Genomic DNA, 144,179 nt, shown 5'->3' with positions numbered 1-144,179 from the left:
GATAACAAGACACAATACAAAGACGCTCAGCTACGTAAAAGGCAGAACTCTTTGTGCCACATGAGAGAAGGCTACCAGGCAGTGCCACCCAGGGAGTTGTACCCCCTGGAAAGGGAAACAGCAAGTAGAAGCTATAGGGTGGCTTAAGTATGGCAATGGAGGTGGAGTTAGCTGGATTTGCAGATTGCCTGTGGATTGGCTAATTTGAGTAATTTTGTGGGTACCCAGAGCATAGGAGCTGTCAGCAGCCATTTGGTACCTTGCCTCGGGGCAGTTAGGGTGGGTGTATGGTGGCCCCAGAGTGTGAGCACCTGACAGGGGCCATGTTGGGGCAAACTCAATCAAATACACAATAAAAGAAACTGATCAGCCTCTAGAGAGGGTCAAGACAACATTTCAAGAAAATAAAACAAAACAAAAAAAGGTGTTACAAGGCATGAAGGGACCATAGAGATGGAGTCTCTCCTGGGTGACAAATGATAAATTATTCAGTTTGTTATCCTTTCCTGTTTGCTGGCCTATTTGTCTATTTTGAGCTCTGTCTTAATTATCTAGTGCCACTATAACAGAAATACCACAATGGATAGCTTTAACAAAGAGAAATTTATTCTCTCACAATCCAGTAGGCTACAAACCCAAATTCAGGGTGTCACCTCCAGGGGAAGACTTTGTCTGTAGGCTCTGGAGGAAGGTCCTTGTTATCAGTCTTCTCTTGGTCTAGGAGCTTCTCTGCACAGGAATCTCAGGTCCAAAGGACTCGTTCTGCCCCTGCCACTGCTTTCTTGATGGTATGAGGTTTCCCTGTCTCTCTGCTTGCTTCTCCTCTGTATATCTCTAAAGAGTTTGGCTTAAGACACTCTCTAATGTTGTAGATCTCATCAATATAACTGCTGCTGCTACTTCATCTCGTTAACATCATAGTGGTAGGATTTACAACACATAGGGAAATCACTTAACAAAATGGTAGACAACCATACAATCAATACAGAAATCATGACCTAGCCAAGATGACAGATCTTTTTGGAGGACATAATTCAAACCATGGCAAGCTCCAATCAATTAAGAATGTCATGCCCACTGGGAAGCAGAATAACTCTTTAAAATCTGGACCAATAAGTTTTTGTGTTTACCTTTGGCTTCCATTTAAAGTTGTAAAACCGAAGCTGTAAACTTTGTGACTGTCTATAATGATGAAGAAAAGGCCTTGACTTCTTATTGAAGGAAGATGAAAAGTTTTCCTGTCTTTGGAGGATATTAATACATTAGGTTATGATGTTTCCTAAATTAAAGGAGCTCTGTTCTGATTAGTGTATAAAGACAAAAACTCATAAATGGAATATTCCTACAATTTTCAGAAAATAAGAAAATCGAATTTCTGATACTTTCATGTACTGGTCTTGAAAAAAATCCTTCTCACAGAAACTGTTCACTCAGAAACATTTTAAGGATTCAAGTTCACATAATTAAGATAAAATTTGGCAAATCACACTAGTTTACGAAAAACTAGCCATGTCTTTTCTCTGATTTATCAGCATTATGTATAATATAGTAGCACTTTTATTCTGCTTAGGTTTGTTTTCTCAAGAAAAGAATCATTAATCTGAGTCTCCTAAACCTATTCAGATTTACTAATCAAATAAACTAACATTACTCCAACATGATGTTTAAGATTATGAAAAATGTAAACTTGTGTTAAACAAAATTGAGTAATTATTCTGAAAAACTTTTTGTATAAACAGTAACTATGTTTTATAGTGAACCAGTTTAAACATAATTACCAACATCTTTAGATGACTTAAAATCTTGGACAAAAACTTTAAAGTGAGCTAATTAACGGATATTTCTAGATACTTACATATTTTCTAAATAAGACAGGATAAGGAAACACTGATATTACATATAATTTGAAGTTTATATATCTTTGCATCTTATTTGCATATGCTGTATATTTCAGTCATGTTAATTTTGAGGTATAAATGTGTTTGCTGTGGCTGCAGAAAATTGTATTCTATTTATCACAAACTTTGTTAGTCTGCTAAAATGTTTGTGTGTGCCAAACAGTTTTCCACTATCTACCCCTCGATTTTCTCTGTCAAATAGAAGTAAGTTACGTTGGTTAAAAGTCATAATTAACACGAATGGTTGAGACTGTATCAGGAGCCATCTTTGTTTGTTGTTAGCTGTTGAGTCAGCTCCTGACACATGGTGGCCCCATGCGCTACAGACATAGAAATACGAGTGCTTATAGACTTCCATTTTTCAAAAAAAAGTTTAAGTGAAGAACAAGACTTGGAAAATGAATTTTGTCTTAGCTTCTAATATCCGAATCTGAAAAGAAGCCATGTGAAATATGCTAGCATTTTGGCAAAGTTTGAAGGGCTGGCTTCTTTGGTTTACTGACCAGTGCCTTTACCTACAATATGAAAGGATATTCTTGACCTTCTGTGTAATCTGCCTAGATAGCAAAGATTCTATGTCTTATCAGAATAATTTTCTATGATTTCTTTTTGTGTTTTCTGTCAACTTTACTTCGTCCTTGATTATTGCAAAAGAAAACAATACAAAGAACAAAGGTTCTTCACTTGTGAAAGAGCTATGATTCTTTGCAATTCTATGTTTATTAAAAAATGTTTTATCCCCACTTTGATAAAAAGGTAACCAACTATTGTTTCATAGACATCCATGATCCTGTCTTCATCAAGTGTCCAAATCTCCTTTCACAATTGTTTAGATTTTGCCTTCCATAGACTAAATCCTAGTTTAGTAAAAATAAAATAAAATGTTTAGCATCTTTCTATACCTATCTTTGAAATTTCCCAGTGGATCACAGCAAAATTAGAAAGATTTGTTCTTTCATCTTATAAAAAGAGACATGCTAAAAAATAATTAGGTCTGTTTGGCATAATATATATTCCTTGATTAGATTCACTATTGTAAAGAGATGCATTTGAAGAGTTGTCAAATAGAAGGGACGCTCAACCTTCCCTACTTAAGACAAGCCCCGGCACCTGACATGCTGCACCCTTGACATAGCCCTGTCACCTGGGTTTGGACAACAGTGGAAATGAACTGGCTTCCCTCTTCTGTCTTAGAGCTTCTACAGGGTGAAAAGATTTTGGAGTGAGGGACTTTAGGGAAAAAGAAGTCAGCGATTGAAGGGAACACAGAAAAGAAAGGTCTCTTGAATTGTTTCTCTCCTCTCCATGCTCATAGCCACATGGCCCAGGTCCACCACCTTCCTAATTTTTCCTTCTACATGTAATCAGAGTGACCTTTCTAAACCACAGTGAAGCAGAACCACTAGGAAGCACAGAAAAAGATAGATAGGTAGGTAGATAGATAGATAGACAGACAGATAGGTAGATAGATAGTCTTAGTTTGCTAGTGCTGCTATAACAGAAATACCACAAGTGTGTGGCTTTAAAGAACAGGAATTTATTTTCTCATAATTCTTCATGATTCTGGAGAATAGAAGTCCAAATCAGAGTCTCAGCCATGTTGATTCCTTCTGTGAGATTTTTTCCTAGTTTCTGATGTCTGCCAACAATCCTTGGCATTCCTTGACATTTCTTGTTGTTCCTTGCCCTGTCCAAATCTTCCCCTTATCTATGTCTCTGTGTCTATTCTGCTGTTTTTATAACTGAGAAGTAATTAGGTTTAGGACTCACCCTACTTGTGTATGACCAAATTAACACAGCAAAGAAAACTTGTATTTCTAAACAGAATCACATCCACAGATATAGGAGCCGGGAGTCAGTAGAGATTTTTGGAGGACACAGTTCAGACCACAACAGACGATTGATAGATAGATTAGATAGATAGACAGACAGACAGATAGATACAGAGAGAGAGAGAGACAGACAGACAGACAGACAGGCAGGCAGACAGACAGGCAGGCAGGCAGGCAGTAAATAGATTTGTTACAGGGATTTGACATTACACAATTGTAAGCCATCTCTGTAAGGCTGTTGTCTCCGTACCTGATGCAGGAATGTAAAGTTCACACAGCAGGCAGTTGGGAAAGGAAGATGGATGTAACATGAGGGAAAGAAAGGACAAACTGGAACCCACAAGGATGAGTGGGAACTTGAGTCAGTTCTCACTGCCTCTGACCCTGATGAATGGGTGTCCTGCAGAAGTTGGTGCCCTTTGTCATGGAGCGAATTATACTCCTGGCACAGGGGTCAGAGAAGCTGAAGGAAGATCTGGGGAAGGTGAGCAGTTGCAGGCCTAGCTGCTGCCCATGTCAACAAGGTGACAGAAGATAAGCAAATGAAGTATATGAGCTACAAAAGGGCCTGGTGATTCTGCCCTCAAATGGCCACTGCTTCACTTCTGCCCTCCAAACCTAGCACAAAAATGTCCCTTGTAACCCACTCTAACAAAATGCCTGCAAGGGAGGGAACTCTGGGAAATATAGTTCCACCTAATCAATCTGATACATCATGAAGCCACCACAGTGGCCTTTCCATAGGAGAGGCAAGACTTCTTAGTGTGGCATCCAAGGCTCTGCACGATCTTGTCTACATTCAGCTATGATAAACTCTGTTGGTTGCCTAACTAATACCCATCTCCCCCTTATTTCTTGCTGTTGAAACAGTGATTTGGTAGGAAACAGCAAACTGTCCATCTCCAGGGCTGGCTTTCCTAGCATCCCTGAAAAATGCACCATTTTTCACACTTCTGGCCAATGAGACATGAGGCAAGGTCTACTGGCAATTTCTGAGAAAACTTTTCCATTTCTGATAAAAAGGGACAAACATGCCTGACAACGTCATTTCCTGCTTTCTCATGCCTGCTGCTTTTTCATTCCTGTTGAATGTGCCAAGAATGGAAAGTCCTGACTACTCTTTATTGTTGTTGTTAGTTGCTGTCGAGTCAGTTCTGACTCTTAGTAGCCCTATGTAAAAAAGAACGAAGCACTGCCCGGTCCTGAGCCATCCTCATGATCTTTGTTATGCTTGAACCCATTGCAGCAGCTACTGTGTCAATCAATCTCATTGAGGGTCTTCTTCTTTTTCATTGACCCTCCACTTTACCAAGCATGGTTGACTCTGCTGGTATTTGATTACCATTGGCATAGCTTTCAGCATCACAGTAACACACAAGCCCCCCAGTACAACAAACTGAGAGACTCCTGAGAGGACTACTCTTGACCTGCCATTTCTCAGAGTTGTGTCTGCAGAAAGCAACCTTGAGGGATGAGGTAGCATCTCCCTTTCTAGACAAAAAGCAGATTTTCTTCCCATCAGTATAAAGTGATGAATCCCCCAAGCTCAGTTTTCCTCTCCTGCACCCCTAACCACAGCCTCTGCGACATCCATTTAGGCCCACTTACATCACTCTTCCTTACCCCTTGAGGGACTTCGGGTTTTGGAGAACTGAAATGAACATGAAGATCTGCCTACTGTTTTTGCCACGTGAGTAATAAAGTCCTTTGTATTTGACCCAGGAGTCTCATGTCTTCTGCCAACATCCACGGAATAGAAACTTGCTAGCTTGTAAGCAGAGTAAAATCTCTCAGATCAATGACAATTATTTTCAACGGTGGCCTCATCAATGCCATCTCTAAAAAGGTACATTGGTTGTCTTGATTGCCATATGTGTAGCTTAGCCATGTGTGCCCCTACTAAAACCCTGCTAAGACCAGTGACATAAAGAAAAGGAGGGGGTCTTTGGCGATTAAAAAAAAATCAAAGCCAGGGTAGAAATTCATTGTCTACCTCTCACTGGCTGGTTTGTCTTGCACCTGAGCCTAGAAACTCTAAAGTACTATGGCAGGGAAGGACTCTCTATTGGCATCCTAGCCCAGCGTAAGTTGCCAGGCTAATCTGGACTGTGTTCTTGGTGGCTTTAGGAAGAAGACATCTATCCATCTGTACCAGTTGCCTAGGGCTGCCATAGCAAAGTACCACAAATTGGGTGGCTTAAAACAGAAATTTATTCTCTCACAGTTCTGGAGGCCAGAAGTCTGAAACCAAGGTGTCAGCAGGGCCACACTCCTTCCAAAGCCTTTAGGGGAGGATCCTATCCCTGTGTTTTCCAGCTTCTGGTAGCCCCAGGCATTCCTTGGTTTGTGGCAGCATAACTCCAATCTCTGCCTCTGTCTTCACCTGGCATTTTCCCTCTGTGTCTGTCTTCCCTTTGTCTTCATATGGCATTCGCCTCTCGGTGCATCTGTGCTCTGTGTCTGAATTTCCTCTTTTTATAAAGATACCAGTCACTGGATTCCTACCACCCACCAGTTGCCAAAAAGTCACTTCTGACTCATGGCGGCCCCATGTGTGTCAGAAGAGAACTGTGCTCCATAGGGTTTTCAAAGGCTGATTTTTCAGAAGTAGATCTTCAAGCCTTCCTTCCGATGTACTTCTGGGTGAACTTGAACTCCCTTCTTTTGGGTTAGCAGCAGATGGTATTAACTGTTTGCACCACCCAGGGACTCCAGTCATTGGATTAGGGTTTACCTTAATCCAATATGACTTCATCTTAACTTGATTACATCTGCAAAGACCGTACTTCCAGGTATAGGGAGTTAGGTTTCAACAAATCTTTTTGGGAGAACACATTTCAACCCATCACACCATCCAAACCAGCTTCTTAGCCCACTGCTAGCGAACGCTCATAATGCTTGCCATGCCCAGACTCCTTGCATCCATTCCAGACAAGCTTTCAAACCTAATTAAGCTTAGCATTATCATTATCTTTATCACATTACGTTCCCACTTGGCCTTCAGCAGCAGAGACCACAAAGTCAGCACTGCATCTTTAAACAGAAACAACAGATTTTGGTTCAATTAAAAATTCATTAAAATGCAAATTAGTTGGTACATTTTTTTTCCTCCTTCTGATGATTCCTCAACGTGGCTTTTTAATCGTAGTTGGTGCTGAAGGGGAGGTGAACCTGTGGGTAGAAAGGACTAGAAATGGAGAACAAGAACTCAGAGCCCCTCTAACAGAGACGCAGGACCGATGTTTTTCTAAGAGGCTTAACCCCGTCTTCACCCTGCCATCTGTCCATTTTCTCCCCAGAGGGGACGGTTCCATTCTCATTCTTCCTAGGTGCTTGGCTGATAAATGCAATCATTTTTCTGATCTCAATCTCACTGAAAAATGTTACCTTAAGGGAAAGGCTGGATTAAAATGAATAATTAACCTTATCCATCTATGCTCCTTGACCATCCAGTAATATTTTAATAATGCTTTCAGGAAGATTTCTCCACTAATAGGGCACTGAAATTTGACCGGGAGCTCCTGCAATGAATTAAAATGCCAAATTAACCCTCTAAAGGCTTAGCCAGGTAACCTCTTCCACCAAATCCTTCAAAATGACAGAAGCCACAGAGAAACAATGTCTACAAACTGATAACGAAGTCTCCTATGTACAGAACCCCTGTGCTTTCACCCTTGCTGTCTTACCAGTCCACCCCACAGCTGTACGTAGTAAGGTCTGAATTATTACGCCTAGCTTAGAGATGGGGAATGAGATAGCGGTGATTCTGAACAGGTTTCAGCAGAGCTTCCTGACTAAGATGTGCTAGAAAGAAAGGCTTGGTGATCTACTTCCAAAAAACAGCCACTAAAAACCCTATGGATCACAATGAAACACTGTCCAATCCCCAATGATTATGGAGATGGCTCAGGACCAGGCAGTACTTTGTTCTGCTGTGCATGGGCTTGCCATGAGTTGGGGCCCAACTTGACAGCAGCTAATAACAATAGGAAGAAATGGAGAAACTGAGGCTTGGAGATTGGGGGTTACCTGCCCAAAGGCACATAACTAGAAAGCTGTAGAGTCAGGACTTGAACCCATATCCACTGGATTCCAAAGCTTGTGTTCTTTCCATTATACTAAACCCATGACTTGTTTTTTCCATGTTGCATAACTGGTTCAGCTCATTGTGCCACTGAACTGACCACCTGTTACGTCCAGCTGATCCTAAGAAAGGCTGGATGTGACACTGACACTGGCCCTCGAGGAAACAATGCACTGCTACCTCAGCCTCCAGGAGAAATGTTGTCATCTTCCTTCATGATGGGGGAAGCCAAGCAGCTCATGCAAGTTCATTAAAAGTTCATTAGATGCCCCTAATTGCTGAGAACACAATCAGCAAGTATGGCAAATGCAACTTAATTGAGAACTAATTAACTTGTTATAGTTATCTCGTTACATGCCAATTAAATGTCTAAATATTCCTTTCTTCTCTGATAAAGGAAAAAAAAAAAAAAAAACAGTGATGAAACCAGATCTGCAAATGAAAGAGTTCATGTCAGGTCCTGGTAGACTTCAGCCCTGCCTGGGGCAGTGACGGGGCCCTATGGTCCCCAAGAAGTAGCCAAGTTCATTAACACCATTTTAAAAGAAGATGTTCAAAGGCAGTGGGCAGATTTTGACTTTCAGAAGAAGTCTCCATTAAATCTGGTGTGAAATGGGATTTGGTCTCAAAGACCCCGAGAGACAGAACCTGACAAGGGCTGTTCTACCACCCAGCTTCTCTCTAGCAATTTAGGATTTGGGCTTTTTACCCCTTTGTTTGCTTTTAATCTGCCCTTTTCTGTGGAAATCCAAGGAGACCTTCCACATAACTGCATGCTGTTATCGGGAGCATATTGCCAGGGCAGGGCTCAGTTTCAGCTCAGCTCCCAAGTAATCATTTGCTCTTTATCTGTTTTCAGTGGCAATGCAGTTTAACCCCCTCTGCTGCCAGTCGTTGTGGAAAAAGAATCACTAGCGATGCAGGAGCTGAGAGGGGCCTCTGTAGCAGCCCAGGAGAGAAAAGAAATGAAGGAAAGGCTGCGAGAAGAAAGGAAAGAAAGCGCTTTACTTTCATCCCTGTTGTTTCTTCTAAATTATTTCTGTTTAAATCACCGAGAAAAGCAAATTCTAGTTAGTCCTGTCAGAAACTCAAAGCAATACCCTGTCCTTGCAGACAAGGGAGTCGGATCCTGTTTTCATGGCACGTCACCTCAGAACTGATGCCCCGTGAGTTCGGACTGCCTTACTGAGATCAGCTGGCCCTGCAAGAGGAAACCTGTATCTCCTATTTCATCTTAATGAAAAGCAGGAAGGGCTGCTTCGAAACGCTCCACTTAACTTGGTCAAACCCCTCTTTCCAGATCTCCCTGGCTCCCCGTCTTGTTGCAGAGTGTCCCAACCACAGAGTTCTCAGGCTTTTCCATTCTTTCTTTCTCACAGCGTTTATTCTCTATTTTAGGGCTGATAGTACTCTACATAACTTGTTGTGTTCCTAAAGAGAGGGTGCTGTAGTGTGCCGTGGAGTCAATTCAGACTTACGGTGACCTTATAGGACAGAGTATACCCGCCCCCATAGGGTTTCCTCGGCTGTAGTCTTAATGGGAGTGAATGGCCAGGTCTTTTCTCCTGAGGAGTCGCTGTGCTAACCCTCAACCTTTCAGCTGACCACTGAACTCTTAACCATTGTGTCACCAGGGTTCCTGAAACAGAGACTTGCCTGGCTGAAGCCCTGTTCTTTAAAGGGAACTACTCACTTGTCTGTCCCCGAAACTGGACACCCAAATCTTTCATCCACATATATTTCCATAAAAGTACCAGATGGGATTCCTTAGCTCTGGCCCTCATGTGAAAACAAAATAATCTGTTGATGCGCCCACCCTCTGGGATGAAAATGATAAACCACTTATTATACAGTCAACTTAAGCTTGCTATATACAGCAGACTATAAATACCACACAGTGAGATTCTGATATGAATTTCCAATTTCTTCTAACTACAAAACTAGCAAAACCCCTCCTCAATTAGTGTAACTAGAGGCTTGCTGCCATCTGATTCATTTGGACTTTTAAAATTTATTTTACTGCCTATTGTTAGTTGCCATCCAGTCAGCTCCCACTCATGGCTACTAGTGGCATCACTAGGGTTGATGTCACCCACTGTGGTAACTCATGGTGTTACCCCCCACACTCTCACCATGCAGGGCTGGGCAGGCTGGCCAGCGAACTTCAGGCCCTGGTGGGAGGACGAGCCTGCCCGTCACACCCCCACACAGTGTGACACCCCCCTTCCCCTTCTCCCCACTCCCCGTAATTCCTTCCCACTCCCATTGACCCTTTTCTCTGACCAATGGTAGGCTCTGCAGCCCTGTCACCCCCACCCTAACTGGTGGGCGAAAGGATGGGTAGTGTTAAGGACGTGGTGACAAGTTACTACACTGGGTGAAACCAGCCCTAGTGACTGGCGGGTGGTGAGGGGTAACAAGTTACTGCACTGGGTGATGGGTGACACCAACCGTAGTGACACCATTGCCTTGGTGGTCCCTCTCCCAAAAGTACCAGCTCACCTGCCATTGCCGCCACAGAGCCTGGGGTCATTTTGATGTCACCCCCTCTGACAGGGTGAAATGGCAAATGTTTCATTACATATATTTCACCACAGTAGAAAAAAAAAGGGATTTAAGAAAAACAAGCATTGGTGTTTGACTTCATGGCAGCTGCTGCCATGCCATCTAGACTGAGGAAGACCTGGAAACTCCAGGACCACATGAGCCGGGGCCCCATGGCATAAGCAAGCATCAGAAGCATCCTGGTGGCAGGCATCACCGCAGGATTAGCGTTGACAGGTATCATTCAGGTTACTTTGGGAAGGTTGGCATGAGACCTTACTGCCTGAAGAGGAACCAGAGCTTCTGCCCAACTGTCAGCCTCCATAAATGATGGGTCTTGGTCTTAGGCTGTGTTCTCTGGAGAAGCAAAACCAGTGCAGCATATAAATGTATATAGAGATTTATATAAAGGAAATGGCTCACTCAGCTGTAGAGGCTGGAAAGTCTCAAGTTTGTGGGTCAGGCTGGAGGCTTCTCTCAATTCACATAGCTGCAGGGGTTGGTGAATCCAAGATCGGAAAGTCAGATAGTAGGCCACTGGCTCACAGGCTGTGGAGGCCGAGGAATCCCAAGATCAGCAGGGAAGATGGCAGGTAAACTGCTGCTCAGGTCCCAAGAACTGGAGGTCAGATGAACGGGAGCCAGCTGCAGGATCAAGAGCAAGCAAAAACCAGTGAGCCTTGCCAGAAAGTCCACCTTTATTGGATGCAGGCCACTCCCCCAAGTAAAGTCCCCTTCAACTGATCGGCTGCTCACAACAGATCTCACCATGGAAGTGATCACATTATATCAAATCTTTTTATGGGGGTGATTACACCATTAAAAAGCTGACAAACTACATCATAACTGCCAAACTATTGAGGATCATGGCCCAGCCAGGTTGACACACAATCTTAACCATCCCAGTCAGTGAAATGCTCCAGCAAAGGCCAGAACAACTCTAGAAAAATGTATTGCTTTGTTCCTGTTAATGGAACAACCCACTAGCTGGATTCTCCTGAGCGGCCATGACTAGATTCCCCATAGTAGAGGCAGGTAAGGAAAAGCTTTAATGCACCCAGGTGCATGGGGTCATCAGGATGCTTATGCCAGGCTTCCACAGCACCCAAAGACCTGGCAGACCTCACTCCCCTTGGCAGAGTAAAGCCATGTCTTTATGGGTATTTTTCATCACTCCCAGCTTTCATCATCTCCCTACCCCTGAATACTTCTGAGAGGATATGGAGATCATTCATCCAGCTGCCCTCCCCTAACCAGCAAGGCCATCCAACACCTGGCCCTGCCTGTCTGTGCTGGTCTACCCACTCCCTCTGTCACCATATGCCTGTCCCTTTGGCCTCTTGGCCATCCCTGGATCATACCAATTCTTTCTCTCTGACCAGCTTTTGCACTTCACATTTCCTCTGTCTGAGACACTCTTACTGAGGTCACAAACTATCCTGGTTTCCCTGGAACTGTCCTAGTTTTAGCATCGATGGTCTTACATCCCAGGAAGCCCCTCAGTCTTTAGAAAACCAGGATGGGTGGACATTCCACTACCTCCAATATTCACATGGCTGGTTCTTTCCTGTCCTTCAATCTCTGCTCAATGCTACCTCCTTAGAGAGGCCTTCCCTAACCACTTTATAAAATGGCCCCATCCCGACTTCTTTTCACTTCCCATCACTTACCACATTCTGAGCTTGTCAGAAACATATCTATTGTCTGTCTCTTCCCTCTACATAGAGATCAGAGACCAAGTCTTGCTCCCCATTCAGAAGAGCATCTGGCTCAGAGAAGGCATTCTATAAATGTTTTTGATTGAACTGATTTTTTTTTTTTTTTTTTTGTAAACTGAATTAGTGTCTTTTTTTCTCCAATCACAGACTTTGAAGTCCAGAGTCACCGGTTTCAACACCACACTCTCCTGGAACATTTCAGGAGGCAACTGGTTCTTGAGTCCCAGGAGCTTGGCCTTTGCTCTCTCCAAGCTGACCAGAGATACATTGGCCAAGGCAGCAAATAGAATTCCATAGCTCCTTTTCCACAATTTTTTTTATTAACAACTGTACTGAGATATAATTCACATACCGTACAATTCACCCACTTAAAGTGTACAATCCAGTGGTTTTTAGTATAGTCACAGAGTTGTACAACCATCACCACAATTCGTTTTAGAATATTTTAATCACTCCAAAAAAGAAGTCCCATACTCATTGGCAATGGGTCCCCATTCTACACTCACTCCCCAGCAGTCCCTGGCAAGCACGAATTTATTTCCTGTCTCTATAGATTTCTCTCTTCTGGACATTTCATATAAATGGACCCATACAATATGTGACCTTTTGTGACTGGCTTCTTTTACTTAGTGTAATGTTTTCAAGGTTCATCCATGTTTTAGCATGTACTAGTACTTTACAACTTTTTTGTTGTAAAAAAAATGTAGATAACACATTTGCCAGTTCAACATTTGTCACTTGTACAATTCGATGAAACCGATTACATCAATCGTGTTGTGCGACCATCACCAATATCCATTGCCATATTTTCAATACCCATAAACGAAACTCAGCGCTAGCTAAAGATTTTCCTTTTTTCCCTTCCCTCCCTAAACTTTGATCTCTTTACATTTGTCTATTTTAAGTGTTTCATAATAATGAGGTTATACTATATTTGTCCTTTCGTATTGATTTACACGCCGTTCCCAGATTGTGAATGAGTTCCGTTCCTAAGTCTGACTTTAAGTCAAATTTTAACGTAAGTCAGAAAAGTTAGATACAGTTCATATCTAACATCAGTTAGTCAAATGTTTTTCTCAGTATATACTGTACCTTTCTATGCATAAAAAAATTAAATACTTCTAGATATACTAAAACATCTTTAATACAATGACAGTAGTAATAACAATGTTTTGGTATGGGTCTCGAAGTAGCGCCTGTTTGTTTTTACAAACCATTGTATGTACCTCGAATTTTTAATATAATAGGCTTTACAGGGGTTGATTCCTAACTACAGATTGTACATAAATTACACATTCGTAACCCGGGGACTGCCTGTATTTCACTCAGCATAATGTTTTCAAGGTTCATCCATGTTGTCACATGTATCAGGACTTCATTTCTCTATAAGGCAGAGTAATGTTCCGTTGTATATATGTACCACATTTTGTTTATCCATTCATCTGTTGATGGGCATTTAGGTTGTTTCCACCTTTCAGCTATTGTGAATAGTGCTGAAACGAATATTGGTGTACACGTGTCTGTTTGCTTTAAATGGTAAAAAGTCACGTGAAAAGATGCCCAATGTCATTAGCCATTAAAGCAAAAAATCAAAACCCATTGTTATCAAGTCAAACTGCCCCATAGGGTTTCCAAGCAGCACCTGGTGGATTTGAACTACCAATCTTTTGGTTAGAAGCCATAGTTCTTAACCATTACACCACCAGGGTTTCCAGTATAAATCAAAACCACAATGAGATACCACTTCACTCCCATTAGGATGGCTAAGATGAAAAAGAAAGAAACAAACAAAGAAAATAACAAATGTTGGAGAGGTTGTGGAGAAACAGGAAGCCTCATCCATTGCTGGTGGAATGTAAAATGGTACAGCCACTGTGGAAAACAATTTGGTGGTTCCTCAAAATGTTAAAAAATAGAGCTATCATTTGACCCAGCAACCCCCCTTGTAGGTACACAACCATTTGTTCTTTTAAAAACATGCAGCAAAGTTTTGTGGTGAAACATGGAACCTGGTAACTGCAAATTTAAAGAGAAGTATTACTATGACCAAAAACTGGAGTATCCACTCCTTAACCATAAAAAAGTGTCAACCAAATACAGAGTGCCAACCCCTAGTATATATACTTTTTCTCATCTAATTTTCAAAACATCTTTAGAAATGAGGAAGCTGAGTCACAGAGAAAGCAAGTAAATCACATTATCTGGTGACAGTAGATATTTGAAGATGAGTCTTCTAAAACCTTTTGTCTTCCCTCAAAAAAATTGTCTCCACATTTCACTAGCTGTGCAGTAATTTTTAGAAAATATTATGTATATATAACATATATAGATAAATAATAACTTGGAAAATATGTTGTAATGTTTCATTAAAAAATTGGGATACAAAGGTCCCTGGTTGGTGCAAACAGTTTGTGCTCAGCTGGTAACCAAATGGTTTGGCTGTTTGAACCTACCCAGCAGAACTGCGAAGAAATAGGCCTGGTGATCTGCTGCCATAAAGATTACAGCCAGGAAAACCCTAAGGAACAGTTCTGTACTGTAACACATAGGGTGTCCTCAGTCACAAATCAACAATAAAAACAAAATGAGCAAACAAAAAAAACAAGACTGAAAAATTACTACTTTGATAATATTTACATTTTTAATTTAGATGAGGATAAGTATTAATCTAAACCAAAATGATAGAGTGGTTGTATTGAGTGGTAGATTTTTAAGTACTTCTTATATAATTTCCAAATGTTTGGTACTTTTATACTTAAAAAAATCAATGTTTGCTCAAAGGGAAAATTACCAACACCTTGGTCGTAAGGGATGGGGCCAGAGGAGAGCTCCCAAGATCTGTAACTTCATTTGGTTCTTCTATTGCTGGAGGGTGAGTATCTTCTAAGAAAGATGTTGGAGATGGAGCAGAGAAAGCCTGATGGGCCTGGACAATTAGACAATGTCTTGGCAGGCATCAAAATTAAGGTAGGGTTTCACTGATAGAAGCCAATGACCCTGTGGTCAGACTGCCTGAGTTAGTGCCGGTCTTAGTTACCTAGCAGTGCTATAACACAAATACCACAAGTGGATGGCTTTAACAAAGAGAAATTTATTTCCTCACAGTAAAGTAGGCTAGAAGTCCAAAATCAGGATTTCAGCTCCAGGGGAAGGCTTTCTCTCTCTGTTGGCTCTGGAGGAAGGTCCTTCTCATCAATCTTTCCCTGGACAAGGAGCTTCTCCGGGGAGGAACCCTGGGTCCAAAGGAAGTGCTTTGCTCCTGGCACTGCTTTCTTGGTGGTTTGAGATCCCCTTGTCTCTCTGCTTGCTTCTTTTATATCCCAAAAGAAAGTAGCTCCAGACATAATCCAATCTTGTAGATAGAGTCCTGCCTCATTAACATAACTGCCATCTATCCCCTGTCATTTACATCATGGAAGCAGGATTTACAACACATAGGAAAATCACATCAGAAGACAAAATGGCACACAATCGCGTGATACTGGGAATCATGGCCTAGCCAAACTGATATACTTATTTTTTGAGGACACAATTCAATCCATGACAGTGCCCAAGGAGGGTGCAACTGGCAAGAGTCTCAAACCAAGATCGTTCCAAAAGGAAGGTGGAGAATAAACTTGGTGCTCAGTACCTTTCCACTTAACAAGCATAAAGATACGGAGAAATTTTCTTTTCCTATAGGTTTTTGAACTCGATGACTTTCCTGAGAAACTCACATTATGGTTCAACCTTTGGATATTTTGACAAATGCATGATTAACTCTGAACAAGACTTTTGTGCACTTTCAACAAAGTCTATTTTTCAGAGGCAAAAAATTGTGAACAGTGAAAAAATGGCTTCTCCGTAAAAGAAAATTCCTGTTGTTTAGGATTTGTGAATCGATTCTACGAGGTAGAGTTTTCTAGAGTGCCGGTCCATGGTGTGATAGGTGGGATTCTATGGCTTGGACGCCTCATTAAGTATGAGCTCCCTTCTTCTAAGGAAGGGAATTAAACGTTTCCCTTTGATCAGCATCCTTATGAAAAGTTTAAACATAAAAACAATCCCCCCAAAATTACAGATTTCTTGGGGGTAATGTGCAGGTGTTTCATCATGAGTTATTTTACCGTTGTTGTTCGATATTTTAACAGAACAGCGTGATGAGGTCATAGATCATCCTGGAGAGGTGGCTTGTACACTGGAATGAGCCTGGAGCTGCAGTCAGATAGACCTGGGTTGAAACCTAGCCTTGCCACTCACTAGCTGGGGTCCTTGGGAAGGCCACATAACCTTCCTGAGTCTCGATCTGTTCCCTGCAAAACAAGAAGACTTGCTAGGCAATGTATTGGTTTCTTGTTGTTGCCGTAACATAATACCGCCAACTGGGTAGCTTACAACAACAGTAATTTATTCTCTCACAGTTCTGAAGCTAGAAGTCTGAAATCAAGGTGTCAGTAAGGTGGCTCTTTCTGGAGGCTTTGTGGGAGAATCTATTCCATACCTCTGTCATAGCGTCTGATGATTCAGCAACACTTGGCATTCCTTGGCTTATAGACAAATTGGCCAATTCCTGCCTCCATAGTCACTTGGCATTCTTCCTGTGTGTCTCTGTCCAAACTCCCCTTTTTGTAAGATCAGTAGTTATATTGGATTTAGGGTCTGCACTTATCCAGTGTGACCTCATCTAAGCTTGATTACATCTGCAAAAACTCCATTTCCAAATACGGTCACATTCACAGGCTCCAGCTGGACACGAATTCTTAGGCAACACTATTCAATCTGCTAAGAAGCCCTGGTGGTGCCACGGTTAAGTGGTTGGGTACAAACCGAAAAGGTTGGCTGTCCGAACCCACCTGGTGGCTCCACGGGAAAAAGACCTGGTGATCTGCTGCCATAAAGATTGCACCCAAGAAAACCCTATGTGGCGGTTCTACTCTTGTCACATGGGGTCTCTATAAGTTGGAATAAACTCAACAGCACTGCCAACAACAACATTCAACCCACTGGAGGCCATTGGTGATACAAATGGTTTGCACGTTTGGCTGCTGACCAGAAAGGTTGGAGGTTCAAGTCCACCCAGAGGTACCTCAGAGGAAAGACCTGGCAACCTAGTCCCCAAACCCCCCCCCCAAAAAAATCCAGAATCGGCCATTGAAAATCCTATGGAGCACAGTTCTACTCTGACACACCTAGGGCTGCCATGAGTAGGAAGCAACTCAACAATAATAGGTTTTTTATTCACTTCAGGCAGCTGTCAAAGTTAAATGAGCTAAAGTATGTGAAAAATCTCAACATAGTATGTGGCACATAGAATATGCCTCAGAAGGACTTCTACATATGCTACAGTGTCAAATGTGTTTTTGGCAACAGAACCTCTTTTTTTCCCCCTTGTAGATAGAACCACAATCTAAATAGGTAATAATGGAAGAACTGCTTCCGTAAAGGTAGTACTCCATTTGGGTCTCACCCCTGGAATTCCACCAAGGGTCCAGGACCTCACAGAACACTGTTTAAAAGCCATTCACCTGATTATTCACAGTAGCCAAAAGGTGGAAACATTCCAAGTGTCTATCAACAAATGAACAGATAAACAAAATATGGTATATCCATTCAGTGGAATACTATTCAGCCACGGAAAGGCTGGATGACGTTCTGTTATATGATATAATATGGATGAACCTTGAAAACATTACACTAAAGTAAAATCGAACAGACATGAAAGGACAAATAGTGTGTGATCCCACTTACATGAAAGACAAATGCATAGAGACCAAAAGTAGATTAGAGGTTACCAAGGGATAAAAAAAAAAAAAAGTCCTTTGCTGTTGAGTCAATTTGGACTCATAGCGACCCTACAGGACAGAGTAGAACTGCCCCCATAGGGTTTCCAAGGAGCAGCTGGTGGACTCAAACTGCTGACCTTTTGGTTATCAGCTGTAGCTCTTCACCACTGTGCCACCAGGGTTTCCACCAAGGGATGAGGGAAGGGGAAAATGGGGGAGTTACTGCTTAAGAAGCACAGGGTTTCTGTTTGGGGTGATAAAAAACTTTTGGGACTAGATTGTGGTGATTGTTGTGCACAGCAAGGTGAATGTAATTAATGCCACGAAATTGCACGTTTAAAAATGGTTAAAATGGCATACATTATATTAGATGTATTTTTGTGATTGTTGTTAGTTGCCATTGAGTCGATTCTGACTCATGGCAACCCGAGGCATCCAAGGAACCCCTAACCTTTTGGCTGGCAGTCAAGCCTGTAACCATTTGTGTCACCCAGAGACTCCAATACACATATTCTATCACACACACACACACATACACACACACACACACGAATTATTATTCATCTTGTTCAACTCATCCAACCCTCACTTCCAGAGACCCTAAATATAAAACGCATATCCAGTCGAGTGTGCAAATGTCATCATATCTCAGACAAGTCTGGATGCCCCAGGCTATAGCCCTGTGACCACATCCACAGGACAGCTTTCCTTGCCTTTTGGTCAGCCTCTCATCCCAATGCCCCCTGCTCCGTCTTGGACATCTGTGCCCCAGCCACTTCAACAAGGATACACTTAAAGTAATTCCAAGTCCCTTTTCAACAGAACCTGTGTACAAGCTCCCCGGCGCTCCCATATAACAGGACAGAAGTCAAAAGATTTATATCTTTCCCCCTTGGAGGTTAAAAATTTGGAACAGCTCAGTGTGTGTGGTTATGCCCTAGGTCTCAATTTTGACAAATTTGCTAGATTTAGGAGTCTTCTTTTCTCTTGAGGATTTGTACAGTGGATTAAAAAGTATATGATTCATAAGTTTTGCATTCATGAGTATCATTTCAATGCTGCCAGATGCATAGTTGTGACTCACAGTTTCCACTGAACCTATAAGTAAGAGGATTTATTTTATCATTTCACTTTTATTCCTTGCTTTCCCTCCCCTTTCAGTGTTTCCCCAGGACTGTGTCATGGCCAAAATTGCACTCCGATCTGATATGAGATTGCAGTGGTGGAAGTTGGGAATCGGGGTTCCAGTTTCCCATTGGATGACACCAACCTCCTGGGTGAGATGGGGGTGTTTCTGAGAAGGATTGTGGCCTCAGCCAAAATGTTTCTATGGAGGGTAGAGGAAGCCTTACTTTTCAGGAAGTCAAATCTCTGCTGCCAGCCTTTTATCCCTAGCCCCATGGCATTCGGGCCTCCTCAATATTTTGTATTTTTGCTGGGTGGGTAGTTTGGACAATGTGTGTTCCCTTTCATCTGACTATCCTGAAATTCGCAAGTAGCCCCCATCAAGAATAGGCAGTACATGGAAGAAACATAGGAAAAGATATTCGCTTTCACACATAATGAAGTAATTTGCATTTAAAACAACAGAATGCCATTACCCCTCCCCTCCCCCACCTAGCAGATGGCAAAGATCAACAAGTTTGATACTACACTATATTAGCAGGTGTGGAGAAACATTTTGGTGGGAGACTAAATTAGCATAGTTGTTTGGCAATGGTCACCAAAATGTAAAATGGACACAATCCCCAATTCGGCAATTCCACTCCTGGAACTTCACCCCTGAGCTACTGTGGAGCAAATGAGCATTGCTGAAGAGAATCCCACACCTGTGCAGACTGGGCTCACTTTAAATTTATTACCTAAGCCTCAAAGAGCCACTCCAACCCTGCTCAACATTTCAACCACTCTTCCCTGGTAAAATGAGTTCCTGCTCTCGTAGATGCCTTCTTAGACCTCCAACATGCTGTGCCTCCTTTGGGCTGGAGACCCCCTCTTCAGCCTCTGCTGAGAAAAGATGTAGGTGCAAACTCATTTTCCCATCCCCAAATCTGCCCCCAGCCAAGGTCTGTACTCACATTCTCTGCCTTCCCTTTGGTCATAATGAAAGAAATGACCCTGCTCTTAAGACCTTCCACTTGGGTTCCTATGCCTTCTCACCGACTCGAGGACTTCTGTCCTACAATTATTCCCTCTCACTCCTGCAACATCAGTTTCTCCTACAATACTCGTGTTTACTGATATAAGAAGGAGTCCGTGGGTGGTCCAAACAGTTAATGCTATCATTGGAGGTTCAAACCCACCCAGAAATGCCTCAGAAGATAGGCCTGGTCATCTTCTTCTGAAAAATCAGCCACTGAAAACCCTGTGGAGCGCAGTTCTGCTCTGGCACACATGGGGTCTCCATGAGTTGGAACTGATTGATTGGTGTAAGAACGTGCTCTGAAGTCATCCATGTTGAAACAAGTTCTCCCCTTGACCTCATGTGCCCCTCGAGCGCTGGTCCATTTCTCTGCCCCCTCTCTTAGCAAATGTCTTTGAATGCATTGCCAATCCTCTGTCCCCACTTCCTTTACTCTCCTTCCCTCCTCAACCAGTTCCAGACAGGGTTTCATCCCCACCATTCATTCCTCTGCTTTGCAAAATTGTTTGTAATAGTAAAATACTATAGACAACTTAATATCCACCAGTAGGGGTCAGGTTAGAAAAATTATGTGCACATATTCCCATCTGTGCTGGTTAATATTGTCACCTTGGCTTGGCCATGATTCTCAGTGTTTATATGTGATCACTCCCATGATGGAATTTGCTGCGAGTAGCCAATCAGTTGAAAAGGAGTTTCCTTGAGGGTGTGGCCTGCATCCAAATACAAGCAGCCATTCTGGCTTTTTGCTCACTCTGGATCCTGCAGCTGCCTTCTGTTCGTCTGACTTCTGGTTCTTGGGACTTGAGCTATCAGTTTATCTGCAGATCTTGGGCTTCATCAACCTTCACAGTCTGAAAGCGGGAGGCCTGCTCTCTAACCTGCTAATCTTCGATTCACCAGCCAACTCAAACGAATTGAGAGAAGCCTCTACTGTGATCCACAGACTTGTGATGTTCTAGCCTCTACAATCAAGTGAGCTGTTTCCTTGATATAAATTTCTCTCTATAAATATATTTATACGCTTTACTGGTTTTGCTTCTCTAGAGAACCCAGCCTAAGACACCACCCAATTGGAGAGACAGAAAAAAAGAGAGGCAGAGAGAGATTTATATCTGCTGATATGAATTGTGTAGTATGGTGTGCATTTGTGCCATTTAAAAAGTGGCAGACCTTGAAAACATCATGCTGAATGAAATAAGTCAGTCATTAAAGAATAAATACTGTATGATTCCACTTATATGAAATATCTAGAATAGGCAAGTGTATATAGACCCAAGGTTATCGGCAGTTACAAGGGGCAGAAGGGAGGGAGGTGGAAAGGGGAACTCATTGCTTAAATGACAACTTCTGTTAAGGCTGTGTTATGGATTGAATTGTGTCCCCAAAAAATGTGTGTCAACTTGGCTAGGCCATGATTCCCGGTATTGTGTGGTTGTCCTCCGTTTTGTGATCTGATGTAATTTTATTATGTGTTGTAAATCCTAACCTCTATGATGTTAATAAGGCAGGACACAATCCTCAGGATTGGGTTGTATCTTGGGTCAATCTCTTTTGAGATATAAAAGAGAGAAGCAGGCAGAGAGGAGAGGGACCTCATTATCACCAAGCAAGAAGAGCCAGGAGCAAAGCATGTCTTTTGGACCCAGTGTCCCTGCACTGAGAACCCCTGGACCAGGGCAAGATTGATGATAAGTACCTTCCCCCAAAGCCAACAGAGAAAGAAAGCCTTCCCCTGGCGCTGGCCATCTGAATTCAGACTTCTAGCTTCCTAAACTGTGAGAGAATAAATTTCTGTTTGTTAAAGCCATCGCTTGTGGTATTTCTGTTATAGCAGCACTAGTTTACTGAGACAGGGTGACAGAAAAATTTGGAAATGGGCAGTGGTGAGAGTTGCACAACATGATAAACACAAGTAATGTCACTCAAGTGTACACATGAAAAATGTTGAAATGGCAAACGTTTTGTTGCATACATACTTACCACAATCTAAAAAATGTAAAAAACAGTGGGGGAGAATTGTGTGTACACCCACATTCTCAAGCTTACACATATATTAAGAATCTTTCTTGAAGAATATATGAGAAACTGAAAAAATAATTGCCTTCAAGAAAAACTTGGGGTTTTGGGGGTATGAAGTGAGAAGAAAACATTTCTTATAAAAAACGTTTTTGGACTGTTTAAAATGTTTACTAGCCCTGGGGCAGGGGCTGGAAGGCAGGAGGGAACAAGAAAGCTGGTAATAGGGAACCCAGGGTTGAGAAGGAAGAGTCTTGACATGTTGCGGAGTTGTTAACCAGTGTCATAGAATAATGTGTGTACTAACTGTTTGATGAGAAACTAGTTTGTTCTGTAAACCTTTATCTAAAGTACAGTAAAATAAATAAGAACAATGAGAGAAATAAAATAAAATGTTTAGTATATGCATGTATTATTTCTCAATGTAAAAATCAGTGGATGAGATGATATATTTTACAGCATGGGATTTATTATTATTATTTTACAGGGCTCTAATACACACCTGGAGCCCTGGTGGCATAGTGGTTAAGAGCTCGTCTGCTAACCAAAAGATTGGGAGTTTAAATCCATCAGCCACTCCTTGGAAACACTATGGGGCAGTTCTACTCTGTCCTATAAGGTCGCTACGAATCAGAACCAACTCCACAGCACCTAACAACAACAACAACAATACACACCCTAAGGTATTATAACCCAATTAGTGTTCTCATGAAGCAAATCCTCAAACTAGGAAAGGGTGATCCGATTTGAATTTCACCCTGAAATTGAAAATAAATTTTGGCCTCTTTTCCTTCTCTATTAGTTACATTTTTTAAAAAATACATCAACATTGCAGGAAAATGAGGAATTACATATTTAAACAGCGTGGTGGGCATGAACATGCACCATCCAGATGCCCATTCAAGGAGAGACTTGTTGCCTCAGCTGCTGGAGGTGTGGGCAGCAGACTGCTCCAGTGGTCTGCTCCCTCAGCCTTTGTTTCAGCATGTTCCCTCATTCCCGGGAGTTAACTCACTCAGGAGCATGCTTTTCTTAGTTATCTAGTGCTGCTATAGCAGAAATACCACAAGTAAATGGCTTTAACAAATAGAAATTTATTTTCTCTGGTTTAGGAGGATAGACATCCTAATTCAGGGCACTGGCTCTAGGGGAAGGCTTTCCCTCTCTGTGGGCTCTGGGGGAAGGTCTTTGTCTCTTCAGCTTCTGTTTCCTGATTCCTTTCAGACCTCCACGTGGTTTGGCATCTATCTTCCCCCATCTCTGCTTACTTAATCTGATCTTTTTACATCTTGTAACAGATTGACTTGACGCTACCTACACTAATCCTGTTCATTACCATAATGAAGACAACCCATTTTCAAATGGGATTAAAACGACATGTGTTAGGATTTACAACACATATTTTTGGGGGACACAATTCAATCCATAACGATGTCTTTCCCAGAGAAGCCCACATGCAGTGGGTGATCATCGATGCCTGGCCATTTTGGTCCAACAGGGGACAACTCTGACAGGCCATACATGCCTCAGAGCTCCCCATGGGGTTGGCCAAGGCTTTGTCAAACCTGGATCCCAGCTGGACTTCTTTTTCTACCCGATCCTGCTGTCTCCCCCTCACTTGTACAGTTGTCGATTCCCACAAAAATTCCCATCTCAGCACCTACTTCCGGAGAACCTGGCCTGGAGCAATTGGTAGTAGAGTGGTCAAAGAAAGGAGGTAGAGTTTTGGAGTGGGGTCACTTGCCACCTGGCTGGCAATAGGACCCCATGACTGGTGTTAGGCGGAGCACAGACAGTTCTGGCACAAGGTGGCAGGAGGTCCAGTTGTTAAAACCCTCACCGCTGATGAATTAAGATGGCATACCAGCACACTGATGAATTAAGATGGTATACCAGCAGCAGTGAGTGCATTAGCTGACGTGATTTATCAGAAGAGTGAGGAAATAGTGAGTACAAGGACAATGGATTGGATGGCTATTGTTAAGCACCATTGATACGCTAGGAAAAGTTAATAAAAAGCTGGGCAATTGAAAGCCAAGTGTGAAAGACGGCTTCCCTGGTAACTTACAAAGAGGCTTTCATCTCCTGCAGCGGGAGGACAGAAAAGCTAAGAACCAGGTTCAGACATTGTAGTAGGAGTGGACAAACTCCACAGAAGGTTAAACTCCCAACAAAGGAGCTCCGTATGTCAAGGTCAGGATCCTGGATAGGGAAAAAATGGGACCCTGATATTTGGGATGAGGATGTCTGGACTGATACTCCTGAAAACTTGCAGCCTCAGATTCCTTCGAAGCCCCTGAACCTACAGAAGAGACCCACCTCGCTATATTAAGATCTAGCACTCCTCATTGTTGGCAGACAATGCAAAAGCCTCTTCCCCACAAAACAACATGTACCCCCTTCAGGATCTGTTCGCTTCTTCCCTTCTGGCCATTAGGCCTCTAAGTAGAGTTCAGTCACAGCATACTCAACTAGGACATGTTGGCCTGATAAGAGAAGAAAGAAGCGATACCCCAAAGGAGCTGTAAGACCCAGCCAATATGTATGACAGGAGCTGGAGGAGTATGCATGAGTGCCTGATCGAGGGGGCTGTAACAGCGGTGGATAAGGCAGAGTTTATTGATTTGGGAGCTCTCTCCCAAGTTACACCCTGGCAAGGACCCCAAGAGATGGTGTAAACGTGTTATTAGGATGGCACCTAAAAGCATAGAAGTAATGGCTCATGCTAAGTGAAGTTGAAAAGCCGGAATTGCTATGGCAGATGCTAGAGGAAGGATAAAGAAACTACATAAGGCCAGAAGACTCAATAGATGTCTATGTTCCAAGAAAGACCCAAAGAATGAATATACCACGTTCTAAGGCCATAAGGCATGCACTAGGAAGGGACACCAGCATCACTAAGAAGTTCTGTGGTGGCTTTCTTCTCTAAGCCAGGGGTGACAGCCAGAGAGGATGTTACTGAACTGGGCCCACTGAGAGGGATGGGGGTGATAGGACCCTAAACAATAAAGGCCGATAGCAGTATCAACCACCAGAAGCCAAGTAGACACAATTACAATTATGAGAGCCAGGATGGAAGTGGGAGCCAAGGAGGCCCGACCCTCAGAAAATTCAGAAAGTTATGGCAAGAGTTGATAGAATACGATGTCACTAGGGGTAAAATAGATGGGCAGCCAACAAGGGTACTACTGACCTTGTACCATAAGATGAAACAGAAGCTGGATGATCAGGAGGCTGAGGGTGGTCGCCTTGATGAAATATCCCAGTTCCTTGCCTATATTCTGGATTTAAGCCAGTTCCCAGGCTCAGAATCCACAGACTGAAAAAATGGCTGGGTCCCCAGGAGGACAGCCCCTACAACACCATGGTGAGATTACACAGTAATGGCCCCACAGTCCTTCCTCAAAAGGACCTAGAGTCATTTTCTCAGGTAACTGTACACAGGCGGAAGGGGAAGGCTGAAACATCTGGAGGATCTTTGGACAGAGGGTCTGAGTTAACACTGATACCTACACACCTGAAGCCTCACCACTCCCCTCCCCCACTGCTTTGTTTGGAATGGGGTACATGGGAGCCAGGTAATAAGTGGAGTTCTGGCTTACAGTGAACCCCCTGGGTCCATGGTCTCACCTAGTGGTCACTTCTGGGGACCCTAAAAGTATATTTGGAGTTGATATACTCGGTAGTTGGCAACCCCCATATTGGGTTCTTGCCTGTGGGGTGAGAACTATCATAGTTGGGAAGGCCAAATGTAAGCCCCTGAAACTGTATACTTATTCAGAGATAATTCTTCATAACTCAGGTACTTCTACACATCTTCTGAGCAAAGGGCACCACAAAAGGTGTTCGGACAACAGACAACTTTTGAAGATAGAGATACAATCTATCTAATGATAGAGACCCTCAGAGATATTTCATGATAAAAAAAAAATCTCCCTCCTCTCTCAGGAGACTTTTTTTTTAATCTCCCAGGCATTAAACCTTATCTCTCTCTGCCCAGGACTATAGAGGCCCAGCCATTTAGGCCCCACTCAAGACACATCTGATGGACTCTACTTGCTCCAGAGCCCACTCCCCCCAGGTTGGACGAGGCTTTATCAGGCCTCTGTTGCAATTCAACTTCTCCCTCTACCCAAGCCTACTTCTTCCCCCTCCTTTTCACAGGTACTGATCCCTAATAAACACCTTGTACCCCCAACTCTAGGGTAGGCAGTTCGAATCCACCAGACACTCCTTGGAAACTCCATGGGGAATTTCTACTCTGTCCTATAGGGTCGCTATGAGTCGGAATTGACTCAACAACACTGGATTCTGGGTTACCCGCAACTCTATTCCAGTGTCTGCTTCCAGAGAACCCAGCCTGCAACAAATAGAATGAAAAACATGGGAATGCATGTCACCCCAAATCACAACTCCACTATAGATACAGAATGTGTCCCAGAGACATTATTGCTCTGTCATAAGTACATGAAATCAGCCAAAGAAACTGTAAACTGTTAAGTCATCCTCTGTTTATTCAATGACAGTTCAAAATCTCAAACTTTTTCATCAGAATACAATATTTAGAAAAGACTGCCAGTAGCACATCTAAGTAATCTGTAGCCCCCAAACATTTTAAGAATGCTACATCTATTCCATCGAAACATACTGACATCTAATATTTTAGATATTAGCTATCTATTGCTGTATAACAATTACCACAAACTTAAAAGCTTAAAACAGCACACTTCATTATCTCACAGTCTGTGAGCCAGGACCCTGGGCAAAGCTTAGCTGGATCCTCTGATTCTGGGTCTCTCACAAGCTCTAATCAACGTGTTGACCAGGACTGATCTGAAGGCTCAACTGGGGCAGGATCTAAACTCATGCATGTGGCTGTTGTTAGGACTTAGTTCCTCAGAGGCTGTTGGAATGAAGGCCTCAGTTCCCCCACGGCTATGGCTGGAGGCTGCCATGTGAGCTTTTCCAACATGGCAGCTTTCTTCATCAAAGCATGCAAGCCAAGAAGGCAACAGTGAGAGTCTGATAGTCAGATGGGAGTCATAACCTTTTGTAACCTAATCATGGAGGTGACATTCCTTCAGTGTTGTTGTATTCTATTTGTTAGATACAAGTTGCCCAAGGGGGTTAAGTGGGTAGGGATTTTACAAGGAAGGGAATATCAGGAGGCAGACATCACTGAGGGCCATCTTAGAGGCTGCCTACCAGGCAAATATGTACATGCATACGTTTGCAAAAGTGAGATCATGCTGCTTTCTAATCTTCTTCAACTTACTAAAATGCAAATACTTCCATATCCATAAATGTATATATCTATGCATAGATCATAAATCCATATATAATGGTTTAATGGCTGCATAGTAAGCCACTGAAAAGCTATCACATGATTTATTGATATAATGCTATTGTCGAACATTAGGTTGTTTTCGAATTTTATTTCAATAAACTATGCTGTTGTGAACATTGTTACAGCTACATATTTCCACACTCATTTAGATATTTCCTTAGAAAAACAGTTCTACAGATGTGTGGAACTGTTGAGTTGAAGGGCATGTTCTTTTTAAAGACGTTTGTTACATTAGGGGATATTTTTAACCCATATCCCCTTAATGGACTTGCTAGGTTAACAGCAACCCTCCATTTCTCTCTGTAAACCGTGGTACTGATCCCAGGGCTTGTGGATGTACAGGAGAACAGGCCTCCCTCTGGTGGGTCTGCACACTTCTGTTCTCACTATCAATTCACCCAACTACTAGTCACCCCAGGTAGGATAACAGGGTTTCCATTATATCACCCAAGTGCCCTTCAGAAAAATCGTTCCAATTTACCTTCCTCTAAACCATTTAAACAGTGTATGGAGCCCTGGTGGTGCATCTGCTAACCGGAAGGTCAGAAGTTTGAGTCCACCAGCCACTCCTTGGAAACTCTCTGGGAGGTTCTACCCTGACCTATAGGATCGCTATGAGTCAGAATTGACTCAACGGCAATGGATTTAAACAATGTGTGGGATTCATCCCCATTTATTTTAAATCTATTATATGAAAAGGTACTGACCCATCCTACACAATGTCTACACATTGTAGGTTCTTTTTCCTAACAACAATATGCATTTCATGTCAACCCATTTCTTAGATGCCCCTGGAACCAGGCAGAGATCACAAGTGTGTGATCAAACAAGATCTAAAACAACATGGAGTGATGGACCCTGTTGAGAACTGCAGAGTCTGTATCCCACCAAAGGCCTTCAGATTCAGAAACATTTTTAAATGATTTGCTGGCCAAAGAAAATATTTTTGTGGCTGGGATTAAACCTGAACTAAAAGTTTATGATCCATGATTTACACTTGAGAGACAGGTGGTCAAAAAATAGATATATTGCCTTTGAACATGGAGAAAAAGCATTCTCTGAGTAAAGCCTGCCTCATACAGGTGACCAGAAAGCAGTCATACGAAAAGCCATATGAAATGAGCCAGCAAGAACTCCAAGATGGACAAAGGGCAATGAAAATTAATAAGCACAAACTTCTTGGGAAGCAAAACTAAGTGTAATAAAAAGCATAAATGAATGAACAAATGATGACAGTTCCTTGGTACAGTCTTCCTTTTCTCCTTACCTGCTATGGGAGCAGAGCACTCTGGCTTTCAGAACCTGGGAGTAACAGGAGATGAATTTATAAATACACCCACACTTTCTGTGAATCTCAGTAGTTTCAACTCCACATCCCTGGAGAACTGACTATAGGAATCCATTAAGATAATGAGCGGTTGGGTGCAGTATATCTGTGCAACATGTGACAAATGTCACCTCATAATCGAATCAGAGATCTTTTGCAAAAACTCTGGGGAAAGAGCTATGGCTTCGATTTGTTAACCACCAGAGTGCTAGGCACAGTGCTGAGTACACACCCATTGCTGGCGAGTCATTCCGACTCATGGCAGCCTCATGTGTGTCAGAGTAGAACTGTACTCCATAGAGTTTTCAATGGTTGTAATTTTATGGCAGTAGATAGCCTGACCTTTCTTTCGCAGCACCACTCGGTAGATTCAAACCACCAACCTTTTGGTTAGTAGCCGAGTGCAAAGCATTTGCACCAGGGACCTGCTGGGCACATAAAGGGAAGATGTTTAATAAATACACGTTGGTTGGTGCATGAGCTGTGGAAATACAAGTGCTGGGTTAGTACTACCTCCTCCTCCCCTCAAGGAAATAGGTTTGGTGTTTTAACACACCTTCCTTTGAGGAAGGGAAGGGACATTAAATTAAGACAAAGCCTCTGATTCTTGGTCAAATTATATGTAAGAATAACTGGGGGAAGTGGGGACATTTTACACTTTTTAAGCTTTTAAGCTTAAACAACTAGAAATACAAATCTACTTTGGTTGTGCCCAAACTGGGGACAGATAGTCCTAGGTGTCAATCTGTTCTTGATTTTCATTGTCGATTATTCGAAGGTCTGTTTAAATTGAATTTCTTTACTAAGGCCAGAGAAGCATTACGAAAAGAACCCCTCTGCAGTGATAAGCTGCATTTTCCAACCCATGTTGGTGACCACTGTTCACCTGCCCTCCATGAGGCACTCATTTTGGTCTTGAAAACGGATGTCCAGAGATACTACGTCCACTTTCCATTTCAATTCCAGCTGCAAGGTGATTGAAACCGGCTTCTGTGAGTCTAACACAGATCAATAGGCAAAATGCAAGGTTCTTTCCCTCCAGGCGGTCTCCTCCTCTTCCCATCCTCATTCTTCCATTTTCTCTTTGTTCCTTCGCCACCCCAGCCTGGCACTGGCTTAGCCCAGCTATTCCTTTTCATTTCAGGGACCCTCTTCTAGCACAGTGCCACCTGGTGGCGTCCTTCAGGTATTACAGCAGAACAACAATAGGGAAAAAGCCTTTTTAAATTGAGGGAGAATAAAGACAGCCAGAATTGACGCCATAAAAGAAATCGAATGACTAACAGACAGCAAAAAATGCTTACTTTTGTGGAACTACCTGTAAATTCACAAGCTGTATGAAAACAGAGTAAAGATTGATTCTGCCGAGAGTATTTACGAACATCAAAACTATACTCCTGTCCACGTCGCCCCTACAAATGCATTTTATATCGTATTTTTCAGTGGACTGAAATGACTTCTGAGTGGTTAACCACTCCACTCCCTAAGGAAGCCCTCATTTTACCGGCTTCTGAAAGTAAAACTGTAAAATATTTTTCTATTATCTAGCAAATCGCGACGAGTATTGACGTTTAAGAGTTGATCGTTTCAAATGGCTGTGGCCACCTCGGAACGTCGATTCTGCCTGCATACGAAGCCTCTCACTGTCACAAAGGCTAGCTGCCACGGTAATACTGGATCTCGGTTGGTATTGTGCCACGTGAAGGAGAAGGAATGGAGGGGCAGTTGTCTTCTTTAGTTATGCTTTGGAAATGCCAACAAAAATGTCTGTTGGGTGTGATTTTTTAATTTCTTTATTATTAACATGTGGGCTGCTTGGTGATTTCCACCCCATCAGTATTTGTGGTCAATCCCATTCTAGAAACAGAAAAGTTTTTTTTTTTTTTCCAGCCAGCTTCATCTTTCCCATTGATTTCCTCGCCCAACACACGCCCCTAATGGAGCTTGAAATGAGTGCAGCTTTGCTTTTGTTTTCTCCCTTTGTTGGCACACCTCTGCCCAGAGGCCAGCTGCGGTCCCAAGCCGGCAGCCGCATCTTGCAGAAGGGAGCCGGCCCCTCCCAGAAGGTGGCAAAGGAAGGAAAGGAAAGGGGGTGGAATGTTTCCCTTTGTGAGGCTTTGAAGCCACAAAAGAATCTCGTCCCTTGAAGTGAGCTGTGCTACACAAAATATAGCTTTATAAAATACCTAAGAGGGCCAAGGAGTTACTGATTCAGGTGGAAAAGAAGAAAGACAATGCTGAAAATTTGAGAAACCAAAAAAACCAAACCAGTTGTGGTGGAGTTGATTCAGACTCACAGCGACCCTATAGGATGGGGTAGAACTGCCCTATAGGGTTTACAAAGCTGTAAATATTTACTGAAACAGGCTACCACATCTTTCTCCCCTGGAGCAGCTAGTGGGTTCGACCTGCCCACCTTTTGGTTAGCAACCAAGTGCTTAACCATTGCTCCACCAGGGCTCCTTGAAAATTTGGGAGGCCCTTATAAAATGCCAAGTAAAGTCCCTTATACCTTAAAACTATAAATAAATGTAACCAAACTTGCCTCAAATGGCCCAAATGGGGATTATTCACACTGACAAAAAGAGAAAAGGAAGGACATTGATAAACAAAGTCTTCCATCTTCTCCACTGTCGCTGGCTTTCTTTTCTTTTCTGGTCTTTCCCCACACAACCAAAACCCACAATCCACAAGAAGAGCTGGACTTCAGCCAGTGGATCCCTCCTATGAGATGTAGAGAGTTGGGCTGATGATCTCATGGGGACATTGTTGTTGTTAGTTGTCATCAAGTCAGCTCTAACTCATGGTAACCCCACATACAACAGAACAAAACATTGTCCAATCCTGCGCCATCTTCATGATGGTTGGTGTGCTCAAGTCCATTATTGCAGCCACTGTGTATTTTGAATGCCTTCCAAACTAGGGGCTCATCTTCCAGCACTATATCAGCCAAGTCTGGTATGAGCCATAGAGTTTTCACTGGCTGATTTTCAGAAGTAGATGCCAGGCTTTTCTTTTAGTCTGTCTTAGTCTAGAAGCTCCCCTGAAACCTGTTCGCCTGGCTGACCCTGCTCGTGTTTGAAACACTGGTGGCATAGTTTTCAGCATCATAGCAATACACAAGCCACCACAGTACAACAAACTGACAGACAGGGAGGAGTGGGAACAGAGATATCTCTCATGGGGATATAGAGAGATACAATAACCCTCTCTGCAGCCTTTCTATCCTTGAGACTCATCTTTTTCCCTTTGGAAGAAAATGAAAATATCAAACTGGCCTTCCTAATCCCTCTCAGACTCAAGGTCTGCTATATTGGGAAAACCAAAAAAACCAAACCAAACCCTGCCATCAAGTTGATTCCAACTCATAGCAACCCTATAGGATAGAGTAGAACTGCCCCTATAGGGTTTGTAAGGAATAGCTGGTGGATTCGAACTGCTGACCTCTTGGTTAGCAGCCAAGCTCTTAACCACTGCACCATTAGGAAAAGGCACATGGCATCTCTCTGACTCCGTACCTGAGTAACTGAAATGCTCAAGGAGCATACCCTTATGTGCCCAACCTGCTTCTCAGTGATGGCGGATGGCTCAAGGGCACAGCTTCTTCCAGGGTCACTCAGAAAAACTTGCTAAACTGCCTTCGGGCCAAAAGAGCAACCCAGCACACGCCTGTCATACCAATGAATTTCCAGAAACCTGAAAAATGGAATGTATTTTCTCCATTGGAAAAAAGTTGTAACTGGGAGCTCTGTTACTGATCAAGAACTTGGGAGCAAATAAATCATAGCTATTACCAATAGCATGTTGACATAAAGGTAGGTCCACACTACAAATCTCTATAATCATTGAAAATTGTCAAAACGATCTCCCTTTTGGTAAACATTTACTTTAAGCTTTGGTTATATGTGGGATTCCAACGTACCATAAATATTTGTATCATACACACACACACACAAAATAAAATATAACACTAGTAGGTCATAAACAGAGTCTTTCCAAATAAATATTAGCTGTAGTAAATGCTAAGGAGCAATAATGCCCTCTTAGAGTTTGGAACAGTTTGAGAGAGTTTGGATTTTTCAGATCTCTAAAAACCTGTTCAGGGTGCATGCTTACAGCAGGATGAGCTTTCAAAACATGCTGAGTGAACTCAGTCAGTCACAAAAGGACAAATATCGCATGATCCCACTTACATCTATCTAGGCTAGGCAAGTGTATAGAGACCAGAGATTATTAGTGGTTACCAGGGGCAGGCAGGAGGGAGGGGGAAGAAGGACTCATTGTTTAGGGGACACTGAGCTTCTGTTAAGGGTGATGGAAAAATTTAGGTATGTACAAGGGTGATGGAAACCCTGGTGGAGAAGTGGTTAAGTGCTATGGCTGCTAACCAAAAGGTAGGCAGTTCGAATCCACCAGGCGCTCCTTGGAAACTCTATGGGCAGTTCTACTCTGTCCCAGAGGGTCGCTATGAGTCGGAATCAACTCGACGGCAATGGGTTTGTTTGTTTGTTTTTGGCATAAGGGTGATCGTTGAATAGCAAGATACACATAATTAATGCCATTGATCATTTAAATGGCAGATGTTTTGTTACATTTTTACCACAATTTAGGAAAAAAAAAAAAAAGGCTGTTCAGGGAAACTTAAATTATTTCTTTTTATTTCTCCTTAAGAAACTTCCTCCTAGCAAAAGGTTTTTCTAAAATATGTAGTAGTCTCAGAGCCACATCCAAAGCGAGGATTCTTCTTTTCAACGGGAGCTGCGTGGCGTGGGATGACTTGAATTCCTCGCCAAGGACTTTATTTATGATGATTTGAAAAGGAGGGAACTCTTGATTAGGATCCTTGTGTTTTTCTACCTCCTCCCTCCGTTTTGATGTAGCCTCAGTGTGGTAGTTAAAGTTATATATCAATTTAGCTATGATTCTCAGTGGTTTAGAAGACATTGAATTGGACTGATTGCTCTTCCATAATGTGATATAATGTAATCACCTCCATGTTGTGATCTGATGTAATCAGCCAATCAGTTAAAAGGGGAATTTCCTTGGGGGTGTGGCCTGCCTCCATTATATAAATGGGTGTTCCAGCAAGGCTTTCTCCCTCTCACCCCTTTTCATCACCTGACCTCCAGTTCTTGGGACAGCCTACAGATGTCTTTAACCTGCCACATGATCCACGGATTTGGGACTTGCCAGTCCCCACATTTGCATGAGCCATTTCGTTGTAAGTCTACATATTTATAGATTTGGTTTTCCTTCTAAAGAACCCAGACTAAGACTCTGGGTACAGGGAATGGGATCCTTCCTCAAGGGTACCCGGCCTCCCCTTCATCCAAGGGGTTGTAGGTCTATAAACTGGCTCAAGTCTGAGAATGGGTTGAGGGGTCGTGATTCTCTGTTTTGGCCATTCAACTTAGACTGCCTTTCACTTGACCTAGAATTCTTCTGCTTGTACAGGCCAAGTAGTAGGTTTCCCATCTATTTTACTCCTAGGGACACCGTGACTAAGCAGCCAACATCATGAATCCATGCAAGACAGACTTTTCTGATTACTGCTTTGACTCTTGTCTTTTGGTGATTAAGTACTGCCACTGGGTGCTTGCTGCCCTGGGATCCAATCACCCCCATTGTAGTTAGGTTCCTCAACTCGGTGGAATGCACTGTAAAATCGGACCTACATAGAAGAGCAATCACGGCAGTCTTCAAGGATGCTGGGGCTCCCTTCACACATTTATTGCTTACAGTTGTGGTATAAGGTGGGTCAGTAGGCCCGACATGAGAAACCCACTCTAACATTCCGGTTTCCTTAAACCTTTGGATATCTTCTTCTATGGGTATTGCCTGCACAAAATTACCAGCAGCAGAGTTGGAAGCTGCCTTCTCCTCTCCCTGCCTGTGTCTCTCTGACTCACCCCCTTGCTCTGGAAGCTGGGGTTTGGGTGTGACACAGAACAATCAACAGAGGAGCCCAGTTTAGGTGATGACCAGAAGGGAGCAGGTGAGAAGTTTGTGACAGGGAGGACCTGAAGCAGTCCCGGTGCTTCCAAAGCCAGCAGGGAAGGTTCTGTAGACCGTGTTTTCCTTCCCTGGAAATTGCAAGAGGAATATTAGGGAAACACTTAAAAAAGATCAAAGGCAGGTCAGAAATTGTTTGCAAAGTCAATTTGACTAAATATATGTGTTTATATTGGGTTATGAGAAAGAATTAAACTCTGGCAAAGAGAATCAGTGCGGAGAAAATAGGTATAACAAATTTTAATGACTTTTTCTTGATTACAGTTATTTATGATCATTGTAGAAAATTGGTAAAACAGAGAAAAGTATGAAGAAGAAAAATAAAGAGTAACTCAAATGTCACTATCAGAGAGAATCAGTGTTAATCATTGTATGTATGCAGCCTTTCTATTTTTACATAAATACGAATAAAAGGTCCCTATTTAACGAACACTTTATGCTAGCATTCTGAGTACTTTAGATACATTATCTTATTTCATGCTTACTAAACCCCTGTGAGTTAAGTATTTAATCCCAAGGAATATGAAATTTAGAGCAATCAGGATCACACAAATAGCAACAGGTAAATCAGCGTGATTTCAAAATCAGCTCTAAACTGAAACTACACAAAGTGCAGCCCATGGACCAGCTCTGGTCTGTGAACCGTACGTTACTGGTCCGGGTCGAGATCTCAGTAGGTTCACTGAGGACAAGAATTTAGAAACACTGGTAGCAATTTCACGTTGTCGCGGCACCCTATGTGTGTGATCAGTGACTCTTTGTGATGAAGAGGTTTTGAGAGCATCCGACGTGAGTTGTGAGTGGTATGATGTGTGCGTGAACTGAACTCTAGTAATGCATTAACACCATGTGTTGGTAAAAATCACCTGGAAATTATAAAAAAGAAACGACAAAACCCTGGTCCTTTACCACCAGCAATTTGAGAAGTGATCCTCTAAGTAACTACATCGTCTCCCTAGAGAGATATCAATAAATAAATGTGGCAAAGAAGGGTGCTAAGAAATTGGAAGACACAACAGTATGAAACTCAACTACAGAAACAACTCTGTTGCCCACAAATCTGGTCATTTTCTGGTCAGTGACTTATGGCAGGTTCTTGTTTCACACGATCACCTTAAGGCAAGATTAATGAAGATTTTCGTGCAGAGCTCCAGATGGGAGAGAGGAAAAACCAAGGAAGGTCTTTTCCATTCCCACTGTGGAAGAATCTACCAGTTATCCCCCATATCTGTCCTTGCCTTTTTCCTTAATAACAGAAGTCCAGAATAAACGTCTGTTTCCTGCTTTCTTTGCAGCTATAGTTGTTGTTAGCTGCCATCTAGTCAACCCATAGCTACCCCCTACACAACAGAACAAAACTGCCCAGTCCTGCGCCATCTCTGTGATCGGTTACAAAACAAACCATTGTGATTCATAGAGTTTTCACTGGTTGATTTCTAAAGAAGGTTGCTGGGCCTTTCTTCCTAGTCTGTTTTAGTCTGAAAACTCTGTTAAACCTACCCAGCATCATAAGCAATGCACCAGCCTCCTCTGAAAGGTGGGTGACGGCGGCAACTGAGGTGCACTGGCTGGGAATCAAGCCTAGGTCTCCCACATGGAAAGCAAGGATTTTACCCCTGAACCATTACCACTCCCCCTTTACAGGTAGGTCTCAAGAAAAGGGTGTAAGCACTATTTGGCAGGAACTTTCTCTTTTCTTCTTCATCTCTTCCTGTATTCTATTGCTTGGGACCTGGACATGATGCAACACAAGGAAAGGGTTTTACCTTAGTGGAGAAGAAAGCTGGAAGGAACTGAATCCCTAAGGACTTCGTGGAGCACCATGGCCAAACCAGCCCTAACTGCCTGTTTGGGGACTTTCACATGAGAGAAATAAACTTCGTCTCAAATAAGCCACTGGAATTTGGAGTTTGCTGTTGCTTGCAGCCAAAACTAATCCAAACTCATGCAGTCAAGAGGCTAAAGCCACCAATCTCCTGATCGCCCTACGGTTTCTCCAGTCTGCTATATAAACTTAACCAGCGGAACTGGAATGGAGGATTTACAATGACATGGATTCCAACTGGGGCAGGAAAGAGGTGGCAGAGGTTTCCCAAGGGATCGTTTGGCAGGAAATCCACTTGGAGGGCTCTCTCCTTCAACCTTGTTTTGTGCTAAGATCCTGCCAGGTTAACTTCCTGGGGAGTGAGGCCATGCCTTTGAGGGTGCTCCCATCTGGAGTTTACTTTAGAAATGATAGTTCACCAAGGTGCTTGTCAAGTTGGTGATAACTGTGGCAAATTCCTGTTGCCACTGGTCACTGGTGGTATGCTGGAGATGGCTCGTATTGGTTGTTAAACACAGCCACTGTGAAAAATTAAAGTATATGAGCTTATAATTAAACAAATCATATTAAAATCAAAGCTTATCACTCCCTTATTGTATTTTCTACTTTGTACTATTATCTATGTTCTTGAGGTTATTTGCATTTACTTTATACATATGGTAGAAATACTATATCATGTAAGCTTCTGCACATCTCTTTCCAACTCTGCCTTCAGGGATGTAAAGGTGGTGGCTTGAAATTGGCCTTGGTGAAAACAGGTGTTGATTCGGTTTCTACCACGCCAGACAATGTGGGACCAGAAAAGGAATAAAGGTCCCTACTCTTAGGGAGTTTACAATCTCATTGAAACGTGACCAAAAAAAGATGAAATGAAATAGTGTATGTCTGGTCTGGGAGAACAGCACTAAACTAAACCAAGAAACAGAAGAGCAAGGATCTGTTCTCAGCTGGGAAACTGGCCCTGGGACTGTCTCTTAGTCTTTTGGTCACAGGTTTTCCCATCTGTCTAGTCCCACTAGACTCCAAGCCCCAGGGGGGCAGGAACTGTACCTTCCTTGTTCATCACTATGTTCCAGCTTTGTAGCATAATCCAGACATGATGAAGGAATACTTGTTGAGCGAATGGATGGGCAGGAGCACAAGATTTCTACCAGCCCTTTCAGCTCTGAATGTGGAGGTCCGTGCTGCCCACCGAGGTAAGAGAAGTGACAGAGGACTGAGAGCCAGAGCTGGTCGGCACAGGCCAGCTTCCTTGGATGCCACACCAGGGGGCAGCCATGCCGGACTCTGGGCAAAGTCAGGCCAGCTAAGCAATCTGATTTTGAGTGATGGTTTGTGCGGAAGCACTGGTGAGAATCGTAAGAGGCGATCCTTTCTGTTCATCTCTGCTGTCTGGTACCTGGCTTCCTGCTTTGGTTCAAAACTACCTTAAATCTCAACTGAAAAGTTGGTAAAAAAAAATTTCACCAACAACTGAAACCACCCCCCACGGCTCCACCACCGCCTCCTTCAACTCACTGTGGAGTTCATTCCCTTATCCCTGCCCAGATTTTGTGCTGATATTCCCAGAAACATTTCCAGCCATTGCCTGGGTATAGGCTTTTTCTGTTTTTGGCTAATACACAATTTTGCTCTTTACAAAAGTTACAAATAGAATGCAAATGTGCCCCTTTACTTTTTCAGATTGTTACTGCTCTGAGTCTGATTTTTAACGGAGAGACGTTGCATTTGTGAGAACGTTCAAATTTAGTGTAAATTTCAAAAGAAAAGGCAAGTTCTTCAAGTTACTGGAGGTGCAGAAACACAATAGTCTATTCCGACTATGATAGGCTACCTCTTTACAGTCTCTCCCTGCACACACACACACACACACGTGCGCACATACACGCATGCAGAGCTGGGCACAGCTCCTCCTTCAGAAACCACAAAAAAGGTTAGGGCCATTACCACTGTGCAGTTATTTAACATTCTTAATTGCTTTCTGAGAGAGTTCAAGGGTGTGAGATACTAGGTCAGAGTTTTGGATGAGATAATTATTATTTATTCTTGAGTTAAAAAAAAATTGCTGGAACGATTGAAAGGACTAGTCTCTCCAGTGTGGAAGGATGAAAATTGAGATTTATGATTACTGTCCCCTAAATGATGAAGGGTGTGCAGTCAGCGAAGGCAGATTTGCTCTGAATTCCGACATACCAGAACTAAAGGGATACAGGTGGAGTCAAGGTGGTGCCCGTTTACAAATCCATTTAGAATTACCTAACTTGCTGGAGAGGACCTCGAAGACCACATGATCCACGATTGCTGAGGCCCAGGGGAGGCAGACTGATTTAAAATTCCCTCACTGCCAACTGAGCCATCTCGGGCAATTTAGACTCTCTGAGCCTCAGTTTCTGCATCTGTAAAATGGAAATGCTGGTATCTATCCAAAAGCATTGCCAGAAGGTTCAGTGTGCTGTACTTATGTGTGCTCAGTGTCTGCGCTCCTCCTTCCCCCACCACCTGAATTGTCCTTTCTCCCTAACCAGCAACTTGGATATGAGTTTTATAACCAATACCGACCTTATTACCCCCAAGGAGTAGTTCAGGTGAAAACCTTGGATAGCTGGGGGTGGGGGTACTTTAGTTAGATGTGCAAACAAGAGATACAGTTTTAGGGTTTCTATGAATTGAAACTCTGGGTGAGGGTCCCTACCTCTTGAGGTTGGCAGCAGGAAGAACAAGCCAGTATTGGAAATAAGAGGGGGCTGCCTGACTGCTGTGGTGACCTTATTAGAGTCCCTGGGGGGGTGCAGAAGGTTAACACATCTAGCTGCTAACTGAAAGCTGACCCAGAAACACCTCAAAAGAAAGTTTGGCAATCTACTTCCAAAAAATCATCCATTGAAAACTCTGTGGAGCACAGTTCTCCTCTGACACACATGTGGTGGCCATGAGTCTGAACGTACTAGATGGCAACTGGTAGTAGAGCCTAATTAGTTGCCTCAATAACTAAACCACTCTATTAATTTGAGTTAAAGTGTTGATGGGTCATAATGACTTTTAATCTTCTGCCTCTCTCATGGAACTCCTACATTGTAATCTGGACTTTCAGTGACAGTCTAAAGAAGTGATTATGGTGGGACCTTCCAGTTTCTTGGAATGACCAAAGCAAGAAAAATGACTTGTTTAAACAGAGGGGCCAGGGTGGCTGAGCCAAGTGTGTGCCCAAGTGTTGGCTTACCTAACATCAGCAGGCCTGACACTTGCTGCCAGTCCAATCATTCTTCCTCTTTCCAGATCCCAGGAACAAACTCATTCATTGAAGACAACTGCATGGGGCAGTGAATGGCCAAAGATCACTGTAAATGTAGTTGGCCCACAGGGAGTCAGACCTAAGTGCTTCTAGACAGCACGCTTTGGTCAATGACCACAAGAGTTCCAATCACCCTACAGGTAAAATCCCATCTCAACGACTATTGTTGCAAGGATAACATCAACACTACAAAGCTGGCTCCATTTCCCAGCAGATGTACCTGAGTGACGTGACTCTCTGGGTCCAGTTACAAGGATTTCTCTGGAAGGGATGGAATTGGTCAACAAAAGGTGCCACTACTTCCGGTCCACTCATAGATACTCTTCTCACTTCGGTCCAGTGGAGGAAAACTCTGAGCCTGGGAAGGTAACAGAGATCTCCTAATAGGAAATGGAAATCGACTCAGTTATAATAGTGCTTGTAGCAATGCGGTTTACCTGACCTGGAGTAAATTTGGGATCAGAGCAATGATATCTCCATTCTGTTCTAGATAGTAAGAGTCTGAGAGGGAAGAAGAGAGCAGAGAGAGAGGCTAGCCAAGTCCTTCTGGCTTTTTTGGATGATCTTATTAATCAATTAAAAGCTACTCAGGAGACCATTGCCTGACTGTAGCTCACACCCTGTGTCATAATTCCACCCTTGTATGGCTACCTTCCTCCTCAACTGTCAGCCATTTGTTACTTGCTATTGAGTTTTTGAGTTGGCTCCAGCTCATGGTGAACTGCTATATAACGGAACACAATGTTGCCCATTCCTGGGCCATTTTCACGACCCTTGGTATTGTGAGTCACTAGAGGGCAGGACATGTGTGTACCTCTCCTTTTAGTATCTCTGGCGCCCAGCACAGGGCCTGGCAGAGGGTAGGTGCTCTGTAAATACTGCTGAGTGATTGAGTGAATAAATGAGTGATTGAAACGTCGAGCACCATGACAGATGCACCCTGTTCTTACCTTCCCTATTCAGACATCCCAACCATTCATCTCAGAAAAACCAAAAAACAACAACAAAAACACAACGCCACAGCTTCTAAACCACCCATTAAGAAAGGCAGAGGGGAAGATCTAGACACTTAGAAAATTTGGAACCAAGAGGGCTGAGACCATCAGCCTCACTGATGTGAAAGCTTCTTTTTATATCTGTCCCCAGCTCTTAGTGAGACTGATTACCAACAATGTGCTCAGGATCAGAAAGTCTCACTCCAAGAAAAAATAGGTGGTGCTCTTGAAGATCTCACTGTAAGGGAACAGAAGCAAGAGCTTTGCAAGGAGCTGGGACAGCAATGAAGTACCATCGTGGGAATGAGTACACCCATTGCTGCTTGCACTCACCAGAGGCAGTGCCCAGTTTTCCCCACTTCTCTGGGCCGCCTCTCTATCCTGCTCTCCAGGTACAGTGATGGGAATCCTCCTGCAAGGAGGGCCAGACCCTGTCTCCCTGGGTCAACAACATCCAGCAGCCTCATAGCTTGGAAGCGTCCCTCCTGATCCTCCCTACACACGAAGGGACAAAAGGACTCTGGGCACAAGCAGTGCTTTGGTGGGGAAATCAGAACAGGCCTTCTTACCTGCCCCAGGTAACTGCTTTCAGATGCTCTCACCTGAAGGGACTTGGCCGCTGCCACCTTCTTCCCAAACCCCTCTGCAGCCTGGCTGTGTTTGGCTGGCCCTGGGGACACAGCCAACTGACCCCTTGCATTCATTCTGTCCACCATTTAGCACATTCCAGGTAGCTTCTCCGACAGGACTCTTCTCCCCACACTCAAGCCCCAACAACCCTTTCATAAACCAGATGATAATTTCTGGAAAGTTACATTTCCTGATTTCAGGAATTGTTACAATTAGTTCAAGAAAAAAGTAAGTAATTATCTAATTCCAGTAAAACTTTATGGGGCCCTTTCCACCCCTGGCTAATGGCAGGTGCAAAATGTAATTTGAGTTAAACTGTCTAAGGCTGAGGTAGCGTAAAATATTCAGCATGAGGAGCATTACCTCTTGTGAGAACCATATTTTCTAGGAGGCCTTTTGATCAAGATAGGACTCCAGGGGTTATTGATTCTGCGAGGAGAGAGTAAGAGCTGGGGGAACGAAGCACAGCCATAGTCAGCACCAGGACAGCCAAGGCAGAGTGGCTGCCGAGTCTGCCATTGTGGGTAGAGCTGCCAGTCCTGCAGGAGCCAGGGTTCAATCGCCGGCTGTGTAACCTCAGGCAACTCAGGGATCCTCTCTGGACTTGGGTTCGGGACCTATAAATGGAGAATAAGATGACCGCCTGGAATCGGTTGTTTCTCTAGGGCTGAGCACTTCGCCCACAAATGGCAATCAGCATCCCGGCTCGAGCTGACCGGTCTCGGGTATTTCTTCTCTCTTCCCCTTCCCCCACCTCCCCTCCTAATTCGTCAGGTGCTGAAACATCTGCTTTGCTGAAACCGCCTCTTTGCCGCGCGCTGGGGATTGTCCCCAGGTGTTGGTCTTTGTGTCGGGAAAACTTTGCGAGAAAGCGAGGGCGCTGGACAAAGAGCGGGCGAAGGAGGGCGTTTGCCAACCGGCTGCGAGCGCCGGGTGCTGCGCGCTCTTCCCTGGGCTCCCCTCGGCACCCAGACGCACGGGTGCCCCGAGCCCAGCCTCGTTAGCTGGGGGAGTGGCGGGCTCCGGCCGCAACCCAGCGCCCTGGGAAGCTGGACAAGCCGCACTTCGGGAGCTGTAAAGGCCAACGGCTGGACGCTGGAGTTGCCCGGGGTGGGAGGAGGCGAGCAGAGGCGCGGAGCAAAGCTGTCAAACTGCGCGTGGAGCCCCGCGCGGGGCGGGCGCAGGGCGGGGCGGGGAGGGGCGGGCGGGGGCCGAGAGGGAGCAAGCGGGCTCGCGGCGCCTGAGCAACCCTGTCTGCCGCCGCTGTCGCCGCCGCCGCCGCCGGCCGGACTCGCCCGGAGCGCAGGGTGTCTGCCCCGCCGCGCACCGCGGGGAAGCTCCGGCGCCCGCCGCTCAGCCCTCCAGCCCGCTTCTCGCGCCAGCCCGCGCGGGTCCCAGCGGGCACGACCCAACCATGCAGCTGCAGTTCCGGAGCTGGATGCTGGCCGCGCTCACGCTGCTAGTGGTCTTCCTCATCTTCGCAGACATTTCGGAGATCGAAGAAGAAATCGGGTAAACAGCTGCGCCGGGGACCGGGCCGGCAATGGCGGGATCGCTCCCTCTCCCACCCTGGTACTCCGCCCCCGCTTTGTGTGCGCCGCTCCCCCTGTCGCTCCTCTGGGGAGGTGGGGGACGGTTTGGGTCGGGGGTGGCGGTGCGGGGGGCCCGGGACCGTTTGGGGAGCGGGGGGTGGGGGCGCGGCCGCCGTGGGGCTTCGCTGGGCAAGGGGCAAGACGACCCCCAGATGGCCAGCGTCGGGGGGCAGACTTGCCGCCCTGCCCCTTCCTCTGGTGGGTCCGCGCGTAGTGTCAGCGGGGTCCAGGGAGGGCCCCGGGGAGTGTCAGAGGCGGGCGGAGGGCCCGAGAGTGGAGGAGGCAGGAGTTTCTTTGTCTCCGGTTCGGCCGCTTTCTCGCCTTGGCAAAGTGGGCAGGGGGTGCGCGGGGGATCTCTGCGCTGGGGAGGGTATCCCCGGGCCAGAGCGGAGGGCGGGGGTTCTGCACCCGCTCCCGGCAACGGGGGTGTCCCCTCAACACACACAGACACGCACACACGCCTCCCGCCGGCCGGGGAGCTCAGCGTTGGGGTGCCGGCTGGCACCGCTGGAGGCGGGGCGCGCGGGGCGGGGCTGAGACCCCCGCCCTTCCCTGTCTTTGGATGCTCAACCAGCCCTGCCGCCCCCGACACTCAGCTTGCAACCCTGGGACTGAGATGTTTCGGGGAAGTCCGTACCACTGCCCGGTGGGCTTCTGCGCACCTAGTGAGGGGTCTTGCCCTCGCTTTTTCTCACGATCTCCCCAGGGAGATGTGCTAGGACACCCCGGCACTCCCCCCGCGAGAGGTGCGGCAGGACGGCGAGCCCCTGCCCTGTCGCGGGCCTATCAAGAGCGCACACTTGCAGCGCGGGACGCACCCGCCGTGGGTACAGGAGGTGGAGGCTCGCACCCGAAGCCGGCCAGGCCCAGCCCCTTCGCTGGGGCGCCACAAAGAGTCGCCAAAGGGCGGTGGGTGGGTAGGGAGGCAGCCGGGTATCTGAGGGTCCCTGAGGAAAGCCTCCTGACACAGGCCAGCCAGAAGGTGAGGTCGCAGAGTGCGCAAGCCCCTTCCTCTTTGGGGTAGTGCTGAGCCAGACACCCTCCGCGAGAACCGCGCCGCCTGAGCCGCTTCTTTGTCCCATTTGCTATTTCATTCATTATCAGCGCGAGTTGATGAGCATTTACGCTGTCAGTTCCCTCAAATGGGAGATACCAGTCCAGAGCCCAGGGTGCCGAGGCGCTTAAGGGCGGGCTCTACTTCCTGCTGTCCTGCTCCTGCCCGCCTCTGTAACCCCAGAACTCCTCCTCTGAACTCCGCCCTTCAAGAGATCCTCGCTCCTCGGCTGCTTCCTCCCCATCCTCAGGAACTTGGTTTCCCCAAGAGTTCGAAAACTTTGCCAAATGCTGTGCAGTTAATAGACGACGCGCCACTAGCTCCCACATGGAGACAGAGAAACGCATTACTCTCCTGTTCGCCTCAAAACACGGGTAGGAAAGGGAAACGGGCAAGTTAAGTTTTGGGGTGATGGAGGAAGCAGTGGGGAGGAAGCCCCTAGGCACCCCTTTTCTTCTCCCAGACGTGGGCTCTGCCTGGTGTGGTCACTTGCTGACCGTTGCCCATGAGATAGGAAAGGATCCGCAGCTGCCCATTGTTCTGCTGTAAAAAAACAACACTCATTCATGCATCCTCCAGCTCATCCATTCACCGAACTTTCAGCGAATACCTTCTGTGTGCCAAGGACTTTCATTTTTTAAAATGCAATCAGGAAATCGCTTTGCACATAGTGCTGGATTTTCTTGCCAAATGCATTGTGAAGTCTCTACTGCACACATCAGGTTGTTGCAACAAGGGTATCTAGGAATAAACGCAAAAGCCTGAGCTAAGAAGGACATTTATACATATAATTTAAACCCCAGGGCTCTTCTGCTGTGGGTGTGTCCCCTGGGGTCTGTTTCACTTGGAGGTTCCTGCTTCTTTTTATCCTGCCCCTGCCTGGGCTGACCCTGGGGAAAATAGCCAAACAGGTCAAATGTGTTATCCTCTGTGACTTATTCCTTTGATCTGGTACCCCTCGCCCTCATGTTGACCCCTAGCTTGACCAGTCATGACCCAGGCCAGAGACCTACCTCCAGTCAGATGTAGCAGCCCTGGTCAGAACTCCAGTCTCACACATACTTAACCTCGAGGAATGGAGGCATGTCAGGGACTCGCCATGGCTGAAGGAGGAAAGACTTGGGGCAGAGGATGGAAATCCCAGCAACCCCTTACATCTGTTCACACCGTCACTTTCTTAATCCATGTACAAACTCAACTTTGGCCAGCTGGGGCTCAGCACAAGTAAATGCCTGGCACACCGGCCAAAGAGGGGCTCCAGGAGCAGGACCTTCCCAGAGACTGCAAATCATACTCAAGTTCATGGTGCTATTGTGCCAGCCCTGCCCACCTTCACCAACTTGATCTTGGCCTATGCTAGAGAAGATTGAGAATTGCCTGCCAGTGTCAGTCCCTGGAGAAAACAATGGTCCTAAAAAGAAAGTAATGGCTGGTTCCCTGTGATCTGTTAGAGAGAAGGAAGGAAAGAAGGAGAGAGAGAGACAGAAAAGAAAGAGCGAGGAAGGGAGGAAAGGAGGGAGGGAACCTCCCTTTGGGGTAATTTTTCCAAGAATTAAGGAATGAAGAGCATGTGAGGGAAGAAAATCACACATGTGTTGTCTGGAGGAACAAAATCTGAGATTCCCTTTCCTGGAGCTCTGGATTCTCTTTCCTGCAAAATGAGAACTTTGATGTGGTCTCAGTGGTCCTGTCCTGCCTGTGGAATCCTATAACATGTGTGTGAAGGGCAGGGCTTTCAACAGAGGACTTTTTCTGAGACGGATGTGTCTCTTTTCCTGTTAACTGATCATTTTCAATGTTACATTTCTCACTCTCTGGCTTGTAGAAACACCTCCCCGGGGAGAAGGAAATGTGGAAAGATGAGTTCCTGAAAAGCACCCAAACAGCTCTGCCCAGCAGCCTAGGAGCCAGTTCAGAGAGGGGAGAGGCTCCAACTCAAGCAGCTCTCTGAGTTTTGGAGACCAAGTTGTGAATTAAAATCTTCGGGCTGTCCACTGGGCTTTAGTCTTGATTGTAACCTCCATAAGAGCAGAAGGCATGCCTTCCATGCCCACCGTGGAGCTGCCAAAACCTGAAACACAATGTATTCAATAAACATCATAGGATGGCTATCCATCACTGACCCAGAGATGGGCACACAGAATCCTTGGGAAGGCTGAGACTCCTAGAGCCTTATCACAGGAAGGGACTGTAAGGCTTCCCCTACACAAACCTCCTCTTTTTACTGACTAGGGAGATTTGCTGAGGAGCCCTGGTGGCACACTGGTTAAAAGCTCACTTCTAACTAAAAGGTCAGTAGTTCAAACCCACCAGCCACTCTGTAGGAGAAACATGTGGCAGTCTGCTTCGGTAAAGATTACAGCCTTGGAAACTGTATGGGGCAGTTCTACTCTGTGCTATAGGGTCACTATGAGTTGAAATAGACTCAATGGCAACTGTTTTTTTTTTTTTTAGGTAGTGTTGAGCCTGAGAAGCAACATCACTTAAAATATCTAGGGTTATATGCTGGTTCACTGAGGATGGGGCAGGACTGCACAGATCTCCTAGCTTGTAACCAGGACTTCAAACCAGTTCGAATCGGTTCATTCATGGCTGACAAAGTGAAAGCAGAAGAGACCTGAAATTTTTTAATTTGAGTGATCTGGAACCAGTCAAAGCCCTGAAATGGGAAACTCAGAAGAGGTATAGTGAGCCCTTTCAAGAGCCTAATGTGTCACTTCTTCAGCCATAATTGAGCTAGGAAGAACTGATTCGAACCCCTGCTTATAACCCAGTGTCCTCATCCTAAAATGAGTTCCTCTGATCATAAAGGAGCTACAGAACTTTGGTTAAAGGGGAGGTGAATAACTAGCAATAACGTAGTCATTGTGATGATGATGGAGATGAAGATGGTGGTGATCGCATTTATTATTTGCTGAGAGCAAGGAGCTACTTCAAGTGCTTTATAGACATTAACATGTTTCATCCTCATGACAACCCACTGGTTACCTACCAATGACACCAAGAACTACCATGTGTGTTGAGTTCTGGGTACCAGGTACCTTGCTAACTGCTTTAAAGTACTAGTTCACCGACTCCTCACCAAGCCCCCTGTTATGGGTTGAATTGTGTCCCCCCCACCCCACCCCTGCAAAATATGCATTGTAAATCCTAACCTGTATGCCTGCGGTTATAGCCCCATTTGGGAATTCATTCTTTGCTATGTTAATGAAACAGGATTAGCGTAGGGTGTGTCTTGAGTCAATAGTTTTGAGATATAAAAGAGATGGGAAAAGAGAGATGTCAAGCCACATGAAGATCACCCAGGAGCAGAAGCTCAGAAGAGGCAAGGACCTTCCTCCAGAGCCAATAGAAAGAGAAAGCTTTCCCCTAGAGCTGACACCCTTAATTTGGACTTCTAGCCTCTAAACTGTAAGAAAATAAGATTTTGCTTGTTAAAGGCACCTACTTATGCTATTTCTATTGTAGCAGTGCCAGATAACTAAGATAGAATTTGGTACCAGAAGAGTGGGGTGCTGCTCTAACAGACACCTAAAATGTGGAAATGGTTTTGGAATTGAGTAGTGAGTAGAGGCTGCAAGAGTTTTAAGGTACCTATTTTTTTTTTTTAATAGTAAAAGCCTAGATTGCCTTGAAGAGACTGATGGTGGAATTGTGGATGTAAAGGCAATTCTGGTGAGGGATCAGAAGAAAGTGAGAACTGTAGAGAAAGTATCATCTTAGAGAATACATAGGGTGCCAGCGACAGAATGTTGCTAGAAATCTGGACATTAAATGTGCTTCTGATGAGACTTTACAAGAAAATGATGAACAAGTGACTGGACAATGGAGGAAGGGCAATGCTTTTTATGCAGTAGCAAAGAAATTGTCTGAATTATGTTCAAATGCTTGGTGGAAGGTAGAACATGTAAGTGATGAACTTGGATATTTGGCTGAGAAGACTTCTAAGCAAGATCTTAAAGGGGTCCCGTGGTTTCTCCTTGCTGCTTACAGTAAAATGTGAAAGGAAAGAGATGGACTTTAAAATGAACTGTGCAAAATGAAAACAGAACTTAAAAGATTTGGAAAGTTTTGCTGTACAAACTAAGGACACGTGTCCTAGAATGGTTGACCAAGGACATGGATACACAATCACTAAAGAGATTAAGCCTGAGGCTGATAGATCTAACCAACTACCGTACCAGAAAACCCATCAACTTAGTATGAAAGGGACAGAGAAAGAGTGAAAGGAAAGAATGCTTCCTGCCTCTTGGAATTCTACAGGCCAAAGGAGCTACATCTGTTGTCCTTCAAGAAAGGAAAAGATCATTCCTGGACCAGCAGAACTGTAGGAAGGAACACAGGAAGCAGCACCTTCTCGGTTTCAAAGGGTGAGGCCATGGTCTCCTGGATCTCAAAGAGTGGGGCCACAGCCTCCAAGGTTTCAAAGAGTTGGATCTTTGCCAGCTCAGTTCCAGGGTGTGGGACTGCTATTAAGGAGTGCCAGGGGATGAGGCTGCCGCCAAAGCCAAGCAGGCAGGACTGCCATGCCCAAGGGACATAAGAGGTGAGGCTGCCACTCAGATGGACTAGGAGAATGGGTCCATCCAAAGATGAGGGAGCAGAGTTGCCATCCCTGTGGGCCTGAGAGGCAGAGCTAAAGCCCATGGTCGAGGGGCCTCTACCCAGAATTCAGAGCGCGTGGCAGACACCCAGAGTCTAGAGGGCAGGGCCATTACTCAGATGGTCTCAGAGAACAGAGGATTATTTTCAAGCCTTGAGAGCTAATGTAAATTGTTCTGCTGGGTTTTGGACTTGCTTAGTATCCATTATCCCTTCTTTCTCTCCAGTTTCTTCCATTCGTAGCAGCAACGTCTACCTTGTGCCTGTTCTACCATTGCACTTTGGAAGCAGATAACTTGTATTCTAGATTTCACACGTTCTCAGATAAAGAGGAATTTTGCCCCAGGAGGAATAGCCCTAAAGTCTCATCCATATTTGATTTATATGATTCAGAAAATGAGATTTTGGAGTTGGAGTTGATTTAAGACTTTTAGGATGCTGTGATGGGGCGAATGTGTTTTGAATGTGGCAAAGACATGACTTTGGGGGGAGGCAAAGAGTAGAATATTATGGATTGAATTGTACCCCCCCACAATATGTGTTTTAAATCCTAACTTCTATGCTCGAGATTATAATCCCATTTGGAGATGGGTTGTCTTTGCTATGTTAATGAAACAGGATTAGCGTGGGACGTGTCTTAAGTCAATCTCTTTTGAGATATAAGAGAAATTAAACAAGCAAGTAAGAGAAGCAGAGATGGGGAGAGAGGTGCCAAGCCACATGAAAATTGTCCAGGAGCAGAAGCTCAGAAGAGACAAGGACCTTCCTCAGAGTGGACAGAGAGACAGCCTTTCCCTAGAGTTGACACCCTGAATTCGGACTTCAAGCCTCCTAAACTGAGAAGATAAATTTCCATTTGTTAAAGCCACCCACTTAGGGTATTTCTATCCTAGCAGCACTAGATAACTAAGACACCCCCTAAGCTAGGTCCTATTGATGTCTCCATTTTATCAATGAGGAAACTGAGGCACAGAAAGGTTGTATAACTTGCTAGGGTTAAAACAGGTGCTTGATTCTAGTTCTATGGGAAGCCAAGCCCATGCTCTTGACCACCGTGTTAGACTGCCCTGCCCTCTGAATTAGTTGCCTCCTACAGTAATATGAAATAGCTTTCAGGATTGGACTTTCTAGCTCACTCCCCAGAGTTTTTCTGAGGACCCAGAGTTCTTCTTATCTGCTTTCCTAAGAGCACGTTCTGGCCTTAGTTTGGAAAGTGGGAAGGTGAACGAAGAAGACTGGAGAGACACTTCAGGGCCTGTCTCCCCAAATGTCACTTTGGTCCAACCAATTCAGCATGGTGATAAAAGACAGAATAGCATTAACCCCTAGCATGCCAGACAAGCTCACACTGCCATGGGCGTGAGTATCGTAGACTCAGGCAGGGCCTTGGGGTAAAGCTTCTGGAGGAGGGAAGACTTATTACAGTGCAAACCTACTTCTGGTGTCAGCTGAACGGGCCTTCCCCACTTCTACATACCATATGAATTGGGTATGATTGGGTCTGGAGGAGGGGTGATATTAAAAACATTTAACAACTAGTCCCTCAGGAGCACCGACCTGTTAGAATGGACTTTGGATCTGTCAGAACCGATACTATCCAGTACGCTGTGGCCAGTGGTCCTGGCACACCCCAGCCAAACAGCAGGCCCTATCTAGGAAAGTGATAGACAAGGAGAGGATAGCTCTGATCATTAGCCAGGACTAGGTCTATGAGCAGGGGCCAGTTGTGGCTCAGTGGTAGAATTCTCACCTTCCATGCAGAAGACCCAGGTTTAATTCCTGGTCAACGTACCTCATACACAGCCCCCACCTATCTGTTAGCAGAGGCTTGTATGTTGCTGTCATGCTGAACAGGTTTTAGCAGAGCTTCCAAACTAAGACAGGCTAGGAAGAAAGGCCTGGCAGTCTACTTCCAAAAAGCAGCCAATAAAAACCCTATGGATCACAATGGTCTGATCCACAAATGATAGTGGCGATGATGAAGGATTGGGCAGTGTTTCTTTCCATTGTGCAGGGGGTCACCACGAATTGGGGACTGACTCAAAGACCACTAACAACTGCAATTGATCCGTGAGCAGGGAGCAGCTATTGCTATCAGCTGAGAGTGAGGGTAGTGCACCTGTAGGGGGTGAGTCAGGTGGATGTGAAAGAAAATGGCCTTGAGCAGCCGCAGTCCATGCTCTCTGTAAGGTGCATGTGTATTTGCTCAAGGTGATACAACTCTTTTGGGGGAAATCTCATTCTTCTCCCCCATCAAGGTGTACTTCACTCAGGTATAAAATAGGAGAGAAAAAAGGGTCTGGTTTTAACTTACTGGCTCCAAGTCTTTGTTGCCAACTGTTCCTAACATCAAATTTAAATTGTAAATAGATATTCCTCTTACAGACCGATTCACCACGCAGGGGCTCTTTCCCCCTTGTAAAGCAAGGTTGCTAGGTTTTAAAACTGTTTAGGATCTAGAAATTGCAACTGCTGTAAAATACAAATTATAAATATTTCTCAGAGAGAGTGGAATTCTATAAAGGCTCCCCAGTGCTTTTAACATAGCATGCAAGACAATGCATGATCTGACCCCTGCCTCCCTCTTCAGCCTCTTTCTTTCCTGCTCCTCCCATACCCTGGGATCCAGAAATTCTGAATGGCTCACTGTTCCCCAGAATGCACCATGATTCATACCTCCGAGCCTTTGCACATGCTGTTCCTCCTGGCTGGAACACCCTCCATGCACACACTATTCTTCTAGTCCCCATCTCTTTTGCCCCTGGCGGCCCTGTCTCCTCTTTCAAGGCCAAGGTCTGGCGTCACCTCCTTTGCAAAGCATTACCCTGCCCTGACAATCCGGGTTAGTTGTCCCTTGTGTGTGAGCCCTTATTATCCTGCCCTGCTAACATCCTATGGAGATGGAGTCCGTAATTATGTTTTATTCATCCCTTCCTTCCAGCCCTTATGCTGAGTATTTGGCTTAGTATCTGAAGTCCATGTCCCTAGGGTGCAAGCAGTTAATGTGCTTAGCTGCTAACCGAAAGGCTGGAGTTTCAAGTCTACCCAGAGGCACCTCAGAAGAAAGGCCAGGTGATCTACTTTCAAAACTCAGCCATTGAAAACACTATAGAGAACAGTTGTACTCTGACACACATGGGGTCACTATGAGTCAAAATCCATTCAGTGGCAACTGGATATATGAAGTCCATAATTTGTTGAATGAGCAAACTATGCGCCTAGGACACGGCAAAAATAGGCCCTAAGTCTCTTTACCCCGAAAGATATATAAAACTCATCGCCGTCGAGTCAGTTCCCACTCATGGCCACCCCACGTATTACGGAGTAGAATGGAGCTCTGTAGGGTTTTCTTGGCTGTAATCTTTATGGAAGCAGATTGCCAAGCTTTTCTTTTGTGGCACTTCTGAGTGGGTCTGAACTGCCAAGCTTTTGGTTACTAGTCAAGCGCAAACCATTTGTGCCACCCTGGGACCTAAAAGGTATTTCTTCTCCTAATGTCAGACACCCTCCGCTTGATCAGGAAGCCCACTGCTTTCCCAAGCATCCAACACAGGGAGCACAGCTCAGTTAAAGGCACTGTCTGCCTGTGACATTACCCCATACTTTCAGAATGTTGGAGGATGTGCAATGGAAATGAAAGCCCCTTTCTAGTTTGTAAAAGAGGAGGATCCAGTGGCAGATTTGCCCACTGCCAGTTAGATAAAAAGCCAAGTTGGAGAGCCCCAAGCCTCTGCCCAGGTCTTTATTCTCCTGAACGCCCTTCCAGCCTGCAGCGCCTCTCCAGCTGCACCCAGCCATCCTCCCTCCTGCCTAGACAGGAAGCATCAGTTCTATCTTTATCACCTTACAGGCTTGCATACCGGTGGTAAGAGCAGAGGAGGAACTTGGGGCCGGCTGTGAAATTGCAAGGGCTGGCCACTCTAAAGGATGCTGGAAGTTGTGTTTGAGACATGGAGAAAGTACGAAGTGTGAGAAGTCAGTGCGCATCATCCCAGAGGTTTTCCTTTTTCAATACTTCTATCAAAGCCAAGCCAAACCTGTTGCTGTCGATTCCACCTGTTACAGAGGAGAGCTACTCCATAGTGTTTTCTTGGCTGAAAGCTTTAAAGAAAATATTGCCAGGCCTTTCTTCTGTGGCACCGCTGGGTGAATTTGAACCTCCAATCCTTAGATTAGTATTCAAGCACAAACTGTTTGCACCACCCAGGAATGTAACACTTGTTTTTATTCTAAAACACTGGTCAAGCCAGTCAAGGCATGAACTAGCTGCATGGATCCTAGGTAAACTCAGGAGCCTGACATCTCTCAGCTGTCTCAAGAAACATGCATTAGAGTGACAGAAGATACAGTGAGGCTGACTGAGAAAGGCACGAGTGTGGCAGCGTCAGCCGGTGAGTCGGTGGCTGTCTCCTGCCAGAGGGCGGGGACAGAGCCACCTCCTGGAGAGGTGCTCTGGTTGGGGGGGTGCCATCTGCACCCCAGGAACCGTCCCCTGTGACTGCCTCAGAGACTGGGGTTTGCCTGCCCTCTGTCTCTCGGTGCTAAGTAAGGCCAGTCCTTAAGTGTTGAGATTAGTCATACTCCTGGGTTGCAGTGGGGCTGGTTTTAAATTCTCCCCAGTCGCCTGCAATTCGTCACTCAGCCAGGAAGCCGCCCGGTGTCCCGACGGGGGACCTGTTTGTCTTGGCGTTTTCTCAGCTTCACCTGTCACAGGGTTGGGCTTGGGCGGAGGGGAACGCTCCAGCTGGGGAGAGAGCAGTGGCCTGACAGGACAGGTGTCTGTTCCGCACGTTGGCAGACGCGGTTCCACGCGCCGCGGCGTCCCCCAAGATTTCCCGTAGATCGGAGTCTTGATTCGCTGCTCCGGGCAGCTCCGCGTCCCACCAGGCGGTGTGGCTGTGTGTGAGAGACAGAGGCGCTCTGGGTCCCGGAGTTTCCCCAGCGCGCGCGCCCGCTTTGTTTTTGTTCCAGGAATGCTGGAGCCCTCAGCTCTACTTCCTGGCCCCTCTTTCTGCCCAGGGCTACAATTTCTCCTCCGCCTCGAGCCTTCTGGCCAGTGGTGGGGTTTGAGATGACCCCTAAGTTTGTTCGTAGTTCCCAAATGCGCTCCGCAGATGGGCGGCCATCCAAATGGAAAAAAAGAAGGAAAACAAAAAGCACAATGTAGCGCTGACAATTATGTTAGTGTCAAGTTCCCAATTCTCGTCGTTTGAGAAGAACTCTTGCATATATCTGAGGTAATGTTCCTTTTTCCCTCCTGGGCCATTAACATGTCCTATCTTTTATGGAAGAGAATGATGGTAGATGGTAGTTGTAATAATACTTTTTCTTGACCAAAGAAGTTAGTGACCCTGACTCCCTAACCTTGAGCCCCAAATTTTTGGAAATGTTACTGGTCCCTAAAACCTAGTACTCTGGAGTCTGGGACCTTAAGGGAAACTGAGGGAATCGCTTCAGGAAAGGAAACTCCTCACATGTTTTTTTTCCCCAAGGAGGCCAATACCAACAGGGAATAACAATAACAGCTAAGTCATTATTTTTCATATTTGCGCTGTCCCAAACGATATTCTAAAGGAAACCCTGGTGGCATAGTGATTAAGTGCTGCAGCTGCTAACCAAGAGGTCGGCAGTTCAAATCCGCCAGGCGCGCCTTGGAAACTATGGGGCAGTTCTACTCTGCCCTGTAGGGTCGCTATGAGTCAGAATCGGCTCGACGGCAGTGGGTTTGGGTTTGGAGATTAAATGATATTCTAAGCACTCTAGCTATATTAACACATGCAATTCTGTCCACAATCCTATGAGGTCCATGTCATTATTATCCCCATTTTACAGATGAGGAAACTGAGGCATAGAGCAGTTAACTCCATCAAAGTCGCACCACTAGTAAGTTGCAGAGCGGGGATTTGAACCCAGGCCATATGGCTCCAGGGAACAAAGATAACTGTCCAAAAAACGATGTACTCGATGGCACCCAGTAGGAAAGAACTCATGCTCATGTTTCCAAGGGATAAACATTAGAAACATAAAGGTCTGTGGGAGAGAGAAACCGGGAGAGCAACAGGGCTGATGGAGGCCTCAGGAGACAGCATGTTAGCGCCAAGGCCGTAATGGGATATGACAACCCAAAATATCGATATGATTTAGGGTTGCCAGTTCTGACACACATGGTTGCAGGATGGGGAGCGAGGCAGAGCCTCTGATTCTGCCTCCTCCTCCCTCCCCTCTCCTGCAGCCAGCCCCTCCACCTAGGTTCCTCAGAAAGACTCTGGAGCACAGCATCTGTTTGACCATCTCATTAGCAGGGAGTGAGAAAGACACACACTGAGGGAAGAAAACAACAATACAAATGACTAAGGCCTGGAGGAATGTTCTTCTGGGGAAGGGTGAGAAAGGCTGGTGCTGTCAGCTTCCCCAGGCAGGGTGGAGCCTGGCCAAGGAAGGAAGGAAACCCTCAGGGGCGCGGGGAGGCCTTATGCAGGGAGACTGTACCTGCCCAGGGTGCGCCCCACCCCTCCTGTTCATTTAACACACTCAGACTGCTGCTGACCAAAAGTTTGGGAGTTTAAGTCCATCCAGGGGCACCTCAGAAGAAAAGCCTGGTGACCTACTTCCAAAAAACCAGCATGGAAAACCCTGTGGAGCACAGTTCTACTCTAACACACTTGGGGTCACCATGAGTCAGAACTGACTCCCCAGCAACTGGTGTATGTGTGTGTGATGCTGTGCCAGCCTGTCTGCTATGGACAGGTCATCTCATTCACTCTTCATAACCGCCCTGTTCACCCCTTTGCACACAAGGAAAGGAGACTCAGAGAGGTTCCAGCACTTTCCTGAGGTCACACAGCTAGTAAATGAGGTTTGCCTGTCTCTATCGGCCCAAGCTGCTCTTAGCTACTTTTTTGTATTGAAATTGCCTGGTTGCTTCTCATTCCTCTTGCCTCCCATACTGGGCCTCCTACCTGCCACCTCATTTTCTCTACCACACAGGGGTTTTTAAAAGGATGGTGGAAACCTTTGAGACTATAGAAAAGACTCACTGCAGGAGAAGGAGAATTAGGAATTGGAGGAGGGACTGGAATGTGTGGCTAACTCCATGAACAGCTGCCTCCTTTGCCATGAGACCAGAAGACCTGGGTGGTGCCTAGATGCCATTACTGAATGTTTTGATCAAAGATTCTATAGAAGAAAACTCATCAAAGGAGGGGAGTGGGTGGGGGATATCAAACAGAATTTTAAATTCTCATGGACACCAGACTTTCCAGAGCCATTGAGGCTGGATGACCCTCCCAAAACTATTGCCCTGAGATAATCTTTAAACCTTAAACTGAAAATAGCCCCTGAAGTCATCTTTAAACCAAACAATGTAAGTTAGCTTTGAGCGTTGTGCTCTTTAAGAGAATTATCTATATGTGATCAAATTGACAACATCAACTTGAAAGGGTAGAAAAGTAGCTTAGGGGGCAGTGAGTTTATGTTAATGTTGACGGAATAATTTGCAAAAGATAGCGAAAACGGTTACACAACTTGAAAAATATAAGCGATGTCACGGAATCGTACATGTAGAAATTGTTGAATTGGTATGTTCTGCTGTGTGGATTTTCACCCAAAGAAATAAAATAATTAAAGGGCAATTAAAAGACTCATTGCATATTCTCCCCCACCCCAATGGTGATGGCTCCGCACAAATGGCGGCCGTCATCACTGGGCACAAAATTTCAGCGGGACGCTGAGGAAGAGACAGACAGAAGGTGGACTCTGCCCAGCGAGGTGTGAACGCTTGTCATTGGGTTTCCCCATCTCTAATTTCAAGAACAAGAATATTGGCTGCGCTTGGAGGAGCGGTATGCACATTAATTCAGACCTTTCTTGGCAAATGCTAACGTGGCTTAAAGAAGGAAGGGAGAAGGCATAAGATGTGTGGAAAAATCCATTGGTAAATTGATAGGGCAGGACTTCTGTTTGCTCTTCTCCTGTAAGCAGCGAAGCCCTTCTTAGTGCACCTCTGAGGATCCTGAAATTTGGGAATTGACTTTAAGTGATTTCTGAGTGATGCCCAAACTGTATCCTAATCAAAATGTTTAGTTCCCAGGAGAAGCAGGGAGAAACCTCCTGTAGTGTAGCCATCCTAGGCCATCCTAGGCTGGCTGTGCACATGGGCACCAGCGTCTTGACAGTGGCCTCCCAAAGCCCCACGGATGGTCCAGCCTAGGAGAGTGAACCAGCCCCAACCCCTCTTCTCTCCCCCAGCCTTGTCAATGCTGCCCATGAACAAAGTTGAATTTTACCCAAGCAATTTAAATTTTACCCAAGCTCCTTTGTCTGTTGCAGGGAAGGTTTCCAGTAAACAACTGACTCCAGATGTGTCACAGTAGAACTGTACTCCATAGGGTTTTCAGTGGCTGGTTTTTGGAAGCAGGTTTCCAGGCCTTTCTTCCCAAGTGCTTATGGGTGGACTCAGACCTCCGACCTTTCAGTTAGTAGCTGAGCATGTTAACTGTGTTAACCTTTTCACGTTAACAACTGACTGCCAAACCTGTTGCCATCGAGTCAAGTCCAACTCATAGTGACCCTATAGGACAGAGTAGAACTGCCCTGTAGGGTTTCCAAGGAGCAGCTGGTATATTTGAACTGTTGACCTTTTGGTTAGCAGCCAAGCTCTTAAACACTGCACCACCAAGACTCCAAACAACTTACTAGATGGTCTTAAAGACCTACTCTGTTTAAATAAGTTTAGAATAGGCATGTCCCTTATCTCCCCAACCTTCCTCTCCCCCAATGTCCAGTCCTTCTCTCTTCTCCCTGGGTCCAAGTGGTCTTATCATTGTTGTTGTTAGGTGCCTTTGAGTTGGTTCCAACTCATAGTGACCCTGTGTACAACAGACTGAAACACTACCCTGTCCTGTGCCATCCTCACAATTGTTGTTATGCTTAAGCTCATTGTTGCAACCACTGTGTCAATCCATCTTGTTGAGCATCTTCCTCTTTTTCGCTGATCCTTTACTTTACCAAGCGTGATGTCATTCTCCAGGGACTGATCCCTTCTGACAACATTCCCAAAGTACGTGAGACGTAGTCTCACCATTCTTCTAAGGAACTTTCTGATGGTACCTCTTCCAAGACAGATTTGTTCATTCTTTTGGCAGTCCATGGTATATTCAATATTCAATTATCATCAAGAAAAAAAAAAAAAAACAACATTCTGAGCAACTAGGCTCTAATTGACACCTCTGTAAAATCCATCCCAGTGACCAACCCTTCATAACTTTCTTTTTAAAAGCTCCCAGTTCTTTGTCTCAGTGGGGTGGGAGCTGGTCTCTTGCTCCCCACCTCCATGCAATATTCCTTCCCTCCTTTCCCTTGGGCCTTCCTCTTCCCTTTTAATAATCCTTTTTGAATAAAGTGGTCCTTGTGTGCTTTAAAGGAGCCCGGGTAGCACAATGTTAAGCACTCAGCTGCCAACCGAGAGGTGAGTGGTTCTAACCCACCAGCCACTCCACAGGAGGAAGATGTGGCATTCTGCTTCCAAAAAGATTACAGCTTTGGAAAACCTGTGGGGCAATTCTACTCTGTCCTATAGGGTCACTATGAGTCGGAATCAACTTGGTGGCAGTGGGTTTGGGGTTGGGTTTTGTCTGCTTTAACACGGTCCACTATCTGGTTCAATGTTCCTTTGACACCACGCAGTCTCTATTGTTGTTGTAGGGTGCCATCGAGTTGATCCCAACTCATAGTGACCCCACGTGGCACAACAGAATTGCTCCATAGGGTTTTCTTGGCTATAATCTTTACTCAAGCAGATCTCCAGGTCTTTCTCCTGCAGAGCTGCTGGGAGAGTTTGAACTGTCAACCTTTCGGTTAACAGTTGAGCGATTAATCATTCTGCTACCAGGGCTCTTTACAAAAGCTCTAACCCCTAGCAAAGTGTCAGAATGACTCACTTAGGTCTTCATCATAAATCTCTCCCAGGTGGCATCCCAAGTCTTCCTTTCCTCCTCTCTGAACAGCCTGCCAGGTCCTCGCCGAGAGAGCTGCCCTTTCTACCACACCTTTGCTACTCTAGCACCAGAGGATTGCAGTTCTGGTCTCCACCACAACACTTAGTACCTGTGTGCCCTCCAGCAAGTGACCTCACCTCTCTTAGCGTCAGTCTCCTAATCTGTATAATGGGGTTAATATTATCCAGCTCACAGTGTTCCAGGAATTAAATTAAAAAAAAAAAAAGCAGCCAGAAGAGGGTTTGGCAGGTGCTCAATACACGTTGGTTTCTTTAAAGAGCTCAGTCATGGTTTTAATAAGGCAGTGTGGATATGAGTGGTTTTTAATTTAAAAGGTAGTAAAATAATTTAATTTTTAAATTAAATTAAAAAGCATGGTGAGGAGGGAGCGGAGGGACAAAAAGAGGAAGGGGTGTAGATACAGAAATTAGAAAAACACCAACCATTACTGTGTTAGAGTGTATTTGGACACACTCCCTGGAGGTGACCCATATACTCAGCAACTGGGATTTAGGGTTGTGGAAAGTGCAAACACATGCTTTTCTTGTGGCCACTCAGTACATATTTGTTGGCCTGCCTCCTGCCTGCTTATCTGGATGCACTGGGGGGCTCAATAAGGTCTCATAAAAGCCTAAACAACAGAAGGCATAGAGTGGGTGGAGGGAGGCTGTTGGCCAAGGCTGGAAATGGCCGGGACCCACTCCGCCTTCCAGATCAGCTGTACTGGGGTAGCCTTTGTTTAGTGATTTTTGCTCAAGGGTGAACCTGAAAAAGAAAAGTGAGTCCCAAAATGCTGATCCCAGGGATATGGCTCCTGCTGGCTGGGAAGAGCTAAGATTCAGCTGTCGGTTCCCTTTTAGGACCACGCCACACAATCCCCATAAGACAACAGGAATGATCAGGTCATGTGGCTTCCAGGAGGCAGGAAGTGCCACTGCTACGGTTCTTCAACTTGAGTGTGCGTCAGAGTCCCCTAGCAGGCTTGCCAAATACAGATTGCTGGGCCCCATTCCAGAGAAGGTCTGGGATGGGGCCTGGGAACCTTCATTCGTAACAAGTTCCAGGTGATGCTGCTTCTACCTGGCCCGAGGACCACACTTAGAGAAACTCTGGGCCACCCAAAGTGTGTAATCCTTGGGCTATCAATGAGGGCATCCTCTGGAGGTTAGTTAGAAATGCAAAATCTCAGAGCTCACCCCTTACCCAGACCTGGGAATCAGAATTTGCCTTTTGAAAAGACCCAGGGTAATTTATATGCGCACTCTGCTGGTATGGATAATCGGTTTCCCTGCCTCTGGCAGAACCCCACTCTGAGGCAGTGAGGTGAAACTTGTCACCATATCTCCATTTCCAATCCTAGGGTTGGCTTAGGGTGAATGGCCTCCAAATGGATGTCAGGAAAATGAATAATAATTATTTTTACAGCCACTTTTTGGATGCCTGCGTGTGTACCTGAATATTTGCATGCATCATTTCGCATGTGTATTATAAAATGTCTGCAAGACCCATTTTATGGACAAGTAAACTGAGACTCATGTTAAAAAAAAAAAAAAAGTAAATGCTTTATCAATACAGAAAAAGTTGCCGAATTTTATCAAGGCCTAGCTGGCTCATTTTCCTGGGTGCCAGGAGTGTAGCCACAAGGGTTAGCCTGCTTCTCTCCCATCGTCCCTCTCCTGGAGGAGGCCTGAGGCACAAGACGAGGCAGGAGAAACCTTCATCAAAGTTGGATTGATTTATTAAATATTCCTAAGAGCCCGGAGTGCATCTGTACCAGAAACAACCTTGACCCAGGGCTGGAGCACGTATCATTTTTGAAAATTCTACAGAAGCCAGTCAGCAAAGACTTCCTCAGCTGTGTCATTCAACCCCCTTCCCCCCCAGGAACTTGGCTAGGATGTGACCATTCACACAGCAAATGTCCCCACTTCACAGTTGGTACATACAGCAACAATTCCGTCCAGTGCTTGGAGTTCCTGAGTAGTTTTGGTGGCCTTCCCAGCCTGCAACCTAACTCAAAACTCCACCCTCCATTATAAAGAGCAGAGGAATTGAGGGCGAGGCCTCAAGGGCAATCCCAGGCAAGTATAGGGGAGCCTTTTAAAACCAATCTGCTCCTCCAGATAAAAAGAGCCCCTGGGCAGGCTGGAAGCCAAGAATTTAATTGTATTTATTTTTGCCTTCTATTTCAGGGAGGGGATATCGGTTTTCTATTTATGGTAGTGATACAAAGATTCCTTTTATGATAAATTCATTTAAGCTTTTAAGTGAGTCAATTTAAAGAAAAATATTAAGTCAATAATGTAGAGTTAACAAAACACACGAAGACAGTCCCAGAATGACGGGAATTTGTGCAGTGACCTGACAGCCTTGCTCCTTCTTCATGTCCATTATCTACCCCACATGATAGCAAACTGCCACCTGCCTGTCAGTTTGTCATACTGTGGAGGCTTACATGTTGCTGTGATGCTGGGAGCTACGCCACCCGTATTTCAAATACCAACAGGGTCACCCATGGTGGACAGGTTTCAGCAGAGCTTCCAGACTAAGACAGACTAGGAAGAAAGGCCTGGCAATCTATTCCTGAAAATTTAACCAACGTAAATCCTATGGATCACAACAGAATATTGTCTGACATAGTGCTGGAAGATGAGCTTCCTAGGTTGGAAGGCACTCAAAATGCACAGTGGCGGCAGCAACGGACTCGAGCATACCAATGATTGTGGGAATGGCACAGGACCAGGCAACGTTTCGTTCTGTTGTACCAGGGGCTGCCATGAGCTGGAGCCAACTGGAAGGCAACTAACAACAATGGTAGCAAAACCATGACATCCCTTGCAAAACCTCTAGAGAGAGTGAGCTAATCATCCGAAAAGCTACCTCTTCTTAGAACCAATTTCTCACTTGTACCTGGGAAATTACCCAGCGCTCAGAAAAAGAAGCGTCCGATGAGATAATCTTGTGGATGATTCAAAAGGTGTACGAAGACACCCCTAGGAGAGGGGGTGGTCCCATCAAGAGGAAAGATGATTTAGGTTAATGTTCCGTGCTAGAGTTCTTGCCTTCCGTGCAGGAGACCAGGTTTGATTCCAGCCAGGGCACCTTGTGCACAGCCACCACCCGTCTATCAGGGGGCTTGCTTGTGGCTGTGACGTTGAACAGGTTTCAGCGGAGCTTCCAGACTAAGACTAGAAAAAAAGGCCTGGCAATCTACTTCCAGAAATCAGCCAATGAAAACCCTGTGGATCACAATTGTCTGATTCGCAACCAATCATGTGTCTATCACAGGACAAGGCAGCATCTCGTTCCATTGTGCGTTGGGTTGCTATAAATCAGCGGCCAATTTGATGGCAGCTAAAAACAACAACAGAGACACCTCCTGGCCCAAGAGACACTTCCTGGCCCACCTCCTGCCACACCACCAGGTTAAACCTTCATCTCACTCTCCTAGCGTTCTCTACTTCCTTTGCACCATGCCTCACACGTGTTAGTGCCTGTGTGGTGCCTTTCCTTCCTGTGTGGCTGTAGCTCCACAAGGGCAAGGCCAGTGCCAGGCTCATGCCCACTGTGTTATCCCTGCAGCCTCTTGCACAGTACCTGGTGGGGAGGAAGGAGATGCTTGTTTGGAGAATGAAGCAATGAAAGGGATGAGGGCAGTAAGGAGGGAGCTAGTTTCTTGAAGGAGTCTTGGAAACACTTCTGTCACCTCCCTTTTGGGATCACGTACATATTTCCATGACCAAGGGACAGAAAAAGTGAGAGGTTGCATCATCTCCCCACATCGTTGTCTGCTTTGAAACCCATTGAGTTCTGCTTTATAGATAGATGAAGACCACTTTCTTTTTTCCCAGTTCCATGAAGAAAGACCAGTGCAGAGTTGAGCTAAGTATTCCTAGCAGAGTGAACTCACGGTTCTGTGCAGGCTGGGTGACCTCTTACCCAAAGACCGAGGACTGGAGGGATGTGGCCAGCATTGGGAATCAGGCGATCTGGCTCCTGGCAGGCTGAGATCAAGCTGATAACAAGGAGATTAATAAGGGTCTGCAACCTCCTTGGTGCTATAGCACCAAGTAGAGTTTTTAAATCAGTGCTGCTCTGGCTGGCTTAATGGTGCCTAATCTTACCTTTTGAAACTTGAACATGTGGGAGCTGAGATCAATTGAGGTAAAATAAAGTAAAATATGTTGACTTTTGGCTTTTTAGCGTTCATCAGAGTCCCATTGTGCAGTGTTGCTTTATTTTCTTTCTTGGGAAAAGGTGGAGAGTAGCTGCTGGAGAGAATTGTCCTGCCTGGACCAGGTGATGGAACATTTACACGTGTGTGTGTGTATATGTGTGTATGGTAAAATATATATAACAAAACATTCACCATTTCAACATTTTTTTTACACATACAATTCAGTGGCATTAATTACATTCACCATGTTGTTCAACCATCACCACTATCCTTTTCCAATTTTTTTCATCACCCATAACAGGAACCCAGTGCCTCTTACACAATACCTTGCCATTTCCTCCTCCCACCCTTTCCAGGCAACCACTAACAGACTTTGGTCTGTACACACTTACCTGTTCTAGGTATTTTATATAAGTGGGGTCATTCAATACGTGTTCTTTTGTATCTGATTTATTTCACTCAGCAGAATGTTTTCAAGGCTCATCCCTGTTGTAGCATGTATCAGAACTTCATTTATCTTTAAGGCTGAATAATATTCCATAAAGGAGCCCTGGCGGTGCAATAGTTAAACACTCAACTGCTAACAGAAAGGTTTGTGGTTCAAATCCACCCAGTGGCTCCACGGGAGAAAGACCTGGCAATCTGCTTCCACAAAAATTACAGCCAAGAAAACCCTACAGGGCAGTTCTACTCTGTCACTTGGGGTTGCTATGAGTAGAAATCAATTCAACAGCACCTAATGACATCAATATTCCATAGTATGTGTATACCCAAAGACTTGAAAGCGGGAACTCAAACAAATACTTGTACACCGTTGTTCATTGCCAAAAGGTGGAAGCAACCAAGTGTCTGTCAACAGAAGAATCAATAAACAAATGTGATATATATAATTTTTTTTTTTTTTAATCTTCTGCTCTATTTTGTTTTGGGCTCAATTATTCTTCATGAGACTAGGACCATTTCTGTCCTGGTCACCTCTGTATACCCAATGCCTATGCTTGTAAATGCTCAAATAACTATTTCTTGAGGGCAGCGTTTCATCTCAACCAGCACAGATGATCTGCTTGGGCCAGTCTGCTCAAAAAGGCAGTCTTTGCCCAATTAGGTGCAGAAACAGTAGGCTTACAAGGTGCTGGCAGTGCCCCTGGAAAAAAGCTGGTCTCAGGACAGCTCCCTGGTTTCTATGACAATTACCTTGTGCTTTGCGTGGTCATCACAAAGCTGTGTGAGCAAAATGCAAAATGCATCTGATTCACTAGATGATAAACAAAAACCACACCGGCTGCTGCTGAATCACTCCTGACTCGTGGAGACCTCAGGCATGTCAGAGGAGAACTGTGCTCCATAGGGTTTTCAGTGGCTGATGTTCCAGAAGTAGATCGCGAGGCTTTTCTTCTGAGAATCTCTGGGTGAATTTGAACCTCAAACCTTTTGGTTAGCAGCTGAGCACTCAAAAATGTTTGTGCCACCCAGAGACTCCATATTAGACACAAGCAACATACAAGATGAACAAAGCCCAGATAAAGTATTCAAGGAGTATGTGATCTGATGGGGGAGAGAGTTCCTTCATGATGATGAGAAATATGTCTCTAGGTGAGACTTTGGTGATCTGGACTTTGGTTGTGGATCTGAGCCTTTACCTTAAGGACAGCCCCTAAGCTCCTCAGGCCTCAATTTCCCCATCTAAAATGAGGATAGATGGCCCCACAGATCTCCTCTAGCTCTAAAATGTCACAATTCTGTGACTCCTTCAATGAGTTTCTTTGTTGACTGGAGTCCAGTCTTACTGGAAATAGCTAATTCTTTGGCTCTGCCTCTAAATTCCTTGCCCTGAAATTTTAGAGCCAGGCAAGAAATAGGAGTTGATCTATTTTCATCTACCAGCTGCTCTACATTAAAAAAGGGCCCACTGTAAGGGACAAGGAAGAAAAACTAACATGTACTGAAAGTATGCCAACCGTTGTATTAGTGATTTCACATCTCAATGAAACCCCTAGATAAACTAGCAAGACCAGTGGTCTACAGTATCGTTATTCCTCCAACTCTCAGTAGCCATTTTGAGAATCGTTATAACAGGATTGGTGTTTTGGATGAATGACGTTCAACATGCCGTGTTTTAGAAAAGCATGTGAGTGTGTGTTAAAAAATGTAGACAACCTATTATCAAACATAACCAAATCTGGGGCTTTTGGAAGACTTCTTTGTTCAGTTATCAAGAAAATTCATGATGACCAATGAACATTTATGGGTGTCCTCTTTGCAATACATCCGCCTAGTTGTGGTCCCTGTCTTCAGAGGTGAGCCCTGCCACATGATAAAAACAAAAATGACAATATCATGCTAATGGTATTGGTGATTCATTCTATGGGTGCTCCAAAGAGGAAGTCCCCACCAAGGACTGGGGACTCAGGCACTTCCTGGAGAAGGTGGGATTATGATGAGACTTAATGGAAGGGTTTTGGAAGGACTTAGCTGGCAAAAGAATGAAGTTGGTGATCCAGATAGAGAGAATGGCCCCGGCCAAAGAAGGTGAGAGTATACAACAAGGAGGTGCTATTGCCATTGTTGCTTGGCCAGACCAGAAACTTTCTAAGTACCTCAAGGTGAAGGAAAATAAGGTAGGAAAGAGGGACCAGTCTGAAGGGCTAAGAAACTCAGACTTGATTCTTGAGGTGTTTTCTTAGCTTAACCTGGAGTCCAAGACCCCTGAGGGCTCTGTGATGGATCTCAGGAGACCCCTGGTCCCATCGAAGAGGGCATTGGTTCAGTGGTAGAATCCTTGCCTTCCATACAGGAGACCTGGGTTTGACTCCCAGCCAGCGCATCTCCTATGCAGCCAACACCCCTCTGTCAGTGGAGGCTTGCTTGTTACTATGATGCTGAGCAGATTTCCACAGAGCTTCCAGACTAAGTGGACTAGGAAGAAAGGCCCAATGATCTCCTTCCAAAAATCAGTCAGTGAAAACCCTATGGACCACAAAGGTCTGATCCACATCCAGTCATGTAGATGGCACAGGACCAGGCCGTGTATCATTCTATTGTGCCATGAATCACCATGAGTCCGGGGGGCCAACTCAACAGCAGGTAACAATAGCATGGTGCCACTGAAATGTAGCCATTTTTCTGGACAAAGGATCCATACATGTCAAAGGATTCTCAGAGGGATCCACAAATGCTCAAGAAGAGCTTCTGGGACCTTTGGGACAATTGGGACCCTAAAAGTGCTTAGATATACAGGGATATGCAGTGCAATGTGTGGGTTGTCAGAGGGAGCAGGAGCTGGGAAGAGCATTCGGATCACCCACGGGAGCAGGGTTGAGGGTCTGGATGAGGGTGGTAGAAAGGAAAGGAAGAGAAAGAGTTGTCATTGAGGGGAAGGAATGACAGCACTCTGGGGACTGTCAGAGTTGCCTGGGAGAACAACATTCCCGTTGGTACAGGAATCCAGAGGGGAAGCTGTGTTTTATGGTTAGATGATGAGTTTGGTTCTAAACATGATGATTTTAAGAGGAAGGGTATGTCTATGTGGAAATGGAGACATTTAAAAATCATTGAATCACTGGCTCTTGGAGGAAGTAGGACCATGAGAGGCTCCCCTGCCCATTCCCCATTTATTTTACAAGTAAGGCCCAGAGATGGGAATTGACTTGTCCGTGCTCACCTAGGTGGTGGGCAACCAGGGACCGAGTCATAAGAGAATAACGTTTAGGACAGGAGTTAGGGCCGAAGATGGAGATCAGAAGACGTTTTTGGTGAGATGGTAGGTGGACAGTTGCTATTGAGCCTATCGTGACTCATGGTGACCCCACGTGTGTTAGAGCAGAACTGCGCTCCATAGGGTTTTCAATGGCTGATTTTTGGAAGGAGATCACCGGGCCTTTCTTCTGAGGTGCTTCTGGATGGACTCGAATCTCCAACCTTTTCAGTTAGCAACCAAGCACAATAACTGTTTGCATTAAAGACCCCAGGATTAGGCCCTAGTCTTTGCCCTCGTTTGGAGAGTTGGAAGCAGAAACCAAGGTAGCAGAAGCCATGGAGGACAGTCCAAAAGAAAAGATGAGAACCAAGTGGCCAAAGCAGCGAGCGAGAGAGGTGAGCGTTCCCAGCCAGGGGTCCGTGGGATGAGGATTGCGCGAGGACCCCCGAGCTTGGCCTTCAGGGGATCCCTGGTGACATTTCAGAGGCCTCTTTCCTTAGAGTGGTGGATACAAATAAGATTCCAAAGGGGTCCCTCATGAAAGGGGGACAGTGAGGACAGACTGGCCTTGCTGGAGGTTTGAAAGGGAAGGAGCAGGTCGGGGGTGCAGACAAGGCAAGAGGAGACTATTGTACAAATAAAAAGGTGTATTTGTTAAAAAATAAGGCAAAGCAACAATGAGGGAGAGAAAGAGAGGAGGAAAGCATGTTCGATGAGGCCACAACCCTGGTGTGACAATGGGACCCATCACCCTGGGTGGGGAGGGGAGGAGGATGGGTAAAGATTCAGAGACCGTTTTTCTGGAATGAGAAGGGCCCAGAAACAGTGAATTTTAAAGGAGGGAAGATTGTTGTTGTTGTTGTTGTCAGTTGCCATCAAGTTGACTCCAACTCATGGTGATCCCATGTGCAACTGAACAAAATACTACCTGGTTTCTGTGCTGTCTTCACAAGAGTTGGTAAGTTTCTGTCCACTGTTGCCACCATTGTGTCAAGCCATCTATCTCATGGAGGATCCGCAAACCCAGCAAACCCATCAGACTCTCTCGCCTCCAGGACCTTGCCATATTCAGACCCCTCTGCCCTGACCACCCCTCCCTGTCCTTTATGGGGCTTCCTCTACCTTATCCTTCAGGGTTCTGGAAAAACGCCATCACTTAAAATAACCCTTCCCTGTCTGCAGCCGAGGGGACCTTGACCCCATGGTCTTCTATCACAGCTTCCCGTGTTTCCTTCTTGGTATCCCAGTGCAAGGGTAGTATTTATGGCGGTATTGCTTTGCTGGGATGTTTGGGTTTTTTGTTTGTTTGGTTGATTGGTTGGGTTTTTCTGGTATGTGCACATGTGTGAATGTTTTCTGTCCCCAAACTAGATTAAATGTACCATCAAACTAGAAACTAGCTCTGTCTCCATCCCACTTAGAGCCCAGCTTAGAGCCTAGCACATAAAAAAGCACATAGTAGGTGCTTAATAAATGCATGTTAACTAGTGGGGGGAAAAAGAGAAGGGAAAGCAAAGGAATTAAGCCATAGCCTACTCTCTCTTCTCAGAAAATTTTTAATAATAACAATAATAAAAATAGCCTCTATTGTCTGCCAAGCTGTTTGTATGTATGCATTATCTTGTTTACGCTTCGCGGTTTACTCATTTTAAGGTGTGGGGAAACTGGGCTTGAATACTCAGCTAGCTGAGTAGCACTAGGGATCACACCAAAGCCCTTTCTGCCACCTCATTTTTGATAGTATTGATCAAAGAGGCATTTCTGTCATGAAAACACAAAGGCTAGATCTCCCTTTCTCCCACCCCCTCCAGGTATCCTGCTCCCACTCCTGCCTGAGGTACTTCCCCACCCCCATGTGCCACGCAAAGCCCTGCTTCTGCCAGGGTGTTTACAAAACTGTATGATTTGTCTAAGAAAAAAACAGGTTAAGTCTCCTGTCCTCTTGTCAGCCCACTGTGGTCACATGGAGAAGTCAGTGGGAGAATTTCCTTTGCCTCTGGATTATTCTAAACCCAAGAAGGCCACAGTATCCCCTTTCACTCCAGCCTTCTTTCCCAAGATGTTCTACAGGAAATGGGTGGCAGGAAATGTGGGGAGAGGGTGAAGCTCTGAGGCAACCCCAGATGTGAAGCCCTCAGTGACACCATGAGCAATTGTCCCAAGGTCACCATCCAGAGCCACTCGTCCAGATCCATGAGCTGAAAGACCTGTGACTATGAAGTCCCCTCCAGGCCCCAGCCCACCCTTGGAAGTCTGGGCTGATGTTCAGGGCTAGAGGAAAAGCAAAGGAGGAGGGCTCCCTGTAATTCCGTCTTTGCACCTCTCACTGGTGGGTGTTTAGAACAGAAACCAGGCTCCCAGCCTTCTGCACAGCCTGAACTTCTTGTCAGGAGCTTCTGGAAACATTCAAAGCATTAGGCTCAGTCCTCCTAGAATGAGGGGCAGGAACAAAGTTGGGTGGACAACCCGTCCCTGCACACACTCCCCTTGCCCTGACTGGGCTCCAGGCCCCTCTCCTAGTGTCTGGCGCCTGTCTGGAGACAGGTGTAGGGACTCGGGTACAATGACTGTCTGGCTTCTCGTCTCAGTTTGCTCCTGTTACACTAGGGCCCAGTTTTGACTCAGCTCAGACCCAGCTCCTCCCTTGCACCTCGTTCTGAATTCGGAGACAGTCTGTCAGACAGAGCCGGATTCAAATACTGTCTCCAGCCGCCTCCTCACCGTGAGCCCTTGGATATGAGGCTTAACATCTTTAAGCAAAATGGGAGGAAAAAAAATCCCACCTCTTAGGGCAGTGACAGGAATGAAGGAGAAAGTCCACAGCTAGGACTAGGACTTAGCAGCATGACTGCCATGTGTAAGTGCTCAGTAAAAAAGAAAAAGAAAGGAATAAACAAAACAAAACCCAAAAACTATGGTGGTTATTAAGGTCCCTGGATGCCATAAACAGTTTGCACTCAACTACTAACCTAAAGGCTGGTGGCTTGAACCCAGACAGAGGTACCTCTGAAGAAAGGCCTGGCGATCTACCTTCTGTGAAAATTACAACCAAGAAAACTGTATGGAGCAGTTCTACTCTGTAGCACGTGGGGTCGCCATGAGTCAGATTTGGCTTGAAGGCAATGATTTTTCTTATTTTATATTTTTTTAGCGGTGGCTATTACTCACTTCAGCTCTGTCCATCCAAGCAAAGGTGGTCTCACATCCCCATTCAGACACCTGATTTGGGCATCAACCTGTCCCCACCTTGGTGCAACCATCCCCTCCACGCCCCATCGCACTCACCCCCAGCTACAAGCTGCAGTGCCCTATGTTGGGTGAAGTCATTCTCTGCCCTGAATCACCACGGGGACCTCTTGTCCTCCGCCCAGAGCACCACATTTCCCCCCAGGCAGGTCGGGGAGGGGGCTCAGAGGGAGGAGCCAAGGGGCAGACCCTCACCTCCCAGCTCCTTCCCAGAGCCCTGGGCTCCTACAGAACACTGGGTTGGGGAGGGAAATGGAGACTGCAGCTGACGCCTTGAAGATACTGCAGGTGAAAGTCATTCTCAGAAGTCAGGACCAGCTTTCTCTTCCTATTCTCTCGCCAGTCACTCAACCAGCAAGCCCCAAAAAGCAACCTCACACCCAAACCCAATCCAAACTAATTGCTCTCGACTTGAGTTGATTTCAACTCAAGTTGATTTTGACTCATAGCGACCCCTATAGGACATAGTAGAACAGCCCATAGGTTTCCAAGGCTGTAACCTTTACGGAAGCAGATGGCCATGTCTCTCTCTCCGGGAGCTGCAGGTGGGTTCGAACCTCCATCCTTTCAATTAGCAGTGGAGCGTTTAATCACTGCACCATCAGGGCTTCTTCAGCCTCGCACAGTGCTCCCAAGTTTCCTTTTCCAGCAGTTTTGTTTTCTGAACTTTATGGGGAAAAGGACTTGCCCCTAGAGTTCCTCTTCTCACCACTCATGCTCAGTTGTGTCAATACGTGTCTTGGCAGCTGTCACTGAGAAGGAACAGGAAACCAACACATGGGCCTCTTGCTGGCCCTGCAGATCAGCTGTCCCTAGCTGGGGAGGAAGAGCTGACTCCAAGCCCCACCCGGGGGCTCTCTGATATCTCTGGCTCTCCCTCACACTGCTCTTGTTCCCCCAGAGGCCTCTTTAGAGTCTCAGGGCACAAAGTTTCATCCAGAGAAATCAGAGCCTGGCCCAGACCCATCGCTCAGCCCACACAGGCACCAGCCCTGACCCTAGCACTAGGTCTGCACTCAGAGACACCAAAGTGACATGGGGAAATTTGGGGAGAATCGTAGGTGCTTTACTATAACTGTGGGAGCGAAGGGCTAAAAAGGAACGTTCAAATGCAAATGACTTCTCCAGAAGCAACCTCACACTGAGAGTGGGAGCAGGCGTGAAGAGTCCCTTCACAGAGCTCTGCTGGTGTCTCTGACCCAGACCTCGTGGAATCTGGCAGAGGGGAAGCTGTCTGAGGCAGGGACTCAGCCCCTCAGAACACCCTCCCCGCCCTTGCACTCCATTAGCAGCATCCCCTCCTGATTCCATCCCTCCCAGTTATTGCACAGATTCAACAGCATTTATCGAGCACCTAATATGTGCCAAGCATTGGGCTAGGTCCTCCACACTAATTATTTCATTGAACTCTCACCCCAACTCCCAAGGGGAAACTGAGATATAGACAGAGTTAATGAACTTGGAGAAGACAATAAGGGAAGGATTGAGAGCCAGCGTTTTGGAGCCTGAGAACCTGGGTTAAAATTCCAGCTCTGCCACTTATGAGCTGTGTGACTTAACCTCTTTGTTCCTCTAATTCCTTTTCTGTAAAATGGAGGTATGGAGATAATAGGTTCTTCAGTGGGTTGACAGAACACGTATAAAGCCCTTAATACAAGCCTGGACATACCCTTTGCTGTTGAGTCGATTCCGACTCTTAGCGACCCTATAGGACAGATTAGACCTGCCCCATAGGGTTTCCAAGGCCGTGATCTTTACAGAAGCAGACCGCTACATCTATCTCCTGTGGAGTGACTGGTAGGTTCGAACCACTGACCTTTTGGTTAGCAGCTGAGTGCTTAACCGCTGCCCCACCAGGGCTCCTGCCTGGACATAGTAAGACTCGAATATTTTAGTTTGTCCTCCCCAGCCACTTGCCTAGAATTCTCTCAGCTAGATCAGGATTCAAACCCAGATCACAAGGCTGCATGTCCACCACCTGATTCCCCTTCCCCGTCTATGTCGGCTCTTCTAATCTCCCTGGCTGGACCATTTTGCCAATACCATGCTGGGGCCCTGGATAAGTATCAGGCACCCTTTTGCTTCTTCACTCAAAGGTTGGAAATTTTCTAGCTAAAAAGAATAAAGAATCTAAAGACACAGAGATCCAGAAACAGAATCTGGGCTTCTCAATGGGATGTCGTTAAAATCTGGCTGCAGGCTAGCTTTCTAGGTGCAGGTGGGACCCACAGACCCTGCTGCCTGTTTTCCCTGCTGTTTGGACGAGGTCTCATCCTCAGGGTGCTGGCCATGGTTCCCAGCCTCTCCGGAAGGTGAGCCAGAGTGGCCTTCTCTGTCCCCTGTGCTGTCTCTGGCCTGGACCTGTCTGCTGCCTTTGCCCTACCTCCACCCTGCCCAGCCCTCAACTGCTTTCCTTAGAGGACTCAAGCCGAGCAACTCCAGGCCAAGACCCCTGCCTTGACTGAGAAATCTGAGCAGGGCTGGCTGGATTTTCCTATCAGCCCCTGCCCCTCAGGGACCCATGAGCCACAAATGTGTTTGGCCGACCTTATCCACCACACCCTTCCTGATTTCTATCGTTGAACACTGTGTCTCTCCTTTGCCTGCCCAGCTCAGCCCTGCCATTGCCTCTGCCAGCCATCAGGCCTCTTCACCACGACCCGCTCCCCACCCCAGGCTCTCCTTTGTAGACCCTTCTGTATTTCTCTAACATATCTGGGCAACCCTGTAGTACTGGGGACAAACTTCAACTGCAATGTCTCTTCAAATGACCCTGATACCTCCTTCCTAACGTAACCCCGAGTTCACACAGACTGCCTACGCCTGCCACTTACCCCAGTGGGAGGGCAGGACCGCACGCTCCTTGTTTTCTCTTCTCACTTGCCCTCTGCACTTCCTCACTCACGTGTTTGGCCAGCTCTCCTCTCAGCAATCTTTCTTATGTTCTTATTGTCTTGTCAGAGTGTCTGGGTGATACAAACGGTTAAACACTTAGCTGCTAACTGAAAGGTGGGAAGTTCAAGCTCACCCAAAGGCACCTTGGAAGAAAGTTCCCCCCCCCCCAAAAAAACCCCAGCCATTGAAAGCCCTATGGGGCACAGTTCTACTCTGACACGCATAGGGTCACGTGAGTCAGTTTTGGTATTGTCATTCACGCTGCCATTGTCAACCACCAGGGGGCACCTCCCTGGATGATTTCAGCACCAGACTCCCAGATTTCCTTTTGCCTCTTCTCCTCCCTGGGGTCAATCAAGATCCTTGTTGGTGGCACCCAAAACACGTGGCCCAACAGGACCTTCGCCATGTCAACTCAAATTCTCCAATTCCTGTCAGCCACCCATAGGCCCAGACACACACCCAAGGTCTTATGTTCATTCATCTACTCACTCAGTCACTCATTTGCTCATTCACTCAGTTATTCACTCACTCACTCATTCACTCATTCACTCACTCAGTCACTCACTCATTCACTCACTCATTCACTCAGTCACACGGTACAAATCGACTGTGTCATTCACTGGCCCGACAGGCAGTGTGCTAAGTGCTAAGCACGCAGCAGTGAACAAGGTAGATGCCGACTCTACCCTGGAGGAGCTTACAAGTGGGAGAGTTGTGGTTCATGCAAGTTGGCAGGCAGGTTCCAGGTCCCTCCAAGGTCATGGCTCCCAGTCTTGTCACAGGCAGTGGGCCCGCACAGCCCTTCTGACACCAGGCCAGGCTGTGTTTCTGCTTAAAGCTGCCGCTGGCCTGATTTACTTATGGCACCCAAGCCTGTAGAGGAGGAAGTGACCCGAGATATTTGCCTGGGCCTCGGGCCACCTACTCTTATCTTCCAGGTACCACCTTCACTCCATGCTCACTGACACCAGGCACAGGCGAACCTACATTGGCCCAGCTTTTTCTGGCCCGTTCACTTTGTCTGGTGCACATGCAATAGTTCACTGGCTTCCACTCTTGAGTGTGCATTAGAATCACCTGAGAGCATTTAGAAAATACTGGACACCTCTACCACACTTCAGGGATTTGATGCAATTGGTCTGGGCACAGGCTAGGTATCTTATTTTGAAAAGTTTTAATGTGCAGCCACGGTTGAGAACTACGGATGATCCAATCATTAAGGCTGGTTCTGCTCTTCATTAAAGCACAGCTCTTCCCACATTGTTTCTAATTCACATTTCTGCTTGCGGTTCTAGTCCTCACAGACTCATTCAAGACCATCATGGGCCAAGCATTGGATTAAGCTTTGTGGAAACAAAGTTGAATAAGACATGACCCCTGTCTTGAAAAAACTTACAGCCCTAGTAAAGGAGACAAGCCAGTAAACGAGCAATTATAATCCAATGGGACAAATGTTTAAATAGATATGAGTGTGTGTGGGGGTGTGTGAGTTCATTTATTGGGTTGGGGGACAATACGTAAGAGGAACTTCTAAATCAGGAAGGTTCTTGGAGAAGGTGACACAAGTTGAGTTTTGATACTAGAAGTAGTACTAACCAAAACCCACTGCTGTTGAGTCGATTCTGACTCATAGTGACCCTACAGGACAGAGTAGAACTGCCCCATATGGTAGAAGCAGTACTAAGGATCTCAAACTCAAATGCCGTCAGGGTCTAGAAGGTAATATAAATAAACAAAGCAGCTCAGTGTGAGACGATAGGGAATGGTGTGGACTGCAGAAAAATATAGAACATACCCGCCCCATAAGGACACAGCCACTTCTCAGCTCCAGCAATTACTGTGGTTCATTGTTGCCACATCTTCTGATTGTTCAAAAGAAGCCAGAAATGTGGATATTTTGTAGTAAAGTCTCTTAAATATTGGCAACCAATAAAAAACAATTTCCACCTTATGGAAGTATTATCAAATACGTATTTGCCCAGGTATGGCCTGGGGATGGAGTGTTATGAAAAGACTCTGAATTAAGTAAATGGAAAATAGTGTAAAGGATTCCTGAGAGAATGTGTGACGTTCAAAGGCACATCCTTATGAACTGGCCTCACACATCCCATAAACTGCACATTGCTTGGTGGAATGAGAAGAAGGTGGGTACGTGAGAAGATGGAAGATGAGGAAAAACAGGGGGGTGAGGCCATCTCAGAAAGAGTCTTCTGTGCTATGCCAAGGGATCCGAACTTTCTTTTGCAAAGCTATGGGGATCTTTGAGGGAACCTTGAAGAGTTTAAATGAAGAAGAGGCATGATGAACTTTGCATTTCAGGGAGCTGGGTCCTTCATGGGATGGGCTGGCTGGTGGGCACTCTGCAGACAGGAAGTAATTCAGGGTGAGGAGGTGAGGGCTGCAGCAGGGGGCTTGGAGAGGGAGGAGCAGGCTCCAGCTCTGCTCAAGAAGTCAAATCCCTTAGGCCAGGAAATCTTCATAGGGGTGACCTGGTGAGAAAGAGTGGGGGAGTATAGATGCCTCCCTGATTCTGAACTTAACTAGGTGGGGTGCTGTTCCCTGAGAGAACACTGGGGAAGGGCAGTGGGAGGAGCGGTGAGTTCAGACAGGTTGGGGGTCCATGTGGGAGATGCCCAGTAGATACAATGATGCTAGACCTGGGAGGCAGGTGTGGCCAGAAGGCGTTATCAGGGAGTCACGGGCATGTCGGTGGATGACAGAAGTTGGGGTTTAGACAAAGTGACCCATGCTAAGGGTGGGCTCTGTGCAACCCTGTCATCTAGGGGATGGGCAGAGGAAGAAGGGCTGAGCAGGGAGGATGGGAAGGAATAGTGGGAGAGAGAGGTTCAAAGAAAACCAGGAGAAAGTGCAGCCCCAGAATAAAGAAGGGGTCCTTGGACTAAGGGAGATCTCTAGTCTCAGTTCACTGTAGAGCAGAGACCACCTCAGGGGTGAGCTTCAACCAAACCACACTGCTAGGTCTCCACAAGAGGGCTTCGAAGGTGTTCAGTCTCAGTCAGCCCAGTGGACTGGGCCCCACCCTGTTCAGGCCTGCCCCTGGATGGTACAAACAGTTAACATACTCAGCTGCTAACTGAAAGGTTGGTGGTTCGAATTCACTCAGGGGTGCTTTGGAAGAAAGGCCTGGTGATCGATCTACTTCCACAAAAATCAGCCATTGAAAACCCTGTGGAGCACGGCTCTACTCTGATGCACACGGGGTCACCATGAGTCAGAATCAACTCAATTGCAACTGGTTCCTGGTTCTCAGGTGATTAGCTGAGCACTTCTTTGCTGAAGAAAAGAAAATACGCGTAATCGCTGGCTGGCCTCCTCTGGCTAGATCCCCAGCTTACCAGCAATGAAAGCAGGAAGTGTGGTTCTCCCAAGGTTAACACACTCCACTTTCTTTCACCTACCTCTTCTTATATCTCCCTAGTGGGCTGCACTGTGGAAAACAACTTCCCTGAAGACAGCTGTTCCAAGGGGACTCCTCAGACCCCATAGGCAGCCATGGGTGTGCCATGTTCTGAAGGGCAGTGGCCATCACCTCAGAAAAGAACATGACAGCTAGCATTCACATTTGTCCAGTGGTTCTTGCGTTCATCCCACAAGAGGACCCCATTTCTCATAGAAGGAAACTGAGGCTTAGAGAGGCTTCGGGCTCCAAAGCTAGAACCAGGAAGCAGAACTTCATTCCACTAATTGATGGGCCGTCGGTTCTCCTTCCCCCTGGCCCCACGGAGGCTAGTTGAGTGTTCCCCAAATGGCGACGGTGGCAGCCGCTGGAGCAGGGGGAGTGGACATTTGTCTATGACCAGGCAGGGCTGGGAAGGGGACACATCAAACACCCAGAAAAAAAGTGACTTCAAAGTCCACCTAACCCTGGTGCCCGCCAGGAGTTTTCTCATAAAAAGGCTGCCACTGACGTGACTAGGGACGCTGCCTCTGAATGCGAGCCCATGGAGAAGTGAACAAAAGGGAGGGAAGGAAGCCGGGTTTAAAGCAGAGCCCTTTCAAGCCCCAGAGGGACAGGCTGAAGAGGTGGACAGGCATCTGCTTCCCTCTGAAAGAGAACAGATTTATCCACACCATGCGACACAAATTCAGTGAGAAGTTTGCCAGGCTGCCAACCTTTCCGTTAAGGTTTGGCTATTGTATATTTCTTCAGCAATAAAAAAAGAGAAAAATGACAGCCAAGTTTACCTTTGTGCCTGCAGCATGAGGCACAGTGACTGTCAATAATGAGCCCTAAATAACTGGGTAGCAGAGGAGTGAATAAATTTTTCTTTAAAACCCTTCATCAAAGTAGCATTTAATGGCTGAATAACATTGTATCCTTTCTGGTGAGGTATGAGGGAAGAGGCTAACTTGAAGATTTTCCCAATTAGCTAACCTACTGTCTCAGAACTGTTCATTGACTGACCTTTGCTTCCATTTTAATTCTCCGGTACCTTCTCGATTGCATATTAAATCCTCAGTGCGGCAAGAAATGGGCAGGAGCAGGGGGCGGCTTTCTGCAAGCACACAGGATTGGCTCCATCCAGACCTCATCCAAATCCCTGCCCTGCTGGATTATACACTGAGTGACCCTGGACAAATCGCTTAACCTTTTTGAGCCTGCAGGTACTATTTCTGGAACCAAGTAAGAGAAAAGGAAATTAAAATGCCACTGGGACGGTGCCTGGTAGGAGTCCCTGGGTGATGCAAACAGTTAAGCACTCATCTACTAACTGAAAGGTTCGAATTCAACCCAGAGGCACCTCAGAAAAAAGGTCTGGCAATCTACTTCCAAAAAATCAGCCATTGAAACCCTGCAGAGTCCAGTTCTACCCTGAAACACGTAGGGTCGCCCTGAGTTGGAATGGACTCCATAGCAACTGGTTTGGGTTTTTTGGATTGCAGTGACTACCAAAGGGTGGGGTTCAACTGAATGGAGCTAAAAAAAAAAAAAAAATTTTTTTTTTTTTTTTTGAATGGAGTTATTAATGTTTTAATTGGTCTCTTGGAACTGGCGTCCTCTTTCTTGGGAAGTGTTTTGTTGACATGCATGCCTGGGACAGGGATTGGCAGCCTGGATGGAGGAAGCACTCTTCCTAGTAAGTAAATTTTGCTAGAAAGGGAAACTATTCAGTTCTGGAAAAAAACACACCAACAATACTTTTTTTTTTTTTTTAATTTTTATTGTGCTTTAAGTGAAAGTTTACAAATCAAGCCAGCCTTTCTTACAAAAATTTATAAACACCTTGTTATATACTTCTAACTGCTCTCCCACGAATGAGACAGCACTCCTTCCCTCCACTCTCTATTTTCATGTCCATTCGGCCAGCTTCTGACCCCCTCTGCCCTCTCATCTCCCCTCCAGACAGGAAATGCCAACATAGGCTCCTGTGTCTACTTGACCCAAGAAGTTTACTCTTCACCGGTATCATTTTCTATCCCACAATCCAATCCAATCTCTGTCTGAAGAGTTGGCTTTGGGAATGGTTCCTGTCTTGGGCTAACAGAAGGCCTGGGGACCGTGACCTCCTGGGTCCTTCTAGTCTTGGTCAGACCATTAAGTCTGGTCTTTTTACGAGAATTTGGGGTCTTCATCCCACTGCTCTCCTGCTCCCTCAGGAGTTCTCTGTTGTGTTCCCTGTCAGGGCAGTCATTGGCTGTAGCTGGGCACCATCTAGTTCTTCTGGTCTCAGGCTGATGTAGCCTCTGGTTTATGTGGCCGTTTCTGTCTCTTGGGCTCATAATTACCTTGTGTCTTTGGTGTACTTCGTTCTCCTTTGCTCCAGGTGGGTTGAGACCAATTGATGCATCTAAGATGGCTGGTTGCAAGCATTTAAGACCCCAGATGCCACTCTCCAAAGTGGGATGCAGAATGTTTTCTTAATAGATTTTATTATGCCAATTGACTTATATGTCCCCTGAAACCATAGTCCCCAAGCCCTGGCCCTTGCTATGCTGGCCTACGAAGCATTCAGTTTATTCAGGAAACTTCTTTGCTTTTAGTTTAGTCCAGTTGTGCTGACCTCTTGTGTATTGTCCCAACAATACTTTTGTATTTTGATTTTTTTTTAAACTTTGGACATGTTCTCAAGAGGGTCCGATCCCTAGAGAAGGACATGATGTTTGGTAAAATAGAAGGTCAGCAAAGAAGAGGAAGACCTTCAACAAGATGGGTTGACATGGTGGCTGCAACAATGGGCTCAAACATAGCAACAGTTGCGAGGATGGCGCAGGACCAGATAGTGTTTAATTCTGTTGTTTTTAGGGTTGCTATGAGTTGGAATCAGCTTGATGGCACCTAACAATTGTTTTGTCAGAAAAACTATAGAAAGCAACACTTAACAAAATTTTGTTGGGTGTGAATATGGAGAAAATAGAGATTTTTAATTGGGGACATGCTCTGCTAGGGGAACAATAAGAATCAAGGGGGGATTTTGTATCTTTGTAAATAGGACTTTGATGTTAAAGTGTTGAGAAAAGATCATTTGAAATATGGGATTTTTGAGCCTTCTAGAAGAAATCTCAAAGATGCCCTGAAGACTGTAACCCATCCCTTTCCTTGGGGTCATTCGTGGTGTCTCTTCTCAATGGTATTTCCTCAAGAGGGAGCCTCTAGGGGACATCTGCCTCCCTCTCCCAGAGAGAAGAAGGTCTGTCCAGGGCCCCCTGTGGTCCAGGCAGAAGCTGGAGCCAGATCCTGGCAGCTCTGACTTTACCCATCCAGGAGGGAGAAATCGGCCACCGTTGTCAATCACTGGCGAGCGTTCCAGTTAGACAGGGAAAGAAAAACGTCCACTGCAAGGTGATCGTGCACCAGCTCCTTTGATAGACTGATGGGAGCCAGACTGGAGTGGGATGGGGTATGAGGAAATAGCGAGGCAGTGTAGATGAGTCCTTGAAGAAGTTTGTGCAGTGCTCATGAGAGAAAGAGAATTCCAGCAGGATTGTTTATTTATGATGAGCAAAGCAACACATATTTAAACGCTAAAGGGTGTGAGCCAGCTGCTTGGCATACTGATTAAAAGCCTGGGCTCCTGAGCCAGCCTGCTAGGTTCAAATCCTGCTTTCCTACTTAGTACCTGTGGGGGCCTAGGCAAGTTTTCCAACTTCCCACCACCCCCGGGTCAACAACAGCATCAATATGGAGCGCTTCTGAGTATTTGTTATTTGTTTTAATTGTAGTATGTGTGTATATATATATATATATATGTAATAGTCCCCAGAGAAGGACATCATGCTTGGTGAAGTAGAGGGTCAGTGAAAAAGAGGAAGACCCTCAATGACAGGGATTGACACAGTGGCTGCAACAGTGGACTCAAACATTACAACAATTGTGAGGACAACGCCGGACCAGGTAGTGTTTCCTTCTGTTGTACATGGGGTCGCGATGAGTTGGAATCAACTCAGTGGCACTTAACAACAACTTATCTGTCTATATGTATAGATCTACATATGCATATATGTGTACACATATACACACACAGGAAACCCTGGTGGCGTAGTGGTTAAGTGCTACGGCTGGTAACCTAAAGGTCGGCAGTTCAAATCCGCCAGGCGCTCCTTGGAATATCTAGGGGGCAGTTCTACTCTGTCCTATTGGATCACTCTGAGTCAGAATTGCACACACACAAGTAAAACCTGTGAAAGCCCAAACCCGTGTAAGGCAGAAACCTGTCCAAGAAAGAAAACTCAGATATTCTCTACTAATAGACAGCAATAGAAAAGTGGTAAGACTGCACCCTGTCAAAGGTGGAAAACTTGTGAGACCCATAGAAACACGGCAGTCCTGTTGAGTTCTGGCTCTTACAAATTTCACTGTATATATATATATGTATGTATGTATATACATACATATATGTATACCAAACCAAACCCATTGCTGTCGAGTTGATTCTGACTCATAGCGACCCTATAGGACAGAGTAGAACTGCCTCATAGAGTTTTCAAGGAGTGGCTGGTAGATTTGAACTCCTGACCTTTTGGTTAGCAGACATAGCTCTTAACCACTATGCCACACACACACACACACAATATACATATATACACACACACATAATATATATATATATATACACACACACTGTATATATACTATATATATACTTAGAGAGAGAGCCCTGGAGGCACAGTGGCTAAGCGCTCACCCACTAACTGAAAGGTCAATGGTTTGAACCCACCAGCCACTTTGTGGGAAAAAGATGTGGCAATCTGCATCCGTAAAGATTACAGCCTTGGAAACCCACGGGACAGTTCTACTCTGTCCTGCAATGCTGCTATGAATCAGAATCGACTTGACGGCAGCGGATTTGGTTTTGGGGGTTATATATACATATGTATATGGGTATGTATGTATATACATATATACATACATGTGTCTGTACATATACGTATATATACACACACATACATATATGTATGTGTTGTATAACAAAGGAGTCCTTGAGTGGCACAAATGATTAAACACTGGAATACTAACTGAGAGGTTGGCAGTTCAAAGCCACCCAGAAGTGCCTTGGAAGTAAGGCCTGCCTATCTGCTTCTGAAAGGTCAAAGCCTTGAAAACCCTGGTCCTCCCTGCAGCGGAAAGTCCCTTCACTCAGTTGCCATCACCTCCTGGTGGCCTCTCATTACTGTGCACACATGGGGTCACCATGAGTCAGAATCGACTCAACGACAACTAACTCCAACAATAAGTAACCAAACATTTGCCATTTCAGCAACCTTCACACGTACCGTTCAGTGACATTAAATGCGTTCATCATGTCGTTCAGCCATCACCACTCGCCATGTCTGAACTCACCCATCACCCCGATGGAAGCTTGGTGTCCACTAAGCCTCATGTCTCCTTTCCCCTCTCCCTCCTACCCCTTCGAAACTACTAATTAACTCTGATCTCTGTATACTTGCCTATTCTAGATATTTCATATAAGTAGCATTGTACAATATTTGTCCTGTTGTGACTGACCGATTTCACTCAGCGCAGTGTTTTCAAGGCTCATCCATATTGTGGCATGTGTCAGGATTTCATTCCTCTTTATGCCTGAGTAATATTCCACCGCACCTCTGAGTTTGAATTGCTTTTGTGTCTGGGTTTTAGAGCGGTAGGGATTTTGGAAGGCAGCATTCTCTTAGAAGTTTATTATAAAGTCCATCTCCTTGATAAGATGGCTAGACTGCGCATCCCACATAAATTGGTAGTTCTGGTGTATGCGTCCTCTCTGACAGGTGTCTCCATCACTCTGAAAGTATGCTGTTTTGGATGATAAATTATATGGGCCCCTTGTTATGGGTGACCCACTATTTCATAGTGAGAAAGCAGAAAGATCAGGGATAAGCGTGATGGAAAATGCTTGGCACACGAGTGACTCGTTTGCTCGTATTTTGAGGTACAGATGCCTACAACTGCTTTTATATGAAGACTAGGGAAACACGCAAGTTCTCCTAGATGTTTTCTGAAGACAAGCAAAGGAGAGAGCTGAAAGTGAGCTGGTACCTTTTTGTACACCTTAGAGAGCTGGCTAACAAGCAAAAGTTTGCTGAAATCAGAGCAAATGGATAAATCAAATCAAACTAATATTTAAAGTGAAGGAAGAGGGGACAGCAAGCAAAAGGATCTGAGCAATTGATGAGGAAAGCTCAGGGGATAGAGAGACCCAGAGCTTGCTCAGTTATCACTCCCTCTTGGCACCTACAGCACTCTCAGGAGCCCAATGCCACATATCTCAACTATCATGGAAACCTCACTATCAAGGTTGGACCCAACACTAGTGTCTTCACAGCTGTGATGCCCAGCAGTGTCTCAATTGGTATCTTTGAGGTCCAAGAGCTTTGGTATAATCATAAGGTTCATATGAGCAAAAAGTGTCTCAAAGGCTATTATGCTTCTCAGTAAAGCTATCAGTCCTGGCCTGATGAGTAAGACCACCACCCATCTGTCAGTTTCTCACACTACGGTGGCTTGCATGTTGCTGTGATGCTGGAAGCTATGCCACTGGTATTTCAAATACCAGCAGGGTCACCCATGGTGGACAACTTTCAGTGGAGCTTCCCAACTAAGAAAGACTAGGACAAAAGACCTGGCTATCTACTTTCCAAAAATCAGCCAATATAACAGAATATTGCCTGATGTAGTGCTCGAACATAAGCTTCCTAGGTTGGAAGGCACCCGAAATACAATGCATCTATGACAATGGACTTGAGCGTACCAACGATCAGGAGCGTGATGCAGGATTGGGCAATGTTTCATTCTGTTATACATGGGGCCGCCATGCCAACTTGATGGAAACTAACAACAACAATAAGACGAGAAACAAGCTGAGTGTTGTGTAACTGGAGGCAAGTGACAAACTGGTGATGGACTTGGATGGCACTGAGAATAAATCTAAATTTGGTGCAAACACCACGCTAGGAGCGTCACTTGCTGCCTGTAAAGCTGGAGCTACTGGGTCCTAGCTGGCTATCCCAAAGTGACCAGACAGTTCCAGCTTTCAGCGGAATCCATGGTAGTTCCCACATTGGTAACGAGCTGGCGGTGCAAGACTTCATGATCCTCCCTCTTGGAGCTGTGACTTCATGAAAGCTGTGCTTATTGGAGCAGAAGCCTACCTCAACCTGAAGTATACCATCGAGGGGAAATAAGGCAAAGATGCCTCCCACTTGGAGGATGAGGTGTGTGTTGCTCCGAACATCCTAGAGCAGGGTCGGCAAACTATGGCTCCCAGGTCATATCCTGCCACCACCTGCAATGATATGGCCCTCAAACAAGGCTGGTTTTACCTTTTTAAATGGTTGAAAAAAAATCAAAAGCATGAATATTGAGTGCTTTACAAAATGTTATGCACTGTTCTAAATGTTTGCATTCATTAGCTCATTTAATCTTTACAACCACCCTGTGAAGTAGTTACTATTACTTATAGATGAGGAACAAGCTGGAGCTTCTAGGTATGTTAACAGTAGTCAGAGATCACCTAGCTAATGATGAATGGAGATAGAATCCAGACCCAAGGAGTCTTATCCCAGAGCCTATGCTCTTAACCTGCATCCCCATGTGGAAACTTCTCCAACACTTTTAGGAGAAGTGCCAAAAGAGAAGTGCAGGTCGCACATCCCAGTGAGTTCGCAGGAGGGAAGATCACAGTGTTTCCAAAAAGTAGAGGAAGTCTTTGTCCTAGAATGAGGCCGCCTTTGTATCAGGATGACAGGGAACATTTTTAAACCCCAATTAGGTGAAATGGTATCACCCTTCCCCCCCAAAAAAAGAATTACGTTCTTCTTATTAGAAGAGCATTTTTTTTACTCATTTAGTATTATTATATTTTCAATTTTGTCAATAAAAATGCAAAAAATTTGTTTTCTCTTTTGTTACGTAAATATGCATATCATACTTTCTATTTTGCCCCTTATCCCACAAAGCCCAAAATACCTACTCCTGTCTTATTGACTGTCTCATTAGCTGACATTTCAGATTTATGACAATAGTAAAAAAATCTACTGTTCAACTATTTTAAGCATTAATCACGTACATCTGGCAGTAACAAACAGAAGAGAGTGACATTGGCTGTGATGGTTATGTGTCAACTTGGCAGGGTCATGATTCCCAGTGGTTTGGCAGTTATGTAATGATGTAATTTAGCAGTTATGTAATGATATAATTTGACAGTTAAGTAATGACATAATTTGGCAGTTATATAATGAAGTAATTTGGCAGTTATGTAATGACGTGGTCATCCTCCATTTTGTAACCTGATGTGGTCATCCTCCATTTTCATATAACACTGCTTTTTACATAACAACTTGGTCTTTGGAAACTAACCATGTCAATAAGTAAGAAGTGGGTATATTTACTTTCTGGCCTTTAAAGGGAGTTTACCAACCCATAGCCTAGAGAATAAAGAAGGCTTGGAGTTGCTATGGAATGTTATTGGAAAGACTGGCTGCACTGATAACCAGGGGGTAAATGGCATGGATGCAATAGACCCTAAGTTCTTTGCATTTGAGAAGTATGACGTGAACTCCATGTCCCCTGAAGACCCCAGCAGTTAAATCATCCCTGACCATCTGGTGAATGGGTACAAATCCTTCCTCAAGGACAACTCAGTGGTGTCTACTGAAGATTCCTCAGACTGGAATTACTGTGAAGCTTGGAAGAAGTTCTCTGCTAGTGCAGGGGGTTCCAGGTGGTAGGGGGTGGTCTTACAAGACAAATTGCCAAGACCATGGAAGAGGAATCATACAACTGCCTCTTGCTCAAAGGGAATCAAACTCTGTGATAGAGCCTCTCCAGAAGTACAAACTGGCCCAATCCAAAGGGTGGGGCACCATGTTTTCCACTGCATTAGGATGACTACGTGTGTGGAAAGAGATGATGGAGAAACCCAATATCATCAGTCAGAACAAGGCCAGGCGCTGACTGCAGAACAGACCATCAATGACTCATACACAAGTTCAAATTGAAGCTGAAGAAAATTAAAACAAGTCCATGAGAGCCAAAATACAAAAATAGATTTGATGCATTGAACACTAATGACCGAAGACCAGATGAATTGTGGGATGACATCAGGTACCTCATACATGAAGAAAGCAAAAGGCCATTAAAAAGGAAGAAAAAACCGAAATGGATGTTAGAAGAAACTCTGAAACTTGCTCTTGAATGTAAAATACCTAAAATGATGAAGTAAAAGAACTGAACAGATTTCAAAGGGTAGCTCAAGAAGATAAAGTATTATGGTGAAATGTACAAACACCTGGAGTCAGAACACCAAAAGGGAAGTATGGACTCAGCATTTCTGCAGCCAAATGAACTGAAGAAAAAATGCAAGCCTCGAGTTGCAATGTTGAAGGATTCTATGGGCAAAATATTGAACAATATGCAGGAAGCATCGAAAGAAATGGAAGGAATACATAGTCACTGTACCAAAAAGAATTGCTCGATGTTCAGCCGTTTCAGGAGGTAACATATGATCAAGAACAGATGGTACTGAAGGAAAAAGTGCAAGCTACACTGAAAAAAAAAAATTTTTTTTTACACTGAAGGCATTGGCAAAAAACAAGGTTCCAGGAATTGACAGAATACCAACTGAGATGTTTCAACAAATCGATGCAACACTGGGAGCCCTCACTTGTCTGTGCCAAAAAATTTGGACTACAGCTACCTGGCCAACTGACTGGAAAAGATCCATATTCGTGCCCATTCCAAAGAAAAGTGATTCAACAGAATTAGAAAATTATCCAACAATATCATTAATATCACATGCAAGTAAAATTATACTGAAGATGATTAAAAAACAGTTGAAGCAGTATATTGACAGGGAACTGCCAGAAATTCAAGCCAGATTCAGAAGAGGACATGGAATGAGGGATATCATTGCTGATGTCAGACGGATCTTGGCTGAAAGCAGAGAATGCCAGAAAGATGTTTAACTGTGCTTTATTGACCATGCAAAGGCATTTGCTGTGTGGATCATACCAAATCATGGATAGGTTGCAAAGAATGGGAATCCCAAAACACTTAACTGTGCTCCTGCAGAGCCATAGACCAAGAGGCAGTCGTTTGAATAGAACAAGGAAAACAAGGGGAGACTGTGTGGTTTAAAGTCAGGAAAGGTGTGCATCAGGGTTTTGTCCTTTCGCTGTACTTATTCAATCTGTATGCTAAACAAATAATCCGAGAAATTGGACTATATGAAGAAGAACATGGCATCAGCATTGGAGGAAGACTCATTAACAACCTGTGATTTGCATATGACACAACCTTGCTTGCTCAAAGTGAAGAGGACTTCAAGCACTTACTAATGAAGATCAAAGACCACAGCCTTCAGTATGGATTACACTTCAACATAAAGAAAATAAAAATCCTCACAACTGGACCAGTAAGCAACATCATGATAAACAGAGAAAGACTGACGTAGTCAGGGATTTCATTTTACTTGGATCCACAATCGACACCCACGGAAGCAGCAGTCAAGAAATGAAAAGACGCATTGCATTGGGCAAATCTGCCGCAAACGACCTCTTAAAAGTGTTAAAAAGCAAAGATGTCACTTGGAGCACTATGATGCACCTGACCCAAGCCACGGTACTTTCAGTCACCTCAAATGCATGCAAAAGCTGGAAAATGAATAAGCAAGACCCAAGAAGAATTGATGCCTTTGAATTATGGTGTTGGCAAAGAATATTGAATATACCGTGGACTGCCAGAAGAACGAACAAGTCTGTCTTGGATGATGTACAGCCAGAATGCTCCTTAGAATCAGTATGGCAAAACCTCATCTCATGTACTTTGGACATGTTATCAGGAGGGCCCCGTCCTTGCAGAAGGACATCATGCTTTGGTAAAGTAGAGGATCAGCAAAAAAGAAGACCTCAGTGAGATGGATCGACACAGTGGCTGCAACAATGGGCTCAAACACAGCAATGATTGTGAGGATAGCTCAGAACCGGGCAGTGTTTTGTTCTGTTGTAGATAGAGTCACTATGCATTGGAATCGACTCTGCCACACCTAACGACAACAACAAGGGTGACCGAAGATACATTCATTGTCGTGGTGGAGGTCTGCCCTTAATCAATCAAGGCTGGGGTTCTGACCATCTCTCAGATGGAGGGATGCCTGTATCTTAGTTTCCTAGGACTTATCTAACATAATACCACTAAAGGGGTGGCTCTAATGAACAGAAATTTATCATCTCACAGTTCGGGAGGCTACGAGTCCAAATTCAAGGAATGGCTCTAGAGGGAAGTCCACCCTTTTCTATTTCAGCTTCTAGTAGTGCATTCCTGGGAGTTCCTGGTGTAAATGCCTCTGCCGTGTGTGTCTGTCTTCATATGATGTCTTCTGCCTGTGTGTGTCTCTATGTCTATTCTACTCTTCTTAATACCTCAGACGTCATTAGGTTTAGGACCCACTCTACTCTGGCATGACTTCATTAACATTACAAAAGAAACCCCTTTTTTCCAAACCAGCAATTATGAAGATGGGGCACAGGACCAGTCAATATTTCATTCTGTTAAACATAGGTCACCATGAGTGGGAGTCGACTCAATTGCAACTAATAGTAATGATTTCCAAATGGGGTTATATTTCCAGGTACACGGATTAGGATTTCAATATATATTTTGAGGGGGCACAATTCAATCCATAACAGCATCTTCCTAGGGCATCTTCTTGTGACTCTGTTTCCATTTCTACTTCCATTTATAAGACATTGGTCATATAGGATTAAGAACCATCCTACTCCTGAATGACCTTGTTAGTTTACCTGACAATATCTTCAAAGAAAGTCCATATTTTCCCAAACAAGGTCACATTCACAGGTACCAGGGTTAAGATTTAAACATATACATTTTTTTTGTGGGGAGGGGGAGGGCACAATTCAATCCATAACAGCTGACAACAAATTTAGAAAGCTCCTAGCCGAGTAAGCTGTGGGCCATCCAAGCACAGGTCAGCTGGTTGGATGCCTGCTTCTCTTCTTATCACAGGTGCTCAAGGCTCCAGACTCCAGGACGTTGGAGGGGCCATTCCTTCCCCGTCACTGTGATGTTCTTTCTCATTGTCTCCTTAGAATTGCCACATCAAAAACCAGCCTTGACCATCTGGAACCTTGTTGGAAGCCCTAGCTTGTGTTCATGTGACTGCCCCGAATCACATGTGTTCCCTCCCTTTTCTCTCCACCACGTGTCTATGGGACCGTATACTTACAGCGTATCCCTGAGATGTCTGCAGGCAGGAATCCCTGTGGATTTTATGTGTAAATTAAAAAACGCATATACAGGGACACACACATTCAGCAGCCCCCCTCCCGAACAAAAGTGAAGGACAAACCATTTACAAATTCATGAATTGTAATTTAGTTTAATCTTCTAGTCTCAAAACTAATCAACAGTTTAAGTTGGGTCAGACTTTCAATTAGAGCTGTCAGCTCTGGAAAGTTTATTTACTGAGCCTGCCTCTCCCACGAGAAACCGCAAACGCGGGAACTTCTAACACAGCCGCGAGATTGCAACACACCGAACATTACCTTGCCTATAAACTACTGGGCTTGGAAGAAGAGGCCGTACAGAAATGCACATTCAGATTTGTTACTTACTTTTTACTAAAATGGACTCCTGGGGGCGCAATGGTTAAACCAGTGCTTGGCTGCTGACTGAAAGTTTGGCAGTTTGAGCCCACCAGCAGCTCCATGGGAGAAAGATGTGGCGTTCTGCTTCCATAAAGATTAACAGCCTTGGAAACCCTATGGGGACAGTTCTACTTTGTCCTATGGGGACAGTTCTACTTTGTCCTATAGGGTGCTTATGAGTTGGAATTGACTCGATGGCAATGAGTTGGTTAGTTTTTTTTTTTTACTAAAACAGATTGCATGGTGTTTCTTTTTTTTAACATAACTATTTTTATTTGTCTTAGTTATTGTGCTTGCTATACCTGGAGGGGATATTATGTCAGTGGTGGGAAGAAGATTGACACTAAAATTTAGAGCTTTAAAGTAGTGAACTTCTATCATCACTATGGCAGAGGCTATTGTAGCAGGGTTAAATGGACCATTATTATTACCAATATCATGCCTTGTTTTCTAGAGTTCTTTATAGTGTGCTATGTGCCTGGAAACCCAGAGGTCAGCAGTTCGAATCCACTAGGTGCTCCTTGGAAACTCTATGGGGCAGTTCTACTCTGTCCTGTAGGGTTTCTATGGGTCTGAATAGACTCTACTGCAACGGGTTTTTTGTTTGTTTTTTTTTTTTTAATGTGCCTTCACATATATTTTCTCATTTGGATGATCTAAGCATCTATGTTTCTACAATTTCAGTATTTTGCAAATTATCTTTTGCAAAATTTTCTCACCGCATCACCTTTTCCTGTCACTCAGCTAGGCATGTACCTGCATTCCCTGTGAATGGGGAATGTGTAAGCTTCTTTTAATAAGGTTTGAGACAAAATCTGATTAGAAAGAAAAAATGCCTGTTGATTCATGGGATTCATTCTACAGCCAAAGATCTGCAATCTGGGGTTCCTGGTATGATGGCTGGCTCCATCCCACGGTTAACTGAGAGTTGAAGCTGTGTCTTGTACGAGTGTAAATATTATGTAGGAACACAGCATGCAAACTGCAGGGAGGATTTTAGAAGAAAAGCCCCAGTTAACATTGTGGTTTGGTTTTATCCACTGAGTCCCCACTGGGCAAGGCGCTGTGCAAGGTGACAAGACGCTGTGCAAGGTGACAAGACGTTGATCCCGCCCTCAAGGGGATTACATTCTAGTGTGGCAAGCAGGTGGGGAAGCTAACACAAGCCTTGGTTTCTTCAACTATAAGAGGAGGAGTTTAGACTATGTAGAATGACAAGATTTCTTTCAAGCCTCCCATCTGGGATTCCATGAGATAATTAAATACAAGGAGGTGACACATGCTGTAACAGAATCGAGTGCTCTGGGAAAAGAAGAAGAAGGGGGCGGAGAATTGAACGTTGGGTGGCTTTGAAGGGAGGCACAGGCATTGGGGTTGGGGCTTAGCCTGGAAAGGTGATGGGGATGCACTGGCGGACTGACAGGGGGCTGGGGAGTTCTCTTCAAGAGGCACCAGGCAGAAAATAAACTCAACTGGGGCAGTTTTGTCCTCTACCCCTTTGCAGACAATGTCTGGAAACGTTTTTGGCTGTCACAGTTTGGGAAGGGGTAGGGAGCGTTACGAGTCCCTAAGTGATGCAAACAGTTAAGCACTCTACTACTATTCAAAAGGTTGGCAGTTCAAACTCACCCTGAGGCACCCCAGAAGTAAGCCCTAGCAATCTGCTTCCGAAAGATTACAACTTTGAAAACCCTAAAGGGCAGTTCTACTACTCTGCACACATAGGTTGCCAGGAGTTGGAATTTACTCAACGGCATCTAACAACAACAAGGGGTTGTTACTGGCATCTGGTGGGTAGCAGCCAGGGGTGCTGTTAAACATCCCACAATGCACTGGACAACTCCTACAACAACTTAATCATGCCACCAGAGCTCTAACAGAATTATCAGGGCCCAAATGGTAATAGTGCTAAGAAGGAGAAACCCTGCGTTAGACAAAGTGTTGGTACAAAAAAGGACAGAGACTTATTGTGCCCTGAGTCAGCAGGATCAGAGACAGGAAAAGACGAAGACAGAGGTAGCATCTGTCTAAGGGCATTTGCTTCTCTCTAAAAAAAAAATAAGCCTCTGGTTAAATTCAGTTAGATCTGTGGCTGTCCACACCTGCAGCCCTCTTAGATTTCAGGAAAGACATTGAACTGGGGCTTGTTGAGGTTCGCTTTTTGTCTAAACCAAGTTTTAAATTTTTATGAAGTCAAATCTGTCTACATTTTCCCTTGTGATTTATTCTAAGACTTCCGAGTTTAAACAGTCCTTCAAGTACACTCTTCATCCCACAACAAAGATTTGATAAATACTCTCTTCCATTTTCATATCAATTTCTTATGGTTTGCCTTCTTTAAATATTTAACTGTTTAATTCAGTCTTCCCCAGAGGGCAGCACAAGTACTCCTAGTACTCCTGGTGATAATATAAGATGGCTTTAGGAATTTCATTGATGAACATTTTTTGTGTAAATGGTTTTATGTGTTTTTAAAATAAGTATATCACCATGACATCAAACCTGTATTTTCACAGATGGTATTACTCAGGAAAGGGGTAAGTTTCTAAAGACAAGTCAATTTCAGAATTTAAATAGAAAATAGTGTGCTGATAAGCAAATATGGCAAACTGGTGACAGAGACTTGAGAATTACTTAAGTTTGGGTCACACTGGTTAAATCCAATTGAAATCCACTTTGCTGTCTAGAGTAGGGTAACATCAACTGATTTCCCCCAAAAAACCAAACCCACTGCTGTTGAGTCGATTCCAACTCCTAGCCACTCTATAGGACAGAGTAGAATTGCCCCATAGGGTTTCCAAGGAGCTCCTGGTGGATTCTAACTGCTGACCTTTTTGATTAGCAGCCATAGCTCTTAACCACTAGGCCACCAGGGTTTCCTGATTTCGCCCAACTCATCCCAAATGTTCATCAACTCCTCTGAGCCAATTATTGAATTTCCCATTGACAATGCTTTTTAAAATCATGTGCCAATTCTTACATGCAAAGTTTCTGGACTGTCTCTTTTGTTCCATTAATTTTTCAGTCATCTTGAGTTCTTGCCACATTTTTAATTACTGGCCCAGCAGGCCTTCCCTCCCCCACAAAGAGCATCAGTTTTGTGAGCTGGGACGGGGGATTAGGAGTAGATGTGACAGGTCAGTGACACTTGTGTGTGGCAGCGTGCCCAGCAAAGCCCTTAGGTCCTAACACGTTACAGCACCGGAGCTGGCTGGACATTCCGGGACCCCAAGTTGGAAGGATGAGATCTCTGGCATTCCAAGAGGGAAATGAGAGAGGGGCAAAAAAAAAGAAACATAGACATTCAATTAAAATCAGAAGGACCAGTGATATACTGTATAATAAATAACTAGATTTGAGTGATGTACTTTGAGCCATGTGGGATCAGACACTGGACAAGTCAAGGCACCCATTGTGTTGTCCAATCATCTGGCTGTGAAGGGGTAGACAATTGCCTATCACCAATAATGTTGAAAAGATATTTCAACCTATCAGGAAAAGACATGTGTATACACACACACACACACACAGTGTTGTATATACTTATATGCTAAACCTAAAGAAAGCAGATAGAAAAATCCAGACTTAAAACCAGTGTGGAGCTATGCATAAACGTCCCCAAAAGAGTTCTTATTAAATGACAGGGTTCCTTCAAAAGCACAGCTTCCCCAGGGATTTTAATTGTTTCTTTGGAGTGCACTAACACCTTAATTGAAAGACTAGATAGAACTTTTAAAAAAGGGGGGCGGGGGAGAGAGAAAAGTACTGAGAAGTACCTCCCCAAACTATAAAAAAAAAAAAAAACTATACCTCTTATAAATCAGTGGGAGAAATGATATTGTTTAATAGACACACACACAACTTTCCTAGAGCAGAGGCAGAGCGCAAGCGAGATGGCAGGAAGATACTCATCCACCCATGCCCAGCCCAGTGCAAAAGCAAAGCAGGGTGCAACTGTGCAGCCAGACAGCCCCCGTCCAGTGTGGAATTCAACAGCTGTGAACGGACGGTGGGGCTAGAAAGGACTTCAGAATGCTTTCACTCCAAAAGATTATGCTCCAGATAAAGGAGCAAAGGACCCTACTACCTGCCCACCTCCTGGCCTCCCACTGAAGTGACACCACATAATATTGTTTCTTGTGCCACCAAAAAGAAAATCTATTATCACGTTTAGTCTAAAGCACTGTTGAGTTAATCCTCCTGCCTCTGTTGAACTTCCCGTGTCTCAAGTTTGGAGAGAATGCAGTGGACAACATGTCACCAAGCGTGAGTGAAAGGAGGAGCACTGACAAAGGCTGAGTCAAGCTAGAGCAGATGCTGAGTCCTGCTGAGGCTGTGAATGAAGGGGGACTAATGGGGGTTCTCGCAAGTCTCAAGTGGGAATCACAAGTGAGAACCATGGTGCTAATTGAAACAAGGTTCCGGAGCAGGGGAGGGCCCTGCGGGTAGACTGCTCTGTAAAAAGCTGGGGCTTGTTGATCCTTACTCCTTCTGGAGAGGCCAGCGTAAGATCTCACCCTCCCTCTGCTGTTCTCCAGGTGGGGTGCGGGACCTCCTGACAACTGAAGGGGGCTTTACAAAGAAGAGCTGGGATTATAAATAATGCATTTCCTTTGTCTTGCAGGAATTCTGGAGGCAGCGGTACAATCAGATCAGCTGTGAACAGCTTACATAGCAAATCTAATAGGTTTGTAAATTGGATTTTGTGTTCATTGGTTTTTGCTGTAAGGCAGCTGTTAATCTGCCTCTCCTCTTTGCTGGATGGTGCCCTTCTTCCTTAACAAATAGATCTGTTTGGTTTCACTTTGGGTTTGTATTTCCCTAATCACTTTTGGGGGCAAACTGTCCATAAAAGATGGACTAAAATGGCCCAAGGTCTAGAGGCTGCAGAGATGGATAAGGAGATGATAAGGGTTGCTTTCTGGAAAAAAGCCCACCCACTCTGAAGCACTTAGGCCACCAGGGAGCTTACTAACATTCGTAGTAACTTGTGTTTTTGCTGAGCGATGGAGACCCTGAAGGGAACCAGGACTTTCGCCCAATTTCATTACAGTAATGGCTTGTCCAGGAGGTTAAGACAGAACCGAACTTTGCTGAGACCACTTAAAATATTTGAGGAGTCTACTCAGTTAATGCTAACTCTGATTACTGATTATGCACTCCGAATTTGGAAAGAGCGTTGCTTCATTTAATGTCACTGACCTGGGAGCCTTTGGGCCAGTCCTTGGCCAGCGGACAGCCTGATGCAAGGAGCATGCAAATGCTTTACAAGCTGACAAACTCAGGCTTGCCACTGGGGGACTGTTGGACAGCGCCCCTCTGAGTCTCCACTCTGCACCAGAGATAACCGCCCTCAGTGCTCTGATCCTGGGTGGTGCATACAGTTAACGGAAGGTTGGTATGGTTCAAGTCTACCCAGAGGCACCTCAGAAGAAAGGCCTGGCAACCTAATTCCAAAAAAAAAATCATCAATTGAAAACACTGTGGAGCACAGTTCCACTCACACCCACATGGGGTCACCATGAGTTGGAAAGAACTTGATGGCAACTGGTAACTGGTATCTCTAACCTACAGTCTTACAAACCCCACCTTAAAGAGCAATGGAAGGGAGAAGAGAATGCCAGGTTATTTAATATTTTTAGTAAGGCGACTACTCAAAGTGAAGGCCATATTTTTAAATACCTAAATATTCTATTTCGGTGAAGCTGGAAATGAGAGGTCCAAATTACTCAAAGTATACTCTGTTAGTTGCCCTTCTCTATTTGTTTAAGTCTCTAAATCATATGAGACCGGTCAAGTATGCCCATTCCTGACCCTGGTGATTGACCCGGGAGACTGCCCCTCTATTCCTGACATCATTGCTTCTAGACCTCTAATGACCTCTTAACCACCTGGGAGCTACAAATGAAACTTGAGTTTAACCCATTACCCATTACTGTCAAGTCAATTCTGGCTCATAGCGACCCTATAGGACAGAGTAGAAGTACCTCATAGGATTTCCAAGGAGTGGCTCGTGAATTCAAACTGCCGACCTTTTGGTTAGCAGCTGAGCCCTTAACCACTGCACCACCTGGCTGGTGAAGTGCAGACATGGCAGAAATAAAAGAGAAGACCATGTGTCACTAGTTCCTCTCTGTTCTACTGTAGGAAGGTGTCCATTTTTGAAGAAAGAAGATCCTGCCCTCCAGCTCAAGTCCCCTGGTAACTTTCAGAGGTGCAGTTTTATGAGACAGAGTATGAAAAGGGGAAGAACACAGTCTTGGGAGCCAGACTGACCTGAAATCAGTTCTGATGCTTGTTAGCTGGGGCCTCTATTTCCTCACTGGATTAGAGTAATAATGCAGTGACTTCTTTGAGGGGTGTTTCAGGGATTAGAACTACTGAATGAATGTAAGGGTCTAGTTTAGGGCCAGTTACCTTAAGTGCTCTTAATTAACGTATTCATGGCATCAGAGTTTGATGAAGATGGCCACTGAGTGAGAAGTTCAGGAGCTGACAGACAACGCAACTTAAGAATAAAATGCCCCTCTAGTGTTACTTGAAGGAACCTTGGGGGCGTTGCAGTTAAGTGCTTAGCTGCTAACTGAAAGGTCAGCAGTTGGAACCCAGCAGCTGCTCCACAGGAGAATGACGTGGTAGTCTGCTTCCGTAAAGATTTACATCCTTGAAAACCCTATGGGGGCAGTCCTACTCTGTCCTATAGGGTCGCTATGAGTTGGAATCAACTCAATGGCAATGGGTTTTTTTAGTGTCACTTGGGACGTGGTAGGGGACCGGGGGGCAGGAGGACACACTCACTGAAGAGGAGTAACTCAACTCCCCCAGAACATTTTAAAACCTGGGAACTGAGGGGGTCCCAGAGCTATTTCAACCACCCCTGTATTTTACAGATGAGAAGGCAGAGACTAAAGACCTACATGGTTTTACCCATGTCCCCCACCTTGATAGTGATAGAGCCAGGGTTCAAGTCTAGTAAGAACATGGCTGGCTGTGGAGGACCTCAGCCAAGGCGTTGTTAGAAGTGAAGTTAGAAATCGAATTTTGCCATTCTCGGTGCCATATTATATCTCTTTCCCTTCCCTGCCTCCACCACCTTTTATCCCAGAGAAGCCTAGAAACCCCTTTAGGGGATTTCTGAGCAGAACCCCTCTGCAGACCCTTCTTTCCTGAGGGAGCCTGAGGTCGCCCAGTAAGTCTTGACTTCTGAAGAGCATCAGCCTAGACTGAATCCGCCTTAAGCCATAGGGTGCAAGGCCCCAGTCACTCTTTTGTTCCTGAGCCAGCTCTCTTCCTCTGATGCACTCTGATCACTGATGAGAAAGCAGCTAGCCAGTTAGGAAAAACACTCCTTACCACAATATACTAAAGTGTTTCCATCATGTATAACTACTGGCCCATACCCATACCAAACCTATAGGACAGAGTAGAACTGCCCCATAGAGTTTCCAAAGAGCCCCTGGAGGATTCGAACTGCTGACCCTTTGGTTAGCAGCCATAGCACTTAGCCACTACGCCACCAGGGTTTCCACTCGCTGTGGGTCAGAATCGACTCGATGGCAACGGGTTTGGTTTTTTTTTATAGCTACTGGTGTAAGTTGCAGGGAAGCATTGGGGTCTTGAGGTGCGGCTGCCACATCTGTGGTCCTAAGGTCACTAGTCATGCCTCTGGCCTACACAGAGGTGGGTGTACCCAAGAGATGCAGCCACAACCAGCTCCTACTGGAGCCTCACAAGAGGGCAGCCTGTGATCTGTGTAGGAGACTGAGATGTTCCTTATTGCCTTCTAGAACCTTAGAGCTGATACTTCCTCTTCTACACTCCTTTCTATAAATGGGGAAACTGAGGCTCAGAGAGATAAAATGATTTAGCTACTGTCACACGACTTGCGAAATCTTCCCACTACACTCACAGCTTACTTTCATGAAAACAGCAAATCTCCAAAGGCTTGGGTCTTCTATTTCACCTCCCAAGCCCGCTAAGAAGGGTCCATCTACCTTACTCAAAACCCTTTAATTTTTTGTCCTCTGCAAAAAAGTTATGTGTGTTTGAACCCAAGACAAGTGGTATCCACTAGAGGAGTCAGGAATATTAAGAGTGGAGGCACCGGGGTGTGGAGAGAGCTGAGAAGACAATTCTCGCCCCCCTCCCCCGACTCCCACCCCCCAAATGTCTTCTCTATCTACAAAAGGCAAAATAGAACGTTGGGTTTAGACCTTGTTAAAGGGATTTCCTTTTTTTTTTTTTTTTTTCAACTTGACTGTTTGAAGATAAACGCAGAGAACATTGATGTTTGGCTTGGACTCTTTAAAGCTCTGGAATTTGGCATCACAAATCCACTTGTCATTCTAAGCAGGACAGTCTGCTCTTTGTCCAGACAAGAGGAACTTGTGAAGAGGCCCACGTGCCTTCTGCGAGTACCCCCCTCAGGATGCGGGCCTGCTCCCACGCTGCCTTTAAAGATACCATTGTAATCTAGTTCCTTAGAAACCTACTAGCATAGATTTCCAGCCTCTGAATTCAAGAGGGCTCTGAAATGCCTGGAGTTCCTGTGCACCCAGAATTGTGGTCACCCTGGGCAAACAAAGCCAGCTACTGCAGACACCCCCGGGGTGAAATTCACCAGACTTTATGTTCAAGTACAAACCCAACAAGCATTTATCTGCTGAGCACCTGCTATGTCAGACCCTAGGTCCCTGGGTGGCACAAACGGGTTGTGCTGGACTACTAACCTAAAGGTTGGCAGAGTGAGCCCAGCCAGCAGCACTGCAGAAGAAAAACCTGGTGATCTGCTTCTGCAAAGATTACAGCCAAGCAAACCCTATAGAGCAGTTCTACTCTGTAACCCATGGGGACGCCATGAGTTGAAATTGACTCAATGGCAATGGGTTTTGTTGTTTGTTTGTTTGTTTTATGTCAAACCATTTATTGAAGAATGTAGAGATGAATGAGGGAGATGCCTGTCTTACAGTCTAGTGGGAGAGAGGAAGGCTGCACAGATAACTTTAACACGGTCGGCAGGGCGTTCGGGCAGCATGGAAGAATTACAGACAAGAGAATGACGGGAATATAGGGGAGACGCTGAAGCCACGTGCTACAATGACATTGCTCTGCTATGAATTTCTTATTTTCTCTTTGTTAAGTTTGTAAACCATCATATGATCCTTTGCTGCTAACACAACTGGTACTTACGGGGTTTCTTATAAGTGGTTTGACTAAGAAATCTGACTAGTCTGAGAGTGACTGCTAGGTTTCATTGGGAGGAAGCCTGGTGAGGGGGAGAAAGATAGTTTTACCACCCTGCTTCCTGTCTCCAAGAATGTATGTGGCTTGTACCTGAGGAAGAGAGTTTATAATTCTAGAAGATAAATAGACTTCCTTCCCTTCTCAGGTAATAACTGCAATTTTGCTCTTCCCAAGAAGTTTACATTCAAACCAGAGCAAAAACAAAACTTGTCATCAGCTTGCTAAAGGATCATGTTTCCCTCTTTCTGTTTTTTTTTTTTTTTTTTCTTTCCAGAGCCGAAGTTGTAATAAATGGCTCGTCATCGCCAGCTGTTGTTGACAGAAGTAACGAGAGCGTTAAGCACAACATCCAGCCAGGCTTGTCCAAATGGAGACACAACCAGACACTCTCTCTGAGGATCAGGTACTGGTCATTACCTATAGGACAAGAGCCTGCTTGGCCCTCATCAGCACAAGCTGTAAATTGCCGCTGTCTGTGAAGGAATAAAGTCAGGGTGGAAAGGAAATGTATGCCTCCCGCTGAGGCAGGTTTCATCTGTAAGCGATCCATTGGAAATAAAAACCAACCAAAGGCAAGTCCAGCAGCCCAGCAGTGGTCTGCGGTGACTCAGGCCTGGGAGGTGGTAGGACACCCTGCTGAGGGCCTGGGTCCAGGAGGAATGGGGCTTAGGTCAGCAGCAGTGGGGACCTGGGCAGGAGGCCACAGATGGCCTCTTCCGGAAGGAGTAATCTTCCCTGGCCTGCCTGGTATTCTGCCCCCGTTTTGTGGCAATGGTCCTCCACTTCCTCCCAGGTCCTTGTGGCTTGAGTAGACTGCCCCCTCCCCCCACACCATGGAAATGAAAAACCATAACTGGGCATTGACTGACCCCAGGAACTGACATGACACCTGACCCCAGAGGGAGAGGTCTGTTCAGCCAGAGAGCTGCTCTTTTCCTGGCCTCTGCAGAGGGGTGTGTTCCGAGCACTGCAGTCATGGCCGGGTGGTGGAATGGGGAACTGTCGAGAAGGAAGTATGACTTCAGTGACTTTGGTCACTTGGCTTCACTATAGCCATGATTGATCAAGCAAATACTGGTCAGTTTAATTCACCTGGAGTCCCGGGGTGCTAACCAAAAGGTTGGAAGTTCGAGTCTACCCAGAGGCACCTCAGATGAAAGGCCTGGCGATCTACTTCAGAAAAGCCAGCCACTGAAAGCCATATAACACAGTTATACTCTGATACACATGAGGTTGCCGTGAGTTGGAATCAGCTCCATGGCAACAGATTTGGTCGGTTTTATAATTTAACCATTCATTTCTATAATTTGTGCAGGGGGTTGGGGTGCCAAGGTGAATCAGGCAGGAACAGAACTATAAGCAAAGTCATGATGGTACAACATGATACGTACGTTAGACAGTATCGCATCTTACAAATAGAGGGAAATAAAGAGGGAATGCTGAGGATCAAATAATTCGTTTTGTAAGGGAACTAAGTGGACTGGCCAGGAAAGGTTTATCAGAAGCCATGGGCTTTGAAGGACACTTAGGAGTTTGCCAGGTACACACCAAGGTCTGAGCAGCATGGTGTCTCTGCTCAGTGCTAGGAAGCAGGAGGTAGGTTATGGAGGTGATGAGATTGGTGTGGTAGGCAGGACCAGATGGTGGAAGGCCCTGACTCTTGCAACCAACCTTCTCAAGCCATCACTATGGATAAGAAAACAAGGGGCTGGGGCACAGCAGTTAACGTTGACCACAGCCAACCAAAGTGACACCACACAGAGCAAAGAGTTGGCGCTTCCAGACAGCTTCACTGTCAAGATGGGAATGCCCCCAAGCCCCAGTTTTTGAGGCCTAGTTTTGGGACATGAAGGGTTGTGGGGAATACAGGAGTGAGATTTAGAATCTGGCAGCTGAGAGACCATCTAAAGGAGCTGACTCAAGTCTCCACCATTCTGCCACCTTCCACCCACTTTCTCTGCCTCTTCTGAGGCCCCTGATTGTGGTCCTAATAGCTGCAGGCCTGTGTCACTGATCCCTTTAATACAGGCACCATGGAATCACTGAGATCACCTGTATCCCTGGTGTGGGTTCCTAGGGCTGTCATGGCAAACTGCCCCAAACTTGGTGACTCAAAACAATAGAAACTTATTTTCTCCCAGTTTCAGAGGCTAGAAGTCCAAAAGCAAGGTATCAGTAGGGCTATGCACCTTCTGAAGGCTCTAGAGGAGAACCTTCTTGGTTCTTCCAGCTTCTAGTGGTTGTGGGCATTTCTTGGCTTGTGGCTGCCTAACTCCAGTCTCTTACTCTGTCTTCACATGGCCTTCTCTGTGTTGGTCTCCTCTTCTGTCTCTTATAAAGACACTTGTCATTGGATTTAGAGCTTACCTGGATAATCCAGAATGATCTCATCTCAAAATCCTTAATGTAATTATGTCTGAAAAGATGCCTTTTCCAGATAAGATCACATTCACAGGTTCTGTTTGGCCAGGAGGTGGACATGTTGTTTTGGGGGCCACCATCCTACTCACACCAGCACCTGTGAGTGGGATCCTCCTGAACAGGCTCCCTGCTGTCCCATTGCCCTTTCTCCAGCAGCTGGGGAGAGAAATGAGCCCACCCTTTCAGAGATCTCACTGTGACCTCCACAGTGAGCCTGCCAATACAAAGGCACCTGACAGGAAAAATTTACCTTCACCCAGGGGGAAAGTTTTTTTTGTTAAACATCAATTAATCGCCAGAATTATTCATAATAAAAGATTCTGCGAGTGGTTTGGAATGATGTTTGATAATTGGTAGTAATTTCTCATAATTAGAAATTAATTCACTCACGGAGGTGTTTATTTATGGGCTTTCTGGGAACTCTCTTTGCTTTTAAGTACTTTGAGGTAAGTCATTGCAAGGGTTTTAGCAATGCCCAAATGGCATTAGTTTGTTGAGTTGCATAATCCCTGATCGTTGTTTTTGCTAGGTGCTGTTGAGTTAGTTCTGACTCATGGTATGACAGAACGAACACTGCCCAGTCCTGCACCACCCTCACGATTGCTATGTTTGAGCCCATTGTCCAGCCACTGTGTCAGTCCATCGCATTGAGGGTCTTCCTATTTTTTGCTCACTCTATACTTTACCAAACATGATGTCCTTCTCCAGGGACTGGTCCCTCTTGATCACATGCCCAAAGTACGTGAGATGAGGTCTCGCCATCCTGCTTCTAAGGAGAATTCTGACTATACTTCTTCCAAGACAAATTTGCTCATTCTTTTGGCAGTCTACGATATATTCAATAGTCTTTGCCAATAGCATAATTCAAAGACATCAATTCTTCTTGGTCTTCCTTATTCATTGTCCAGCTTTCCAATGCTTATGAGGCTATTGAAAATACCATAGCTTGGATCGGGCTCATCTTAGTCTTCAAAGAGACATCTTTGCTTTTTAACACCTTAAAGAGGTCTTCTCACATAAAACAAAATGAGACCAAATGGTCACACCAGCCCAGGGCCAAGGATGAGAAGGCAGAAGGGGGCAGGAAATCTGGTAATGGGAGACCCAATGTCAAGAAACGGAGAGTGTTGACATGTCATGGGGTTGCCAAATTATGCCACAAAACAATATGTATTAATTGTTTAATGAGAAACTAATTTTCTCTGTAAACCTTCATCTGAAGCACAAAAATCAATCAACAAAGAGGTCTTTTACAGCATATTTGCCCAATGCAATACATCATTTCATTTCTTGACCACTGCTTCTGTGGGCATTCACCATGAATCCAAGTAAAATGAAATCCTTGACAACTTCAATAATTTTCTCTGATATTAATGATATTGTTCAATATTTTTCACATTCCATTGGATCACTTTTCTTTGCCATGGGCATAAATATAGATCTCTTCCAGTTGGCTGGCCAGGTAGCAGTCTTCCAAATTTCTTGGCATAGATGAGTGAGCACTTCCAACGTTGCATCTGTTTGTTGAAACATTTCAATTGGTACTCCATCAATTCCTGGAGCCTTATTTTTCACCAATTTCTTAACTGCAGCTTGCATTTTTCCTTCTATAGCATCAGTTCTTGATCATATGCTGCCTCCTGAAATGGTTGAACATACACCTATTCTTTCTGGTGCAGTGACTCTGTGTATTCCTTCCATCTTCTTTAGATGCTTCCATTGAAATTTTTTGCCCGTACCATCCTTTGATATGGCAGTTGGAGGCTTGAATTTTGTCTTCATTTATTTCAGCTTGAGAAATACCAAGCGTGTTCTTCTCTTTGGGTTTTCTAACTACAGGTGTATGCGTATTTCATTATAATACTTGGTCTTCTTGAGCTACCCTTTGAAATCTTCTGTTCAGTTCTTTTACTTCATCATTTCTTCCATTTGTTTTAGCTACTCTACATTCAAGAGTAAGTTTCAGAGTCTCTTCTGACATCAATTCTGGTCTTTTTTTTTCTTTTTAATGACCTTTTGCTTTCTCCATGTATGACGTACTTGATGTCATCCCACAACTCATCTCGTCTTCAGTCATCAGTGTTCAGTGAGTTATATCTCTTGTGACAGTCTCTAAATTCAGGTGGGATATATTCAAGGTTGTACTTTGGCTCTCATGGACTTATTTTAATTTTCTTCAGCTTCAACGTGAACTCGCTTATGAGCAATTGATAGTCTGTTCTGCAGTCGGCCCCTGGCCTTGTTCTGACTGATGATATTGAGTTTCTCCATCATCTTTCCACAGATGTAGTTGGTTTGATTTCTGTGTATTCCATCCATCAAGGTCCATGTGTATAATTACTGTTTGTGTTGTTGAAAAAAATGTATTTGCAATGAATAAGTCTTTGGTCTTGCAAAATTCTATTCTGCAATCTCAGGTGTCATTTCTATCACCAAGGCCATATTTTCCAACTACCGATCCTTCTTATTTTTTTCCAATTTTCAAATTCCAATCACCCATAATTATTAATGCATCCTGATTGTGTGTTTGATCAATTTCAGACTGCAGACGTTGGTAAAATTTTCAATTTCTTTATCTTTGGCATTAGTGGCTGGTGTGTAAATTTTAATAAGAGCCATACTAACTGGTCTTCCTTATAGGCATATGGATATTATCCTATCACTTCAGGATAGATCATGAAGTGTTCTTTTTGACAATGAATGCAATGCCATTCCTCTTCAATTTGTCATTCCTAGCATAGTAGATCACATAACTGTCCAATTCAAAATGGCCAATACCAGTCAATTTCAGCTCACTAATCCCTAGGATATTGATCATTATGCATTACATTTCATTTTTGACAAATTCCAATTTTCCTAGGTTCATAGTTCATACGTTCCATTTTCCAATTATTAATGGATGTTTGCAGCTGTTTCTTCTCATTTTGAGTCATGCCGCAACAGCAAATGTAAGTCCAGAAAGCTTAACTCCATCCATGTCATTAAGGTCAACTCTAGTTTGAGGAGACAGCTCTTCCCCAGTTGTGTTTTGAGTGCCTTTCAACCTGAGAGGCTCATCTTCTGGCACTATACCAGACAATGAACCACTGGATTCGTAAGGTTTTCACTGGCCAATTTTTTCATAAGTAGATTGTCCTTCCTCACAGCTTGTCTTAATCTAGAAGCTGCATTGAAACCTCTCCACCATGGGTGACCCTGCTGGTAATTGAAATAGTAGTGGCATAGCTTCCAACATCACAGCAACACTGAAGCCACCACTGACAGACGACAACCAGTAAAGTAAAACAATGCCTCTGTTTTCCATCAGGAGGTACAAATTATTCAGCGAGGTTGTTTTCCCTGCATGATAGCAAGAGATCCAGTTCATTAATAGAGAAAGACAAGTGAAAGAAGGGTGTAGGCCCTGCCAAGAGTTCCAGCTGCCCCTTGGCTACACAAGAGGCTCCCAACCCTAGACACATTAGAATCTCCCAGGGAGCTTATTAATGAGTGCTCACCCCTGAACTAATGAGGCATTAGTGGTTTAGTGGTAGAATTCTCACCTTCCATGAGGGAGACCAGGGCTCAGCTCCCAGCCAATGCACCTCATATGCAGCCACTACCCCGCTTTCAGTGGAGCTTGTGTGTTGCTGTGTTGCAAACAGGTTTCAGCGGAGCTTCCAGACTAAGACAGTGTAGGAAGAAAAGCTTGGCAGTCAATTTCTGAAAATCAGCCAATGAAAACCCTATGGATCACAATGGTCTGCTCTACAACCAATCATTGGGATGTCGCAGGACCAGGCAGCTTTTCATCCATTTTTCAAAGGGTCACCATGAGTCAGGGACCTACTCAACAGCAGCTACCAACACAAACAACAACCCCTGGACTGCTCTCAGAATTTCTCAGAGCTCATTGTGGAGCTTCTGAGTTCTTTATAGCTCCCCAAGTGATTGAGCGTGCAGCCTTCTGGGGTACACCACAGGCTGTGAAACTCTCAAAGCCATCAAGCTCTCAGGCATCAGGGTTACCATCTGTGCAATGGGGACACCATCTTGCAGCTTTTCACATTTGCAAAGTGCATGAAGATTCTGTCCCTCCAGAGCTCTGTGGAAAAAAAAGTCTGTCATCACTGCATCCTTTCTAGAGAAGGACTCATTGCAGAAAATAAAATTAATTTCGTCTGACCTAGGTACCAAATTTCTTTCTGTTACTTCAATCATTTCTGAAGATCTTTTGGATGACTTTTGCTGTTCTTTATCTACCACCTCTCAATGGCTTTGTGAAAATGTGTCTGCTAAATAAAACCTGCCATCCAGGATCCTCAGACTCCTAAGGGCAGGCCTGTGTGGTTTGAGTACAATTTCCCTGGTGATTTGAGGGGTTTATACACATGTTTTTCCTGACCCCTCCCCATCTCATCTTTGTACTTTGCTGAATGATTTGAGAACTCTTCCCTCAAATCAAAGTCACTCTAAAGCCTAGAGAGCCATCTTTTGATCATGTTTGCTATAGAACAACTCAAAAGAACTCTTGCCTGTGGGACCAAGAAGTGCCAATAGTTACAAAGCCTACACTGATCAGAGATTTGTTAGGGAGGGGACACACTTTACAAATGGACCAGCTCACAGGACAGCAGGCCATATTCTCAGTCTCTCAAAGTTAGAATTTTTCATATACCTCACACTGTCCAGATCCTCATTCTCTGCTCTGGGGTGGCCCCTTGGCTCAGAGAACGCTCCCATGGAAGAAAAGATACCAATGATGAATGAGGTACATGTCATTCTGGTTTCCTGTTCCTGTTCAAGACTTCCTGTCCAATGATAATCAGAATCCCACTACCTGAGGGGAGTGTAATGTAGGGTGACCAGCTGCCCCAGTTTGCCACAGACTGAAGGGCTTCCTGGGACTCGGGAGTTTCAGTGCTAAAACCAAGGCAGTTTCTGGGCAAACCAGTAGAGTGGGTCATCCTTTTCCTGGGGCCTGTGATGAGCTCACCTCAGCCTAATGGAGTCATTTCCCAGGACAGTTTTCACCTCTGTAGGAAGAGGGCGTAACCACATCAACCAGCTCTGGCCCCTTTCTGACAATTCTTGCCTGAAACCCACTCTGAGGGCTTTTCAGCAATTAGCATGCTATAGCTGTTTGCTGGGCTGTCGCAGCCGTGAGGAGCAATGGTGGGACAGGAAAAGCGAGGACTGGCAGAGGGCATCTCTAACAGGGAGACATTGTCGTCACATGTGTTTGGTTTTTATAGGAAACAAATCTTAAAGTTTCTCGATGCCGAGAAGGACATTTCTGTCCTGAAGGGGACCCTGAAGCCCGGCGACATTATTCATTACATCTTCGATCGAGACAGCACAATGAACGTGTCCCAGAATCTCTATGAGCTCCTCCCCAGAACCTCTCCACTGAAGAACAGGCACTTCCGGACGTGCGCCATCGTAGGCAACTCGGGGGTCTTGCTGAACAGCGGCTGTGGGCAGGAGATTGACACACACAGCTTTGTCATAAGGTAACATGGCAGGTGCTCTGGCCCCAAGGCAGCAGTGTATATTTAGATCTAGTGTTGCCACTTGTCCCAAGAGAGTGAAATGAGAACACTGGTCGGGTTACTCTCTGAGCAGCTGTTCTCAACCTTGGCTGCATATTAGAGTCACTTGGGGAGCTCTTAAAAGTCCCAGTGCCCAGACTGTGCCTCAGACTAATTAAATCGATCAAAGGGGCATGTAACTCAGGCAGTCCGTGTGGTTCCAGCTAAGGTTGAGAATCACTGATCTGAAGCAGAGGTAGGTAAACTATGGCCCTCCTCTAGTTTTTGTAAATAAAGTTTTATTGGAACACAGCCACCCCTGTTTGTTCATATATTGTCTATGGCTGCTGTTGGAGTCACTGCGTGCTGCAAACTATTAATGTGCTTGGCTGCCAACCAAGAGGTTGAAGGTTCAAGTCCACCCAAAGGTGCTTTGGGAGAAAGATTTGGCAGTCTAATTCCAAAAACTCAGCATTTGAAAACCCTGTGGAGCCCTGTTCTACTTTGACACACATGGGGTCACCATCAGTCAGAATCAACTCAATGCCAACTGGTACTGGTTGCGGCTTTTGCATTGTAACAGCAGATTGGATAGTTGCAGCAAAAAGACTGTGTAGCCTGCAAAGCCTACGATATTTGCTATCTGACTTTTACAGAAAAAGTTTGCCAAACCCTGACCTATAACCTGGTGCTGAAGATTAGTAAGAAAATCATCAGGGGGAACAAATTGTTGGTCCGAGTTTGCAAGGTGGTACCCTTCAAAGTATCCTTATTACCCTGTGGTCAAAGGCTGGGATGTGCTGGGGAGATAGAGAAACTTCAATTTTGTACTTGGCCATTGTTTTCTCTAAGACATTGGCTCTTGCTTTTCAGTTACCAGAGACATTTGAACACAGGTATTCATAGTCCTGACACCTGACTCCAACCCAGACAGGCTTGGAAACAAGGCCTTGCTGTTCCCTGGTCAAAAGTAGGACACACAGAACCTCGAGTTTCATTCCAAACAGCTCCCAGCCCTGGGCAGAACTGCATACCTCATCTCATCTTCCTACTGGGACCATTCCTGCCACAAAAATCTCCTTGTCCTGGGCCTTTGGGAAGTAGCCTTATCATAGAGCACACTGACCCTTCGAACATGGGAAGATATGCTGTATTACTCTTGAATCCATGTGATTGAAGAGATACCATGGGCTGGCAGCCAACGTCGGGTTGTTTGTGTTATCCCTGGCCAGGTTTTGGCTGTGCGGGGAATATCCAATGGCTCCATCTCTGTTTTTCAACCTAGAAATTGGTGAGGTTATGGGAAAGGAAGGAAGGAACTGTGACAGGTTTGTCTGATTGGAGACCAGAGAAGGTGTGAGGCTTGGGTGGGGTGGGCGTTACGAGTGAGGGCATAGGGTAAAATCTACATCCTGATGGGGTCAGGTCACCTGTCACAGTGTTGGACAGGGTTGAGGGCAGCCTTTCTGCCCTAGTGTCACATAGATAGCCATGCCTCTTCCTTTGTCACAAGTCATGAGTTTCAACAGTGAGTTTTCTGGGCTCCACTGGACTCTGCCCGAGGAATTTACAGAGGAAACAACAAATACTGGCCAATAGTTTCCTTTTTGGACACTTACAAGTATAGTGTCTGAAATCCAGTCTTGCCTCTGCCGTCCATTTGCCATGTGACTTGGAGCAGTCACTCCCCTTTCTGGGCCTTAGTTTCATCATCTCTAAAATGGGTGAGTTGGACTGACTGAGGTCATTTCGTTAGGAATATTGTACAAAGCTGTAGCCCAGTTCTTCTCAAATGTTAACATGTGTACAAATCACCTGGCTTATTAAGATGCAGTGTCATCAGGTCTGGGGCAGGGCCTGAGTCTCTGCATTTCTAACAAGGTCCCAGGGGATACCGCTGCTCCTGGAGTGTGGAGTGCCCTTTGAGGAGCATGGCTGTAGCTTGCCGTGCCTCACTCCTTGGTGCCATGCACACACCTGTTCACACACACATAGAAAGAGGAACCTGAAGCGCCAAGGAGAGAGCTACTCAAACACATTTGTCCTTCAACTTGTAGGTCTATATACATGGTTCTCACAGAACTCTGTGTCTCTGGGGTAGGCCTAAATGGTGTTTTGAGACAAGATTACACACTCCACTGTGCACAGTCCCCATGTTCAACGCTAGGGACACAGTGTGCACATTCAGGCAGGACCCAGAAAGGAGAGAGGGTCCCTCAAAAAACAGACCTCTGGTGGAATAATAGAGGCTGCTCACCCCCCATCAGGGTCCCTGGCTGGTTCAGCAAGAGATTGCAATGGCCGCTTACCTTGTCCTCCAACACCCATTCCATCCCCTCTGATACATACCAAAGCTTAATCTTACTCTTATCTAACTGGTAACCTAAAATGCAAATCTGTCCACATCACTCTCCTGCTTAAAAGCCTTCAGTGGCTCCCTATGGCCCTCAAAACCAAGTCCCTGATTCACAGACACTTTGACATCTCACCCTGTCTGGCTTTCCAGCACATCTCCTGGCCTTCCTCTAAATGCTCCTGCTGGTTTACACCTCTGTGCCTTTGCATGCGTTTCCTGTACATACGGTACATGGCATGACATCTCCTAAAATTGCCTGACTTAGCTGAGAAGCTTGTAAAATAAATATCAATCCCTAAGCTCAACCGTTGATCTGAATCTCCAGGTGAGAGACCTGGGAAATCTTAAACAAGGGCCTGAGGTAGTCTACGGTCTGGCATGCTGGAGAAGCACTTCCCTCTTGTTGGTTGTCCACCTGTGGACCCTTCCAGACTTCCCTCAGTGGTCACCACCTCTAGGAAGACCACCTGGTACTCCTCCTTCCCCATAATAATGATGGCAACTGTTGTATTGTTAGGTGCCATCAAGTTGGTCCCAACTCTTAGTGACCCTATGTACAACAGAACAAAGCACTGCCCGGCCCAACGCCATCCTCACGATTGTTGTTATGCTTGAGCCCATTGTTGCAGCCACTGTGTCAATCCACTGCTATTCATAAGGTTTTCACTGACTAATTTTTTCAGAAGTAGGCTGCCAGGTTCTTCTTCCTAGTCTATCTTAGTCTAGAAGCTCAGCTGAAACCTGCCCAACATGGGTGACCCTGCTGGGATTTGAAGTACCAGTGGCATAGCTTCCAGCATCACAGGAACATGCAAGCCACCACATCATGACAAATTGGCAGATGTGTGGGGATGATGACAATAGTTAGCATTTATTGAGCTCTTACTGTGGTTTAGCAGTGTTCTGAGTATGGGGTGTATAGTAGCTCCTTTAATCCTTGTGAGAGGGATGTCATTGTGAGATTTATTATAGCCAAAGGAACTGTTATAGCTAGCTATAATAGATAGATACCTAGATAGATAGACACGTAGATAAGTAGATGGATGGATGGATGGATGGATGGGCGGGTGGGTGTTGGTGGGTGGGTAGGTAGGTAGATAGGTAGGTGGGCAGATAAGTAGGTAGGTAGGTAGATAGTCAGGCAGACATATAGACAGACAGATCACTATTCCTTAACTATAAGGAAGCTGTAAGGAAGTGCAGAGAGGTTGAGCAAGTTGCCCAGAGTCACACAGGTAGAAACTATTAGAGCTGAGTTTTGATCCTGGGAGTTGGCCTTCAGAGCCCTTCCTCTGTTACCTGCCCAGTACACCGTCATCTTGTGGACTGAGAATTTCCTTACTTCTTTTCTCCTGTCCTAGATTTTGAACTCCAGAACACAAACACTTTACATACCTGGGGTCTAGTATATGGCAGGAGCTCAGTAACTATTTGAGGCAAGAGAAAGAGGAGGATGACAGAGGGTCCAGTAAGGGCAGGAAGATGCTCTGAGTCTTTGTTTAGGGATGCAGAGGAGAGAGGAAAAGCAAAGGATGGCATCTCAGCTTCCTCAAAGGAACTATGTTGCCGTTTTCTCTGGCAGGTGCAATTTGGCTCCAGTGCAGGAGTATGCCCGGGATGTGGGGCTCAAGACAGACCTGGTAACCATGAACCCATCAGTCATCCAGCGGGCCTTCGAGGACCTGGTCAATGCCACATGGCGGGAGAAGCTGCTGCAGCGGCTGCACAGCCTCAATGGCAGCATTCTGTGGATCCCGGCCTTCATGGCCAGGGGTGGCAAGGAGCGTGTTGAGTGGGTCAATGAGCTCATCCTGAAGCATCACGTCAACGTGCGTACTGCATACCCCTCCCTGCGCCTGCTGCACGCCGTCCGTGGGTGAGTATGCTTCGTGTGCAACACTCATTGTCAGATGCATTTCCATCCCAGCCCCACCACCCTTAAGCTGTGTGACCCTAGCTAGTCACCTGACTTTTCTGAGCCTTCCTTTCTTGAGAAATGAGGGGAGCGGCAAGTGGGTTTCACCTGGCATGTGAAGTTTGACCAATTGGTCATGCCTGCCTGGAGAGCTGTGTTGAGGAGGATCCTGAGGCTGTATCAAGGCTCAGTGGGGACAGATGCCATGAGCATAGGAGGGGAGATGTTGGCTGGTGTGTCATACATCTGCCATCCCTGTTAGGTGATTTTCAAGAATAGAATCAGGGTTCAATGGACTTGACTTCAAATATCTTCCAATAAGTCACCTTAAGTTCTCTAAAACTGTCTCCTCATCAGTAAAATAGGGGCAGTGACAATAACGTCAGAGGGGGTGAAGACCAAATGAGATATTGTATGTAAAATGTGTAGTAAAATGCCAGGAGAGACACTCAGTCAATGTTATCATCGTTACCATCACCATCATCATTGCTACATCATCTCTACTTCCCGGTGTCATTTTCTCTAACTCTGCAGAGGATGTCTTAGAGACAGGGCTTAGAGATCTCTAAAGGAAGATCTGATGGGGAATGTTTTTGTCCACAAAGCCCTCTCCCTGAAATGGAGGAGAAACTTCGCCTAGGGAGTAAGAACAAGATAGGAAGAATTAAAGCACAGTAACCCACTCCCTGAGAAGGATTGGAGTAACCAATCATGTTGGCCTGGATGGATCTCTAATTCTAGAAAAAGGGATCCAGGAATTAAGGAGAATGAATAGGGAATGTTGGGGAGGGCCTAAACTATTCCTACCAATAAGTGTATGTCCATCTGAGTGAGGCTCTTCAACAATCCTGGCTAAATAAGTTTTAATTTCCAGCCTCTGGTTTGTTTGCTCCCATCCATGTGACCTGACATAGGCTTGGGCACTTTGACCAATAAACTGGCTAGGAATAGTGCTAGCACACAGCCACAGCAGCCATCGGAGACTGGTTGGATATTAAGTATGTATTCATTCTATTTCAGTTATCTATTGCAGTGAAGGAAACCCTGGTGGCATAGTGGTTAAGTGCTACAGCTGCTAACCAAAGGGTCAGCAGTTTGAATCCACCAGGCACTCCTTGGAAACTCTATGGGGCAGTTCTACTCTGTCCTATAGGGTTGCTATGAGTTGGAATCGACTCGAAGGCACCGGGTTTGGTTTTTTTGTATTGCAGTAAAGTAAATCACTCCAAAATTTAGTGGCTTATAAAAACAAGAAACATTTTATTACCACATTTTTATGCAAATAACGCATACCTTCTATGTTTGTCTGCCAACAGCACCCTCTCTCCCTGTGAGGTATTTTCATAATCATGCTATGCTAATTTTTTTATAGCAACATGTAAAAAAAGTTGACCTAGCAATGCTTAGGAAGATGCCTCATGGAGGGGAAGGTGCAGTTGGCAAACAAACAGAAGGCACATGTTATTTAAACATATGGTACCTTTCACAATTTCTGTTGATTACAAATTCAGGAAGGGCTCAACTGGATGGTTCTGGCTCTGGGTCTTTTATACAGCTGCAGTCCAATGGCGACTGAAGCTGGAATAGTAGAGGGCTGGAGGAGCTGGCATTTGACCATGCATTTCTCTCTCTTCATGTAACCTCAGGACTTCCGCATGTGGTTTCTCTGCATGGGCTAGATTGGGCTTCCTCACAGCATGGCAGTCTGAGAGCAGTCAGACTACTTACATGGTGGCTCAGGCTCTAGCAAAAGTCTTCCAGAGATGGAAGCAGAAGGCGTATTGCCCTTTAAGACCACATAGTGTCACTTCTACCATAACCTATTGGCTGACAAGTCACTAAGGTGACCCAGAATCAAGAGGAGAGCATGTAAACCCCACCTTTCAACAGGAGGGGTGTCAGAGAATTCGCAGACATGTTTAAAACCTCAACAAATTCATTCAACAACTATTTACTGAGTGCTTACTATGTGCCAAGCCCTGTTCTAAACACTGTGATGTAATAATAAAACAAACCCCCTGCTCTTCTAAGCACTTCCATTTTCTGTAGAAGATAAATTATAGGCAATCAAGTCAATAAGATACTTTTAGATAGTGCAATCAGGAAAATTTCTGGAAAGATGTAGCTTTGCGCTAAGACCTGAGTGTGGAGAGGGCACCAGCCATGCACAGATCTGGGGGGCAGAACCTTCCAGGTGGAGGGAACCCCAAGTGCAAAGGCCCCAAGGCAGGAGCTTATGTTCATGAGCAAAAGACAAGTGTGGTTGGAATGGAGTGAGCAAGGAGGAAGGGACAGGAGATGATGTCGGCAAGAGGGGCAGGATCTAGAATAGAGAAGGGGTTTGTATGTTCTACATTTGAGGTGTAGGCACGGAGATGGGTGGCGGGATCTGATTCATGCCTTAAAAAGATTCTTCTGGCTGTTGTATGGAGAATAGACCGTAAGGGGGCAAGAACGGAAGCAAGGGCATTCTCTGGGAAGTTGTTGCAATTGCCCAGGCAGGAAACAACTGTGGCTTCAACAAGAATTGTGGCAGAGAAGGGTGCACCTGTTTCATCAGATTTGCTCTAAAATTTAAAGGTAGAGGCAGCAGGATTTGCTGATGAATTCTATTTGAAGCGTGAGAGAAAGGGAAAAATCCAGGATGACTCTTAGGACTGGAATTTGAGCAACTGAGAGGATGGTGGGAGAGGGGGGTAAACTTTTTCTGTGATAGGAGAGCTGGAGAAGCCCACACGGGTTTGGGGTGTTGAGAAAGTGAGTTCTTTCTTGGGCATATTAAATTTGAGATGCCTGTTACAAATATACCCCTCCACGCTCCTGACCTCCCAGCTTGGGGTCAGACCCTGCAGCCAGTTGCCCATCTGACCACGCAGCTGACCACAATCCTGCTCTGGGCTCATGAAGGGGCCCAGGGTACAAACTCCCTGCTGACCGTGGAACATTAGAATGCTCTTCACTGGGCGTTAACATAACTCACTGAGACCCTAGGAAGCCCCCTGAGCCACCCACAAAGGACTCTTGTCATCCTCATAGAGGTGACTCTTGCAGCACCCACACCCGTGCCAGCACTGGTCTCACGATGGTGGGTGTTGACATGCGAAACTCACTGCCCCCAAGAAAGACCTAGAGAGAGGCTCAGTAAGAAACTGCTGCACTGTGGCTGATGGAGCCAGGGTGACACCTGTTTGGACACAGAGCCCCCTGGAGCCACATTCCTTACCCTGGAGGTCTACCTGCCAACGCCACGCCAGCAACCTCACACGCCACCCCGTCACAGAGTGAGTCTGCCACAGCAGCTCAGATCCCATGGACTTAGGCTCAGTGCCACTCATTGTATCTCCCTAGATGTTTTGGAGGTCCGGGGGAATAAAAGAAGGGAATGGACTGCCTTTTGGTGAATAGAGAAAAAATGCCTTGGACAAGAATGGGCAACCACCTGGAAGGAGCCTAGGAAGCCAGAGCTATTTCCAGCCATATAATTGACTCACTTTCATCTGTCAAAATAGCACTAAGCTCCAATAATCAGCCCTTTAAACAAACAGGCTGCTAATCCTGAGACTGTAACATCTTCCTTTGCAGGAACTTCCGGGAGGAAAAAGTACAGGAGAGAAGGTTGGGGTGGGTCTGTGCTTTTAGCAAGTGGAGGAGGAATTGGTGAGAGGGGCTTCAGGTGCGTTGGAATGGATTTCTGCCAATGAATCTCTCCCTCCACAGGACCATGGACCTTGTAGGGTGCAGGCTCCAGTAAGGGTGCCAGCGAGACGGGGGGCAACATCTGTGATAAGAGGAAGGGCTCGCCTCTGTCTTGGACTACGATTTACAGAACGATCTTGTTTCCTTTTTTAAAAATCCATTGCCCAATAAACCACCTGTCTGTGGAGTGTGTGGAGAGATGGGGGACTTTTGAGAACCCTAGTATCTTCATTTTGCAAACGGGAACTTGATGTTCAGTCTAGTTGGGTGGTTTGTGCGAGGTCGCCCAGCCAGTAACTGGCAGAGCCAAGAGCTGAACCATATTATCTGACTCTAATGTAGTGCACCACTGCCCCAGAAATTTGCACCTATTCGGTTCTGGATTGGGGGCCCACTGAGCTCAGTGGGCAGGGGTCGCCACACTGGAGAAGTGGTGTCTGTACATCAAAGTTGGTGATGCAACATGGCAAGGAGAGAAGGTAAAGGCTTCAAAGGTCTCTACTCTTCCCACTGTGCGCCTTCTCATAGCATTGCCAGATAGATCCCTACTGTCGACCACTGACTCCCAAAGGGCACTAATTAATTAGACCCATGTTAACCTCAAGGAGTTCTCTGTGAGCCTGCTACCAGCCTCTATTCCTGTCCCTATTTTTATCACTGATTTAAATGAGGGCAGTGATGGTCTGCTTAGCAAGTTCACATGACTTTTCCGGGTGCCCTCGGTGATGCAAATGGTTAATGTGTTCAGCTGCTAACCAAAAGGTTGGAGGTTCAAGTCCACCCAGAGGTGCCTTGGAAGAAAGGTCTGGCAATCTACTTCCAAAATTTCAGCCATTGAAAACTCTATGGAGCACAGTTCTACTCTGACACACATGGGTTCACCATGAATGGGAATCAACTCCATGGCAACTGCGGACTGGTTTTATGATTTGGGAGGGGAGGGGGTAGGGAATATTTGCAGCCACAGAGTGAATCCAAATTTCTAGTGACTGGCTGAAGCAATGAGCCAATCTAAGAGGAAGAGAGTTCATATGGACAAACGCAAGATTCTCTACTTAGGTTCAAAGCAATTGTGCAAGTCCAGAGGGACGAACGGTGCCAGTCATAGCAAGCCGTGGTTGCTCAGAAGGATCAAATGATCTTAGCTCACAGCACCTGAAGTCAGCAGTGGCCTTGTTTTCTCTGCCTGGTCAAATCCCATTTGGAGAATCACATTCAGTTTTGGGTACCAGGACTGGAGAGGGACCACAGTGGCAGAGAAATTCAAAAGTTGACTTGTCAACCAATATACCCCATGAGCAGTCACCACCCATCTGTCAGGGGAGGCTTGCATGTTACTATGATGATGCTAAATAGGTTTTGACCGCACTTCCAGACTGGGATGGAGTAGGAAGAAAGGCCTGGTGACCTACTTCTGAAAATCAGCCAGTGAAAACCTTATGGATCACAACGGTCCAATCCGCAGTTGGTCCTGGAGATGGTGCAGGGTGGGCAAAGTTTCATTCCATTGTGCGGGGTCACCGTAAGTCAAGGGCTGACTCGACGGCAGTTAACAGCAACAACCTGTCCTTGAGGGGCTCGTAGATTTGGCCTGGTGTAGGGCTGGGAGAGGAGGACCTACAGAATGCTGAGGTTCATCTGGAAACTGCAAAAAACATTCCAACAAATAAAGATCAACTGAAACAAGATTGGCCGCCTCTGAAGATCTGGTGAGCTCAGCATCCTTGAAGGTGTTCAGGCAGCCAGGAATGCCCCTTCCAGGGGACGTGGAGAGGGAAATCCATGCCACAGGACAGTCAGTTAGATGGCCTCCCCTCCCTCTCTGAGATTCTTTAGTTCAACATGTCTGTGCTGGGACTGTCGCTCTAACCTACAGGGCACTCTCAAGACTGCTGCCCATTTGAGATGTTGGCAGATGCAGACATTGCAGAGAGAGGTGGAGTGTGGCACAGAGGCCCTGAGCAGCCGGCCTGCCCTCCAGCTCTCACCAGCAGCCGGCAGGGTCCAGCCTCTGGTGCCAACAACGCGGCTTCAGCCCCTGCTCCAGCCTGAGCGGCTTTCCCAGGACCCTCTGGCTCTGCCTGCCTCGGAGCAGCACAGCACCCTGGCTAGCTGTTGACAAGGAGAGTGAGCAACAGAGGGGAAGAGACACCCACTGAGGCAACTGAGTATGGCCTCAGAAAGTGGGAAACCATACTGGCAGCTGGTAGTGCATGGCCCTAATTCAATTACGACAATGGGGGAGGCTGTCACCCACACAGAGGGTGGCGCCTCGGCCAGGAAGATGCCCGAGGGCCCATCCAGCCCACAGGCTTTGTGTAGAGAAGGACAGTGAACTGGTGCTGAGCCTGGGCCTCAGGATGGCCCTGACGCAGCTCACATCTCCACCAGGGCTAGAGGGGCACATCGGCAGAGCAGGCCCTTCACCTGTCAGCAGGCAGCAGAAACCTGAGGCCCCCGGGAGAGGGTAACCAAGGTACAAAGAATAAAGGGCGAGCAGGGCAGGCTGGAGGTGTGCCTCCTGGACATGTCTGCCACTGTCCAGAGAGTGTGTCCCTAGGCCAGTCGTCCCCCTCCCTGGGCCTCAGTCTCTTGCAATGGAAAGGGACTGGGGCAAACTGGATTCGCCTTTCTGGAAGCCTGTTCCGTGGTGCTACGTGAGAAGAAAGGGGCGAAGGTCTGTGGGCTTAAAGCACAGATAGCTATAGGCACTGGTTTTTTTTTTTTTAATGAATTGTCTCTCTCTTTGAAAAAACAAACAAACCAAAGCAATGTGTACAGTAAAAGGAAAAGTCCAAATAGCATAAAAGCATCCAAAGTGAAATGTAAGTCTTCGTCCCAGCCCCCCGTCCTTCCTCACCTGCTAGTGGTGTTCTGTGTGTGCATCTTTCCAGAACTATCCCTTTTTACACAGAAGGGAGCCTGTTTTAAGCACTGCACCTTGCTTTATTCTGGAAATTATTCTAGAAGAACACATACCGCCTTGTTCTCTTTCTCAGCTGCCAAGTGCTCCGCTGTGCATCTGCACTGTAATTTCTATCATCAGAAGCCATTGCTGGGTATTGCAGTTGTCTCCAATCTTTTGCTGACCTACTCAGAGTTACAGTGAACACCTTGTACTGATGTGTGCAAATGTGTGTATCTCTGGGTTTGCTAGAAGGTACTCTGGTAGCACAAGGTTAAGTGCTCAGCTGCTAACTGAAAGGTTGGCGGTTTGAACCTGCCCAGTGACTCCTCGGGAGACAGACCTGGTGATCTGCTTCCACAAAGATTACAGCACCCTATGGGGCAGTTCTATTCTGTCATATGGGGTCACTATAGTCGGAAACAACTCGAAAGCACCTAACAACAACAGGGTTTGCTTTAAGCGCAGTTGCTAAAAAGGGAGATGCCTATATGGCATCGTTAGTTTCCATAAAAAAAAACCAAACCCAGTGCCATCGAGTCGATTCCGACTCCTAGCGACCTTATAGGACACAGTAGAACTGCCCCATAGAGTTTCCAAGGAGCGCCTGGAGGATTCAAACTGCTGACCCTTTGGTTAGCAGCCGTAGCACTTAACCACTACACCACCAGGGTTTCCTTAGTTTCCATAGACCTTGCCAAATTGCCCTTTTTTTTTTTTTTAGAGGTAGGTACAGATCTACACCTCCACCAATGAAGTATTGAAAATGCTTGTTTTCCCATAACCTCACCAACATGGTGTGTTATCCACATTTTTTATCTTTGCCAATTCAGCGAACCATTGCATCTTATTGTTGTTTGAAATTGGATTCCTTTAGTCATGAATGAGATCAAATGTTGTTGCCATTTCTTTTTTGTTTGTTTTGTTTTTCCTGTTTGCAGCAGCATCAATTTAAATTTCAGAGCCTTTAAACCCTCCGGAAATGGTCCTGCTGAGCCTCTGAGGACAGAGGCCATACCTGTGTACAAGCTGCAGTCTCTTGGCTCCTTCACAAGCCCACCCTGTAGCCAGGGGAACCCCTGGGGAGTAACCAACATCACCTATTTTCTTTTCTTTTGGCCACTTGTTATCTAGGGTGCTGTTAGCCTGCCTTTCAGATGTACAGACCTAGTGGCTGCCTAGAAGGGTCTAGAATGAGGCTGGGCTCGCTCATCTCTTCTGACAGTGCTCCAAAGTCCACCCTGGCCTCTGCTTTCTAGTTTTTTGTTTTTTTTTTTCACAGTTTCATTAACTACAGATATGTGAAGGACCTGCTTTGGCTTGTACACCACTGGGCTCTGGGGATATACAGTGACTAAGAAGCAGGAAGTCAGTCCCCTTGCTCAGAGAATTGACAATTGTAGAAAAGGAGAAAGACAAGCCAACAAGTCATTATAATGTAGCATGACAAGTACTATAATAGGGAAAGAATAACACATGGGGCACAAAACCATCAAGGGAGGTCCGGGAAGGCTTCCTGCAGGAAGTGGCATGGAAGCTGAGCTAATGAGAAGGAACTGGGAGCTGGGAGCTCAGGGGATGTGGTGGTGTATTGGAAGAAAGGGAAGAAGTTCTTGGGGCAGAGTGGCCGTGCACACTACACAGCGGAGAGATCTGCAGGCCTAGGTCACAAGGGCTTCCCAAGCCCTGCTGAGACAATTAGATTGTGTCCTGTAGCCATCAGGAGTCATTGGAGAGTTCTCAGTGGCATGGTCAGATTTGAGGTTAGCCTGGCTGACTTGAGGTAGAGCACTGGCTGGGTAAGCCTGGAGGCCTGGGGACCAGGAATCAGCCGTGAGCATCGCCACAGCTGGACTGGCTGTGCGTTCCAGCCCCAGATTCTGGACAAAACCCCCAACTATTACTACGAAGCTGGGCAGGGCCAAGGCTACTTATATGGATGACAGGGGAACAGGAATCAGAGAGTTCTGTCCCCTGCTTTGCTTCACCCAGTATCTCTTGACAACCACCAGTGAAATGTCCCTGCTTCTCAAGGACATGTGAGCTATCTCCATCCCACGAAGCACTTCTAGCGTCTTGAGAAAACCCTTTTTGTCACCTTTTCCAATAGTGGCAGCCACCATCCTTGCCATGTCCAGAGCCTAGGAATCCAGCGAGAAGAACGAATATACTTTGGAGATGATTTTGGCAATCCTCATTTATTACTGCCCAGTCTCATAAAGGAAACCCTGGTGGTGCAGTGGTTAAGTGCTACAGCTGCTAACCAAGAGGATGGCAGTTTGAATCCTCCAGGCGCTCCTTGGAAATTCTACTGGGCAGCTCTACTCTGTCCTATAGGGTCTCGATGAGTCGGAATCGACTCGATGGCAGTGGGTTTGGTTTTTTAGTCTCATAAAATACAGTGATTAACAGTCATGGCAACTGGGGTAGCCAATTTGGAAAATAATTACTGCCTTCTTTGAGATGACGTTGCCTTCTAATTAAAATCTCAGGACTGAGATATTAAAGGTGCATTGTCAATACAACATCCCGGATGCACCAGCTAACCTCATTTGGGAAGGCACAATTAATTAGTTTCTGTTTTAACATCCAGCTGTTATCCTAAGGAAAGCAATCGTCTACAAGATGCCCAACGCGACTAAGGAGATATAAAGGAAATCGAGAGTGATTTGTTCCTGCATAACTCAGTCAGCTTCTATCACAAGCTGCTCATCAACCGATGGCCCCGTGTCCCCATCAGACATCGCTCAGGAGTTCTTGTTTACCTGCCGAGGCAGAGTAGGAAATAATGGGGTCCCTCTGTGCCACTCAGCTCACGGCTCATTCCGGAACTTCATTTGCTGTTAACACCTTTCCCAGTTAGCGAGTCTAGGGGAAAAGCCTGGCATCAATCTGACAGGTTGGGCATCTTTATTGCTGTCCTAGCCAGCCACAGTCACAGCTGCTTGCATTGCTAGCTTTCCCCTTTCTTCTTTTCCACTTCTTTCCATTTTTTAGTTCTGTAGGAATCAAACATTGGCTGAGCACAACATTAGTCAGGATCATCAATTTCAGGCTATGCTACAGTAACAAACCCTGAAATCCCAGTGGTTTAGCACAGCTGTTTATTTCTCACTCTGGTAAAGTGTGATGTGGGTTGACTCAAGATGCTCTCTTCCAACCAGTGACTCAGGGATCTAGGATTCTCCCATCTTATGAGGACACCATCATAACCTGAGGCTTTGAAGTTCTTTGAGGCAGGGAAAAGAAAGTGGAAGAACCCATGCTTAAAGAACGTTGGCACAGAAGTGACGCATTTCTTCTCATAGCCTATTGGCCAGAACTGGTCACATGAACTCAGCCCAATTACGAAGGAAGCTGGGAAATGTAGGAGAGTGTATGGAATATTTGTTGAGCACCAATATCTGCCACAGGGCCTTCTATGCACCAGGCACCAAGGCAGGTGCCTTTCAATTCCCTTTCTAAGGAGTATAAGGCATGGCCTCTGCTCTCTTAGAGATCATAGTACAGATTCCTGTTGGAGACCAATACACACAGTAATGAATTATCAGCCCAAGTTGATAAGCACAATAAGAGACGGAGAAACAAATCTCATAATAGATTAAAACAAGACAAAGGAAAACAAAAAACAGTTTCCATCGAATTGACTCTGACTTATAGCAACCCATTTGTATCAGAGTAGTGCTGTGCTCCACAAGGTTTTCAAAGCCTAATTTTTTTCAGAACTAGACCTCTAGGCCACTCTTCCAGAGTACTTCAGGGTAGACTCAAACCGTCAGCCTTTTGTCTAGCAGTCAACCACTGTACCACCAGTTAACCATTGCACCACCCAAGGACTCATGTTAGGTTGTTGTTGTTAGGTACCGTCAAGTCAGTTCCGAATCATAGTGACCCTACATGCAACAGAATGAAACACTGGCTGGCCCTGTGCCATCCTCACAATTGTTGCGGTGCTTGAGCCCATTGTTTTAGCCACTGTGTTAATCCATCTCATTGAAGGTCTTCCTCTCTTTCACTGACCCTCTACTTTACCAAACATGATGTCCTTCTCCAGGGACTCGTTCCCTCCTGATAACATGCCCAAAGGACATGAGACAAAGCCTCACCATCTTAGCTTCTAAAGAGCATTTTGGCTGTACTTCTTCCAAGATAGATTTGTTCTCTCTTCTCACAGCCCATGGTATATTCAATATTCTTCACCAACATCATAATTCAAAGGCATCATTTCTTCTTTGGTCTTCCTTATTCATTGTCCAGCTTTTGCATGCATATGAGACCATTAAAAATACCATGGCTTGGGGCAAGCGCACCCTAGTCCTCAAAGCGACATCTTTGCTTTTTAACACTTTAAAGAGGTCTTTTGCAGCAAATTTGCCCAGTGCAATATACATCATTTGATTTCTTGACTGCTGCTTCCATGGGCATTGGTTGCGGATCCAAGCAAAATGAAATCCTTGACAACTTCAATCTTTTCTCCATTTATCATGATGTTGCTTATTCGTCCAGTTGTGAGAATTTTTGTTTTCTTTATGTTAAGGTGTAATCCATACAGAAGGCTGTAGTCTCTGATCTTCATCAGTACTTCAGGTCCTCTTCACTTTCCACAAGCCAGGTTGTGTCATCTGCATATCACAGGTTGTTAATGAGCCTTCTTCCAATCCTGATGCTGCGTTCTTCTTCATACAGTCCAGCTTCTTGGATTATTTGCTCAGCATACAGATTGAGTAAGTATGGTGAAAGGATACACACCTGACACACACCTTTCCTGACTTTCAACTATGCAGTATTCCCTTGTTCTGTTGGGATGACTATCTCTTGGTCTATGTATAGGTTCCTCATGAGCACAATGAAGTGTTCTGAAATTTCCAATTTTTGTCATGTTATTGGTAATTTGTTAAGATCCACGCAGTTAAATGCCTTAGCATAGTCAATAAAACACAGGTAAAAAACATATTTCTGGTATTCTCTGCTTTCAGCCAAGATCCATCTGACATCAGCAATGATATCCCCCAGTCCAAGTCCTTTTCTGAATCCAGCTTGACATTCTGGCAGTTCCCTGTTGATGTACTGCTACAACTGTTTTTGAATGATCTTCAGCAAAATTTTTCTTGTGTGTGATATTAATGATATTGTTTGATAATTTCTGCATTCTGTTGGATCATTTTCCTTTGGAATGGGCACAAATAGGGATCTTTTCCAGTCAGTTGGCCAGGTAGCTGTTTTCATGATCGGTAAAAAAAAAAAAAAAAAAAAAACTGTTGCTGTCCAGTCGATTCCAACTCATAGCAACCCTATAGGACACAGCCCCATACGGTTTCTAAGGAGAGCCTGATGGATTTGAACTGCTGACCTTTTGGTTAGCAGCCATAGCTCTTAACCACTATACCACCAGGGTTTCCACTTATGATAGGTAGAGGTGATTCATTCAGTCTGATCCAGGGAGAGAAGGGTAAACAAAGGGAAGGCTTCCAGGAAGGCATGATTCTTGTGCTTAGTTTGGGTGGAGTAGGGACATGTTGGGGACAGGCATCTTGGTGAAGGAAACAGCACACATAAAGGGCCAACACATGGCTGTGTAATCCTCAGACACACCTAGGAGCTACTTGGATGTTTCACCGCTGATCAAATTCTTTTCTCGCCCTTTCTAGGCAGAGTGTTGATAGCTTGAGAAGAAATTCATTTCTGAAAGCCTTCCCGTGCTCAGACCTCACTATCAGAAAACAAACAAACCACAAATCCCTGATATGGTATCTGTCCGGTAGTAGGGCTTGAATTCGTTCAGGGAGTGAATGTCAATCAGGTGTTCTAATGCCACCGTGTGCCGTGGCTCACATGTCCCAGAGTGGCACCAGCCACAGCTATAGCCAGCTCACTCCCCGCCCCAGCCTACCCGAGTCAACATGGGGTGAAAAATGCCCAAGGACCAGGGGTCAGGGAGGCCTGCATCTTGTCCCAGCTAGCTGTGTTGCTCATTTTCTCTATAAACTGGAAGTGGAGGCCCGTGGATTTCCCTTAGACATGATCTGTTTGGCTCACTCATGAGGACCTCGAACGATGTTTTAAAATTTGTTTAATTAGTTACCAACATTTACAAATTTGGAGAATTTTGCACGCAATTTCAGATTTTTGGTACTCTTGGAAAGAAAAAACAAAAAACCTGGCTCAGTGGACTGATTTTCCCACATGACAATAAAATTGGCTGCCCTTTGGATGCCACAATCCCCACCACCCACTATTGTCTTAGAAAATACCAAGGCCAAGTGTCAGTTTTGCATTTAGACATCCCAACTCCCAGCTTATTCAGTTATATCCCTACCAAGTCATTGGAGTTCGCCAGGCCTAATTGTCTTTAAAAGTCTGCAACTATTCGTAACTCTTACTCTTCTCCCCTCTTTTTCTTTAAATGTGCCTCACTCTTGAGTTCTTTTAATAGTTCTGCTTACTAGTTAGAGCAAGAGTTCTTAGCCTTGGCTAAACATTTGAAGTACATACTGCAGTGGTTTTTTAAAACTCCCGTGTTCAATCTGCTCCTGGGGGTGGAACCCAGGTATGGGTCCTTTTAAATCTCCTCAGGTGAACCCATTGTCCGGCCAAGGTCAAGAGCCACTGAGTTAGAGTTAAAAATGTAATGGACTAGCTCAGGATGGGGCAAGCTCCCCATCACGGAGGTGTTTAAGCCAAGCTGGGTGAGCACTTGCCAAGGCTGTTGTGGAGCAGGGAGGATCTAGGTATCAGCCACTGCCCTCTAGGATTCTTCTCCTTTGCTGTCTCTCCCTTTGGTCCTGAGGATCCCCCCAAGCTCATCGTAGCCCCATTGAGCACAGACAGCCAAGGTGGTTTAAGGAAGGGCCCTTTACCTAACCAGCCACCACGCCAGTCAGCATCAAGCATCCTGCAGAGTGAACATCCTAAATATTAGCTGGCAAACAAGCAGAGGGTGATGTGGGGAAGTCCTAGTATGATCACGTTAGACCAGCCACGTTCTCCCACTGCCCATGTCGTTGTTGAGGCTGCACCATTTGGGGAAAGAACGTGGTCTTGGAACCAAAAGGCCTGCAGAAGTGCCCCGATTCTACCGCTTACCAGCTGGGAGGTTTGGTCCCTTCTCACACCCTCTCTGAGGCCTGAAGTATGTGCCAGAGACAGGGTGCAGTGATGGGGACACTGGATAAAGTGCTTGAGAGCGAGTTCCTGAAATTGGGTTCAGACCTCAGTTGGGCAATAGGGAGGGAGGGAAGTGTCTGAGTAAATGCGGTTTGGAAGTTTGGAGAGGGGAGAAGGAGGCATGAAATGGGCCTGTCAAACCAGACAGCTAGACTTGGCCCGTAGGCTCTAGCAGCGGTGGAGAAGATGCAGTCATCTGAGAGCCCTGATCTCAGACAGCCGGTTGGAAACGTCCAGGTGGTACAACCAGTAGCTCTAGCTTTGTGCAAATCCTTCAGGGAGCAGTGCCAATTTGCCACTTGGCAGTAGCTCCCAGCGTCTGTGTTGTAGACAGAGTTCCCTTGTCTGAAGTAGGACAGAGGTGTCTGGGTGCCCTGTCAGCCTGGAGCCAGGCGGGCCAGAGGGCCTGCACCAGGGTCCCTGCACTGCATCTACGTCCAGCCTGGCCACATCCTCCCCCAGGACCCAGAACCTGGAAACCTCCATAAGAGCAGCTGTCGGGGCAGAATGATACCTCAGTGCAAACCCTTTCTGTGTTCTGGCGGAAGGAGCTGACTTGGAAGGCAGATGCGCTTCTGGGTTCGTTTTAACCCCTGTCTCCCCGTGACTGAGGAGGTGGGGACCTCAAGCCACGAGGGGCATAAGCAGAGCAGCAAGAAATCTAGCCCAGCCCCAGCCAGCGCCTCCATGGGAAATGCCGCCCATAGACTGCCCCTCACACTCCAGAACTTTCTCTTGGAGACCAGCAGTACCCTGCCCCAATGCACCCCCCACCCCAGCCCATAGAAAGTTAGCAGTATAAAAGAAAAGAAAAGAAAGTACCATACCCCAACTATACAAACACAGAGTTCTTCTGAGAAGTCTCCCTCCCACTCCCAAAATGACCGTTCACTTGTTCAGCAGTCTTTGCTCTCAAGGCCCAGACAGGTGTCCCAGAGATGGCAGGACAGATGACCCTCCAGGAGCCCCAGCGTGGTGGGAGAGACTGTTTGCCCCCTGCAGCCATGCGTTCCATATCCAGGAAAGGGTCTGGGGCACAAGTGGATGGAGTACACCAAGGAGAGACACTTAGTATAGTTCGAGCCCAAGGCAGAGCCACAAAGGATCCTGTTTGGACCTTTGATAAAGGAGACTAGAGATGGAGCTACTGAGGCTGGCTTCATGAAACAGCTCAGTGCCTTGGGGAGCTGCAGGCATTCTGTCTGGGAGGCAGCGAGGTAAAGCTGGTTGGAGGGTAGACAAAGGCCAGGTCTTGCAGAGTTTCTATTTGATGCCATGGGACTTGGACTTTATCTGGAGCAAGCAGAAGTTTTAGGCAGAGGGATGACTGGATTTCTGTGTGGAGGGCTACAACGTGGAGGGTGAGTCATGGGGCTGGGCTATAGCCATTGGTGTTAACTGCCATCGACTTAGTTCTTGACATATGGTGACCCCATGTGCAATGGAACAAAACCTGCCCAGTCCTGTGCCATCTCCGTGATCGGTTGTGGATCAGACTATTGTGATCCATAGAGCTTTCGCTGGCTGATTTTCAGAAGTAGATTGCCAGGCCTTTCTTCCTATTCCTGTTCTGTATCACAGCAACACGCCTTGGCTGGGGAGCAAACCCAGGTCTCCCGCATGGAAGGCAGGCATTCTACCACTGAGCCACCGATGGGGCCTATGGCCATAGGGACTTCTAACCAGGGCAGAGAAGAAATGATGAAGGTCTGCAGTACTGCCACAAACACTTGCTCCTATTATTTTTTAACTATGTTGTATTTGTACTCACTGGAGCCATTGTCCTGTCCTCTACCTTTGTTACCTCCGCCTGATTCCTGGGTAGAGAATTCAGCTACAGGAAAATTTCTTGGCCCAGACAGGATGAGGTAGGAGGAGGAGCATGGAAAGAGGTTTCAAATAACCAGCTTATGAAACAAGGGTGCTTGTCTAGAGGGCCATCTAGGAGGGTCGTTGTCACACTGACTCTGGCCCTCTGTGACCATGACCTCCATCAGCAATGGTTCGGGAAAGATTCACATCACCCCGGCATGACAAACAGAGGAGGGCTAGGAGGTAGAGAGGGGTCCTTAAATACATTTTATTATATCAGTTATTACGGAGTCCTGGTGGCGCAACGATTAAGCTCTTGGCTACTAACCAAAAGGTTGGCAGTTCAAACCCACCAGCTGCTCAGCAGAAGAAAAGACCTGGCAATCTGCTGCCATAAAGATTATAGCTCAGAAAACCTTGTGAGGGCAGTTCTACTCTGTCATATAGGGTTGTGATGAGCCAGAACCAACTGGACAGCACACAACAACAACATATCAAGTATTACAAGATTTACTGAAATTACACAAGTAATTAGGAACCTTTTCTGATTCAAAGGCTAACTCCTTCACAAAAACAGTTTAAAGGTGACTTTCTGGAATGTTTTGGGGTTCCCTTTTTTGAACTGCAGGAGGAGGCTTTTGCAAAAGGAAGGAGGCACTTGGGCCTCTAGAAAGCTTGGGGGCCTCCCTCCAAACACACACCTTTGAATAGCATGAAACAGTTTCAACTTTCAGCAATACGTAAATATTTTTTGTCAGGCATACTTCTACATCTGGCATGAGTTAATAATTTAGTTGGTGTGTTTGATTACAAAGTCACACACGTCACCATACTGAGGTGTCACCTCAGAAACTGCGCTGACCTTCACTCCCACTGGGGAGTGAATTTTTTCACAGAGGCAAATCAGAGTATGTGGGGCGGGGACCGTTCTGTCTGGAACATGCCCTCCAAAAAGTTATGTTGAAGTCCTAACCCATGTACCTGTGAGCGTGACCTTTTTTGATCTTTGAAGGTCTTTGAGGATGTTATCAGTTAACATGAGATCAGACTGGAGTAAGGTGGGTCCTAACCCTACCCGAGTGGCCTCCTTATAAAAGAGGAGAAGAGACACAGAGAGACTGACAGGACAGCTGTGTGAAGATACATCTATCTACAAGGCAAGGAGTCCTGGGGTCCCAAAAGCTGGGAAAGACAAGAAAGATTCTTCCCCTAGAGACTTCAGAGAGAACATGGCCCTACCCTTACCCTGAATTCCAATTTCCAGGCTCCAGAACGGTAAGGCAATAAACTTCTGTTCTTAAAAGCCACCCACTTTAAGGCTAGCCCTAGGAAACTAATACAGGGAACTACTGAGGTTGTTTAAGGACAGAAAAACGTGGGCAGTGTCTGGTCTGGAAATGCAGTGATGAGGAATTTACGGTAAGGAATTGCAGGCAGTCTCCGGGTTACAAACATTCAACTTACGTACACCCTGTGGTTGCAAACCAACCCCTGAAAAGCCTATGAGGAAAAAAATGACTCGGTGTTCGGGCCCTCGGCTCCCACAATGGCCCGCGCTTCTCCCGTGCGCACAGGTGCCTCAGCGGTTCCTTGGCCCGCTGCTGGCAATGGGCAGGCCTCTGTGTCATGGTGCCCCAGCTTTGGCCCACAGTGGTGAGCAGAGAGCCCAAACGCACCCGCCTCCCTTGGAGCTCAGAAAGGGCTGGTCCCACCGTCAGCATGCCCCAAGCACCACCTCTGTACCCCGCGTGGCAGGCCTGCAGTTTAGATACAAACCATACCTAACTGTTCCAACTTACGTACGAATTCAACTTAAAGACAGACATCGAAGTGGAACTCGTTCAGTCTGTGGACTGCCTGTATGTCTTTCCACCAAGGCATATACACTGCATTTAAAGAGATTCATTATAGGTTAAGTGGAAATTTTTACAACAAATAGTCTAGAGTACACATAACAGTGAGCTCTAAATCCACGTGGGAAAAGAACTGCAATGGAAAGCAAGAACAAAGGCAAATAGCATTAATGCTTTTGACTTCTGCAGAAAGTGTCTTGGATCGTTGGCACTTGGGGGGTATCTCAGAGATCATCTGGACTGGGTTGCATCGTTGCACTTTGTTGTTGTTAGGTGCTATTGAGTCAATTTTTGACTCGTGGTGATCCCATGTGACCCCATCATTGCATCAATGAGAACAAGAGGTCCAGCTGGGAGAAGTGACTTGCTCAAAGTCACACAGATAATTGGTGATGGAACCGTCACTAAACCCAGGTCTTATAAGTTACCTTCTCGGACCTTCCATTTCTTAGGGTGTGAAATGGAGGTAGGCACCATCCTCCCTGCATCCTTGATTAAGGTACACTGAGATAGTCTTCGTACAAAGTGTAGCACCATGCCCGACTCAACACAGAGACCCCTTCATCCCACTCCTTCATGTTTCCTCTCATTACCCTTTGGCAGATTCAGAGGTGGACACAGCAAGACTCAGGTGACAGGCCTTTAGAAGACAAAGTGTGGGCAGTGCCCAGCCTCACAGGGCGGTCCATTGTCCAGTGACCTGTCAGTTCTCCAGTGAAGTCACACATGGCCCAAGGCAGGCTATGGTATCAGAGGACAGCAGTCCTGCAGGCAGGGAAGGAAGGAAATCCGGGGAAGCTCAAGAGGCAAGGGAGTAAATTTGTACCGAACTCAGGATGGCAATATGCAGACGGAAGCCCAGTGTGGGTCTCTGAAAGGCAGTGTGGCCAGAGCAAGTGCTTTATCAGGGGTCAGCAAACTACGACTGTGGGCCAAATCCAGCCACACCCACTTGTGTTGTCTATGGAGTCCCTTGGTGGTGGAGAAGGTTAATGCACTTGACTACTAACCAAAAGGTTGTTGGTTCGAGTCCACCCAGAAGTACCTCAGAAGAAAGGCAATCTACTTCCAACAAATTAGCCATTGAAAACCTGTGGAGCACAGTTCTACTCTGACATACATGGGATCGCCATGAGTCAGAGTCAACTTGATGGCCGCTGCGTTTTTTTGTTTGTTTATGGCTGATTTGGGGCTACAACGGCAGAGCTGAGTATATGCAACAGAGATGCAAAGCCTAAATTATTTAACACCTGACCCCTTACCAAAAAGCGTGCTGACCCTGCTTTAGATTTCCATAGGCCTAAGTTCAAATCAGATCCTGCCATTTTGTACCTTGGGCAAGCCTTTATTGTCTCTGAGCCTCACCTCAGCATCCGTGCATACTGACAGGCTGGAGACTTCCACACACCCAGGTCTGTGAAAGTGCCCAGCTTCAGGAGCAGTTTACTGTTTACCTGACTGGAGGAAGGGGCCAGGGATCAGTAGCTTGGTTGGTCCCTGCATTCTTGATTGGCAGGAGGCAGGCTTCTAGGCGGGATAAAACTATCTTCTTCCGGGGAAGGATAATTCCACAAACTCATGGTTTTTGTTTTTCTCTCCCTGTCTCTTTCGTTTGTTTTTTTTTTTTTCAGATACTGGCTGACCAACAAAGTCCACATCAAACGACCCACCACTGGCCTCTTGATGTATACTCTGGCTACGCGTTTCTGCAACGAGATCTACCTCTACGGCTTCTGGCCCTTTCCGCTGGATCAGAACCAGAACCCTGTCAAGTACCACTATTATGACAGCCTCAAGTACGGCTACACCTCCCAGGCCAGCCCCCACACCATGCCCTTGGAGTTCAAGGCCCTCAAGAGCTTGCATGAGCAGGGGGCTTTGAAACTGACTGTCGGCCAGTGCGATGGGGCAACGTAAGGCAGGAGCCCTATGGGACTCAGTGGCTCACATTTCCTGCCAGCTACACTACGGGCAGATGGGAGTCGGGGTGGCACAAACAATAGAACAAGCAGGCTAGTGGTTTTCTTTGTTAAAGTGTAAACAGTGACCAGAATATATATATATCTCTACCTGCATATATATATTGACCTGAGTATTTATAACTGTGTGGTGTTCATCTAGCATTAGGCAGATAAGCCACAGGAAGAAGGTGTGGAGAACCCACCTGAACTGGACTGAAACTCAGTCCATCTTTGGGGGCAGAAGGACTTGACATGAAAGAAGCCAGTCCTGTGACTTTGGATGACAAACTGCCTCCTGGGTTGGAGGATATTTGGGCTAATGGATGAATGAAGAGCCACGTGTCGGCTGCCCTGAGCCTTTGGGATATGTGGATTTTGGGCAGGTCAAGACCCAGAAGGGCCAATTTGACCCAGTCTAAAATGGTGTTCTTAACAGAGGAGAGGGAGGTTGGAGAGTTCAACCAGGCAAAGGGGCACAAGAAACCAAGAAGCAGAGCCATGTCAGCTTGGAGGGCCTTGTTCCATGAACTTAGACTGCCCAAGGAACAAGCTGGGTTGACCCGTATGTTCTAGACCAGCCTCGGATCTATGGACAGAAAGCTAAAGAAAACACAACAGACAGTTCATATTCTGGCTTAGCAAGGACCGCCAAGAACCTTGGATGCAACAAACAGATGATACTCGGCTGGAGCGTTCCAATTGTGTTTTTGAACAATGGAGACTGCCTGCTAGGGGTTGGCGACCCACCTCAGAGGAAGGCAGAAGAGTGTCCAAAAGGTGCTCGTTGTGTGGGGTGTTCTTTAAAGAACTTGAGTCAGTAGAGGAGGAAGAAACCATGGGATTTCACCCTAGGGGTTAGCCTCCCTCTGCCCTGTTAAAATGTCACGTGAGGGACTGTACTGTCCTCTTCTGCCACCGGGAAAGCCACAGCAAAAGCTTGAAAGGGCACTGTCAAGATAAATGTCATCCTTTCTAAAATATATATGATTGCCTTTCTGGGTGTCTCACAAAGCCCCGGAGCGGAGACCCGAAAAAATGTGAAGCAACCAGCACCTGCTCGCTGCAGCCACTCTTTGTTTGCTTTCTGCATCACGCACTCCACGGGGCCTCTGCAGCCAGACTGCTGCGTCAGTGTCACTTTCTTATCACTTTCCTGGCTGATGGTCACACTAGCCAGCACTGAGCTCCTCCATCGTTGAGGTCTTCAGCTCTGCAGGGAGAGGTTCCAACCCCTACCCCCAGAGCCACCCACCCCCATCTTCTCCCTACAGCTGCAGTTATTTTAGAATTTTGCAAAATCCATTTTCCCCTATTAAGATTCATCTTTAAATTTGTTTTAATACCCAAAGCCAAATGCAGTATCCAAATACTGGACACAAACTCCTGGGGAAATCTGGGCTCAGTGCCAATAACTTAGGGAATGGCGTCACAGGTCACATCAGACAGGGGCGTTAGCTGGCTAGATCTGTTTGATGTATTACCTAGCCTGATGAATAACAATGCTTTAAAACATATTGAAAAGATAAGTAAAAAACCATTATCTTGAAGGTGAAGGGAGTTAAGAAAAGTAATCAAGATCAGCTTCTAGACATACGAGACTGGACATAATTAATCAATGGCAACTGGGAACAGGACATTTGCTGTAAACTAACGGCCGATGGGAAGTGAGTGGAGGCGGTGGAAGGATACCCAGAACCATTAACTCCACACCCAAATGCTCCAGCCCACGGCAGTGATTACCACGATACATCTCCAGGTTTTTTTCATCACTGTTGTTGCTTGAAGTCTGAGGTTTGGGATTTGCATTACAAAATGAATATTTAAAAAAGCAAACAGCCCTAACAGCCTGTGTGGGAACTGAGTGGCCTGGACTCCTCCCAAGAAGTAGAAATAATTACTATCATATGTTACACTTCTCCAGGGCCTTTCATCTTGAGGACCTCAAAGGCCCTAGAAGACATTTAATTTTTGAAGCTTACAGTGCCTGGGGAACAAGTAGAATTGCCAGACTGAATTAGCCAAGGCATAAAAGTTGAGGCCCTGAATTCCAGAACATTCCATGGTGAGTCTGAGGAGAGCCCAGATGTCAGGTCCTGAAGTTGGCCCTATGCTCTACCTACCAGGCCAGCATTCCCCCTCTACAGGGGATTTTAAAGGGCCAGAGCTCTTTGGAAAACATGGTTTTCTTTCTGTCCTGTCTTAGTCTTGGTTTCTGACACAGAAACTGATGAGAGTTGAAGTGGCAGGAGCTCTCACAACCTGCCTCCACGTTCTCTCTGGAGAAGGGCTGGAGACCCAAGACAATCAACATGTGCCCCATTCTCCGACTCAGAGAGTTCTGTGTGGCCTAAAAGCTTTGGCTGCCTGTGGCAGGAGTTCCAGGGACCTTGGCTTTCCTCCCGTTCCTCGTCCTTCTCCATCTGGGCACACACAGTTAGGAGGCCAGCTGTCCTTCTCGGCCTATTTACAACTCAATTTGAGTGGTATAGCGCCGCTAGCTTTGGGTTGCCCCAAGGAGTCACAACCTGTTCCCATCACCCTGATCCATTGGCTCATAATTACTGAGGTCCCAGGCATCCCATGAGAAGGAATTCAGTCAGCCTTAGCTGGATGCTAACCTCTGCTGGGCAAGCCTTTCAGTCACCTCTTCTTGGCCATCGTCAATGCCCATCACCATCACCTACCTTGAAGCCGCCAGACGTCTCCATTCTCCTCAACTCCCCAAATGACTCCACTCTCAGCCTCTTCCTTCTCTGAAGAGATGGAGCCATCTGAAATAAGATCTCCCCTCAAAATCTCTTGATCCCTTCCCTCCCCCTTCACTTCCTCCCTCCCATTTCTGAGGAAGCAACGTCCCTCCTCTTGCCAGCCACCTTTTCTCTTACGCCCTCAGTCACTCCCTTTGCTGACTCTGTCTTTTCTACCCACCCCCATGTGCTTGTTCCAGCCATCTTGAGTTCTGTAGGGTCCCTCACCTTCCCTTCACCACCAGACCTGGAAAGGGGTTTCTGGCATTTACTGCTGCTTTTCCTCCTGACCACCACTTGTCAATTCCTTCTTCCCAGGCTTCTGTGCCTGTCATGCTCCTGGGGTCAGTGTCCCAGAGCCCCCCAAGTGACCACATCAAAAGGCCACTTCTCATCGTGAAGTTCTCCATATCACGTGGCTCTATACCTACCGTTGCTGGGCATTTCCTGCTCCCTTAGCCCCCAGGATGACTTGCCCTCATGGATTTTCTCTTCACTTCCCAACCCCTCTTCGTCATTTATTTATATATTTATTTATTTATTTATTTATTATTTATTTATTGACACCTGTTATGGATTAAATTGTGTCCCCAAAAAATATATGTTGTAATTCCTAACCCCTATGCCTGTGGTGGAAACGCTGGTGGTGTAGTCGTTAAGAGCTATGGCTGCTAACCAAAAGGTCAGCAGTTCGAATCCACCAGGTGCTCCTTGGAAACCCTATGAGGGCAATTCTAGTCTGTCCTATAGGGTCGCTATGAGTCAGAATCGACTTGACAGCAACAGGTAGCAAGGTAATGCCTATGGTTATAATTCCATTTGGGAATGGGTTGTCTTTGTTATGTTAATGAGGCAAGATTTGTGTAGGGAGTGTCTTGAGTCAATCTCTTTTGAGATATAAAAGAGATTAAATAAATGAGCACAGGAAATATGGTATAAGATAGATACCAAACTACATGAAGATTGTCCAGGAGCAGAAGCTCAGAAGAGACAAGGACCTTCCTCCAGAGCTGTCAGAGAGAGAAAGCCTTCCCCAAGGGCCATCACCCTGAATTTGAACTTCTAGCCTCCTAAACTGTGAGAAAATGAATTTCTGTTTGTTAAAGCCAACCAATTATGGTATTTCCGTTAGAGCAGCACTAGATAACTAAGACAGAATTTGGGGAGTGGGGTGCTGCTCCAACAGATACCTAAAATGTGGAAGCAATTTTAGAATTGGGTAATGGGTAGAGGCTGGAAGAGTTTTAAGGCACCTAATAGTAAAAACTAGATTGCCTTGAAGACATTGTTGGTGAAATTATGGATGTCAAAAGCAATTCTGGTGAGGGTTTAGAAATGAGGAGAACTATAGAGAAAGACCCTATCATCTTAGAGAGCACATATGAATACATATGGCTCCAGGTACAGAATGTTGCTAGAAATGTGGACGTTAAATGTGTTTCTGGCGAGGCTTTAAAAGAAAATGATGAGCATGTGACCGGACAGTGGGGGAAGGGCAACACTTTTTATGCAGTGGCAAAGAACTTGTCTGAATTATGTTCAAATGTTTGGCGGAAGGTAGAACTTCTAAGCGATGAACTTGAATATTTGGCTGAGAAGATTTCCAAGAAAGATCTTAAAAGAAGTCGTGCAGTTTCTCCTTGGCACTTATAGTAAAATGCAAGAAGAGATGGACTTAAAAATGAACTGTGCAAAATGAAAACAGAACTTAAAGATTTGGAAAATTCTGTTGTACAACTAAGGACATGTGTCCTAGAATTTTCACCAAGGACATGGCTACACAACCTTTTGTTAAAGAGCTTAAGCCTATGACTGGTAGATCTAATCAACTATCATAGCAGAAAATCCATCAGTTTAGACTGAAGGGGACAGAGAAAGAGTGAAAGGAAAAAACATTGTCTGAGCCTTGGAATTCTACAGGCAGGAAATAGGCCAAAGGAGCTGTATCTGTTGTTATACAAGAAAAGAACCATCCCTGGAGCGGCTCAGAGATCAGAACTGTTGGAAGGAACACAGGAAGCAGAGCTGCCTCAGCCTCAAAGGGTGGGGCCTCGGCCCCTGGGCTCTCAAAGGGTAGAGCCATGGCCTCCTAGGTTTCAAAGAGTCATATCTTCCCCAGTTCAGTGCCAGAGTGTGGGGCTGCCATTTGGTTTAGGCAAAAAGATGGGGCTGCTGCCCAAAGCTGAGTGTCAGGGCTGCCTTCCCAACATGCAGAAGAATGGGGCCTGGCAAGGCTGAGGAGATGAGGTCACCACTCAGATGAACTAGGAGAATGGGGCTGCCCAAAGCCAAGGGAGCAGAGTTGCCATCCCAGAGCGCCTGGAAGGAGGAGCTGAAGCCCAGGGCCAAGGGGCCTCCACCCAGAACCCGGAAAGCATGACCGATGCCTAAAGTCTGGAGGGCAGGGCCGTTGCCCAGATGGTCTCAGAGAACAGAGGATTATTTTTAAGCCTTGAGAGCTAATGTAAGTTATTTTGCGGGGTTTGGGACTTGCTTGGTGCCTCCTATCCCTCTTTTCCCTCCAATTTCTTCCATTTGTAAAAGAAATATCTAGCTTGGGCCTGTTCCACCATTGTACTTTGAAAACAGATGGTTTATAATCTAGATTCCACAGGTTCACAGATGAAGAGAAATTTTCTTCTAGGATGGAATATACCTAAATTCTCACTAGTATTTGACTTAGATGACTCAGAAGATGAGATTTTGGACTTGGAGTTGATTTAAGACTTTTGGGATGATGTGATGGGGTGAATGTGTTTTACATGTGGGGAAGGATATGAATTTTTGGCTGCCAGGTGTTGGAATGTTATGGATTGAATCGTGTCCCCCAAAAATATGTGCTGTAATTGTGATTAGGAGTTACAACACATATTTTGGAGCGACACAATTCAATCCATAACGTTCCAACATTTGGCCACCAAAGAAATGTGTTGTAACTCCTGACAGAGAGAGAAAGCCTCCCCCAAGAGCTGGCACCCTGAATTTAGACTTGTAGCCTCCTAAACTCTGAGAAAATCAATATCTGTTTGTTAAAGCCACCTACTTGTGGTATTTTTGTTATAGCAGCACTAGGTAACTAAGATAACACCCCTACCTTCATCTAAAAAGTATTTGAGGTAGATCTGACCATGATTTCCCTCTCTTCTCCTTGCCGCACAGTGTAGACATTCCCAGGAGTCTTTGCCTCTACCCTCCCCTTTCATGACATCCCTATACTCTCTCTCAGCAACCTCATGCCTTCCTTGGGACCCAGCTACCACCTCTCCAGGGATGCCCTCCCAAGCTCTATTCAGCCTAGCCCTCTCCCAGGCTCTGGGCTTGGACTGCATACTGCTTGTTGGACATCAGCCCTACCTGCTCTGGCAGAAGCCTAAGCTCAACATGTTTGAAGCCAAGTTTATTATCTCTGTCTCCTCTTTACCCATCATTGTTCCTCTTTCTGTTTGAAGACCCATAACCCTCTCAACCACCGAGTTCTGAGGCCCCAAAGTCAGTGATTCTTCTCCACACATTTCCTTGCTTTTTGTTCCCACTGGCACTAATGCCACTTTATTTCTCACTTCAACAGTTTCAGCAGTCTCCTCTCTCACATTTCCTCTGCACGTGTGTCCACATTTTCCAGCCCATCCTGAACATCCATAGCAATTTTTATCTCCAGCCATTCACACACCTTTAAAGGTTCCACTGGCCACAAACTAACATGCCAAATCTGTATCCTGACATTAACCAGTCGAACGGTTACCGTCAAATCAACCCTGATTCATGGGTGGCACAGTTACCACATTCAGCTGCTAAAGATTGGAGGTTCATGTCCACCCAGAGGTGCCTCAGAAGAAAGGCCTGGTGATCTACTTCTGAAAATCAGCCATTGAAAACTCTATGGAGCACAGTTCTAATCTGACACACATGGAGTCTCCATCTTGACATTAAAAAAAAACGTTGCCATCAAGTCAATTCTGACTCATAGTGACCCTGTCATTAAAGACCATCTAAGAATGTCCTGCTCTTCCTTTATACCCTATTCTGGTCACTCTAGAATACTTGTCATTCCTGGCATGGTCTCCCATGTTTTCCTTTCTCTGTGCCTTTGGTCTTGCTATTCCTTTCCTATGGAATTCTCTCCTGTTTCCTTCAAGGCCCACACAGAAACTATGTCTTTCGTGAAGCCCTCCCTGATCTGCCAACCACTGGGATCTCTCCCTCTGCTGAACCACCATAGCACTTTATTTGTACCTTTCTCATGGCACTTACCATATTCTGCCTTGTATTATAGTTACTTGTGCACTTGTCCGATGATTGTTCTTAGATTGTAAGCTCATCAAGGGCAGGGACTGTGTTTTTTCCATCTGTACCCATCACAGCACCAGGGTTGGTGCACAGCACACAGCAGTTGCTCAATAAATGTTTGTTGAATTAAATCCATAATGCCTGTAGAGGACTTTATAATTAATAAAGTCACTTACATCCATAACCTCACAAGAACTTCAGAAAGACCACGTGGGTTGGGCAGAAGCAGGCATCAGCATCCCCATTGTATAGCTATAAAACTGAGGTAAAAAGCTGTATGAAGGAAGCCACATAGCTCCCCAGTAGCAGGTCTTCTCACTCCCACTCTAGGGCTTTTTCGTTAGTCCTTGCAAATAGGTCACTGTAAACTGAGAACAGACTAAGCATAGGCCTGGCTGCCGTGGGTCTTGGTGTCACCTTCACAGAGTCATGACCCCCCTCCCCCATTCTCCACATCAGTCAGACCAAGTGCAAGTAACTCCCAGTCCTCAGAGTGAACCTCAGCACATGTGCTCATCAACAAGGCAGGGTCTCACTCCTTTTGGGGGAGGATAAAAGCCATCTGGGTTTTATCCAGCCTGAGGGTGGAGCTGTAGGACCTCATAAATCATCCCCACTGCTGTTATCACAGGGTAGAAAGTCATCAGTCCAGATGGCAGAGAGATCAACAGCTCCAAGGGGCTGCTCTTTGATAAATCTCTTCATGCCTAATTAAGGCTCCCCTTCCAGAATGAATGGAACAGGGACGGTTATTGATGCCGGTCAGATGGGGCTCCAGACGAGCGTGCTGCCTCAGGAACGCCCTTAATAGCATCCCCAGTGACACCGGCAACCTGCCTCAGCCTGCCTGTCTCACACCAGCACGGCTGGATGTCGTCTTGTCCCCTTTCCATCCCCCCTCTCTTGCTTCACCTCTTCCTTCATCAGGGCTCTTCTCCTTGACATCTACCAAGAGCAGGGAGAGCCCAGAGAGCCGAGTTGCCGTTCTTCCTGGTACCTGAGCAGCAACCTAGAGAAGCGATGTGAGATGCCAGGAAGAGAGGACAATGGGAAGCATCCCCCAGGGACATGGAACACAAAGGGTCTTCTGTTCTGGTGGCAGGTATCCACACGATGGGAGGTTTCCATGGCCCTGTCTAGTAATAATGTTTTAGTCAGCTTTGGGCTTTAAGCAGTCCCTGGGTAGCACAGTTAGAACTGACTACTAACCTAAAGGTTGGTGGTTCTAACCTACCCAGCACCACCTTGGAAGAGACCTGGAAGTCTCCTTCCATAAACATCGCAGCTAAGAAAACCCTACAGAGCAGCCCCACTGTGTAACACGTGGGGTAGCCATGAGTCAGAACAAACTGCATAGCAACAAATTTGGTTTGTTGGTTTTGGGGTCTCTATGGTGAGGGTAAGAGTTTAACTTCCATCCTTAGCGTCCAGGTGGGGAGTCTCTTTTGGCCAAGTGCAGTACATTGAACATCCAGCCCTAGGTCATATTGTTTTGTCTAGAATCATCCCAGTTTCCCAGTTGTCTGTAGCAAAATTGTCATAGAACTACTGAACAAGAAGACTGAAGGTCCCTTGTAGCCTTTCTCCGTCTTTATTACCACTTCGTCAGCCATTCCATCTTCCCATAGAACCTGGGGTGACAAATGGGGCTTCCAAGGAGTTCCAAAGAACTTTGTCAAGAAAGACTACAAAAGCTCCAACCACAATACTTTCAAGTATTAAAAGATGTCTTCAAAACTGGTCCAACTGTAGAAAGACCAGACTTAATGGTCATATTGAGACTAGAAGGACCCTGGAGGTCATGGTCCCCAGACCTTGTGTTAGCCCAAAACAGGAACCATTCCCAAAGCTAACTCTTCAGACAGGGATTGGACTGGACTATGGGATAGAAAATGATACTGGTGAAGAACGAGCTTCTTGGATCAAGTAGACACATGAGACTATGTGGGCAGCTCCCGTCTGGAGGGGAGATGAAGGGGCCAGAAGCTGGCTGAATGGACACGAAAAGAGAGAGTAGAGGGAAGGACCGTGCTGTTTCATTAGGGGGAGACCAGTTAGGAGTATATAGCAAGGTGTGTATAAATTTTTGTATGAAAGACTGATTTGATTTGTAAACTTTCACTTAAAGCACAATAAAAATTAATTTTAAAAAATTGAATGAAAAAAAAAACTGATCCAGCTGATGAGAAAATTCAGAAATGGCGGTGATGGTTGCACAACACAATGAACATAATTAATGTCATTGAATTGTACATGTAAAAAAGGTTGAAATGACATGTTTTGTTATATATACTTACCCCAATAAAAAAATTTTTTTAAACCTGACCAGCACCAGCTATGAGCAGCCTAGAGAAATTAGTAGAAAATGAGGACCTGACAGCCAAGAAGTAAGAAGACGGTGACTCCTGACATGGAAGGCCCTGGCAACGAAGAGGACAGTCAACCCTGATGCATCATACTGAGGTGAGTCCAATCGGATTGGCTCAGGAAGACACCCCTTCGATTTGGTTCAAAGTGTCTTAATTTTCCAAAATGAGATTGTAACAGTGGAGCTGCTGGAGGGAGCCTGGGAAAGGATGACTGGTTTCTCAAAATAATCAGAGCTTAATGGATGGATGTTGGATGTTGCAAAGAGGATCACTCTGGGGCAAGACGTTTTGCTCAAGGAAAGCCAGGATTGTGCTTTCCTGTTGCAACAGAGGAGGGTGGGAAGAATATAACTCATTGTCCTAACAACTGAGGGGCTGATTGCTTGGCTGTTTCTGCTCACAGGCTCTCTGTCTCTGGACAGGAGCTCTGGGATGGGAACCACATGATCTGGAAGCTGCTACCCAGGAGCCTGGGGATGAGGCCACTCTGCTCTGGTGTTTTTTCATCTATTAAATGGGCGTGATGTCTACCTGCCTCCTCCATGGAATTTTTCCAAATGTGCAAATAAAGGATGGACAGAGAAAGACATTGGGCAGGGTGATGGGGAGTGGTTCAGAGCCACAGAGCAAATGAAACATAGGTGGCTGTGAGATTTGCGGATTCTGACCCTCTAACATTAGATCACGTCATTGCCCTGCTTAAACCCTCCTGTGGCTTTCCATCACACTTGAAAGAAAATTCTGGGTTTCTTACATCGTCATTCAAGGCCTTGAACCCTCCTCCCCTTCAGCTCACTATATTCCTGCCACACAAGCCTTTTTACTTTACCTAAAACTTTCCAAACTCTCTCACGTCTCAGAGCCTTTCCACTTGATGTTCCCTCTCCCTGGAAAGCATGGCTGCCTCCTCACCTTTCAGGTCTTAAATATCACCTCCTGGGGGGTCATTCCCTCCTCTCCCTCAGCTAATTATTCCATTGCATGTCACATTGACCTGCTGTTGTTAGGTGCCATTGAGTCTCTTACGACTCATAGCGACCCTATATACAGGAGAAGGAAACAGTGCCCGGTCCTGGGCCATTCTCACAATTGTTGCTGTGCTTGAGCCCACTGCTGCAGCCAATGTGTCAACCCATCTCATTGGGGGTCTTCCTCCTCTTCATTGACCCTCTACTTTATGAAGCATGATGTCCTTCTCCAAGGACTGGTTCCTCCTGATAACATGTCCAAAGTATGTGAGCTCTAGACTCGCCATCCTTGCTTCTAGGGAGCATTCTTGTACTTCTTCCGAGACAGATTTGTTCATTCTTTTGGCAGTTCATGGCATATTCAATATTCTTTGCCAAAACTACAACTCAAGGGCATCAATTCTTCTTCTGTCCTCCTTGTCTGTAGAGTCCTGAAAATCTTTTTTAATTAATTCATTTATTTGTGGTTCTCAACCCTGAGAAGCTTCATAAAAGATCCTGAAGTTCAGGCCATACCCCGGACAAATTAGAATCAATATCTCTGGAAGCTGATCATGGACATCAATATTTTTTAAATGTTCCTTCTAGTGCACAGTCAGGACTGAGAAGCACTGACATATTTGGTCCCTTATTTATTGTTTGCTGACTCTTCTAGAATGTTCAATGGAGACTTATTTTCCATAGAAGTCTTTTATGCCTTGGGTGGTAGAAATGACCACCCTCTAGGGTAACTCCATTTGCCAATATCAGGGCCCTTAGTTTTCTTAGTTCAGGAATAATTTGTTGGTTATGACTGCCCAAAGATCTGGCAAAAGGCTAGCAGTGGACCACATACCTGGCCCGCTCAGCAGGCACAGACCAACTTTGATCCTTTTCTCACAGGTGACCCTTTTTCTACCCACAGCCCTGGTAGATGGCCAGAGTATTGACTCCTTTAGCCCAGCTGTTGAGACGAGTTTTGCTAGTGCACATTCTACCTACCCACAGTGCTTCACAACCCTTGCCTTTCACAGGGGCTCATTCCTGGCCTGAGCAGTCATTAAAACCTCAGCCCCACCCTTAAGACCTTAGCCAGTGGTTCTGATGGGGGTAGGTGGCCTGGGCATTTCTAGCAGCTTCCCAGGTGGCTCCGAGGTCCTGAACCCCAGCAACACCTTCCATGGCAGCCCCTCTCCAGCCTCTGATTTGGTTTCTGAGAATTTCCCTTCCTTGATTTTAGGCTTGGCTCTGTTTGGGCTGGTGGATTTTGTGGTTGTTGCTGTTGTTTTAGTCACATCCGGGATTCAGGATTGCTACGTGTTTGCAGTAGGAGAAAAAACCTGTCTGCCATATCGTGTGCCTCCCCTCCCAAACCGTGAGCTCCATGAGGGCAGGGCCTTGTCTGACGTGTTCATGGATGCAGCCCCAGCTGCCAGAACAGTGCCTGGCACAGAGTAGGCACTTAATAAACTATTGCACAAATGAGAAAAACAATGTGGGCTTTATGGGCATGTGAGTGCTTTGAAGGTAGGCTTGCAGGGCATTACCCGCAGAGGGCCTTCTCCCCAGCTAGGCCCTGCTGTCTGGGCCCTGTGAAAGGTACTTTCTATAATACTTATCCCTACAACAGTCCTGCAAGAGTGTTTTATTGCCTCTACTTCACAGATTAGAAAACCAAGGTTCTCAGAGTTTAAATAACTTCTTCAAGCTGTCAGAGCTCATGAGTGGATGATTTGACTCCATATCTAACACTGTTAACACCAGGCCACTCTACAAGCCCGTGAAGGGCACTTAATTCTATCACCCTCTGCTTCTAGGCCCAGAATGAGCCTGCATGTGGGAGGGAGAGGAGGACGGGACTCATGGTCTGCTGCCCAGCCTCCTTCCCACTGCAGAGCTGACACAGACGCAGAACACCACTGTGTGGCAGACTACCACTTAGACTCCTCAAGCTCCCTCTGCTGTAGTACTGTCCATTCTGATGGCCCCCTCTGGTTGTGAAATAGTTCACATATCATCCCTGCTCTCAGACCCTCCGGGCAAGAAACTCGTGGGGCAGGGAAGCTGTTGGAGCACTTTGGACCATCGGGCAGACACCAGAGCCTCATCTCATTGGTATTTTCACGAGAACCAACCTGGAGAAGTGACTGGCTTTCCTACTTCTTGCTTTCCATGGACACACCCTTGACCCTGATTATATGTTCTGTGTAGCTCATGGGAGCTATTGATTGCAAATTCAGTTGAGGAAGCGGAGGCTTCAGAAGATGGAGAGGCATCCAATGGCAGTCTGCCAGGACTGGTAAAGGGCGAATGATTGCCCTAGATACTACCTGTGAGGCACACAGCTGGGGGTGGTGAGTGACTGGGAACTGAGGGAGTGACCAAAACCAAACCAAACTCACTGCCGTCGAGTCAATTCCAACCTCATGGCAACCCTGCAGGGTTTCCAAGGCTATAAATCCTTAAGGAAGCAGACTGCCACATCTCTCTCCTGTGGAGCGGCTGGTAGGTTCGAATCACCGGCTTCTTGGTTAGCAGGTGAATGCTTTAAACACTGCGCCATCAGGGCTCCTGAGAGAGTGACAGAAGACCGTAAAAGAGCAACTAAATCTTATGGAGCACTAAAAGTGGTAGAGTTTCCACCTTCCGGGTGAGAGTAGTGCTGACTCAATGGCACCTAACAACAAGCAAATGCGTTAAATGGATGAACCCATTTAATCCTTACCACAACCCCTTTGAGGTAAAAAATGCTATTATTATTCCCATCTGACAGGTGAGGACACTGAGACATAGAAGTTGATTAAGTTGACCAAGGTCACACAGCTAGGAAATGGTTGAGCTGGGATTTGAACCCAAGCAGTCTGGTTCCAGAGTGTGCAGGTAGCTTCTGAGCTTTACCCTGATCAGCATACACCAAGGAGCTGGGGGCTGCATTAGCCCTGGGAGTGAGTGACCCAGTCAGCTCCCCTGGTCTCAGCCTATTCCCACACCAGTCTCAGCCTCCCACTCCTCCCCACCCCATCTGTCACTCCCAGACACACCAAGTAGAGATGCTCATTAGTGCAGCAACGGTGACAGGCTCTGACTGCACAGCCTCTGGCCCATGGCTACAGCTGCTGTCTTTTGAACTTGATGGGGAGGCTGGGATTGAATGTCCTCCTCTGAGCACACCAGGTCCCCTGGCCAAGTGTCTAAGGAGGAGGTAGGGGGACCGCCAAACCGCAGGTTGCTGGGAAACGTGAAATCGCCCTCTGGCAGAAGCCAGCCTGGGAGCCAGAAGTGAAAGCAGCCAAGCAGAAGACAGAAGGGAATGAATAAAAAGCAGAACTCAACAGGGGTGGGAAAGGACATGTGGCTTCATGAGAACACTACAGGCTGTTACCAGCTGTCCCAGAGGCCTCTGGGATTCATAGCAGGACTTATTATGGGGTGTAGTGCCTGCACAGTCTCTTGGTCCCTAGGTTCGATTCCCCGGCTGGGGCTGTAGCCCCTCACTGCCCCTGGTGGAAGGTCACACAGCGATCACAAGTGGATGTTCTGCACATGTCCCTGGACCTGGTTTTATTCATCTGCTTCTGAAAGGCAACTTTAAAGAAGTTTGCGGGCTATTTTTAGATACCCTGCCCCATGGCTCTGGGGAATGGCTTTGTTTCTGTGCCCTGGCCTATTTCTTGTTACTTTGTTTGCAGATTTGGGGGCCCCACTAGTTCCCTGTCTTTCTAAGTCTCTAGGTTCTGCACTTTACCCCCTATTACCTCCCTGATAGTATAGTCTATGTCTCTTTTACTTGCTTCTCTTCTAACCACACCAGTCTCTTTGCTGTTTCTCTAACAGGCACCCTCCGATCTCAGGGCCTTTGCTCCCTGTCTCACTTTGAGGTGTTGGCGACACTGTGGAGCCTCAGATGACCCAGGTCCCAACCTGACCTCCACAGCTTCCACCTGAGTGGTGTGGATCCAGCCACTTCTTCTGTCTCTGTTTTCTCATCAGCAAAATAAGAATAATGGAAGCCCACCAAGTTCTGCTGTTGTGATTAGATCAGACAAGGCTCTTTCAGGCATTCATTGCATGGCAACTCACTTTCTTCTTCTCTGGCCTCTCACTCAGGCCAAGGAGCTAAAGAGTAGTTGGCAGTGAGTTCTGCTCTGTTTGCTTCCTTTCCTGTTGTTGAAGCAAGTGGTCAGG

General features: G+C 45.8%; 1 protein-coding gene and 1 pseudogene across 2 annotated transcripts; both read left to right on the top strand.

The window, feature by feature from the left end:
- Positions 1-42,842: 42,842 nt before the first annotated feature.
- ST8SIA2 (ST8 alpha-N-acetyl-neuraminide alpha-2,8-sialyltransferase 2) lies at positions 42,843-129,600 on the top strand. Of its 2 annotated transcripts, XM_003413902.4 has the most exons (6): positions 42,843-42,940; positions 93,433-93,495; positions 98,326-98,454; positions 105,707-105,964; positions 109,921-110,214; positions 129,315-129,600. In XM_003413902.4, exons 1-6 carry the CDS (start codon positions 42,843-42,845, stop codon positions 129,598-129,600), a joined length of 1,128 nt encoding a protein of 375 aa, XP_003413950.1. The 2 variants fall into 2 exon arrangements, with proteins under 2 accessions (XP_003413950.1, XP_010592149.1); XM_010593847.3 differs by lacking the exon at positions 93,433-93,495.
- On the top strand, positions 82,968-85,101 carry LOC111751630 (alpha-enolase-like; annotated as a pseudogene).
- Positions 129,601-144,179: the final 14,579 nt, after the last annotated feature.

This window comes from Loxodonta africana, chromosome 13, assembly GCF_030014295.1.
Source record: "Loxodonta africana isolate mLoxAfr1 chromosome 13, mLoxAfr1.hap2, whole genome shotgun sequence".
Taxonomy (NCBI): Eukaryota; Metazoa; Chordata; class Mammalia; order Proboscidea; family Elephantidae; genus Loxodonta; species Loxodonta africana.
Note: the sequence above shows the minus strand (reverse complement) of the source record. Positions and strands in the feature narration are given on the sequence as shown.

Excerpts from the sequence above, each read along its gene's own strand:
- ST8SIA2 (XM_003413902.4), top strand. The coding sequence starts at position 42,843 with ATGCAGCTGCAGTTCCGGAGCTGGATGCTGGCCGCGCTCACGCTGCTA. Across the intron at positions 93,496-98,325 it reads TTACATAGCAAATCTAATAG|AGCCGAAGTTGTAATAAATG; the intron begins GTTTGTAAATTG and ends TTTTCTTTCCAG. Across the intron at positions 110,215-129,314 it reads CTGCTGCACGCCGTCCGTGG|ATACTGGCTGACCAACAAAG; the intron begins GTGAGTATGCTT and ends TTTTTTTTTCAG.